This window comes from Schistocerca piceifrons, chromosome 3 (genome assembly GCF_021461385.2).
Source record: "Schistocerca piceifrons isolate TAMUIC-IGC-003096 chromosome 3, iqSchPice1.1, whole genome shotgun sequence".
In the NCBI taxonomy this organism is placed as follows: Eukaryota; Metazoa; Arthropoda; class Insecta; order Orthoptera; family Acrididae; genus Schistocerca; species Schistocerca piceifrons.
Genome location: NC_060140.1, coordinates 648,996,649 through 649,118,544, shown reverse-complemented (window position 1 = coordinate 649,118,544; position 121,896 = coordinate 648,996,649). Strand labels below are relative to the sequence as shown.

The following is a 121,896-nucleotide window of genomic DNA, read 5'->3' as shown; positions in this document are numbered from 1 at the left end:
AACCGTTCTGCCGATCACCTATGTCAAGGATAGGAGGGAGGAGTATTGTTGCCAAAGTGTTCACATCACTCAACAGGTCCATAACCTGTTGGTAATGCTGAGTGGCAATATAAGGAATTGCAATGGATGGATAGAAAAGTGTTCCTTCCCCACTTCCACAGGTGGGAAGCACTCCATCATCAGGCCACAAGTGGCCCATCGGGACCATCCGACCGCCGTGTCATCCTCAGATGGGGATGCAGATAGGAGGCGTGTGTGGCCAGCACACTGCTCTCCCAGTCGTTATGATGGTTTTCGTTGACCGGAGTCGCTACTGTTCGGTCGAGTAGCTCCTCAATTGGCATCACGAGGCTGAGTGCACCCCGAAAAATGGCAACAGCGCACGGTGGCCCTGATGGTCACCCATCCAAGTACTGGCCACGCCCGACAGCGATTAACTTCGGTGATCTGACGGGAACCGATGTATCCACTGCGGCAAGGCCGTTGCCTAAAGGTGGGAAGCAAGGGCGCATAGATTAAAGAGACAGATAGGCGACCGGTTTACGAAAATGAAAATTGAAGGAATAAACCGATCAGCTGGGCGCTCTGCGGGCGCTAACCGCAACGTGCAAGACACATGGCCCTGGAGGAAAAAATCGGGATGGAGAATAGGGTAGTAATCCCGTGTAGTTACTACGGTTTTAGACTTCCTTCTGAATGTATCTTTTTAAATCACTAACGTTTCTTAATCCAAGAAGTTTATGTGATTTCACGTACTCCAGTCTATAGGCATTAGCATGCGGCTTTTCTATAACTCTAAAGGGTCCGACATACTTGTCCGTAAATTTCTTAGTTTCAGCCGTAAGCTTCTTAGATTGTTCCTTAGTCTTTACTAGCACTAGATCACCAATCTGAAAGTTCCTTGGCGGCCTCTGTGGCCGAGCGGTTCTAGGTGCTTCTGTCCGGAACCGCGCTGTTGCTACGGTCGCAGGTTCGAATCCTGCCTTGGGCATGGATGTGTGTGATGTTCTTATGTTAGTTAGGTTGAAGTAGTTCTAAGTTCTAGGGGACTGATGACCACAGATGTTAAGTCCCATACTGCTTAGAACCATTTGAACCATTTGATACCTCCTTGGATTAGCTCTCCTTTTTCTTTCCAACACCTTTTTTCTAATATTGGCGTGAGCTACCTTCTTCTTATCTTATATAGCCAATTCTGTGATTTTAGGGAATTCTACTAAATCAAATAGGATGTTGTTCGGTCCAATCCCTTCCATTAATTATACTGGAGCAAAACCTTTGGCTTCGTGTTTTAAATTATTAATTACTTCCTCAAAGCTCCCCAAGTAATTAGCCCATGCTGAGTGCTTCTTATGACAGTATGTCCTACAGAGGCGGTTAATGTCTTTCATGATTCTTTCACACATGTTTCCCTGTTGAAAATATGCCAAAATTTTGATGTGCTCGGTGTTTTTCTTACTTAAACATTCTTCAAAACGCTCAGATATAAATTGTGGACCATTATCGGACAAAATAGCTGTTGGCACACCAATGTTGACAAAATAGTCTGTCTCTAGTTTACCTAAGAGTTAGCCTTCTTAAGCGGATAAAATTTCACATATTTAGTAAATCCATCCACCAGTACGAACACATACTGACAACCTCCTCTTGAAACTGGTAGTGGGCCGAAAAGATCTGTTGCTACTAAATCTAGTTTGTTTTGGGGTTCCACAGAGTACATTAGTCCCTGTATAATTCTGTTACTAGCTCGTACCTTTTGAAACCTGTCACAGCATTCCAGCCTCTTCTGCACTTTGCGCCACGTGTTGTCAAATATCACAACTTCACTTAACTTTCAATGCATTTACGTGCTCCATAATGCCCATATTTTTTATGTACAAAATCAATTAACAGATCCACATGTTGTTCAGGTAAACAAATACGCCAATCCTCGTTAGTGTTCTTTCTCCTCCTAAAAAGAATATCTTTGTAAACTTGGAAATATTATGCTAGTTTTGGAAAATCGGGGTGACCTATTCTACTTTTCACCAATTTAAGATTATCCTTTTGATTCTGTTCTCGTCTAAGGTTCTTACATATGCGTTTAATCGATCCCTCTTCCTGTGGTTGAAATACTGCGATCAATATCTCATCATAATCCCTGTTCGTTACTGGATCCACTCCCTACTCTTTATTCTTTTCACTTCTGGATAGCACATCTGCCACTACGTTTTCAGCACCCTTTATAAACTGCATCTCATAGTTAAATTGTTACAAATACACAAACCACCTCCTGAGTCTACCATGTTTGTCCTGACAAGTATTTAAATAAATTAGAGCACTATGGTCCGTAAAAATCAACACTTTATGTCCTAACAGGTATTGCTCAAACCTGTGCAAACCGAAAAGAACCGCTAAAGCTTCCAGTTCAGAGATGCTGTAATTTTTCTCCGCTTGTTGTAACGATCGACTTGCAAATGCGATCGTTTTGTGGACCTGTTCTTCTCCAGCCATCTCAATCCGGAAAAATTCTAACCACAGACACCTGATCATAGACAAAAAGGTTCTGAAAAGTCAGGATGATTCTAAATCTGGCTCTTCACTAGTGCTTCCTCAAGTATTTCAAAAGCGGTTTGAGATTCCGGGTTCCATTTATAGGGAACATTTTTCTTCAACAATTCCCTTAAACAAGGATCGTTAAATAATTGCCCTGCCGCAAATTAGCGATAAAATTCAAACAAACCAAACATTCCTTTTAATTCCTTACGTATGGCCGGTGCTGTATAGTCCCTAATAGCATTTATTTTACTTGGACTGGGCATAATTCCTTCCCCGCTTACTATATGTCCCAGGAATTTAATCTCTTTTTTTCACAAATTCTGTCTTATCTAACTTCATTTTCATCCCCCCCCCCCCCCGTTTTAATAGCATTTAACACATTGTCTAATAACAAACAGTGCTCTTCCCAAGTGGGAGTCTAAATCAATACATCGTCCACATAAATAGTAATTCGCCTCAATAACTGAGCACCTGAAACCTGAGAGATTGCCCTGACAAATGCACAAACACTGATATTCAACCCATAAGGCACAACCTTATACTGCTAACATCGTCCTTCAAACAGGAACGCTGTATACTTTCTGGATTCCTTAGCCAGAGGTAGATTCCAGTATCCTTAGAAGTAAAAAATTTAGCCCCTTTGAACTTTTGTAATAGTTCTTCAATGTTTTCTGGCCGGTCACTCTCGTAAAACAATCTTACTCAACGCCCTAGCGTTTAAAACCAGCCTAACTGAGCCGTCCTTCCTAGGTACTACAACCAATGGATTGTATACACTAACAGTCTTTTCAATTATCCCCCAATCGATCATTTTCTGTATTAAGTTCCGAACGGCTTCCTTATGCACTTTTGGAACGGCAAAAGGTTTTTTGAAAATATATGCATCTTCTTTCAGGGCTAAATAGCATTCGTAATTTCGAACTAATCCAAGATGAGCTTAAAATACCTCACAATGTTTATTCAAAATTTGTCTTAAATTGTCCTTTCGCATTTCAGTTAATTCTGTAAGTTCCTGTAATTTCTCCACGATCCTAATTCTGACACTCTAAGTCAGAAGGATCCACTTCTTTTCTTTCACCATATTCATTATATCCTTCGATCAATGTAGCTACCCTACAGTATCGCATTGGAATGTCACTTTGTTGCCGGCCGGAGTGGCCGAGCTGTTCTAGGCGCTTCCGTCTGGAACTGCGCGACTGCTACGGTCGCAAGTTCGAATCCTGCCTCAGGCATGGATGTGTGTGATGTCCTTAGGTTAGTTAGGTTTAAGTAGTTCTAAGTCCTAGGGGACTGATGACCTCAGCAGTTAAGTCCCATAGTGCTCAGGGCCATTTGAACCATTTTTTTTGTCACTTTGTTATTCGTTTACACTCTGTCTTTTTCCAATGAATGGAATAACTACAGATTTTCCACTGATTCCTATAATTACATCATTGGGTCCAAAATTTAACCATCCTTCGTATTTATGCAAGAAGTCGGTACCCACCAACATTTCCACACTGAGTCCATTTATAACTGGAAAATTCTGTTTTATGGCTACCTCACTTACAGTTATGGGTAATAGGACTTTTTATTTAACCACTTTCTTAGTTTTTCCAATAGCTGCAATAATGTGTAAACCACTCTCTGGCATGACAACTTCTTCTTTATTGTTTGAGAGAGTATTTACCAAAATCTGTGATACAGCACACACTTCCGAACCGGTATCAATTAGACAAGGAACTTTTTGTTCAAACAACATTACTTCAATAATCGGTTGTCCTATATACTCTCACCTGATTACATACTCAGGCTCCTCTAACAAATCCTGCACCACTTCTCGTCTGTCAAATCCTACCTCCCTTGTGGATATCATACTTACATTTACTGGGTCCTCCTTTTGCTTATTATTAGTAGTGGCAGCTTCCACAAGTCTGTCCACTATTGACGACTTAAAATACTCCTCCAACTTCTCGCCATAATTTTCCTCTGACTCTGCAACGCCTTCCAAGATATTGTCAGAAATTTCTACACCACTTTCTTTTTCCCCTTCTTTCGATTATCCATTCTCACTTTCAGAAATTATTTCAATTAATTTACTCAAAACTTCCTCGATCCATATTCCCGCATTAATTCCACAATTCATTGGTAGCCTCTCATCTGTTCAACAGTGCTGATTCACCCCCATTTCCTCATCCGAATCTTCACTTAAATTTATTTGTTTCTTATGATTATGGTCCTTATGATCTTTATTTGCACTATCTGTCTCATATAATGCTACTTTATTTACCGGATATACCTTTAGTTTCTCCGTGTCACTCTCCTCTGCTCTCTCAGTGGCTAAATCATTATTACCGATATTTTGTTTTGTAGGCGCCTTCCTTAGAAAGGATGTCGCTAGCGGGTTTAACCTGTAATGTTTTCGTCTGCGAGCGCCAGCTTCATCGCAGACAGCTAACAGTTTTCCTGTCGGGTGTTGTTGTTATGTCTAAAATGCCTGTAATCGGGTGGGCATCGCCTCTCTGTTACATCAGCCAACAGCTGATGGCAGTCATAATACTGAACCCGTTCGTTGAACCTATTCCCATTAGAATCCCCTCGTCCTCTAAATCTACCTCTGTATCCATTACCTCTTTGGACGCTAATTCTGTTTGCATTAAATTCAGCTCTATTATCATTCTGTCTGACAGTAAGCTTATATTCTCTCCTAGCATTTTCTTCTTCCTTTAAAATACTTTCTACCTTTTCCAAATAGTGGATAAATCTACTAAGCTTATCTCTAGGAACTGAAATTATTTTGTTTCTCCAGTACAACGGCAGCTTATTTTCTATCCCCATAATTATTTGCTCAGTTTCTACTTTTGAACTTAGATACGATAAAGTAGTTACCCATTTTTGTACAGACCTTTTAATATTATCTTTCTTGGGATCGTATCTCTCCCCTGACCAAAACTTATTCAAAACATCCATGTTTCCTCTTGCCCTAATATTCTTCCAAAAATGCCTGTTTGAAGTCCTCCAACTCATCATACTTATCAGAAATTACCCCAAATTCTAGCTTCTCCCATTAAATTAGATGTAATAAAACCTATTTTTTGCTTGTCATTCCATACTTTGGGTAACACATCATCGAAGTCGCTCCAGAATTCTTTCGGATGCACATTCCTGTTTGTATCAAATTTCAAAAATTGTCGATGAGTTACATATGCTATTTCAGATGAGTCTATTACACTGTTAGATAGGATACTACCACAACTGCTGTTGACACAAGGTTCTACTTTTGTTAGTCTACTGTCATGTTCACACAACTGTTGATTCACACTGGTACCTAACTGACTAATGTTAGTTTCTAGGTTAGTGATTTTATTAGCCACTTGTGCTCCAAACTTTGTACACCTGTCTTTCCCTTCTTTAATTTTACTTTCTAAGGCAGCATGGTTAACCTCACAGTAATTTTCTACGAGCTCTACATGTTCATGAATTTTATCCACTTCGGAATTTGTGTATTCATTGAACTGTTCGCTACCCTCAGCAACCTGCTTAATTTGGGTAGTTAGTTCACTTTCCACTGTTACAATTACAGCATTACATTCTAGTCTGACCTGATTAATATCGCTCTTAATATTATTGCCAAACAGAGTCAGGTTATTTTTCCACAGTTCCCTCAAATTCGAAATTTTATTTTCCATTTTGGATTCCATTTCTACAACCTCACTGTGTAACTGATTTATATCCAAACCTGGTTTATTCATTTTAGTATCAATGTGAGAACTTATTGAAGCTTTAGCTTCTGAACCCATTTGACTCATTTTAGTGTCAATATTTAATCCCATTTTATTTATTTTTTCGTCAATATCAGAACTCAAGGACGTTTTAACTTCGCAACCCAAACCATTTAATTAACTATTAAAATCTGATCCCATTTCTTTAATATGCTGGAGCATATTCACAAACATATCTGAAACACATCCGAACTTTACTATTGTTTTTTTGCGGCCGATAAAGCACAAATTGCGGCGTGGTGGTGTTAAAATGTTCTCTAGCACTGACTGAAGTAAGTGGCAAATTAAAATTCATCTACCTCAGAACGGCGTCTGCTCAATGTCCCTTCACTCGGCAATGTAGATACTTACAAGATGATGTGAAACAAGTGTTGACGAAAAAGACCACCTAATATCTACAATTACTGAGGCCTCGTAACTCTAGTTATGAAAAAAATTTCTGTAGAAATGCAGTATTAAAAGTTTTATTAGGTGGTAAGAAAATTGATTGACTTCAGGACAGTAATGTCCGAAATTTCCACACAAAAATGTTTATTTTGTCCATGATAGGCAAAGAAAAGGTACTATTCAGTCCACATTTAAACGATTGGCTATTTCCTTCCAGTTCACAATTCATATACAAATTTCACATGCACAGCAGCCAGAAATCTGTCCAAACCCGACCTGAATTAAATAAGTACTCACAGTCATTAATCTCACCAAAACTATGAGTAATTACAGTCAGTCCTTCTTGTGGATTTCTAAAAAAAAACCTGCTCGCAAGAAAATGCTCAGTGCTCGAATACTAAAACATGCCACACAGATACTATGAAGGCCAATATTTCACACGCAAATTTGTGTCCAACAGATTTAGACAAAATCTCTGAAATTTTGCCAAGCAGCCCTCAACAACAACTGCTATCGACTTAGCGACTCCCTTCTTCCAGCCTCACTCCCAGTATAATTATCAGGTAATGAGCAGGAACCATCTCAATTCTGATTAGCTGACTATACTCGCTGCCGATCAGATTGCTCGCTCATGATCATACTCGCGCCAAAACTGTCCTGCACAAATCCTTACACACGGACGCATTTGCGTCAATCTGACAAACAAATATTAAAGTAATGTTTAGTAAACGAAAACGAAAAGACAATAATTCTGGAAATACTCTTTAGATACAGATTTTACTCCAGGTGACTTTCTGGTTGCTCTGTTACAATAGTAATCACGCCTAGACTTACGTCATCAGCAAAGTAGGTAAATCCCCTAGGATCATTTTCCCGCGACAGGCTTGTGTAACTCTTGCAGGTTACTTTAGACAGTATATAATGCAACATTAAAATTTGACGAATGTTCGACATACACATTCTCATTTACTCAAATTTACTCCCACAACAATATTAGGCAGAAATAACAATTTTATATGAAGATATCTATTAGGTACATTACGTATGTAGGTTGTGGACAGTTGGGAATGTGGATCTCACGGGAAGTGGGCAAGGGATAAGTCCCTGCAGTCGCGCTATTCATCTGTGTCCCCAGTGGCTCAGCTGCCGGCACAGTAGCTCAGCATGTTCGGTCAGAGGGTTAGCTAACCTCTGTAATAAAAAAAACTGAGTGAACGGATCAACGAGGAACATGAACGGGTGTCACCGGACGTTCGCCCTGAATGAATTGAACGAACAATGTAGAACAAAATGAGATAAGAAAAGATGGATAGAGCGTCTGACATGTAAGCAGGAGATTCCGGGTTCGAGTCCCGGTCGGGGCACACATTTTCCGTTGTCCCCATCGAGGTATATCAACTACACCTGTCGGCAGCTGAGGGTTTCAACTACTAAAAATTTTGTCTGATTGTTATATTATAAAAACGAAAAATAATTAAAGTTTTAATAAGAAAATCTGAATTAATTAATTCTGCACAGTGAGAGTTCTGTTTATGCTTTTTTAAATTATACCAAAAGATAAACTATTATAGTTCCTAACTGAATTTAATTCCCTAAGTGTCGGTTTTTGACTTTTCAAGTAATTTTTTCTATCTCTGAAACTATGATAGTTACATTGTGAAATTTTTATACAATGTTCTCCTGAATAATAAAAGGTAGTGTACCGATTTTGAAAATGATTGAATAATATTTAATATCGTTTATTTAGATTCTTATAGGTGGTGAATGTACTTGTTCAGTAAGAGACATTGAATAGCTTTCCCATGGCAGCTAGATGTCAGCCCTCGAAGTTACATGCAGCAAGCTATCCTAAAACAAACGTTCGCTCGGAACAACGTGGGACGCTACAGTAGGAGGGGGTTGATGTCGTATGCGGAAATGGGAGAGTTTTGTCTGATGGGGGTAACTGATCCAAGTACTGGAAACTGGGGGCGAGTGGCAGGACAGAGGTATCGGCGCGTTGAAGGGTGTGGGGAAGAGGGAGTAATCAAAATGGGGATCGTTGGTAATGGAGAAGACCTCTGGGAGGTGGGAAGGAAAATGATTGACCTTACTGAGGTTGTCAGGGAAGGGGTCGTTGTCTTGGAGAAGAGGGTAATGCGGGTTGGGATGGCTGTCAGTAAGGCAATGGGCGGCAGACCAGTACTTGGAGGAGCTTGCAGGGTGGGTGGAGTTGAGGCATGTACATGTCTGGCATCAGTTTCAACGTTTCTTTGGTGTAAGGAAGTTTGGATGTGACGACGTAATTTCCTGTGACGGAGGAGTGTATTCTGTCCACGGGTATGGAGGAAGGAGAGGTAGAGCCTGTGGGATCATGGAGAAGAAGGAATGCCTGTGGAGGAAGAGTAGGGCAGTGGCGATGGATGAGTTTGGTAGGAACATGGGTCTCCACAGCGTCAGGTGTGGTGGAAGGTGAGGAGGTGGGTTCGACCTGTGAGGCAATCGATTCCCAGTAGGCATCCCAGTCAACTCGGTGGTAGTCGAAGTCAGACATTAGAGGGGTAGCTGGGTGGGGGCTGCATCATGCAGTCATCACGTCATGGATATATGGTACAAATTTGTTCTCCTTCAAATGTATAACATTGTATAAAATGGTACCTCAATTTGAGGAAGCATTTCGGAAAATAATGCATCAATTTCTTTGTAAATTTTTTTAATAACCCTAAGCAGGTTCAAAAATATTCAAAATACTTTTAATTTGCTAAGAAAGTGTGCTGAACTACCTGATATCAACAAAAAAATCTGTAAAACATATACAGTATAAACAGTGCCCGAAAGAAATAGGTGTTGATTTTTACATAATATAGAGCTGGAAAAGTATCCTGTATCCTTAAATGAGAATACTTGGCCCGAAATTGTGTGAAATGTGAATCTAGTGCAAGCTGGAATACAGAAGAAAAGGAACTTGTTCTGTTTTATATTGTGGACTTTACCACTAAACTAGGTCTGGGAACCAGCTGAACGCCATGATGAAACGAGAACTCAAAGAATACAGATCAGAAATGTGCGCAAGCGTATGCCAGTATCTTGACCACAACTGGAACACATTTAAAAAGACGGAAGGATTAACTCGCACAGCAGAACCTCCATTACTCATTGAAGGAAAATCACATCAGACGACACTGATAAAGCGGATATTTTCGAAACTATTTTGTTGGAGGGATACAAACTTCAAACAAGAACGTGAACAACTCGTAAACAGAAGCCTGGAAAACCTACTACCCATCCAAAACACCCCAGCTGAAGAGGAATCAAAACTTAGAGCTACAATGACGCAAGAAGGACTCGAACAATCATTACTAAAAGTCAGAAATCCGTACAGTCATTCGCTCATAGTTAAAGGATCTGCACACGCTTAACGACAAATCTCGTTCAAGTGTTTTCCGTTTCTTCTTGTCATTTGGAGATCACTATCATTAAGAGTCGTTACTTGGTTGATCGTATCGTCTGTGGTCATAAAACGACGTATTCCTGAAACCCGAAGTGTCGCTTTCCGTGATGTAGCCTCTTAACTTGGTAGTTGTTCTTGACTTGTTTACGCTACAGAAGCGGTCCCTTTGGAGTGTGTCAGATAGCTGATAAGAGCGGCTCATATAACAATCGTAGTGCTATGCAGGGCCAGCCAGAGAGATGAAGTCAGCCATTGCCTTGTTCCTGCTAGCTGCCGCGTGCAGTGCTGCGCCCTCCGTGAGGCATCGCCCCCTGGGACGCCGTCCCGGCGGGCGTATAATCTCTGGTAATCTCGTGGACATCTCGCAGCACCCGTATATGGTCTCGTTGCAGTATCTGAACGAACACGCCTGCGGTGGCTCCATCATAAGTTCCTCGTATGTGCTGACTGCTGCACACTGCATCTATGGCGTCGGCTGGAGTTATTTCTCAGTTCGGGCAGGAAGCTCCACGCGCGAGAGCGGTGGGACCGTGTACGAGGCCTCTGGTGTTTTCTGGCACAGCGGCTTCAACCTCGCCACGGGAGAGAACGACATCGGCTTCGTCGTGTTCTCCGACCCTATATCATTTCAGGTATGAAAACCAGAATATCTTACGATCATTTCCAAACTCTAATGAGGTTTCATGTGTCACGCTGAAACGTGTCTGCCCCTCCCCTCCCCCCCCCCCACCTTTTCATTAAACCGTTACTGTGGTAATTTGATTATGTTTCGAGTGCATCCAACAGAAATTATAAAATTTTGAATAAGGCTGCCATTTCCGAAGAAATCTGACACCGATTACTTGGCAGAAAATCCTAAGAAATTTTGGTCTTATGTCAAAGCGGTAGGTGGATCAAAACAAAATGTCCAGACTCTCTGTGACCAAATGTGACTAAATGTCTTTTTCCAAAGCTGTTTCACAGAGGAAGACTGCACTTTAGTTCCTTCTCTAGATTGTCGCACAGATGACAAAATGGTAGATATCGAAATAGACGACAGAGGGATAGAGAAACAACAGGCCGATGGACCTGATGGGATACCAGTTCGATTTTACACAGAGTACGCGAAGGAACTTGCCCTCCTTCTTGCAGCGGTGTACCGTAGGTCTCTAAAAGAGCGTAGCGTTCCAAAGGATTGGTAAAGGACACAGGTAATCCCCGTTTTCAAGAAGGTACGTCGAACAGATGTGCAGAACTGATCTCTAACATCGATCAGTTGTAGAATTTTGGAACACGTATTATGTTCGAGTATAGTGACTTTTCTGGAGACTAGAAATCTACTCTGTAGGAATCAGCAAGGGTTTCGAAAAACACGGTCGTGTGGAACCCAGCTCGCGCTATTTGTCCACAAGACTCAGAGGGCCATAGACACGGGTTCACAGGTAGATGCCGTGTTTCTTGACTTCCGCAAGGCGTTCGATACAGTTCCCCACAGTCGTTTAATGAACAAAGTTAGAGCGTATGGACTATCAGAGCAGTTGTGTGATTGGATTGAAGAGTTTCAAGATAACAGAACGCAGCATGTCATTCTCAATGGAGAGAAGTCTTCCGAAGTAAGAGTGATTTCAGGTGTGCCGCAGGGGAGTGTCATAGGACCGTTGCTATTCACAATATACATAAATGACCTTGTGGATGACATCGGAAGTTCACTGAGGCTTTTTGCGGATGATGCTGTGGTGTATCGAGAGGTTGTAACAATAGAAAATTGTACTGAAATGCAGGAGAATCTGCAGCGAATTGACGCATGGTGCAGGGAATGGCAATTGAATCTCAATGTAGACAAGTGTAATGTGCTGCGAATACATAGAAAGATAGATCCCTTATCATTTAGCTACAAAGTAGCAGGTCAACAACTGGAAGCAGTTAATTCCATAAATTATCTGGGAGTACGCATTAGGAGTGAATTAAAATGGAATGATCACATAAAGTTGATCGTCGGTAAAGCAGATGCCAGACTGAGATTCATTGGAAGAATCCTAAGGAAATGCAATCCGAAAACAAAGGAAGTAGGTTACAGTACGCTTGTTTGCCCAATGCTTGAACACTGCTCAGCAGTGTGGGATCCGTACCAGATAGGGCTGATAGAAGAGATAGAGAAGATCCAACGGAGAGCAGCGCGCTTCGTTACAGGATCATTTAGTAATCGCGAAAGCGTTACGGAGATGATAGATAAACTCCAGTGGTAGACTCTGCAGGAGAGACGCTCAGTAACTCGGTACGGGCTTTTGTTAAAGTTTCGAGAACATGCCTTCACCGAAGAGTCAAGCAGTATATTGCTCCCTCCTACGTATATCTCGCGAAGAGACCATGAGGATAAAATCAGAGAGATTAGAGCCCACACAGAAGCATACCGACAATCCTTCTTTCCACGAACAATACGAGACTGGAATAGTAGGGAGAACCGATAGAGGTATTCAAGGTAACCTCCGCCACACACCGTCAGGTGGCTTGCGGAGTATGGATGTAGATGTAGATGAGATGTAGAAGATGTGTTCAACAAGCTGTTTTAAAAATAACTTGTTCCTCTCCTAGTACTCTGCTGCTATTATACTTTATGTTGTCTCAGTTGATAATCAGTGCAATCGCTCGCGTGAAGTACTAATAGGAAAGGGGTGTCATAATGATCGGCTTGGCCATAACAACTCATGCGTAATGATTTAAGATAATTAATAATTACGGTCGCCAGCCCAGTAGGGCATTTACTGCTCGATAAATTAGTAATAGCCTGAACAGCAGTCGCTTGAAACAATATTGAAATAATCGCATGGCAGCAAAAGGTGTACGCAGGCATAGTTGAAACTCCAAGCAAAAAATAAAAATAAGTGATTACTGCCAGAAATAACTTAAGATAATATAATATAATTAAATGAAATAATTAGAAATTTGCTATGAAATACACGACACTCAATTTCGTAGAAGTGTAGCTCGTTATTGTTACGACAAAACTTACGGAACCTCACGCTACTGGTAACTAGATATTTGCAGTTCTGAGAAAACATAAATTAATTGAAGGTTAATAAAATATTTTCTAGTAGAATTCTTCATCACTTTTGAAAGTTAATTGGACTGGAAACTAATCATGTGCTTGATTATGGGAATTGCAACACATACCGATAATGAACTTTGAACCAAGCCCATACACTCAAGGGTAATGACATTCAGAAATTTTTATGTGCAACTGCTAATTAAATTTTATTCTAAAACTCAAAGTGAACAGTGCCTCTGATTGTTATGCAAGAAAAGTGTTAGCTAAAAGAGGCATTTCTACCGGTTGCATTTAACTAAATTTTAAATAGAAAAGCAAACTGACAGACTTATAATTTACTTATTAAGTTCTTTTCATCCACTCAGGACACTCGGATTAGCATACATAGGAAAGGTTTGGACCCTATCTAGGTTACGATGACTTAGGTTAAAGAATGTAGTAGGAAAATGTTATTGTCACACTTATTATTTGGAAAATGATCAGAATCAAGTCACTGGGAAATTTCTCACAGTATCTACACAACGCGAATGATTGTATAAAATCTTGCAGCTTTTTGTAGTCGTCGAAATGCTGTAGTCGGCGTAGGCGACAATGTTCCAACAACTCCAACTTCGACGAACGCACTCGCATTAACCACAGCAGATTTAGGGCCACGATCCCGCTGTAATAGGTGTTTCCTTAATCTGCTCGCACCCACTATGGAACAGTGCCTCGCAGTATATTATATTAAGTGGCTTCACATAACCGTAGGCACATAGAGCACGCCACTTGCGCGTGAAACTTCTTCCATCACTCAGCCCTCAGTGAATGTCTTCAACCTCGCTTGTTCTCTGACGTCGCGTCTGTCATTGTCAGTTATCCAGCATCATTACAATGTCTGATATTAAGAAATATGCATTATATAACACAACATCTGACGTATTTACATTTCAAATAAATACAAAACATTACAGTTTTTCATTATATAGATTACACAGTACATAAACTGGCGAAAACTTATGTGTCCTTTTGTATTCTATGCATCACAAGATCAGAATCTGTGACTTTACAGTTCAGTAAGTCTGGTAACAGACCAGATAAAAATTAGGTAGCATTACAACTACTGTGGCAGACATATAAACAACCCAAAACAAATTCGGTAATATGCCAAGGCTTTCTATCTCAACATGGAATACGCAAAACTGGCTTACAGCAAATTATAGTCATTCCTTAACAAATTAACGAATTGATCATTATTCTTACATCCTAGGAATGGAACACTACGAAAAGACAGAAAGCATAAATGAAACTTTCATTATTTCTTAACCATTTTTCTATTGCTAACACCATCGTACTAATTCATGAAGGTGTAATATATAAAAATAAAATTAAAGCAAAAGTTATCATATAGAATGTATTAAGTGAAGAACAGAGGAAGTAATTTGTCAATAAACAATAACCTTAGTGCCGAAAATCCTTTGTGACTAAGGTCGCCGGCCGGTGTGGCCGAGGGGTTCTAGGCGCTTCAGTCTGGAACCGCGCGACCGCTACAGTCGCAGGTTCGAATCCTGTCTCGGGCTTGGATGTGTGTGATGTCCTTAGGTTAGTTAGGTTTAAGTAGTTCTAAGTTCTAGGGGACTCGTGACCTCAGATATTGAGTCCCATAGTGCTCACAGCCATTTTTTTCTGTCTAAAGCCAAAGACTACAATAGAGCTCAAGCTTATCTCAGTTTTCAGAGGGTAAGCCTATAATTTTATTCCTAGTGTTGAGGTTCAGGTTCTGTTTGCTATTAGTAAGCTGCCAGAAGAGAAGCCGTTTACTTAAATGGTTCAAATGGCTCTGAGCACTATGGGACTTAACATCTGTGGTCCTCAGTCCCCTAGAACGTAGAACTACTTAAACCTAACTAACCTAAGGACATCTCACACATCCATGCCCGAAGCAGGATTCGAAACTGCGACCGTAGCGGTCACGCGGTTTCAGACTGAAGCGCCTAGAACCGCACGGCCACACCGGCCGGCCCGTTTACTTAATTTCGGCACAGAAGAAGTATACAGGGTGTAACAAAAAGGTACTGCCAAACTTTCAGGAAACATTCCTCACACACAAAGAAAGAAAATATGTTATGTGGACATGTGTCCGGAAACGCTTACTTTCCATGTTAGAGCTCATTTTATTACTTCTCTTCAAATCACATTAATCATGGAATTGAAACACACAGCAACAGAACGTACCAGCGTGACTTCAAACACTTTGTTACAGGAAATGTTCAAAATGTCCTCCGTTAGCGAGGATACATGCATCCACCCTCCGTCGCATGGAATCCCTGATGCGCTGATGCAGCCCTGGAGAATGGCGTATTGTATCACAGCCGTCCACAATACGAGCACGAAGAGTCTCTACATTTGGTACCGGTGTTACGTAGACAAGAGCTTTCAAATGCCGCCATAAATGAAAGTCAAGAGGGTTGAGGTCAGGAGAGCGTGGAGGCCATGGACTGGTCCGCCTCTACCAATCCATCGGTCACCGAATCTGTTATTGAGAAGCATACGAACACTTCGACTGAAATGCGCAGGAGCTCCATTGTGCATGAACCACATGTTGTGTCGTACTTGTAAAGGCACATGTTCTAGCAGCACAGGTAGAGTATCCCGTATGAAATAATGATAACGTGCTCCATTGAGCGTAGGTGGACGAAACTAAAATGAGCTCTAACATGGAAATTAAGCGTTTCCGGACACATGTCCACATAACATCTTTTCTTTATTTGTGTGTGAGGCATGTTTCCTGAAAGTTTGGCCGTACCTTTTTGTAACACCCTGTATATTCCTGTCATGGTCGTGGGCATTCATCTGCACTGTATGGTAACAGAATAGATAATGTGTTGAAAAACTCAAAAGCATAAGATCTGATGAGAATAGTTCTGTCGAAAACGGCCATTCAATAAAATGTTTTTTATTTTTTAGCGATCTTTGCTCATGACGTTTTATTTAGTTACCAAACAGTAGAGGTAATTCCCATCATTATTCTGACTTTTCTGACTTGTTTCTTAAAACTGGAAACTATTAATTTCGATGATTTAATTGTCGCTGCTTTATCAGGTAAAAAAATGAGTAGTGAAGGAGAAAACAAAGGATGAAGATCAAAGCTACATGGAATTAAGGATTAAAAAGGGTTAATTACTTTGCCTGATAAGGGAAGGTTCTTTGTTTCTCTCTCGGTTCGAGACAATTTTTCAAGCAGTCAGAAAGTTCATCACAGTGTACACTCCATTGCACAACTGTTGAATCATTGTAATCAAGACAAATGAAAATATACTTTTACCTTTGTTCCACGAGTCCTTCTTGCACAGATCTAGATTTCACTTTCCGACAAGTCCATCTCCAGAGCACATTGTTTCAGCGATGTTATTCCACAATAATGTTCTACCATCGATCGAATTATCTACAACCAACACAGAATGTAAATTATAGTTCAGAGTACACTGAACATCAAATACGAAAGAAATAATAATAAACAATTACGAATTTTACGGCATACGAATTACAACGCCAGTTATCAGTGCACCATGTTAGCATTGTTTATTACAGAACACAGAGGATGGAAATTTATCAATGTTTTTGGGCTATTCCCACAATATTTCAAGATGGTATGTTACTATGAAGTACATGAACCATAGAGTGGTACTACACAGGGTTGAGGGAATCAGAGGTGACCCCTTCCACTGATGAAAATTATTGTATTATAGTGCTAGTTCTAAATGCAAAATTACTTAAAATATTAAATTATGAGTTTCTATAAAAATTCTCTTTAGTGGAGTAGAAGTTGCCCAATAGAAAACTCTTTTATTGAACCTTACAATCCATCATATTATCTACATTTCATTTAACATGCTCCTGCAAGTCACTGAATACATGCATCCCCTTGTTCTGACTAACTTAAGTTAACCCCTTGAAGACTTTTGAGAGATATTTTTGGTCCTATTGTGTTATATATGATGTATGTTGTGAAGAAATTGTTAAAATAATAAGTTTCTTTGAACAGGTCTTGGCAGGATATTCCAAAATTAAAAGCAGGTATCACTGATATAGCATTCTCCTTTGTTTAAAAAGATATTGACCCTTCAGGTTCAGTATTCCCAAAAAATAATCAGATAACCCATTATAGATTGAGAATATGCAGAATAAACTAGCTTCTTCAGTTCAAAATCACCTATAGTTGTCATCATGCATACTACAAAAGTAGCTGAAAGTATGGTGCACCATCAATCCTAAGCCATCAGTTTCACAAAAAAAGTTGTGCCCTGTATGTAATTTTCAACCTATTAACACTTCCAACTTTTTATTTCATTATTTGAGTGTTATAGCTCTTGGAGTTCTATCAAATTACCGAACTGTGTGTACGATATCGTCAAAATTTTCAACATTAATTTTTATGAGATCTCATAATGCAGACAACTTATTTTGGAGGTGTAGTGATAAGCTGAATGATATCAGACTTATTTTGGATGGTGTTTCTTAGATCTATGAACTGTCTACTGTGTGGATGAAAAGTTAGTGAAAAGTAGGAAAAAGTGCCTTTTCTTGTGATAAAATATATACACATGATCCTTAAATGACCATAAAATACGAAAATATGAAAATTTCGCTAACAGATTGCAGTGTACTGTCAGGGAAGTGCACTACATCGGTGCAGAATATATCACTAGTTCTTGCTCATAAGACACGGATATGAAAACCGTATTATTGCAGCCCTACATATTAATTGTACTCTTGCGTTAGGTGGAACTGTTTGAATGAACGTAATTTAGTAGTTGTAATCACCTATTACGAAACTAGTTACGGGAATTCGATTCCTAGTCCTGAGACACCTAGGAATTTGGTTCACTAGGAACGTATTGTGGATGTGAAAGTCACAAAAATTTCATGTAAAAGCCTTTTTCTTAGGATAATTAATTTATGTTTATACTAATGTGTGTGTACTGAGCGTAAAAGATCTTTCCATAGATATGAATATCCAAACAATTTAATATTCTTATTTTTCCTTAGATATCATCCACTCGTGTTTCCTTAATTAAGGAAGACTACACTCTTGTAAACACACACACACGCACGCACACGCAAACACACACACACACACACACACACACACACACACACACACGCATATACCCACATTCTCACATACTCATAAATGCTCTGTACTCAGAAACAATTGCGACAAATTATCTATGGCACAAAATTCGTTCAATGATTCCATAGATACTCTGAAACAGTCTGTCACGAGACTTGAAAATAATTCAGCATAGCTATAAACAGAATTATTTGTCACTGCTTGAGAAAATAAGAGAAATTTGCGAAAAAACTTTCAGTAGCGTTCATTTAACGTGGAGTATTTATGATTACATCTATTTATTAATTTTGATTCCATTTCATCAACCAACCACTCAGCAAATCTACTTAGACTACCATGATGACCTCAGCGTTATAAAATCTAACTTCATTTTTCATGGTGCTGCAGTTAGTTACAAGAGGAATGGTCTTATTTCAGAAAAATGACGTCTTTATTCTTCGCTGAGTATATGTTGTTTAAAGATTTGTGGTTAGCTAAAGCTTTGTATTGTATCAGAACTAGGAATCAGAAATGTGTCATTTTCCTTTAATGCATGCAGGCATACATCATGGACTGACTCAAAAATTAATACAGTTTGGTAGATATGGACAGAATCATTTGACTTGTCCAGTAGGTTGAATGATCACAGCGTCTTTTACCTCGGTCTGTCATGCATAAATGTGCGTCAGATATAGTGTTTTCTGAAACGTGAAATCCACATTTTCCTATTTTAGCCACTATTATGCTGATGTTGTCACTCTATCTTGTGCATAATTTCCCTCTTGCCTCATTTATCTTCATAGTCAGTGGTATATTCCAGTGTGATAAAAAGAGTCAGCTACTTCTGCTTGAATAATGCTGTGGTAGCTCCTAGCATCCCACTTTACGTACTGTTGTATTGACATTTAATAGTATTGCCATTGTTTCTACTACTTCTTCACTTTTACTTTTTCTACCAATACTAATTACCAACGCTACTACAATTACAACTTCTGGTTGAAGACCCATGATTCTATGCAGAAAAATTTGCTTCTACTGCATGTGCCATTACGACGCCTGTCACAACTATTTAAGTTTGTCAACATCTTAGCACCTGTCAATGAACTTAATAAAACCATGAAATGATGTATTTCATTGTTTAAGTTTCATAGTTGTCCACATACACATTATTTGAAAATGCACAGTACTGTTCAAAGATTGCAGCTAACTTGTCATTATGTCCTGTAATAAGTCGCCCATGTCATCTGATTCGATGTTATTTTACTGAAGACATTGAGGGATGGATCAGAATATATTTTCTGGGACAGGAACTTGTCGATTGTTTTGTTACATATTACCTTCCTCCTTTCACATCTGTTACTGGTGCAAGTGGCCATACGATTACCGATCTAGATCTACTTCTATATATATTCGCTGCAAACCACTGTGAAGTGCATGGCAAAGGGTACGTCCTAATGTGTGTGTTATTATGGTTTATCCCATTCTATTCCTGTATGGAGAACAGGAAGAATGATAGTATAAACCCCCCATGCAAGCTGCAACTAATCTAATGTTGTCTTCATGATCTCTACTGGAGTGATACGTAGGGGACTGTAGCATATTCCAAGAGTTGTCATTTAAAGCCAGTTCTTGAACCTTGTAAGTAGGCTTTCTTGAAAAACTTCACGTCTGTCTTCAAGAGTCTGCCAGGTCAGTTTCTTCAGCATCTCAATGACACTTTCCGGTGGGTCAAAGAAACCTGTGACCATTCCTGCTGCCCTTGTATAAATGCCTCCATGTATGCTGCAGTTAACCTAACCTTGTCCTCACAGTCCTACAGCAGAGATATGTGTGGTGTTGTAATATATTACTAGACTCATCATTTAAAGCCAGTTCTTGAAACATTGTAAGGAGGCTTTCTCAGGATAGTTTACTCCTATCTTCAAGAGTCTGCCAGTTCAGTTTTTTCGGTATCTCAGTGACACTCTCCCATAGCTCAAACGAACCTGTGACCTTTCGTGCTGCCCTTCGCTGTTTACTTCCGACATCCCCTGTTAGTCCTATATGATATGGGTCCAACACATTTGAGCAATAATTTAGAGTGCGTCCCACGAGTAATTTGTAGGCAATCTTCTTTGTTGACAGATTGCATTTTCCAGTATTCTGCCAGTAAATTGAAGTATGTCAACTACTTTACCCAAACTGAACCTACGTGATCATTCCAGTCCTTATCTCCACAAAGTGTTACACCCAGGTATTTATGTGAGTTGACTATTTCCAACTGCGACCCACTGATACTATACGTTTGCTCGTTCTGTGAAGTGCTCAGTTTTACAAGCTGTCAGTTTCTGCACCACACTGAGATCTTACACAGGGACATTTATGGAACTATATGAAAAAAAAACATAAATTAGTTACAAACTACGGCGTGCACACACTTTATTCGACACGTAAAAGTCACTGCAGATATTCGAATTTAAGTTATTACATGTTCGATTCGCCTGCCACTATTGGCGATGATGTGGCGCAGATGAATAGCAAAATTCAGCATGACCCGCTGAAGTGTCGGAACATCGATGCTGTCGATGATCTTCTGGATGGCTGTTATCTGCTCAGCAATTTTTTGGGGTTATTGCTGTACACCCTGTCTTTAATATAGCTCCACAGAAAGAAGTCTCATTTGTTCATATCCGGAGAATCCAATCGAGGACCTTGCCAGTGGCCTCTGGGTACCCCAGAGCCAGAATGTAGTGTTCAGAGTGAGTGCTCCTCCAGGACATCAAACACTCTCCTGCTTCGAAGGGGTCAAGCTCCGTCTTGCATGAACCACATCTTGTCGAAATCAAGGTCTCTCTGGATAATGGGGATGAAATCATCTGCCAAAACCTTCACGCACCGTTTGGTAGTCACTGTGCCATTAAGGAATATCGCACCGATTATTCCGTGACTGGGCATTGCACACCATACAGTCACCCGTTGAGAATGAAGAGCCTTCTCGATCGTGAAATGCTGATTCTCATTACCTCAAATGCGCCAGTTTTGCTTATTCACGAACCTCTCCAAATGAAAGTGGGCTACGTCGCTAAACCAAACTGTAATAATTTCCATCATGCCCTGTGGACAACCGTGTAGTTTGAAGGTCCTAACGCAAACTGTTCAGGAGTTATGACGATTCTATTTGATATAGTTTAATAACTGTCATCATGTATCAAGATCTGACTGAAAATTTATTCAGCTTTTCTCAGACAGGACTTCGTTATAGAACACTGCATCATCTGCAGAAAGTCTGAGGTTACTATTAACTTTGTTCGTAAGCTCATTAACATATAATATGAACAACAAGAGTCCCAACACATTTTCTTGGGGCACACTCTAAGTTACTTCTACGGCTGTCAATGACTGTCTCAAAGATAGCTTGCTCCGTCCTCCCTACTCAAAACGTCTCATTCTAGTCACAAATTTCACTTCATATCCCATACGATCGTAAGCTAGCCTTACTTGGAATAACGCTCCAGCACAGCAACAATATACAACATAGGCAAGGCGATGGCTCTATTGTTGGGGTTTCCATGGTGTTGCGACCAGGAATGGAAGATAGTTACTAAAATTGTGCTGCTATCTGGTACAAAAAACCCTTTACTTTGTAGCAGTTATTTGGAGTCCAACATTACCACCAAAATGCAGGTACTGTGCCAGATCAGCAGAAGACACGGAGACGCCAGCTGCAGCTGGAGCCACAGGTTTGATTCCCAGCTGGGCTGTCTGCCTCCCACAATAAGTTCACACCCCTCTACCCCACCCCTCCCCCAGAGTTGGTACTACAGCGCAGCAGGCCTGTCGGTCCACAACAGTAGTAGCCAGGCTGCTGCCAGGAAGGAATGCATTGCACCCCATGCGCAGCAGCTGCCTACTGAGGACATGGTGGGCGCATCTCTTGCTGCTCGCCTTGGCCACCTGTGTGCGCTCATTTAGCACAGAGTGGCTACGTCTGCAGACCCCAGTATGCACTGCTGACATCAGTGCTGTAGCTCACGCAAAACAACTGTGGGCTCAGTATTGGTTGAAGACATTAGCAAAGCAGGATACCAGCAAGAGCTGGCTACCAGCCGACTAACTATACGTTCACTTCTGTGGGGCAGGTGTGTGGTCGCTTCCCCACCACGCCGCAGAATCGACGTGGCAGTTGGAAATAATGTGTTAATTCCGGCAGCCACTTCTTGGACCATATCGGCCTGCCATCCAATCTCGCCCATGGTCACTTAAACCCTGTCAGCGTTGCTGCCTAGGGTTGGCTATATAGTGGTGTCGTTCTGACGTCGTTTCAGTGGGTACAGGGTGTGCGTCGTCCACACAGCACGATGTCTGAACCACGGTCGTCAGTATCGACATAGAGGGTGAGTGGAGAAACTGTTTGTTACTTTTTGTATGTGTGACAGGCCTAGGTTTAAACAGTGAGTGTCATCGTAACTTTAGGGTGACTTTGTATAGAGCAGAAGAACTGGCTGATCTTTCTGAATTATTTGGTAACAGTAAAGAGCAATGTTTAGAACCTGTGATGTGTTCATAGTGCAATCTGCTTGGGCATTTCTGCACCTTGTGCTGAATCTGTGGATGTAACTTCTTTTACATGTCATAGTTTGGGTCATGTTGGGAAGCAGTGTGGGCAGTGTAGATAGTAGATAATAAGACTCAATGTGTAATTTTTTTTTAATTTTTAATTTTTTTAATCAGTTAGTAGTTATTACGTACCTGTATTGCATGCGAATGCAAAATAAATTGTTGTAATAGTAGAGACGCAGGGCGTCACTGAGTCAGGGGCAGTTCAGGCATTAATTAATGAGTGCGATGGAAATCAGAAAATTTAGTCTTGATTAATCAGCTTGTAGATAGAGGTGAGGAATTTGCTTTGCTCAGGGTACCGACCCTTCTAATAGATCCAGCTCTCACTAACCTAGTTAGTCCCTTTTCTAAAAGACCTTATCAGGATCTGATGTCGTTTGTGGAGGGGCTGACAAAGACTGCGAATATTAGGTGTTGGTCCGATAAACAGTTGTTGCATGTAGGGAAACTGCGTGTAACGGGAGAGGCGAAGACTTTCGTGAAATATACAGACGAGTTGAATAAGGTGGCGTAGTTTGAGCTGTTGGAACAGGGGCTTCTGCAGAGGTGTAAGAAGCTGAAGAATGCGAGATTCTTTTGGGAGCAGTTGTGTGTTATTACGAAGCGGTAATGGGATCCCGTGCATAATTTTACCGACAGAATAAGAAATGTGAATGTCTAGACATATGAACTGACTCAGAGTGACGATGCGAATAAGGTTTTGCTGCAGGAGACCGAACAGAGGGCGCTCGATGCTTCCCTAATGGGTTTGACACCGAATATGTCGAAGTGTGTGCGCAAAGAGGCGCCTAGGGATCTACATTCGGCTGTGAGTTTAGTGATGGAACGTGAGGAGATTGATGTGTCGATGGTTTTGAGGTATAGACGTGGTGTACTCTCAGCAAATATGAAGTGTTAGAACTGTGGGTGTACAGGGCATGTGAGAGGCTGTGCCGCCGCCAACCAGCAGTTAAAAGAGTGGTATGGATCATCAACAACATTATGCAGTGGTCGCAGGGGTGGACAGGGACGAAGAAAATAGCTGCTAAACGCAAGAACTGGAAGTCCGCCGAAAGGTGTTCCTGTTAAAATTAGATTTAAGAAAAGTTCATGCAGAGGCAGACTGTGCAATAGTGGGTGTAGTGAAGGAAAGGAAATATAAGCTTTTCATTAGATACAGGGTGCATGTGTCGGTAGCTACTAGGGGCCTGGTTGGTCAGAGGTGATGGAATCTATCACGCTGTAGATTATGTGGGGGTATGGGACAATGATATAAGACCACTGGTATCGCTGGACGTAGATTAAGCAGTGTGTGGAAGTAGTGCATCATGTAAGCGTGGGCTACAGCACGAACCTGAGGTTAGACTTTCTGCATCAACATCATGCCACAATTTACCTTCGGTGATATTTGGTTGAACTTAGTAGAAACACGTTCCAGCTAGATGAAGCCATCCCAATGTACGTCTATTACAAGGTGTATCCATCACAGAAGGCAATCAGATTAAACTGTGTACGAATGTATTGAGTCTCGATTCGTACGACTGTGGGCCAAGTGGCATAGAAATGAAGCTTTGGGTGAGAGTGGAGCCAGACTTACCAGTCTATATGTTATGGGCAATAGAACCGCAAGAAGGGAACAATATGTTAGATTCATCGAAATGTTTGGTTAAAAGGAGTGTTGCACATGTACGAAGGAAGGACGGTGGGAAGATAGTACCCATCACTACTGACAGTTTTCGAGCCGAAGAAGTAAAGCTGACAAAGTGGATGTTGACATCGAGATTGGACGCTCGAGATGAGGAGAAATGCTGCACAGACGCTTTAAGCCATAAACAGAAACAGGAGGTCACTAAGAATGCATTACATAAGAAAGTGGAGCATCTAGAGAGAGCAGGGAAAACGAATGGATGAGTTACTGTTAAAATTCGACGATTTGTCTCAGGGTCCATTGTCTATGGTGCCCATTAAGCAACACACAATTCCAACAGAGAAAGAAACACTGGTGTACCGCAAATCATATAGACTGCCTCGTTATTTGTAACTGATTCTGGAGGATTTTACTAACCAGAGATTGGCTGATGGGGTCACAGAGGAGAATAATAGTACATGGAGAGCAAGATTTGTAAGGGTGCAGAAAAGTCCATGGACGGTTTTGAGAAATACGGATTTTCAATCATTACCTCCGTCTTAAATAGTAAGACTTTAACGGATGTATACCCCATACCCAGCACCATAGAGCCCGTTGATAGCTTGTGGCAGTATGTAGTATGGATTTAAGAAGCGAATACCATCAGTTTGAGGTATTTCGGGACAGATTTTTCGTTATCCTGGGACTATTACATCTGAGGATGCTGTACCTCGTCTCCTACCCTACAAACTTTACAGAAGCTCCCCTGCGAACCTTGCTAGTTCTGTAAGGTTCGCAGGAGAGCTTCTGTAAAATTTGTAAGGTAGGAGACGAGGTATTGGCAGAAGTAAAGCTGTGGGGACGGGGCGTGAGTCGTGCTTGGGTAGCTCAGATGGTAGAGCACTTTCCCGTGAAAGGCAAAGGTCCAGAGTTCGAGTCTCGGTCTAGCACTCAGTTTTAATCTGCAAGGAAGTTTCATATCAGCGCACACTCCACTGCAGAGTGAAAATCTCATTATGTAGTTACTTTGTATCTGAAAATACATTTGACTAAAGTCTGATTTAATTTCTACAAAAATCTCAGAGATGCACCACGAATAGTGCTACTGACTAAGGGTTGCTAATGTTAGAGCATTAATAGTCCAATATCAAGAGCAAAAATTTACTAGCAGAGTCTGGTATATGCAGGGTGTCCCAAAAAAATACGACCAGCTTTAGGGGCAGCTTCCTTATACAGAAACAAGAAAAAAATATCTAGTAAACATGGGCTGTAAAATACATACCTCAAGAGCTATGAGCACTTGTTCATCTTTGAGACTATCAAACAGATCTCTTCTACTACGAGGACTTTGCTTTCCATATTTTATGAGGAGGTAATATGGACCAAACCAAGTAAAAAGGACCAGTGAACATGGGGACTAAAATGTATATTTTAAGAGCCATGAGCGCTTGTTCATCTTCACTAAATTCTACTGAACAAGTAACCATAGCTCTTAAGGAATGCATTTTATAGCTCATGTTTACTAGACATTTTTTTCTAGCTTTAGTCAAAACAACCTCCTCCAGATGTTTTTTCTTGTTTTGGTGTAAGGAAACTACCTCTAAAACTTATCGGTGGTTTTATGACATCTTTTGTGATTGTAGAAATTTGCAGAAACATTTTGTCACTCTGTACTGGGCTGGAATACATGTTTAACCTCAGCTTTGGATCTCAGTGACTAACGAAGGCGGCAGATTGTTAATACTATCTGTATCACTACCACTGTTATCTCAATAAGAACGTTTCTGATACACTACTGGCCATTAAAATTGCTACACCAAGAAGAAATGCAGATGATAAACGGGCATTCATTCGACAAATATATTATACTAGAACTGAAACGTGATTACATTTTCACGCAATTTGGGTGCATAGATCCTGAGAAATCAGTACCCAGAAAAAACCACCTCTGGCCGTAATAACGGCCTCGATACGCCTGGGTATTGAGTCAAACAGAGCTTGGATGACGTGTATAGGTACAGCTGCCCATGCAGCATCAACACGATACCACAGTGACTAGCGTATTGTGACGAGCCAGTTGCTCGGCCACCATTGACCAGACGCTTTCAATTGGTGAGAGATCTGGAGAATTTGCTGGCCAGGGCAGCAGTCGAACATTTTCTGTATCCAGAAAGGCCCGTACAGGACCTGCAACATGCGGTCGTGCATTATCCTGCTGAAATTGAGGGGTCTCGCAGGAATCGAATGAAGGGTAGAGCCACGAGTCGTAACACATCTGAAATGAAACGTCCACTGTTCAACGTGCCGTCATTGCGAACAAGAGGTGACCGACACGTGTAACCAATGGCACCCCATACCATCACGCCAGGTGATGCGCCAGTATGGCGATGACGAATACACGCTTCCAATGTGCTTTCACCACGATGTCGCCAAACACGTATGCGACCATCATGATGCTGTAAACAGAACCTGGATTCACCCGAAAAAATGACGTTTTGCCATTCGTGCACCCAGGTTCGTCGTTGAGTACACCATCGCAGGCGCTCCTGTCTGTGATGCAGCGTCAAGGGTAATCGCAGCCATGGTCTCCGACGTGATAGTTCATGCTGCTGCAAACGTGGTCGAACTGTTCGTGCAGATGGTTGCTGTCTTGCAAACGTCCCCATCTGTTGACTCGGGGATCGAGACGTGGCTGCACGATCCGTTACAGCCATGCGAATAAGATGCCTGTCATCTCGACTGCTAGTGATACGAGGCCGTTGAGATCCAGCACGGCGTTCCGTATTACCCTGCTAAACCCACCGTTTCCATATTCTGCTAACAGTCATTGGATCTTGACCAACGCGAGCAGCAATGTCGCGATACGATAAACCACAATCGCGATAGGCTACAATCCGACCTTTATCAAAGTCGGAAACGTGATGGTACGCATTTCTCCTTACACAAGGCATCACAACAACGTTTAACCAGGCAACGCCAGTCAACAGCTGTTTGTGTATGAGAAATCGGTTGGAAACATTCCTCATGTTAGCACGTGGTATGTATCGCCACCGGCGCCATCCTAGTGTGAATGCTCTGAAAAGCTAATCATTTGGATATCGCAGTATCTTCTTCCTGTTGGTAAAATTTCGCGTCTGCAACATGCCATCTTCATGGTGTAGCAATTTTAATGGCCAGTAGTGTGTATTTTATCCCTTGCTTTAATATTTTTCATTATAGGCGTTGGCTTAAGTACAGTTATAAAACATAAACTCTACTTAAATGTGAAAATCTGACATGGATAAGGTGGATGTAATTTCTGACAGCAATATCAAAAACATTTTTTCACATGTGATTCTTGAGTTTCTCCCGGCGTATTTGATAATCAAAATATCCACGGGTGTACTGCCGGTCTACAGTGTCCAACGAGCACAATATTTCGGCGATCATACATGTCGCCGTCATCAGGTGAACTGACGGACTGAGCTCCAGTGAACGTGCCGGCACGGAGATCCGTACGCTATGGCTGCTCAGGGGGAACTGGGTTCGCTCGCGGCGGCGGCCTATTTAAATACCCCCCACCCGCGGCGCACTCCCTCCGCCGTCCGCGCCCCGCGCCACGGTCACGCGGTGGAACAGATTGCGACGGCGTCTGAGATGACGTCGGTGTGATGGCTCTGTCCGCCGTGGTCGTCACAACTATACTTTTCCTCGATTTACTCTTGATTAACCCAATCGCTGATTCCCAAGCCTTGCTAAGATTATAGCCACAGTCACGGTTTATGCGGTCGTCATTAGTGCGAATTTCGATGGCCTCTCTAACAACGCTGTCCCAGTATCTCGACGTCTGTACCAGAATCCTCGTGATTTCATACTCCATAGCGTGATTTTCCGACAAACAATGTTCAGCGACCGCCGACTTGCTAGGATACATCAGTTGAGTGTGCCTCTGGTGTTCACGGCATCGATTCTCGACGGTACGCGTCGTCTGACCAATATACGACTTACCACATTGACACGGAATCTGGTACACGCCGGCCTTCCTCAAACTGAGGTCATCTTTGGCGCTCCCCACCAATGCACGAGTTTTATTCGGAGGACAAAACACAGTTCCGACCCGGTGTTTCTTCAAAATGCGGGCGATTTTCCCCGAGAGTGCGCCTGTATATGGAACAAACGCAGTGCCTACCTCCTCCCTCGTGATTTCATCCATCTCCACAGGTTGTGCTGTAGTGGTTGGGCGGAGAGCACGTTGAATCTGACACTCTGAATACCCATTTTTTCGAAATACAGTTCTCAGACGTTCCAATTCCTGGGGTAGACTCACTGCGTCAGAGATAGTGCGCGCCCTATGTACTAGAGTTTTAAGTACCCCATTCCTCTGTGAAGGGTGGTGGCAGCTGTCTGCGTGCAAATACAGATCAGTGTGCGTTGTCTTCCGATACACCGCATGACCTAGGGTGCCGTCAGCCCTTCTCTTGACCAAGACGTCAAGGAAAGGTAATTTACCCTCCGTTTCAGTCTCCATAGTGAATTTGATGTTGGGAGTGCGCCGCGGGCGGAGGGTATTTAAATCGGCCGTCGCCGCCACCAAACCCAGTTCTCCCTGAGCAGCCATAGCGTACGGATCTCCGTACCGGCACGTTCACAGGAGCTCAGCCCGTCAGTTCACCTGATGATGGCGACATGTTTGATCGCCGAAATATTGTGCCCGTTGGACACTGTAGACCGGCAGTACACCCGTGGATATTTTCATTATTTTAACACATAATTGAAAGGCAAAGGTCCCCAGTTCGAGTCTCGGTCGGGCACACAGTTTTAATCTGCCAGGAAGTTTCATAATGCTAATAAATCTAATTCGAACGAAGTGTTTGCTACCAAACTGATTCGTTGTCCAGTCATGTGTGAATGGTGGAGCACTTGATTTATGATGCAGAAGAAAGGGGAAATCCACTGGATAAAACATGATTACGAAGTACGCACAAAAATAAAATTCAATAAAATGGTTAAAATATGTGTTTTATTGTTTTACTTGATCGAATATTAAAACGGTAACTATTCCATTAGTATTGGGAATTTCTTTAATTCTTTTTCTTCTTCTTCTCATACTCCTTTGCCTTTCCTCCTTATTTTCTATGGTGTCAGTACTGTTGAAAGGGTACAGTACCGCCCGACATTGAAAATAGGTACAACATACTTCATTATTTTTGTCAGAACAACACATTTTTTGTAAAATAACTCAATTTCAATTAATACAGCGAAGCCGGATACCAGTGTGGGAAAGAATGACAATTTATTTATTTAATTGATCACATGTGCACTCCCTCAAAATAAATCCCTACATCCAGTTTGGTGAGACCTGTGAAATGAATGAATGTATGGTCGTCTGCTAACCGCAGATAGTGAATGTGAATATATGATCATCTTTGAGACGATCCTTTGGCCACCTTTGGTGGGACCAAAGAGATGAAATTTACCTGAGCTTTGAGCGCCTGAAATGTGGCTGACCAATACGGTAGCAAGGTGCTCCCCACTTCGACAGAGGTGCGAGAGGACCTGAAGAACGGCCATGTTTCAGAACTCTGCCGCTGGATCTTGTGCTGTTAAGACCTGCCTTGGGTGTGCTCCGTAAAGACAAAAGAGTGGAGACATGGTATGCATGTGGAATATTTAAGAGTAGTTTGAAATAATAATTTCTCTATTTCAGGAACTTTTGTGGGGAGAATTAAATGTCAGGCAGGTAATATTAATGGGATCGTAGTAATCTTCGGAAGTGACCAATGGTCACAATGAAACCACGTGTAGCAATAAGTTGAAATACTTCCGTGTGCTTAAGTTAATCTGAATTACTAGCGTGTGTACTATAAGTTGAAATATTTAAGAAATAGCATGTGCAGGACTTGAAATTAGAGGCGAGTATTTCCACGTGGTGAGTACTGTGTGAGTCTCAATCTGTGTATGAGACAAAGGATAAAGAGAAGTACTCGTCCATGGTATCAGTTGAGGACTCGTGTGTGTGATGAACATGTTCTTAATATTACTTTGCGTGATATGTTTCCGTGTGACGCTTGATTCAAACTATAATACTCTGAGAGAGAAGCAAGGTGAGTCAGCCGTCTATCCAGCAACGCCACTTGGCTTGCATTGCTCAAGAAGACGTGCATATATCTCCAGAGTTCATAGTAGGAAAGTAGAATTACGAAGTGTCGTGTGAAACTGGGATAAATATTAATTGAAGTGGGAAAGCTGAAAGTGATAATGTTGTGACTATTCCCTGTGTTGTATTTCATGTTGTAGTGTGGTGTATGTCATGTAATTTAAGTATGTGTGGTTTGCATGGGAGAGTAGCAAGGTAGTTTCAGAGGTAGTGGGTTATGCGTGTTCCTTTTGTACCACTCGGTCTGGAGGAAAGTTTCGAGATGATGATTGTGAGAGTCGAAGTGTGAGATATAATAAAAGATCCACCATCCTATCCAGAAAGTGCACTGTAGTGTTAAATAATTACGAGACCATAAGATAGAGAATCACCAATGTAAAGCCATGTCCACTGGGCGGAATTTCTCATGTGTTATTGTTGTAGGTTATAGAATTTGTGTGTTTAGGTTATAGAATTTATCAGAATAAATAAGATAGTGAAAAGAAAAAGATTGGTGACCTTTTCCTTCGAATTGTATGTTGTCATGATATCCAGAATTTATAATGTGTGCGCCATTCATCTTCAGTGCGATGGCCACGTGTTGATAAAAGCCGTTAAATAAAAAAAAAGAAAATATGGTATTGCCAGTGCGTAGTGAACAGTCAGAGTTCTGTAAATTACTGATAGTCAGATGTACGTTTCCGTTGCGTATTATTCATATAGGAGGATAATTTGTAACTTAGTTGTGAGTACGAGAGTTCATGTTACTCGATAAATAAGAACGAATCCACTCGCTTGGCAGACCACTCATCTTGCAGGCCTGACTGCTTGATGCCACAGTATGAGCAAGGCATGTGGGTGCCTCTCACTGTTATATTGGTTGAGGTCTTGTTAGTGTCAGTCGGTGGCTGGATACTCTTCCTGATACTATACAGCAAAACTCCTTTGGCGTCCTAGAAAACGGTGAGTAGCATTTTACCTACAGATGGAGTGCTTTTGAACTTCTTTAGGGCAGGTGATGACGGATGTTTCCACTCCATGGATGCAGCCTTCGATTCGGGCGTGCAATGGTGGACCCACGTTTTATCCCCCGTCACCATCCGAAACAGGTCATTGCCAGATTCATGGTAACGAACGAGCTGTTCCAGGTTGAACGCCGTGCGTTGTTCCATGTGTGTCGCAGTCAGTTGGTGGGGCACCCATTGTACTGACACCTTCCTGTATCGAAGAATGTCGTGGATGATCTTGTGAGCTCGCTCATGTCAGATTCCAAGTTCTGCCGCTACACCATCGATGGTCATACGCCGGTTCGCTTTAATCATGCCATCCATCTTCCTGACATTTGCACCTGTAGTGACCGTGTGCGTCCGTCCAGGTCTCGGTATGTCCTGCCGTTGCTAATGTCCATCATTGAATTGTTGGCACCATCTCCGCATCATTTTCCTCGACATAATACCTGACCCATACGCCTCAACAAGCCGGTTATGAATCCCTGTGCCTGATACTTCACGTGCCCATTCATAGCGGATAACAGCTCTTACTTCCGCCGTTGACAACGACTCCAAAAAACGCACCTTCTATCCATCGCTTCGGGAAAAGACCGAGCGTCTGGCCTCCCCTTTTCACTGGCACTGCGACAGTACCATCTGCTTGATCGCGGTCGACGTCTATCCAATGGTGTATGGGTGCCTTGCACGTGCGCGTTCACCTGCCGTGTCGTCTTTCGCCCATATCGCACAACTCTGCCCACAGTCGAGAGAGGGGAAACTTATTTTCCAACTCCCCCTCGTACATACATAAATTCTTGTTGCAAGCTTCAGAACTTGTAGAGGGGAGTGAGTAAATAATATTTTGAATAGGAACCCATGTCCAGAAATGTACCGCTTCCGTTCTACGACGGTTTCAGTTGAGTCGCTCTAGGAACTGAACTGGGCTTGCCGCAGTACAATTATTAGGTAACGGTTCGAAAGGAAACAAAACGCAACAACCATTTATCATTTCTGTTGTATTAACACTTAAACATTACGCGTTTACGTTATTCCAAAACAAAAAAGAACCCAGCATACTGTGCATACAGAACAGTAATGATGCATTACAGCAGCAGCTCGATGTGCAGACTTTCAAATTCTTACAGACCTTGTACCGACGAAGCAAGTTCTAGTACACACTGTCAATCCCACCTGGCCCCTCTTTAATTTCTAGAGCAGTGACCAGTGGCCAGAACTCTTGCAAGCAGATCTTTCTCTGTCTCTACACGAGTCTCGTAAATTAAACATTGCATACGACCCCATAAGAAGTAGTCCATTTGGGTTAAATCCGGTGATCACGGCGGCCACACGGTTGGTCCACCTAGGCCTATCCATGTCTCACCATATTGTCTGTTGAGATGTCCATGAATGGCACGTGAGAAGTGAAGGTGGTGCACCATCATGATGAAACCATATACGCTGACGGACATTCAGTGACACAGCTTTCAAGAACAGATCACTTGCGCTTTGTAAGAAGATCAAGTATGCAGGAAGTGGGTATGACCCAGTAACATGACCGTCCAGGATACCTGCCCACACATTAATATCAGACCGCTGCTGAAATCCCTGCACCTGTGTCACACGACAGTTTTCGTCTACCCAGACATGTTTTTTCGCAAATTCAGAACACACTCTCTTCGGAACTAACATTTATCTGTGAGCAGAACTCGAGATGGGAACAGAGATGTGTCGATGCAGCAGTGCAGGAACCACGTTCAGCAGGCAATAAATTGTAGAAAATCGGTTGGACCCGTAGCGAGGATCCTTTTCAACTGCTGCGGATGTAATTGTTGCTCACGCAGAACGTCCCACGATACTACTACTCACACCCGTTTCACGCGTACTTGTTCGAGCACTCGTTGACGGATTCTTTTCAAGGCGATGCAGAACATTATCTTCAAACTCGGGTGTGCGGCATTGCCAAGGAGCACAGTACCACAATTGTGCCTTCTCACGGTGAAGGTACCTGTTTCTCGGACCCGTTGCGTAACTTGGGCAAAAAGATTGTGCGATTGGGTGCTACATTACGAAAACGTCCGTGATACAGCCGACTAACAGCTCTTTCGTTACCTCGAGCTTCGTCATACACAGGAGCGTGTCAGTATATTCCGAAAACTCGTACCGAACCATGTTTACTGTATCGGAGACGCATAGGCAATGAATAAGTCTCGCAGCAAGGTAGACGTTGAGTGAAATCAGGTGACCATATGACGTAGTACATGTCATCCTGTCTACCCTACTGCATAGCAGGACAAGCAGTTCTGAGACGTTTCTCTTTCTCTCAGCGGACATGGACGCATTACATATCTGAACTGAAACCGTCCTAGAGCAGAAACGGTACGTTTCCAAAAATGGTTTCGTATTCAAAACATTATACACTCATTCTCCTTTGCAAGTCCTAGAAGTTTGTAACGGGAATTTCTGAACACCATGCACACACATACATAAATTCATATGCACCGTATTTGTTTTAACCTGAGTCAAGTAAATGACTCGAAACGACGCATCTAGGTGAAAAGTTGATTTTTGTAAAGGGGGCATTGTGTTGCAACTGGCCCCTTCCTAACCAACCCTCCTCCGTGGACAGGGTCAACTTTGCATTTTCAAATGGGATTCCACTATTTTTATTGCGTATTCGCATTCTAAGACAAAAAATACGTATGGTTTACTTAAACCATTATTTTACATTCGTGGTAGATGGCACTGTAATCGACAAATCACAAATGTGCCTGTCTTTATAATTAAGAACGGATGCATTTGATTCTACATTTCATTTACGATGTAAATGTTAATCTTTGTGTTCTAACGGTTGATATTTATGTTAGAAATTAATTTCAGTGTTATAAATTTGGCTGTACGTTACAATGCGCTTAGCAATTTCTGTGTGTGGCTAGAAACTATATTTAGCGTGATCAAGGAATAACGAAGTGGACGCAATAGTTTTCTGTTCCCATCAAGCCGAAATCAAACACCCCAATGGTGAGAGGCAAGAGGATTCACCGACATCGAAAACTATTACATTCACGTCGTTATTCCTGGATCACGCTAAACGTGGTTTGTACCCAGACATTGAAACGGCTGGCCATATTGTACTGTACAGTCAGATTTGGAACACTTAAGTAAATTACAAACATAAATATCAACTGATTTGATCCATTATAAATGGTTCTGAAAGCCTGCGTCTGTGAAAACAATAGGTTTGTTTATAAATAACTCATCTGCTACCAGACACGATTTTCTTTATTTTATTTTCCGCACGACGTGTTTCGGGAAATGATTCCCATTTTCAAGTGCGTTTTTTTGTGTTTGTTATGTCATTCTATGTGATGTTGTCGACGTGTGAGATTCTGCTTCATTTCGTTGACTTTACTGCAGTAGATAAGAAAACAGGCGATTTTTAGTTGGTTGTGGATCTTTTTGTGAATTTAGAAGAATTTGTACTTACAGTTTCCTTATGGTCCATTTGTACAGAGTCTCACACACACACTACCATCACACACAACTTGTACACTTTTAAACATCGAAAACATTTTACACATACAAAACAGTTACACAGATGTTCCTTCAAGTAGTCAACAGAGATGACACTATAGGTCTTTCACAGAATATGATGTGCTTCTGTACAGAGATTATTTACCTTAATAATTTGGATCATAATTTACAGATGTCTATTTTTACAATTGTGCTTATTTCTGTGTGTTATTATTTTTATTTAAGTATACTATCGAAACATCTGAAGAAATTCACTGATGCATTTTCAAGTTTTCCGTTTAATATTTTATCTTCATATTTTCTGTAATGTGAATATATCTCCAGTTCTTCTATCAAATCCTTTTTATGTCCTTTATTTAGTCGGTGGAGTACTTTGACATTTTTCTCTATTTTTCCAAATGGGTGTCCTGTATTATGTACATGTGTTGCTATGGCTGATGTAGTGTGTCTGTTGTGTGTGTAGGATTTTATGTCCTCTGTGCACATGGTGTTGAAATTTCGGCCTGTTTGTCCTAGGTAGAATGGGCCATAAGGAAACTGTAAGTACAAATTCTTCTAAATTTCGCCACTAACTTCACAAAAAGATCCACAACCAACTAAAAAAGCGTGTTTTCTTATATATTGCAGTAAAGTCAACGAAATGAAGCACAATCTCACACATCGACAACATCACATAGGAGCAAACACAAAAAACGCACTTGAAAATGGGAATCATTTCCCGAACACGTCGTGCGAAAATAAAATAAAGAAAATCATGACTGGTAGCAGATGAGTTATTTATAAACAAATAAATATCAACTGTTAGAACACGAAAGCTTACATTAACATCATAAACGAAATGTGGAATCAAATACGTCCGATATTAATTGCAAAGACAGGCATACTTGATATTCGTCAATTGCAGCACCAACACCTCCAATGGAAAACATTGGCTTGAGTAAAATGTCTGCATTTTTTTCATAGATGATGGTTTATGGCGGAGGGAATCGGCATATGCAATAAAATGGGGGTTCTCATTTGAAAATACGAAGTTGCAACGGTGTTATGATAGAAACATGAGTCACAGGAAAGAGGATTTGGTGGTCTGTTGGGCTGATGATAGGTTTTTATACCTATGGTCTGGGTTCGATTCCCACTTCTGTCAATGATTTTAGATAGGGAGAGAAAGATTCCATTCTCTTCTGGCTACACCAAGTGAAGAGGATATAATGGCAGTGTGGTCTGAAATTCACATTAAAGATGATATTCTTTCTCTGCCAAGTACAGGTTGAACTACAATAAAGTCTGGAGTGGCGACATGTAGAAACTCTATCACCAGTAACCTTTCTTATACTAGTTATTTATTTCTATTGACGAAACAAACGCTATGTAGTGTCACAGGACACTTATTCCATCTTTTATCTGAGCTTCTGTATGTCGATAAAATTGGTTCTGAACTGAGAATGCAACTCAGACTGCCCTTAACTCGGAATTTGATCCCTTCGTGACAATACAGCTCGGCTACAATTTATTGTTTGTTCAAAACTGCAGATTCCTCAGTATCTCCACATTTTACGCGTGAATGGGTTCGAATCCTGGCCCGGCACTAAAGATTTCATTATGTATTATTAAGCTCTAGCATTAGAACACCTATCTGCTGTTGGCTAATAATTTTGATTTTTAATGTTTTTTCATTCGTTGTCAACACTAGCGATATCTGACGTTTTTGACTCCCAGTGGGACACGGAAATATTTGCGAGATCACTGTAAGTTGTTATTCCGAGCTGCTGGTGGAGAAAAATTCGGTAGCTGACGTCTCTTTGTGTGTAGTCAACGACGATATGTGTGGGGCTCTATTCCCAGTGAGCACTGAACTTTTCGTCATATTATTTCTAGTTCAAACATGCTCACATGTCGCTGCTGGTGCAACAAACCCATATTTAACATTCGTTTTCTCTAGAATATAACAGCGATAGGTGCCGGGTTGGAGTCCTGGGAAGGAAAAAAATAATGTTTCGTCTCGTCATTTCAGTTAAAACATCGAGCTACTGCCGAGAAAATCCGATACGTCACAGTTGGCTGTGCTTCGTTATCAATCCGATGAGGTTCTGCGTTCGAATCCCTGTCCAACACAAAGCTTTGCCTCACGGCCTTTCAAGTAAGTTACTTGTGAAGAAGCAATATTTAACATCTCTCGTAGTTCGTTAACAGGGACAATAGATGCTGGGTAGGAATTCGCGTCCGTTAAAATCGTTTGCGTTATGCAATTTAAAGTTGATATTTGCTAACTGATACTGTCTAAAATCGAGGTATATCGCTCTCTGTATGCCTAAACAGGAATGACTGTTAGTTTGCGTCAGTCACGAAATCTTTGCTTAGTTTGCCTGACCTGGGTTTGAATCCATATGCAGAACGAGATGGTTCGTCGTGTCATTTGCAGTTCATACATATTCTCAACTAGCTGCTCGTGGATAACTTAAATCTTTAATGTCATTTTGTGTTAAATAATAAGTACTGTATGTTACTTTGAAGAGGATATCATGAATACGACGAACTGACTACGTGCATTACCTATCTGACGTAATAATGAGAGTGGTAACATTTCAGGTATGTCATTTATTGTAATAAATGTGAGCTTACAAGCCTTAAGGACAGTCTTATCTGTCATAAGGTGTTCCCTGATATTTGTAGCATCGTAGTATTACTTTACATCTTGAGTTACTGCGATACAGAGCAGTGTTTTCTAGTGGTGACATGTTGGAACCATTTTCAATAGTCAAACGACTGTACCAAGGAGCGATTAGAGGACCTGCTAGACAGCCGCGTTATGCCGGTAGCATGCGAATCAGGCGAAATGCAGTTCAGGTCGTTCGGATACTTTTGAGTATGACTGTACATCCATTTATATAATATGTATGATTATGATATATGTTTAGATTCGTATAATCATGTGTAATGATTGCCGATTTCTTAACCGAGTGGGGTGGCACAGTGGTTAGCGCACTGGACTCGCATTCTGGAGAACGACGGTTCAAACCCGCGTCCAGGCCATCTACGTAGATTTAGGTTTTCCGTGAAATCGCTCCAGGCAAATGCCGGGTGATTCCTTTGAAAAAGCACAGTCCATTTCCTTCCGAATCCTTGACACAATCCGAGCTTGTGCTCCGTCTCTGATAAACTCAGTGTCGACGGGACAATAAACCCTAATCTTTCTTCCTTCTCATTTCTTGCAAACTGGAATGCTTCAAGAAACAATTTGACGATAATTTTTTTATGTTCTAGTTGTTTTATCTGTAGAAGATTATACTACATTAAAGATATCGTGACGCACCAGTGTATCGCGAACCGTGGTTGAGAAACGTTGTGTAAGAACATAGTATGAAATCGTCTCTCCCTAATTATGTGTGTACATATACACTGATGAAAATGGTGTTACGCAGTGAAGCACCAGACCGATAGTTATCGAACAGTGATGCTATGTTTGTCACATAATGGATGCTAAATGATTAAACTTTTATTCTATGCGGAAAGGATGTCCAACATCGGTATCAGTATAAGCTCTGACATTCATGGACAAAAAAAATGTACTGATGATGGAACAAAAGCAAACACCCTCAAGATGTCGCCATGAGCAAATTTCTTGCTAAACCTGAAACATAATGCGTCAGTTCATGTATATTACTGCCTGGTGCTCGTTATGAAAGCGTAAATTTCCCATCGCATCCCAGACATACCCAGTGGGTGACAGATCAGGGAACAAAGAAGGCTTGGCAAGAACTCATGCATTCGTCGGGGAATATTTTGGTATGAACTGCAAAGTGGGATCTTGCATTATCCTGCTGGAACACCCGTTTTGGTACCCCTGTCAAAACGGAAGAGCAGATTGATGAGCACATGTCTCTCCATACTGCATCCAATGATGCAGTTAGCAGAGCATGACATGGTGGTCGATCAGTCCCGATTGGCGCGTCTAGGGCCAGAATGCGGAACTTTAACTCCAGTCAAGATGGTGATAAAATTGTGTACCACTCTTGCCTTATACTGGTGAGTATTTAGCCTTCCAACAAGTATCATATGAGTCTTCTTGTCATATCAGTTAGCTCCTCATACCATGATTCCAGGTGTTGAAGAAGTGTAGGTCTCGAAAAATAGTGTATTCTGTGATCCCTCAGCAGATCGTCTACATACATGTTGATGTCAGTATCACCACCACAAAGAAAAAGGAGACTCAGCTCTGAACACTAGAGAATGCCAATGTCCCAGTGCCCTCTGGATCTACACCTTTGAAGTGTCTGTTGGCTACGATGTGGTGCCAGCAGTGCACGGCGCTACGCAAAATGAAATTACTACTTAGCTTCCAGCAGTGCTTTGCTCTGCTATAGAGATCTATCTATTCGTCAGGTGTAGTCCTTCTAGAATAACCCACGCACACTCTTCTTGCCACGTTGTTATCCTGAATCCATATCGTCACCGTCCATTGTACGTCATCGCACAACAGCCAATTGTATGTACGATCCGTCGGCATAACGTTGCTCTGTCTCTTAAGCGAATGATTCGACCAGTCTCTAATTCCAAAAGATGATGATATGCTGCAAGTTCACTTGCTCTGGGCATGCTCTGCTGCAGTCCCCACCTGAAAAGTTCCAATACCGTTAAATGCTTCCAGTAACCATCGCGTACTCACAACACTCTTCGTCTGAGGGAATGGATTTATTTTCTGTACTGAAATTATATATTTATTGACAAGGGGGAGTCAAGCGAAACCCTTCAGTAATTTTTAATTTCTTAATACTCCAGCGCATTGGAAATGTACGGATTCCTCTGAAAAAAAAAAATCTTTTGGTCGTGAGCGCAGCCACTCGCACGCTACCTATTGGATCTCTTCATCGGAACGAAATTTCTTTCCTCTCACCGCCTCTTTGAGTGGTCCAAACACGTGGTAATCACCCGGAGCGAAGTCTGGTGAGTATGATGCATGTGGAAGAGTAACAAAGTGCAGTTGATCGATGGCTGCAAGTGTTGCATGGGCAGTATGAGGCCGGGTACTGTCTTATTGCAAAATGACACTCGTAGTCAGAAGTACCCGATGCTTTGATGTTGTTACAGGCCGAAGCAGATTTTTCAACATATTGGAATATGTGACACTGGTGATGGTGTTTTCCCTAGTCATGTAGTGTTCCAAGACAATGCCTCGTTCATCCAAAAGGAGAGTGCAGATGGCTGCGTCCGGAACTTTTTGAGTACCGAAAAAGTATACTTTTGTGTCTACAGCAGCAATTTATTTATTTCAGTAGTGTATTGGTTGCTGTTCGACCGAAAACGTGTCAGGAACAGATTCTTAGGTTTTCGTGATGAGAAGGGGCGCCTTTCCTTGCTTGCTCTCTTAGTTTCGAGTTGTTGGTAGTGTACCCAGGATTCGTCTCCAGTAACGATCCTCACGAAGAAACCGCCACGTTCTGCTTCGCCGCAAAAGCTCTTCACAGACGTCAGTGTGTTGCTTTTCAGTTCTAGAGTGAGCTGCCGTGGCACCCATCATGCAGACACTTTGCGAAATTTAAGCATTTCATAAATGGTGTGATATACTGAGCCATGACTAACGTTCAGATGTACGGTTATTTCATCAACCGCCGTAGGATGGTTTTCCATCGCATTGACTTCAACTACTTCAGTAAACTCTGGTGGCACAATGCGGTTTGCCTGACGCGGGCGCTGAGCGTCTGCCACTTAAGTCACGCCATTTTCAAACTCTCTATGACTCACGGACCTGCTGCTGTGATAGACATGCATCAGCATACTGGACCTTCGTTTGCCGATGGATTTCAGTAAGTTTCGTACCTTCACCGCTCAGAAACGTATGACAGAATGTTTTTCCTTGGTGCATGTCGCAAGCAGAGCAGCCATTTTGAACCGGTACTATGACAGCGTTTCGCTTGTCTGTGGTATATTGCCGCCTATAGGACATTTATGAAATCGTTGGTAATAGTATTGCTAACTTATACTGCCACCTTACAGCCCAGCGGGTGAATCGTCGATTTTTAATTATACTTTGTAAGGTTTTCATTTGACTCCAACTCGCATTTAATCTGGAAAGATTAGAGGCATCAGGTCCTATCTTCCATGTAAGTAGGAATTCTACACTCATGCTAATAAATTAAGGATAATGATGATACATGGTGAAACAACGCTCTGGTGCGCTTTTTGTGGGTTTCGATCACCTCGGGGTATGACTGTGCGGTGCATTTGACCTGCTGTCGTCGTACGGTGGCGCTGGCGGTGACACATACGCACAGGTGTATTGGTGTATGTCAGAGTACGGTGCAGCGAGTAAGTGTGCAGACGTTTTCAGACGTGCTAATGGTGACTGTGTGTTGAAAATGGCTCAAAGAACACATATTGATGATGTTATGAGGGGTAGAATACTAGGGCGACTGGAGGCTGGTCAAACACAGCAGGTCGTTACACAGGCCCTCCGTGTGCCCCAAGTGTGATCTCAAGATTATGGCAACGATTCCACCAGACAGAAAACGTGTCCAAGCGTTACAGTATGGGACGTCCACAGTGTACCACAACACAAGAAGACCGATATCTCACTATCAGTGCCCGCAGACGGCCACGGAGTACTGCAGGTAGCCTTGCTCGGGACCTTACTGCAGCCACTGGAACAGCTGTCTCCAGACACACAGTCTACAGACGGCTGAACAGATATGGTTTATTCGCCTGGAGACCTTCAAGGTGCATTCAACCGACCCCTGGTCACAGGAGAGCCCGTAAAGCCTGGTGTCAAGAACACAGTACATACATGGTCATTAGAACAGTGGTCCCAGGTTATGTTCACGGACGAGTCCAGGTATAGTCTAAACAGTGATTCTCGCCGGGTTTTCATCTGGCGTGAACCAGGAATCAGATACCAACTCCTCAATGTCCTTGAAAGCGACCTGTATGGAGGTCGTGGTTTGATGGTATGGGGTGGGATTATGATTGGTGCACATGTCTTTGACAGAGGAAATGTAACAGGTCAGGTGTATCGGGACGTCATTTTGCACCAGTAAGTCCGCCTTTTCATGGGTGCAGTGGGTCCCACCTTCCTTCTGATGGATGAAAACGCATGGCCCCACCGAGCTGCCATCGTGGAGGAGTACCTTGAAACAGAAGATATCAGGCGAATGGAATGGCCTGCCTGTTCTCCAGACCTAAACCCCATCGAGCACGTCTGAGATGCTCTCGGTTGACGTATCGTTGCACATCTTCATACCCCTAAGACACTTCAGGAGCTCCGACAGGCACTGGTGCAAGAACGGGAGGCTATACTCCAGCAGTTGCTCGACCAACTCATCCAGAGTATGCCAACCCATTGTGTGGCTTGTGTACGTGTGCATGGTGATCATATCTCATATTGATGTCGGGGTCCATGCGCAGGAAACAGTGCCGTTTTGTAGCACATGTGTTTCGGGACGTTTTTCTCAACTTATCACCAATACCGTGGACTTACAGATCTGTGTCGTGTGTGTTCCCTACGTGCCTATGCTATTAGCGCCAGTTTTGTGTAGTACCACGTTGTGTGGCACTACATTCTGCAATTATCCTTAATTATGAGCATGAGTGTACATATATTGCATTACTTGATTTTCAATAAACGTATTATATTACATTCATAAATTAAAAATTACAAAAATACAGATTAAAAATCACGTGGACAAAGTTTTTGTTTTTACGTGATGCATACAGTAATAATTAGAAATTAAGGTAGAGCGAGTTTTTAATATGAATGCCAAGAGCAATGTGCATGAGAGAAGAGGGTGGAGGAAGGAATGAAAGATGAACGTGATAACACACTGTTAAAGAATATAAGGGAAAAGAAGATGGCGCGACTCATAGAGAAAGGAAAATAGAAAAGAACATAACTTGGAGGAGACAGAAGCGTAATGGAATATCGGCCAGCTGAATAGGAGGTAAGTGTTCGCAGAATTCTGAACTCGTTAATTTCTGATGGGATACTAAGATTTCTTGCGACCATTTCTTCATTTACTTTAAACCTCAGATTTCTTGCCCATGTTACCGCTGGAGAAGGATCACCATTCATGATGATCGCAGTATTTAAAGCTAAACATCTGGCACTTAGGTAAAGGTGGAGATCGTCGGGATAACATTTACAGAACAGAATCGACGATATATCATTGCCATACACGGACAACAAATGCGGGCATACGACTGGCGTCAGTGGGATGTGGCGTTAGTTAACGGTTTTCTGCTGCGTAATAGCTCTCTAACCAGCAGTTCATAAGAGCAAACCACTTGCAACGTAAACCGATGTTGCTCAAATTGGGCTAAGCATGGCTCTGTTTAAAAAGAATACCTCGATAATGGCGTGGGGTCAAGCAGCACATGCCTGCTTTCATGGGTTGAGTTGTTTTGGGGAGGAGACCAGACTGCAAGGTCATCGGTCTCATCGGATTACGGAAGGATGGGGAAGGAAGTCGGCCGTGCCCTTTTCAAAGGAACCATCCCGGAATTTGCCTTGAGCGATTTAGGGAAATCACGGAAAACCTAAATCAGGATGGTCAGACGCGAGATTGAACCGTCGTCCTCCCGAATGCGAGTCCAGTGTGCTAGTCACTGCGCCACCTCGCTCGGTCCTGCTTTCATGCCCAACTGCTAACTCCCTGCAAATGATAAGCTGTACATGTGATCTTATAGTCTAATAGTCTACACATTAGCTAGAATTGCGAATTACTAAAATGCACAGACATGTAGAATAAATATAAATGAGTATTTAAAAAGAAGGTTCTATTCTAATGTCTGTAATTGATGTAGACCATATCAGAGAATTATGGTGAATAACGTTTCAGTTTGGATTCCGTAGAAACACTGGAACACGTGAGGCAATACTGACCTTACGACTTATCTTAGAAGAAAGATTAAGGAAAGGCAAACCTACGTTTCTAGCATTTGTAGACTTAGAGAAAGCTTTTGACAATGTTGACTGGAATACTCTCTTTCAAATTCTAAAGGTGGCAGGGGTAAAATACAGGGAGCGAAAGGCTATTTACAATTTGTACAGAAACCAGATGGCAGTTATAAGAGTCGAGGGACATGAAAGGGAAGCAGTGGTTGGGAAGGGAGTAAGACAGGGTTGTAGCCTGTCCCCGATGTTGTTCAATCTGTATATTGAGCAAGCAGTAAAGGAAACAAAAGAAAAATTCGGAGTAGGTATTAAAATTCATGGAGAAGAAATAAAAACTTTGAGGTTCGCCGATGACATTGTAATTCTGTCAGAGACAGCAAAGGACTTGGAAGAGCAGTTGAATGGAATGGACAGTGTCTTGAAAGGAGGATATAAGATGAACATCAACAAAAGCAAAACAAGGATAATGGAATGTAGTCTAATTAAGTCGGGTGATGCTGAGGGAATTAGATTAGGAAATGAGGCACTTAAAGTAGTAAAGGAGTTTTGCTATTTGGGGAGCAAAATAACTGATGATGGTCGAAGTAGAGAGGATATAAAATGTAGGCTGGCAATGGCAAGGAAAGCGTTTCTGAAGAAGAGAAATTTGTTAACATCCAGTATTGATTTAAGTGTCAGGAAGTCATTTCTGAAAGTATTCGTATGGAGTGTAGCCATGTATGGAAGTGAAACATGGACGATAAATAGTTTGGACAAGAAGAGAATAGAAGCTTTCGAAATGTGGTGCTACAGAAGAATGCTGAAGATTAGATGGGTAGATCACATAACTAATGAGGAAGTATTGAATAGGATTGGGGAGAAGAGAAGTTTGTGGCACAACTTGACCAGAAGAAGGGATCGGTTGGTAGGACATGTTCTGAGGCATCAAGGGATCACCAATTTAGTATTGGAGGGCAGCGTGGAGGGTAAAAATCGTAGAGGGAGACCAAGAGATGAATACACTAAGCAGATTCAGAAGGATGTAGGTTGCAGTAGGTATTGGGAGATGAAAAAGCTTGCACAGGATAGAGTAGCATGGAGAGCTGCATCAAACCAGTCTCAGGACTGAAGACCACAACAACAACAACAACGTTTATTCATGAAAGTTATCTCAAATAATCGGCAAAGTGGTCCTACGATAATTAAGTATAATACAGACAGAAAATAACCTTATCAAAAGCAATAAGGTTGCGCTGAGAGTGTTACAAAAATAGTGGCAGAATGCCCAAGCGAAAGAATCATCCAAGACGTGCGAAAACTATGTCAATTTGTGATCACAACAGACGAAATATTAACCGGCTCATAATAGTTCAGAGTTCAACATGATGATTTACAAAGTAATACACTCGAGATAACGAGTAGAAACTCATACTCCGTCTACTCTCAAGTCCGTAGCGGCCATTCACTGCCCTACACGACCAAATCACTCACCAGGGGCAGATCAGCCTTCTTCCAGAACTCGACATAAAGTGCCTTTTTTCTTCGAGATCTAACTCACATGTATCTCGAAAGTTAATAAAGGCCGTTCACCGTTCAGAATCCAATCGTTTCCTAGAGCACTACCCAAAAAGAGTCTCTCTCCACTTGACTCCTATGGTGTCCCGCCTCTGCCTGCCTCTCCATGGCTCAAGGCCATCCCCGTCAAAAATAAATCATTCTTAAGTTCTACAGATGATCTGGCTCAGCTTGACCACGTCTCGCACTAATGTTTTATAACTATATTTAAATTAAGAATTGCTATAAATATTCAGTCACACTTAGACCATTCACAATAATTAGCAATAAAGGTTTGTTCATACATAAACAAGCTAGTATTCTGGGGCAAGTGTACTTACATTAAATGATAACAAATTGTCGTTAAATATTGTTTAAACAATGATTTATGTCTGCATAGTAGAAGCATCCTTTGGTTCTCCTTTTAATAGTAGTGTCAGCTACACATGCGACTGGCCACTTCTTAAATCATCATGACTTTGTATTAGCAATTGTAATCAATAGTTAAATAAATATCTGGCAAAAGTAGTAATATATTCACTAAATAAATACACAAATACGACAAGATATGAGGTATTCATGCTGCATACGTGTACTGTGTTATTGTGGAGAATACTATGTTCTGACACACAGTTGAATAATGAAAGGTTATAAAAAACGCAATAAATCAAGAATTAATACAGATACAGAACTTTCTGGGATGATAGCTATAACGCAATGCTGCCATCTGACATATCGTTTGTTGAAATCGCATGAAGGGTTTAAAAGTTGTTAAATCAGAGGTTCATTGTGAAAATACATAGTCACTGTGAAATATTAACTTCTGTGGTTTTAGAGGCATTTATTTTATTGCTATGTCATTGGATTCATGTCATTTACCCGAGATTTATGAAGTATTCAGGTTTGATTTATTATGTAACTGTGATTTATTGTCAAATTTCTAAGTGCTGTAAGAGATCATCTTACAGCCTGTATGACACTCTACCATTTCTTGTGCATTAGACATTTTGCCAAATGAGCGACCACTGTACAGCTTCCCCAGCCAATTATATAGCATACATATGCGTAACGTTAAAGGCATTCCTGAGAAAAAAAGTTTCCAGGACGATTTTTCGTTTCCAGAAATAGCACATTTCTATCTGTTTTTCAAAATAACTTTCAAAACACTTCAGTGCATCAAATGAGAAATGTAGCTGTTGTATCCTTCTGAACAGTACATCAAAGATGACAGTATCAAAAGTTTCCCTAAAGTCTACTAGTGTCAATATTGTTACCGCATGGTCATCGATAGCATGTTTCAGATCATCAGATATCTTAATTAGTTAATGTTGTGCTATGGTGTTTATGAAAACCAACACATATTTGTCATACGAATTCGTGTACGTGTTCAGTGATTTGCATGTGAACGATGTTTTACAAGGCTTTGGAAACAGCGGATAGTACGTTAATTGGTCTGGAATCCCTAGGCAGTTGTAGGTTTTAGGTCTTAGAAATGGGTCAGGCCATGCTTCTTTTCTATGTGTAAGGCATCTGTGGGAAGTTTAAAGTACCTTTGCGATACTACAGATTTTATCCCCAGTGACCTATAGTGATAGAAACCTACAAATAACGTCATGTGAATTAAAAGAAAACAAGGTCGTACAACAGATAACGGCTTGTCTACCGAAATTACCAGGGTTGGTTCAGTTAAGCATGAAAGTATGGGTAACACGCCTCACACAGACGAATTGATAACAGAATCCATCAAAATATGACAGGAAACGAATGGCCACTATAAAAATCTTGTTTATTATGAAATGATATAAAATGTTTCATCCACTGAATCAAAAATAAAATGAACTATTAAGGGAACAGCAGATTGAAAACAAATACAACAGTCTTGGCACACTTTGATGGATACATAAAGAAAAGATGTAAAACTGTGTCATAGATGTGGCCAGTGATTACGGAAAAGTTATTGAATTAAAGACAGGGCTCGGAAAAGTATGAACAAATACAAATACTTCCACCTAAGCGCATAGCGGGGCAGCTAGCTGGTTATGAAAATTAGAATAGGAAAATGAAACCTGAATCGATGATAATTGACTTCACGCCCAATTCGTCTTGGTGGATGCAAATACGATCTATGGTCACCATTTTAATGAGGCATCGGAGTAGAAGATGGTTGCAGCAGCAGCCGAGAACTGTAATATGAGCCGCGACATCTGAATCTGCTCGGAGTCATCTCGCTTTGCAGTCATAAGTTCAAGAATACTGTCTCAAGCAATGTGGAGAGACATCTTCTAGTGCGCACTGAGGGGATATACCCTCTTACTCTGCAGTACAAAACTTCGCTGGTTCTGCCAACATCAGAATCTCGCCAGTCGATTGAAACAGACGTTGAGAGTTCTGACCAATGATAATTTAAAGAAAATGCTAAAAAGTTTCCTGCTCTGACGGATTTTTCCATGGCTAACCAGTGAAATATATTTCTCCCTCGTCGTGTGGAAGGAGCAGAAGATCTCCCTCACCATCTAACATAAGCTACAGCCGATGAGAAGGCATTCATGTACACATATGTAAGAGCTCTCCCCCACTACCAAAATAATTGCTATGGGATAATCACAGACCTTCTTACTGAACAAATATTTCAGCTGGCATCCTTTCGGCCTAAAGGCTGTAATCACACTTGTAGCCTCATGTGTTCTCCTGACCTTCTCATCTCTAGCTTTTCTAAAAGGGGTTATATTTGCTTTATTCAATATGAAGCCTTATGGTAGGCTGGCCAACCTCACTTGTAGCTTCTGTTGTGCACAGGCGGCAGACTGCTCTCCCACGTTTTTACCTGCATGAGACTCTGGCTTTCAGCAGAAACATTGTCATAACCCTATAGTTACCCCCCGTCACTCTTTTGTTACTCCAACCAGCTTAAAGCACCAAGGCCTTCACTGCACTAAAAGAAAAGGAGTTAGGGTTAATAAGAATTGCAGTCACTGACGGTTGTTACAATTGCAAGCAGTTTTCACGCAGCATAATGATTTGATTTGAGCTGCTAGACAGATTTGCGAACTGGATTATTAAATAGGTTATGTGACAATTTCTGGAAAAAGATGCCATGGAGCACATAGTGTGGGAAGTATTCCATTCACAAGACAAAAATTAAATGCGTCACTTAACATTGGTACTAAGGTATCAGTGACATTCCTGATCATGGTTAAAGCGGTTTCTGGTCTTGCCTTTCCAGCACCCAAGCTACGGGGATTCTTTCAAAGAGTTACAGGTCTCATATCGTTGTAAGCAGGGGAACGAGTGTGCCTGATTTCTGCGTTGTGAACACACTGCTTTATCTTGCTTCTCTAATCTTCGTAAGGTTTGGGTTTTGGATATGCCTTGAAACATCTGTATGAGCATTTGGCTTAATTCAGTTGTCATCATGGAGCAGGAGGTTTCCCTACACGGATTGTGCAGAGAGCAGTTGCAAATTCATCTATTTTGCCATAGATTTTAGGCTCTGTGATTATTCGATATTATGAGGGTTCCGAGTGTCACAATATATTTAACGTTTCTACAATATATGTAAAGCAATTTGAGCTTCTCGAACTACTCAGAGTAGGTCAGGAATATTAGATCATGTGCTGAGAGGCGTGGAGCTGAATCTATATTTTTTCCTTTGTTAATGTTTCTCGTTGTGGTTAGATCTATACGGATGTGAATGTGCACTTTATGGTGTGTACGTTATAAAGGAAGGCTGTCCATGTTGTTGTAACGAAACAATGTTCTTAGGTTTATTGTGGAGGGGATGTCTCTCAACAAACGTATGTACATGTCTGCCATTACAATGATGTGTTCGTATTGACATTGCGCTGAATGTAATTTCGACTGAAAATAAGTCAATGAGGTAAGTTTTGGTAGCTTATAGATGACACCGCTGAAGCAGTTCAGACTCTGTACACGTATTTCAATGAACAGCAAATCACCATCTCTTTCTTCAGTAGAGTTTGACATAGTTAAGACTTTGAGTCTATCATTTCTTCTATATGCGCCAACATCCCCATGGCTCTTGTTTGGTCTGCCTATCCTGAGAAATGTACGTCCTGCAGAGAATAACTGCTGTAGCTATGTTTCGGACAAGAGGATTAAGTGGATGTTAAATCGGTGGAAGAGGACTGTCAATTTTTTGTAATGTGCTGCTAAGGACTGGATGTTAGATAACGCTAGTAACTCCTCTGATCCATTCTGCCGAGCGGCCTGCAGTCTTTTTGGCAGGTTCACCATTTCGTTCGCCCTTACTTCTGGTGAAGGGTTGCTACTAGAATTTCAGGGGAGCGGCATTACTCGGAGGTTGTCAAAATTTTTCACGCGCTATTGGTTGTCATTGAAGGGCGCTGAATGAAAGGAGATAATAAGGTTAAGATTTTCTGGTACTACAGAGGTATGGGGAATAGGGAAGGAGTATTCGTTGTGAGGAATTATGACAAGATAGTGTCGATCTTGAGACAATTTACCTTCTGCCTTTAGGACGAAACGTAACTGGTGTATGTAGGGCTCACGATGGAAAGAAAAAGAGGGATAATTTACAAGGCCGCAGCTTCCAGCAAAGAAATATAAATTTAACTAGCGCATAATCTAAAATTAACTTGGTTTTGTTTTCTGTTATTGATAGTTTAAACCAAGAAGGGGAATGAGTAATGAACCCAAGGAAAATAGCATAATTTCAGTGCTACCATTACAAACGAAGTAAAGAATTTTTGGACGAACGAAAAATAGTGTTAGCAGTAACTAAAATTAAATAATAGTTACAGCTACTGTTAAAAATACAAAGATAATTGCAGAGTTAATATAATTGCAAGAACATTAGGTGAAGACAGAAATATGAAGATAATTACAGTGTTAACACAATAACAGGATAGTATTTAAGAGTATGTGAGATGTAACACTGTTTCTATTAAACCAAAGGAAGTGGTGTTACTCGCATAAGTATGAACCAGCATACGCCTCTGGCGTAGAAATGCAGGACTATTAGTTCGGCAGCTCCGTAGCATGAGGCGGTGTTCCAATGGCTCTGAGCACTATGGGACTTAACATCGGAGGTCATGAGGCCCCTAGAACTTAGAACTACTTAAAGCTAACTAACCTAAGGACATCACACACACATCCATGCCCGAGGCAGGATTCGAACCTGCGACCGTGGCAGTCGCGCGGTTACGGACTGAAGCGCCTAGAACCGCTCAGCCAACGTGGCCGGCTTCGGCGAAGGTGTCTCTATCGTAACACTTTTCATTTCCATTAGTATATAAAGGTTGTTTGCCTGTTATAAGTACAAGGAGAGGGTGAGTAGAAGGCAATGAAACAAGTGAATAACCCTAACAAACACAGGTCCAGTGATCCAAAGTACTGAATGCAATTGAGGACAGTTGAAGTACAAGTGTTCCACGTTGACACAGTTCGTGTAAAGGTAGACAAGACTTTTCTCTTTGATACCATGCACTTTCTGAATGCGTTGACAATAAGCCTCAATGTGTTCCCAGAGTTCATCGACACTATCAACAGGTCTAAAATACAACAAAACTTTTAAACAAACATACATAAAAGAATCAAAAGGATTCAAGTTTGGGGATTTGGGAAGCTGTGATGTAGGTAAGGCATGATTGATAAATTTGCTGTCGAAGTTTCGTGCTACGTATTCACGAACATCCACATGTAACTGTAAACAGTGCGCCATCATACATTACCACATACGCCTCCTTTCACCACAGTGAGCATCATATAAACATCATTAAAAGTGTTGTAATACTGGAATGGCTGCACTTGTTAATACATCTTATCAGGGAGACCACTGGTATTATACATATGAAGTGTGTTGGGGTTATATATACAGATATTTTTCTTACTGACTGACGACAGTGTACTGAATAATATAACATTAGTATATATTTCATTTGGAGGCTAATAATTATAGCTGGTAGATGATGATGACGATGTTTGGTTTGTGGGGCGCTCAATCGCTCTGCCATTAGTGACCGTACACATTCCCAATCTGTACACAGTCCAGTCTAGCCAATTACATGAATGATAATGGAATTATGGGGACAACACGAACACACAGTCCCCAAGCAGAGAAAATCCCCATCTCGTCCGGAAATCGAACCTGGGACCCCGTGATCCAGAGGGAGCAACGCTATCCACTAGACCACAAGCTGTGGACTATAGCTGTTAGAAGTCGTGTGTTAGTAGGTCACATGTGGCAAGAGCAAGCCATTAATGCTTATTTTCCCTTGAGAGCAGGTCAGATGTTGAACTGTGAACACATGAATACAAAATGGTTAGTTTAGAGTGACAGACGTAGTCCACTTAATGGTGCAGCTACAGCTAGACAGAAAACAACAGGTAGTTAACCATGTGACGTGTTTGCAGAAAGACTGATAGACGCAGAGAAAAAACTATTAACAAGTTGAAGTGGCTAATTATTAAGTTATCAATGATTACAGTATTTGCACGTACTACATTTAAACGCCTAACATCCTGTACATATGTACAAAGTGTTCCTTGTAACTGAAGACATTGAAATTCTCGAAAACTATACATCGGATCAAAAAAAGTCACAATTCCAATTTCTTTGTCCCGAAGGGGGACATCCAGCGTTACTACACTCGATCCGCCACCCCACCCCATGCATGAGTGATGGGGAGAAACTTTGAAATCTTCAGTGGGAACACCCTATTTTATTGCAGATTAGGCTTCTGTGGCAAAACCTACATACGTTTCGTATGAAGCATTTTCTTCGTTTCGCCTCAGATGACGCTGTAATAGGCGGAATAGAAATGGGAACACAATCGTAATTTACGACATGCTATTTCATGGCCCTTGAATATCCAATGCACGTTGGATTCCATCTCCATGCTACGAGGGTAGGAGAGGCCAGTATTTAATATCTTCGCAAAGTTGTGTCCCTCCGACATAGCCGGCCGGCGTGGTCGAGCGGTTCTAGGCGCTACAGTCTGGTACCGCGCGACCACTACGGTCGCAAGTTCGAATCCTGCCTCGGGTATGGATGTGTGTGATGTCCTTAGGTTAGTTAGGTTTAAGTAGTTCTAAGTTGTAGGGGACTGATGACCACAGCAGTTAAGCCCCATAGTGCTCAGAGCCATTTGTACCTCCGACATAAACAGGCAACTACTCGACGCTCCACCGACACCATGTAGTGAACTACGACGTACGCTATGTGATCGAAAGTATCTGGACACCTGGCTGAAAATCACTTACAAGTTCGTGGCGCCTTCCATCGGTAACGCTGGAATTCAATATGGTGTTGACTCACCCTTAGCCTTGATGACAGCTTCCGATCTCGCAGGCGTACGTTCAATCAGGTGCTGGAAGGTTTCTTGGGGAATGGCAGCCCATTCTTCACGGAGTGCTGCACTGAGGAGATGTATCGATGTCCTGACGCCTGGTACGAAGTCGGCGTTCCAAAACATCTTAAAGGTGTTCTATAGGATTCAGGTCAGGACTTTGTGCAGGTCAGTCCATTACTGGGATGTTATTGCCGTGTAACCACTCCGCCACAGTCCGTGCATTATGAACAGGTGCTCGATCGTGTTGAAAGATGCAATCGCCATCCCAGAATTGCTCTTCAACAGTGGGAAGTAAGAAGGTGCTTAAAATATCAATGTAGGTCTGTGCTGTCATAGTTCCACGCAAAACAACAAGGAGTGGTAGCACCATCCATGAAAAACACGACCACGTCATAACACCACCGGCTCCGAATTTTACTGTTGGCACTTCACACGCTGGCAGATGACGTTCACCGTGCAATCGCCGTACCCACACCCTGTATCGAATCGATACATTGTGTACCGTGATTCGTCACTCCACACAACGTTTTTCCACTGTTCAATCGTCCAGTGTTTACGCTCCTTACACCAAGCGAGGCGTCGTTTGGCATTTACCGGCGTGATGTGTGGCTTATGAGCACCCGCTAGACCATGAAATACAAGCTTTATCACCTCCCACCTAACTGTCATAGTACTTGCAGTGGATCCTGATGTATTTTGGAATTCCTTTGTGGTGGTCTGGATAGATATCTGCCTATTACACATTACGACCCTCTTCAACTATCGGTGATCTCTGTCAATCAACAGACGAGGTCTGGCTGTAAGTTTTGTGCTGTAAATGTCAATTCACGTTTCCATTTCACTATCACATCGGAAACAGTGCACCTAGGGATGTTTAGGAGTGTGGAAATCTCTCCTACAGACGTATGACACAAGTGACACCCATGTTCGAAGTCCGTGAGTTCCGCTGAGCTCCCCATTCTGCTCTCTCACGATGTTTAATAACTACTGAGGTCGCTGATATGGAGTACCTGGCAGTAGGTGGCAACACAATGTACCTAATATGAAAAACATATGCTTTTGGGGGTTTCCGGATACTTTTGGTCACAAAGGGTATCAAACAGGCAGTACACTGTACCTATCATTTGAAGAACAGACGTGCAAGTGGACGATGAATGTAGCAATCACAGAAGAAAAACCGGTATAATCCTGATTTACGAAGAATCTAGGAAAAACGTTGAAGCTGCGGTCGCCTTGTGTGCCAAGAGTTCTTCAGGGAAAACTCGCTCTCGTTCGTTGTTTTGCAAGGTTGTGGACGCGTTTGTGTCTGATGCCAGCGTACAGACTGGCATAAAGGAACGAAACGTGTTACAGGAGATGCTAATGAAATGGCTGCACTAGCGGCAGTACACCACAACCCACGGATAAGGGCCCGGCAATTACACTGCGATTTCTGAATGTTCGTTGATAATATTGTCACAATACTGCATCGTCATAAGTATTATCCACACCACGTGTCACTGAATCAAGAACTTCATGGCTCTGATTTCCATAACCGGCTAGTGTTTTGTGAATGGGCACGTCAGTAAATGCAAATGACCCCCACGTTCCTTGCTGAGGTACTATTTTCCGATGAGTCTGCATTCGCAAACCTTGGTACCATTAACCGGCATAACATGGATTACTGGAGAGTAGACAATCCCCACTGGTTACGGAAAGTTGGTCATCAACGTCCTTGGTCGGTTAATGTATGGTGTGACAACATGGAGAACAAACTCAATGGATCGTATTTTATCGACGGCACGTTGAATGGGAGCAAATATCGAACTTTTATGGAACAGGGCCTACTGGTAGTAAGCAGGATGCTGCCGTGGACGTTCGACAACGTATGTGATTTCAGTATGACTGTTGCCCAACGCAATACGCACTTGAAGCACGGGAGGTATTAGACTGCTTTTACATTGGTCGGGGGATCGGCAGATGTGGCACTACTAATTGGTCCGCTAGGTTGCCGATTTGACATCGCCGCATTTCTTTCTGTGGGGCTATTTAAAAGATAAGTTGTAACAGCAGGTGCGAACAGCCTGTGAAGAGGTGGTCAACTGCACCAGAACCGCCTGTGCTGATATTCCCGCAGATACGCTTCTGTCTGATATACGGTCATTTGAAGAGCGGATCAATAAGTGTACTGAAGTTGGCGGTACTACTTTTGAACATTTGCTCTAATTGAAAAGCTTTTAGTATTGTACATCTAAGAGAGGCCAATTCAACAGAATTTCGCTCTTCAAGATCGTATTTGCAATTCTGGTGGAACAGAATTATTTAGAATATTGGATTTATATGTTTTGATTACGAAACAGACTGCTCTCTTATGCTAATTTAGTACTGTAGTACGAAACCGTTGTGCCAGTCTGAAGGCACATTCCAGACTGATGCATCTAAGAGTGTACTTGCAAAAACGCAGTAGTGGAGAAAAATTAAACTTAAAACAGATAATCACTCATGGCTAGATGAGGTTGTACCAAAACGCCAACTAGAAGGTAAACGACAGACATCTAAGTGTGATTCACCAGTTAACTATGATAACAGTACAGCTTTAGTTTATGCCACAAGCTTTAAGTAAGGTGTGGCACGTCCAACGTCTGCTGCAATACACGTTTGCAGTCACTGGTGGACGGACGTCTCGACAGACTGAAGAGAATCCTTCGATGTCGCTGCAGAAACTGTCACAATGCAATATTTTAAATCCTCTTGGGTCTCGACAGACTGAAGAGAATCCTTCCATGTCGTTGCAGAAGCTGTCACAATGCAATATTTTAAATCCTCTTGGGTCGGTGGAACTGGTGCATAGTTTTTATCCTAGCGTTTACCTCAGCGAAAAAAGACCGCTGGTGCCAAATCAGGCGAACGTGCAGACCAACTGATAAAGCCTTCACGCCCAGTCCAGCGTGGGTGGGCGCTTACCTGGCCGCAAGTGAGTAATGACTCGGTCACCCATCGTGCTGTGTTTCAAGTGGTATCTACTGTAAGAGACCTGGTAACACTTCACCGAGAAACTGTGCGTATTTTTTACGCATTCAGATTTCTCCAATGAAGTGAGGACCAATCATATAGTCTTCAATAATCCCCTCACCAAAGGTTTACACGTCACTGCCTCTGATTCATTTGTTCAGTATCTTGTTTAGTTTTCCAGCACACAATCTAACAATTACTAGCAGAGCAACCCACAGTTTTTGAATGATTTTCATAATGAAAGTCCATATCTCACTGCAGTAAGTCAAAAAATCTTCTGACTGAAAGTTTCCAGTTTCAGATACGCTGGAAACTTCATTCTGAGAAGTACACAGTGTCAGTTTTACTGTTCTGTTTACTTTATTTACTGTGTGTCCACTTCTCATTTTCAACCCTTATCAGTAATTAATTAAAGTAGGATCAGATTTCCTAATTTGGAAAATCAACGGGTAAATACTTGAATTCAAACACAATTTTCAGTGAATGAAAGAATACCTTCAGGTAACAAAAAAGTCAAGCCAAAATACAATTCCTCAATTTTCGACGACAATGCACTGGAAGTAAGCTTTGATAGTACGGAAGGAAGTGGTAACATTGTAGTAAACAGTTTGTGGTGAGTATCTGTTCTTATCAAAAGCGCCTGATGGATGCTGATTAAACCTGCTACAACTTATATAAGTGAAACTAGATCCTCTGTTCTTGCAGAAATGACGACAAAAATGAAAAACCAACTAAATTGGCTACATGACTTACGATACGCCTTAAACGACTACAAATTGAATAGAGAAACAGTGGTTAAAACTTTTCATTGATTCACTAATTATTAGTTTAATAAAATACCTGCAAAACACAGAAGGTTATTGATTCACACATTAAGTAACATAAGCATCATTTAAGAAATTTTAAATGTTTGTTATTTACTTTAAATTTTAGTTAGGTTCTAAACTTTCTTAAGTTGACATATTTTCCCGTTCTCGGATGTTGATCTAAGAAAGGTTGGGAACCTCTTGTTTACAACAATGCGTGCGGGAAACTAGGACTTACACAGCTGGGAGGGTTGATTGTGGAGCTCGACTTTGAAGAGGACGTTCTTCGCACATTACACTAGAATTCGCGTTTTATATGTCAATAGTGTCTAGGCTGTGTCTTAAACGTAGCAGAGAAAATATATCCAAGCGCCTAAATCCCACTAGAAGACAACACGTGGCTGACGAACGAACGCCACATGGCATAACCCAACATTATCCATGCCGTGGGTTACTTCAGAGCACACACTTCAGAGCTGCTGTGTGTGTACCGTGAACCGAGGGATTTGAAAGTGATCCGATATTCAAACTTACCGGTATGTAACATCGAAACCACAAATTTTCGGACATTGATTGTTTATCGAAACATCATCTGCCAAGTTCCTTCGTAATAGGAATTGTTTGTCAACCTAAGAGTTCTCAGGCGTACTTTCTATGATGTTTTGACAGATAAGTGCAATTTACTTTTTGCAGTGTGTAACTGGAGCCAGCCCAAAGGAAAGCTTCTTATCAGGACTTTCATGCGACGCCCGGAGTCGACGGAAAGTGTCGGCTTGTTTCCTATTAAAAATAAAATAATTTTTAAAGCGGAGTTTTACTTGGACATTCGGGAGAGTGGTCGAAAATTAGTACGATATTCGTTTTATCGGTATAAATTAAAAGGGACAGCAAAAAACGAGAAATAATCAATATTCCGGCAACGACCTACAGTGACTGCTAGTACCATGCAGCAGCGGTGTTCAGTCCCTAATTTGTCGATTTATACCGATAACCCAACTATCGCACTAGATTAATGTGGGATCGCACTGTCGACTCGGCAGGTAAAATCCCTCTTTAAAAATGATTTTGTTTGTAGTGAGAAAGAAACCGATGCTTTCCGCCGGCACTGGGTGTCGCATGAAAAGACGCGATGAGCTGTTTTCGTTTGGGCTGATTCCAATTGGACATTCCAAAAACGAAATTGCAGATATCTGCCCAAACACCAAAGGAAACGTGCCTGACGACTGTTATTCTGTGTGTATGCAGAGTGTTTCAAAGTCTTTGTGACAGACTTCTTGGGTGGTAGTTCACGTTAAAGGAACAACATTTGTTACAGACAAAATTTTCGCTGATGCTTCCTGGCTACACTAGGACTCATTTAAGAATGTTACGCCGCTAGAGGCTACAGGGCATGGGTGGTTTGCGGCGTCGGTATGCAATGTATGTTGCCTATCGTCCCGTCACCTGCTCTGTGTGGCTAAGCCACTTGCAAGTTCCCGATTCGCTTCTATTTTTCTTGTTGAAAACCACTGTATCACTTTACTGGGGTAGGTACTGCGCTGCACGGCTGATTAGTAGACCCTGTTAGTTCGGTGAAATCTAATCGTCCCAGGGTAGGCGAATACTAAAGAACACATAGCGTCACCGAGAAGCGTTAAATGAACATTTCGTCTCTAACTAACGTTACGCCGGCAGGTGACCCAACAGTCAGCACACCGTGGAGTGGTTCAAGTCTGTGTCCGGCCATGCAGTTTTATAGGTTTCCCATGATTCCCATAAATCACTCCAGGCAAATGGTGGGGTGGCTGCTTCGAAAGGGCGCGGCCAGTATTCTTGTGCTCCATCTCTAAGACCTCCGTGCTGACAGGACGTTAAACCTCACTCTCTCTTACTCCCTTTCTAGCGAAATTTGTTCCCCCATTACGTGATCTATCATCCCTAGACGTTGGCAGTAGAGTCTTTGGAACACAACACACACACACACACACACACACACACACACACACACACACACGCATTTTATTCATGGTTATCTGCACACAGAAACACTATTGACACCTTCGTCGTTTGTAGGCGGTGAGCCTCGCAACGTCGGAACTTGAGGCTGGCAGTTCTGCGACCGTCACCGGATGGGGCAGCGTGGCTTCTGGAGAGGACGCGTCCGAACAGCTGCGCGCTGTCACCGTGTCCATCGTGGCACGCTCCACGTGCAAAGAGAAGTTGGGGTCCGGCATCACGGAGAACGTGGTGTGCGCAGGCGACGCCGACGGCGACAACGTGGCGTGCGACGGCGACGACGGCGGGCCGCTCGTCGTGGGCTCCACGCAGTACGGCGTCGTTTCCTGGGGCCGGGGTTGTGGTGTGCCTGGATACCCAGGGGCCTACACAAACGTCGCCGCCCTCCACGACTGGATCACTGCGGCAACGGGTGTTTTCTAATTTGCTGATCATCGTTCTTGTTATTGTAAAGTAACTAAATCAAAATAAAAAATTGATTTGTGTACCTTTTTTAATTAACAATATCACTTCAGGTTCCAGAGAAATGTGTGATCATCCATAAGGACACTGGATATGGACAAGAACATCCATATGAATAACATTTGTAAATGTAGACAAAGCCTTTCGCAGTGTCCTCTGGAATAAACACTCCGAAATTTAAAGTTATCACAGGACTAAACTGCAAGGAGCGGAAGGTTATCTACAACTTGGCCACAAAGCAGGCTATAGGTCCAAGAGCTGCAGAACATGAGAGGTGGACAGTACTTGAGAAAGGACTTGAGACAGCACTTGTGTGGCGGCGGGTACAATTTATCAAAGACAGATGGATGACGGTTGTTTTGTTTGGTAGTTCACGCGAGCTTGGCAACTATTTTTGTGGTCAGCCATAAAGCGATGGAAAATATACTGACCTTAGTTTCCAGTCTGCACGGCCACATTCTGGTCCAGCCCACTGAAAAAAATGTTTCTGTTCTCTTTCTATTTAGCGGGATCAGAACTGTGATTATATATGAAGGTATAAAGTTCTGGTAAAGTTGAGTAAGTTGAGTAAAGTATCTCACGTACAACACTTTGAAAGTCGCTATGTTCAATAGACAGTACATCTTTCTATTCTAATCAGCACAACTAGCCATTCAGAGGCGACCTCTAGTATATGCTCTTACCAATTTGTCTTTCGCCCTGACTACTAATACTCAAATAAATATTCAAACTAAATGCTCTCCTGAGAAGTGGAAATAATGGTCACCACACTTCATGCGGATTCGTAATTACCACGGACGGCACACCAACTGTTACCTTACCGAAATCTAAGCAATCCAGGACGGTGCACAGTTCTCACGAGTTCACTATCTGTTATTACAGAATATGCGCGTTTTGTCACAGGTCATCTCTGACGTCATCCGAGGCAGAGCGTGATCCGACTTTTGACAGACGAGGATCTTACAGTGGTTGAGTGCGAAGTGAACCTTTTTCCTGCCTCTCGGGCTGTATTTATATAGGTACTGCAGCGGACGGCTGAGAGAACATCTGTTGTCATCTGGCTTATGGACACGTCAACAGCCTCTGAACGACCACTTTCTCGGACACATAACCTTTAATAACAAAGTTATGAATTAATTTAGAATCTTCTTAATATTTACATGTATTTAGGTACGTAGTTTGAAAGCTCCATAGGCTTGCTTGAATAAAAACTTTGCCTTCTATAATTTTTGTAGTGGAACTAACGGTAGATCGTTACCTCTGAAACATACATTTATTAGAACTTGTATTGGATGTTATTTCTATTAAGGTTCTACAATTTGGTATAGCTTTATTATTTAGTAGGTTTTATCATGTGCTGAAACTAAAATTTTGTATCATTAAAATTAGAGGTACTTAATCTACTACAAATGGGTATATTTTTGTTACAAATTTGGTTTCCATTAAATTACTCAAAAACTATCAGAGGTAGCTTAACGTGGTCTCTTAGTTATGGTTTTTAGGGTGAACTTAAGCAAAAAACAAATTTTTACGTTTCTAAGTCCAATTTTTAGCACCTTCCATTTTTCTTAAAAACGTGTATTCCGGTTTTAATTTTCATTTCTTTACTTTGAAACTTGCACCAGTTATTTACGAGCTCCATAGGTACATTCTGTCCAAATTCTGGCTTTCTAGCTTTATTATTTAGCGCCACTTACTTTTTTCATAAAACTGCATTTCTACGGAATTCTAATAGAGTCTGGGGAAAGGAATAAAAACGTTCATGTTTGAGGATGATATTGTATATTAGACATGACAAAGGGCTTGGAAGATCAACTGAAAGGAGTGGACAGTATTTGCAAAGATGTTATAAAATGAACACGAACAAAAAAATTACTGAAAGTAGAAGTCTTCCTATTTGGTCTGTCAAACAACTGACAACGGCAGAAACAAAGAGTAAATAAAATTTAGAGACGCATTAGCAGCAAGAGACTTACAGCACAAGAGAAATTTTTTATGGTAGAACACAAATTTAATACTTGGGTGAAAGTTTCTAAAAGTTTGTAGAATGAATCTTTCACTCTGCTACAAAAGTGTCGTCAAGCAGGCACTTGGATTTTTCCCAGGTAGTTCAGTAAGTAAGAACCCTGCCTGCGAAAGGCTAGCTGTTTTATAACGGATTAGACGATGCAGTCAGTTTGTTTCTAGATTTGTATATGGTACTGACGTTCAAATTCTCTATCAGCACCATTTACTTTAATTTCAAGTCGTTTCGTTAAACCATGATTTCCAGGACGTACCCTTCATCTTCTGCCGAAGAGCTTTCACCGCAAATGACGCCAATGTTGGTACTACTTCCTTCCTTTCAGGTCAACTTTTATCTAATCGGAGAAAAACTTATTTCAGATATATCACGCAAGCGCAATTTCACCAAGACTAGTCCCTGCTACAACACTATAGTAGTACAGCAGTGCTTCTGTCACAGTAACAGAATATACTCGTGTAATGCAGTCATGTCGCGGCAACGACAAAAATAACACTCGACTGAATTTCTGATTCCGTAAATTCAGTTAATGTTACCCCTTTTCACACGATTGTAACTGACCGTCAACATGTATCTAATTGAGTAAGCAGTCGGACTATGAACGTGTTTTCATAACTAAGTCTCGTACAAAATGGAGTGAACTGAACAATAAGGAGATTAGAACCAATGTTCCTCAAATAGTAGTAACAATAAGTGGCAAAATGAATAAAGACGACCACCAATTGAAATCTAGTTGATAATTTTGGAACAACTATTGACAGTATTTACACACAAAGACTGAAAGAAAGAATGAAAGAAACTCTCTACTTCCAGAATGCAAAAGAAAAATGGAATCTGGCGAGAACCCACTAGCAGGTTCAACTATTTACTATCACTTGGCATTTGTCTGTTGACAAGCAAGACTAAAGCAATAAACTCTGTTACAGTAACATGTGCTAACGCACAAAGTATGTTCTCGAATGAGCATTATTTGAATTATATCTAGCACACTTTTTAGCATACACAAACCCAGCATCTGTTATGGTGTATACTTGCGCTGTTGACTAAACTTTTATCATACACCAATATGCAAAATGTACCCAAGCTATTATTATGCGAAAGTTTCTCTGATTGTTAAAACTCACAGTGTCTGACACAAGGGGACCTGAAACTGTTATCATATATAAATGCACTTCTAGTCAAACTTTCACTATGTTCAAACACATAAAAGTTTATCAAGACAATCTTTAATGAAATTTGATTGATTAAACAATGTGCACTATGTAAAAACTATGAAGGCCCTCGAACTATTATTCTCTACTACGCACTCTTCAACAAGTGCTTTATTACAGATCAGCTTCTAAAATGTAGATACAATACCTTGAGATAAAAGTTCTCTGATTATAAACCTCCATAATATTTACAATATGATGTAATGTGTGTACTACGTATTCAACAAGCAAATGTAATACATAGTTGCCTCACTTATCTGGTGACACAAGCCAAGAATGTAAACTATTTTTCTGTAAGTTATTGTGAAAGATAATGTCTGAAATAGGTTTCGAAGTTGCAGGCCCAAACTATTACCGCTATTGATATGAATCTGTACCGTCTCCACTAATTGCTTTTTCAGATAAGAACAAAATACATTCACACCTTAAATCAATTATGAATCCTACCTATCCCTGAAATTTAACTTCACTTTACTATGGAAACATATCTGAGCGAGTGAAGGTTCGTAATGAACAAGCAATGCGTGAAGAAAAAGTGTAACACCAATTCACATTTATTACTCAATAGACACTTGTAACTTCGATGTTCATCAGCCAATGGAGGAAGCAAGGCAAAAGTGGGTTTTTAATATGACCGTTCTAAGTTTTATAATAATTTTTACCAACTAGCGAGTGGTACTAGAAGACGACAGCGATTCATATTGTGCACGACACCTATGGAGGTAAAGATGAGAGCGTCATTATGTCACAAATAAAATGCGAGTACATGTTCAACAACTAAACGCAATACATAGTTACCTCTCATACGCAGATGTCCGCCACCTTAACTAGCGCAAAACATTAGGGTCATCACATTCATACCCCATAGTACACCGCGGTGACACTTCCTAGTGATGTCACTCTGACATGTCCTCCCCAGTTTCGACCATGTTAGGTGCTTTGATGGTGCGGAGACATAGTTATTTCATAAAAAATGCCAACTTGCATTGTTTACAGTCATACTAATCGATCCGATCGTTATCTTAAGTTTAAACGAATCACATTTCAGTCGTAAGTGGAGCAATTAAGGCAATATTATCTTTTGTATACATGAATTATTGTTGCAGTGTTTACTTTTATTGTAATCGTTTTACTTCTGTCATTTGACTTTAGATTTGCCATACTTTACTCAGTGTTCGTGCTTTCTCTTCTTTCCTGTGTTTTACATTGCCTTCTAAATAGCAAACGCACCGACATCCGGGTTACACTTTACCAACGGTCTCGTCCCCACACAACACATGGCAACGTAACGGCGCTGATTGTTGGGGCAGCATCTGATGCCCCTAAATTCCTCTCACCGATAATTATTATTCATCGTTCATACGTCCTCCCCCTTTAAACAAAAGATTTGGATAGAAAAGCCGGAGATAGCGGTCATGTGTGCGTGAGTTTCGTGTGTATGACTGTATGAATGGGCATGTGTGCTGTGGTTCCAGTCTGAAGAAGGCTTTGGCTGACGTCGTGCCTGCCTTGTGCTCGGTGTGTGAGTAACAGTTTATCCGTTTCACAGTATAGTTGTTATCTCACGAAGTTTGTTGTAAATAATTCACTGCGCTTCAACAGGAACAATTATGTATGTAATTACAACGCCACAAGAAAAAAATGAGATTCATTACACCACATTAAGGTTATCTGTAGCACAAACAGGGGTTCACAATGCTGCTTTAAAAGTTTTGATCATTTACCAATTGATATAAAATGCCTGACACTCAGGAAAGTAAAATTTGAAACTAAACTGAAACATTTATCTTTGATATCTCCTATTCTACGGAAGATTATTTATTACTATAATATCTAAAGTGTTGGGTAGGAATTATTGACTAACATCTGTCTGTATTTAATTAAGAAACGTAACAACCAATAAGTGATCAGCATGTAAGCATATTTACAAAAAGATAGTGACATCAATACATAATAATTTATTCCATATCATTACGATTTATCGTGTAAATGATACATGGAACATGAAACTAAATAACTAACTATTGCCACGCGGGATTAGCCGTGCGGTGTATGGCGCTGCAGTCATGGACTGTGCGGCTGGTCCCGGCGGAGGTTCGAGTCCTCCCTCGGGCATGGGTGTGTGTGTTTGTCCTTAGGATAATTTAGGTTAAGTAGAGTGTAAGCTTAGGGACTGATGACCTTAACAGTTAAGTCCCATAAGATTTCACACACATATGAATATTTTTTTGAACTAACTATTGGTATATCACAAAACATGGTATAGACTTAAGCGAGTCAAGTATACATCACACAGTGTTCGAACTGTTCCATTTCATTTCGTGGAAGTTATTTCGTTATTCTCTCTCACGTAACTTAAAAAATACTATCAGTAGCAGGGCAGTTGTAAAAGCAAGCAGTGAGATGACAGAGCGCTGAGGGTGCATATTCCATCTAAGGGCAGCTGTAAGCTGCTGCCAGCAGCCTGCGAAGTACACAACCAATAATCTGTAACTGTGTTTTAAATGTATATCTGTAAATAATGTTTTTTGTATTAATCTCTATATACTGTTAAGTAGATCTTAGTATTGAAAGTATTATGAACCTGTGTATTTAAAGCTGTAACGACTCATGGCTTTAGGCTTAAGTTAAAATATAAAGGGACTTCCCCGCAGAAGGGTGAGGTGGGAGAAACGTTGTGACAGAAAGTTCCAGAACAGTTCTCTTTGTGAGTCAGAAGGATTGTAAAGTAGCTTGTGGTGCGATGCCCATGTACTGTATTGTGTGGTGATTAAAATGAGCGCAGTCATTGTTAAACGGCCTCGGATGGACGGGAAATTATTGCTACACTTAATTCTACAGTATTGAGCAGCTATTTGTCAACCAAGCAGAAATAGCAATGTTACTATGAGGATCAAGGGGAAGTCGTTGTTTGTTGTTAGGGAGTCAGACATTTCGTTGCAGCATTAACCACTGCACTGACCAAACATTACGATGGGAATTACGACTTGGTAGCCACTGTGTAAAAGCTGCTAAACTATCCATCGGCAGCAAAACCTTGTCAGAGGCTGCAACACGTTGCTCAACAGCACAAAAGGACTGAAGTATTTATTTCTATGGTGAAGTTCAGTATATTCTATTTTTCATACTGACGGACATATTGTAAAAGTAATGATTCGTCGTCATCTGGTACAAGGTAAGTAACACAAGTTAAATGTGTAAAAGCAACAAGCTTTGTCACAGTGTTGTTAATTCAGTGGATGTTTAGTATGTCCTTTTCACATACTGTGATATTTAACCAGCACCATTTTCAGATCAAAAGCTGGTTATATGTAGGCCTATTGTTAGTGTCCGCAGAAGAAAACATAAATATACCAGAGCTCCATGAACAGAAGAGGACTGTATAATGGTTCACATCCATTCAGACTGTAATGGAGCACGAGAGTTGAGATCTTATTATTCACAGGTAAGTCAACAACCAAAATATACATCTTTGCCGTTTACATGGCGCACGTGGCCACGAGCTAAGGACAGCCGCCTGGCCGACAGCCCATTCATCACTGCCAAATCTCTCACGCCGCGGCGAGTGTACTGTTGGGTGCCCTTAGAGCGGTGGCCCACTGGCTGACCACTGTCTCTCATGTACACATACCTCCAGAGAGGGCAGCACTGTCCAGAGACTCAGTCAAACGTTACAACCGAATATACCGGACGCCAAAGAAATATTAATTTCTTTCCAACATAACGCATGTAACACAAGTCCTGCTAAATCACAGAAAATAACGTAAGTAAATACACGTGAGCAAGCTCAGGTTGGCTGTACCTAGATCTGGCTGAGGGACGCTTGTGATTGCGGTTACAATCAGGAAATGACCTGGGATGAGGGCTTGGGGATCAATAGGACCGCAAAACAGTGGTGTGAGAGGACGAGAGTTCAAGCAAGCCTCAATCTGACAAGTCAGGGTTGTCAACTCTTCGAAAGTTGGACATTTGGTTCCCATCGTTTGCCGCAAGTGGTACTTGAAGGACTTCATTCCAGCTACTCATATTCCTCCAAAGTGTGGTGATGCAGGAGGAATGAAGTGCCAGTCAATGCCTTCTTCGCGCATATAACTTTTCACCTGTATCTGCTGATAATGACAGCTCACAGCAGCTTGTAACTCACGAATTTCCCGACTAGCTCCAACGAAGTTTTTCCCATTGTACAGGTTTTGGCACCTACTCCGCCATGAAACAAACCTTCCGAGGGCCGACAGGAATGCTTCACTCGTCATCTTGCCAACTACCTCCAAATGCACTGCTCACGTAGCCAGGCACGAAAACAGGGCAACGTAGCACTTTTCCTTTAATTTGGATCTCTGTGAGTCTATTTTCACATAGAGCGGTCCTGTGTAATCAATTCCACAATTGAAGAAAGGCGTTACAGCTTCTACACGTGGGTGTGACAGGTGCGAGCACTGGTGCAGAACACGCTGGATTGCATTTCGTCCAGTATCCAGTATTGCTTTCTGAGAGACGTAAACAGCAGTTGACACCCAGCATGGGAAAGATGACGATGTTCACTTTCCACTATCAGTCATGTGAGGTGATGGTTAGGTGGCAGTACGAATTGATACTTCTACTCATATGACAGATCAGCATTCTGTAGCCTGCCTCCAACCTGCAACAGTCTTATGTGATCGAGGATAGGATGCAGTGATTTGAGCTTGCTATTTTTATCCACTAGCTTTAAGGTCTTCAAGTGGTAGATTTCCTTTGCGTATGTATCTTCTTGTGCTATCCTGACACACTGTAGCAAAGTGTACTGAAGTTCATTGCGAGACAATTCAGCGGTTACTCTCATTTTCTTTGCAGTATTGCAGTTATTAATGAAACTAAGACAACATGCCATAATCCGCTGTAGTCGTGACAACTTTGAGAATCGACAGATGATTCCTTCTCGAATTGCTGTGCTGATGTGACAGAGGATTTCAGCCCATTCTTCTGGCAGCTCCTGGGCTGCAAAATCACTAGAGGTGTCTATCACTGACCGTGAAGTGATGTCTTCCTTAAGCCAAGCTGGTCCTTCCCACCACAGGCTGCTTTTATGCACGTCTGCAGGAGACACCACTCGCGAAGTCAAATCAGTTGGGTTTCCCATTGTAGATACATGGTTCCACACCACAGCTGCTGTATTTTACTGTATCTCAGCAACACGGTTCCCCACAAATATCTGCCACCACGTGGGTGGAGATGCGAGAAATGCCAGTACGATGGATGGGTCAGTCCACAAGTAAGTTCGTTCTATACCTATACTCAGCGCGTGAAAACCACAGAGCTGTAGGCAAGGTAAGGACAACATTTTCAGTGGAGATACTTGTGTTTTGAAGTTTAAGAATTTGACACATGTGATTTCATGATGATTAGTTGATCGTACATATATACAACAGCCGTAGGCCTACTCTGCAGCATCACAGAATCCGTGCAGTTGAATGCTGACAAGTTTTTCTTCTGTACTGACTCTCCGATGAACACGAATATTATCTATCATACGAACCTCTCTGTATAGTGTCTGCCACATGCAATTAATTCAGCTCTTGAGGCAAGGGCTTGTCCGATGTTAACTGAAGCTTCTGTATTGACTCTTCGATGAACACGAATATTATGTATCATACGAACCTCTCTGTATAGTGTCTGCCACATGCAATTAATTCAACTCTTGAGGCAAGGGCTTGTCCGATGTTAACTGAAGCTGCCACAGACATTGCAAAAAGGTTTTGAATGTGATAACAATGGGACTGATTAATCCCAGAGGATGAAAAATGACGTGACAGCCAGTACAATTCGTTTTGTGAACCTGTAGACCTTACGTGCTGACTTGACATTATTCACAATTTGGAACTGATCTGCAGCTGGGTGCCAAAGTAAACCTAAAGTTTTAATATCCTCGTCGTTGTCAAGCCGTAAGGGTACTTGTGCCTCTCTAAATAAACTCTGAGGGGATATTTTCGAGGAATTCCACACTGTTACTAGACCACTTCCGTAATGAGAAACGACCTTTCTTCAAAAGCTTCGTGAGATATTGCTGGACCTTGATTGCAGCCTCTACTGTATCGCAACCTGAGATACAATCGTCCACATAGAAGTCATTAGCAAGAATGTTTTCTGCCTTGTTACATATGCTCTCTTCATGAGCTAATTGTAACAGACATCGTACCGCAAGGAAAGATGCACAGGTCATTTCGTATGTGACTGTCTTTAACTGATATTCCTGCAGTGGTGCAGATCTGTCACTCCTCCACAGTATTCGTTGGTAGGCGCGATCTTCATCCGCTACCAGAACTTGTCGATACATCTTCTCTATGTCAGCTGTGAAGGCAATGCAATGCAGGCGGAAGCGTAATATTATGGAGCACACATCTTGTTGAATCGTTGGTCCGACCAATAACGAAGTATTTAGCGACATATTAGAGCTCGTTTTGACCGAACAATTAAAAACTACTCATGTTTTTGTAGTCGAACTGGCTTCCTGAAGAATTTCATGGTGTGGCACGTAGTATGAAATGGCAGCAGGTGTGTAGCTTTCTTTAAGCTTCGAGTGTCTCACCAGTTTCTGTTCAATCAGAGAGAAGCGTTTTGCTGCAGTGTTGAAAGATTCGCCTAATTTATTTGACTCTTCGCGAGTCGGAAGATGGACAACGAATCTGCCTGTGGAATCTTTCGTTGTGTGTTGCGCGAACTGTACTTCACATTGTTCCTTTTCTTTCGTCATTAGAGCATGGTTTCATTCTTTTATCTCCAGAATTTCTTCAAGAGCGTTTGAACATCAGTGTTCGTTTTTACAAAGCACGACATGACCGGCCACCGTGACGAAATGTTGTGTTCTACTGGTTGATACTTACCAGCTATGACCCAACCTAGTTCTGTCTCCTGAAGCACAGGATGATCAGTTCCTACGGAGATAGTCCATGATTTGTGAATGTATGGACAAAATTCTGCTCCTAGCAACAGGTCGATTTTTCCAGGTGACCAAAAAACTCTGGATCAGTAAGTTGTGCATTCGGCAAGTGCCACTTACTGGGATCAATTATTTGTTCAGGCAAGGTGTCAGTTATCTTTGGCAAAACTAAACATTCGACAGATGACATAAAACGGCTTACACAGGAGCCCACTAGTATAGAGACACGGTGTTTTGTTTCTGAGCGGGTTGCACCTATTCCTTGAATCGGTATCTGCTGTGCCGCCTTTGAAGTATGAGGCGTTGTGCACATGTTTCCGATATGAAGCACGACTGCGACCCAGAAACTAATAGAGCACGACAAGTCTGCCGTTTTCCATTGATATCTTGCAACCTTATTCTCACTGTCGCAAGGAGTACTCGTTTGGCCGGACTGATCTTCAATGAACAATAGCTCCATGTAGTTGACTGACGTTTGCCATTGTTTTCGTGTTGCATATCACCTGTACACTACTTCCTTGCTGCATCTTGTGTCCATTGTGATTCTGCATGTAATAACTTGTGGTGTCGTTTACCACAGGTATGACAAGTAATGGAGTTGCTTTAAGAAGTCCTGTGACCATTCTTCAGACAGTTGTAGCACAAGTTGTTGCGCATCACAACAGCCTTGCTTTCACTACATGTGACTTGTTTGAATTTGCTGCACTTGTGCAGTGCGTGAGGCTGGTAGCACATGACACATGCAGTACCTGTAGCAACGTATGGCTCTTTCGAATGCCCAAACTGCTTGGTGTTGGGCGTATTTTGATGTTTATTAACAGTTGTTCCGTGACGTTGTGGTGCTATAGTCTTGGCTATTTCTAAAGATTTACATTTATTCTCGAGAAGGCACAAGTTTCTTCAAATGTTGGAAAGCTAGTCGAACTCAGACTGGTTTCAAACTCGGTCATTATAGAACGTTCAACCCTTTCTATAAGGAGCTGTGATGTAATTAGGTCTTGCAAAGAGACATCTAGCTGCAATGCCATCAGCACATGCACATTGCTTAAAGCTTCGTTTAGTAGTGCACGAAGTTCACTTGAACATGGCTTTGTCATTGCCGGTAGCACTAGTAGTTTCTTTAAGTGTATTGATGCAATCGGCCGAGGATTATTGTATCTATTACAGACAAAATCAAAGGCTACCTTAAAGTTAGTGTTAGTCACAGGAAGATGGGCAGTTACATTGGCTGCTACACCTGTTAGTGAATTCAGCAAATGATGGTACTTAGCAACTTCCTCTAGTTCCCCATTGCTTATGACGAGATTCACAAATGTGTCGTGAAAATGCCGGAATTGCGTCACATTACCGTTAAATGGTGGCAGTTTTATGGTGGGCAGCTGGATGCTACGTTTTGATACACTCAAGGCAGACTCAGCATCTGACGAAACCCTGTCAACTGCGTTTGTGTGATTCATCTGAGCCGGCCGGAGTGGTCGTGCGGTTCTAGGCGCTACAGTCTGAAACCGGGCGACCGCTACGGTCGCAGGTTCGAATCCTGCCTCGGGCATGGATGTGTGTGATGTCCTTAGGTTAGTTAGGTTTAATTAGTTGTAAGTTCTAGGCGACTGATGACCTCAGAAGTTAAGTCGCATAGTGCTCAGAGCCATTTGAACCATTTGATTCATCTGAATCGCTCTCATTTGTTTCGAAACCTCGAAGACTATATTTTCGAAAGTTTCTCTGTCCCTAGCACGACTCTTCAAACAATTAGAGCTGTGACTGCCCGTCTTCATACTTCTCCACGATCTTTGGCAACTGTTGTAGCCTGACAGTAATGTCCAAAGTGTCCGATTTGCCTGTTACATCGAATTCGTTTGCAAACTTTAACAACCGTGTGAGGCTTGCTTTCGCCACCGAGCGTGTGGTTACAAGTTTCCTTCTTAACACTTCGTCCATCATGGAAAGCTAGCGGTGTCAGGCAACAGCACAAGAAGCAGTTACAATGAGTGGGAATTACAGGAAGCGGATACTTAACTTTCAGATGCGTCGTCTCGGCGCTGCAAGCTGCGTCTCCGTGTTGCTCCGTCGACACTCGTCGCTGCCGTTCCGCCGATTGATGGCTGTCTGTGCACTTTACTTCGTCGAATCCATCACAGTCCGGCCCCGAGACCCAAAATGTTAGCGTCGGCAGACGAAAACGTAAATGTACCGGAGTACCATAAACTGAAGAGGACTGTATAATGGTTCGTATCCATTCAGACTGTAAAGAAACATGAGAGTTGAGATAATCACTTATTATTTATAGGTAAGTCAACAACCAAAATATACATCTTTGCCGTTTACATGGAGCGCGCGGCCACGAGCTAAGGAAGTCGCTCGACCGACAGCCCATTCACCACTGCCAAATCTCTCCCTCGCCGCGGAGAGTGTACCGTTCGCTGCCCTTGGATGGGTGGTCCATTGTCCCTCCAGAGAGGGTAGCACTGTCCAGAGTCTCAGTCAAATGTAACAACCGAACACCTATAAAAGGGCTTAAAATTATTATTGCCATATTAAGCGAAGCACCAGATTGTGTGCAAAGTACAGGCTATTTTATTACGCTGACAAGCATAATAAAAGTAGCGGCAGAAGAAGACAACAAAAGGTACTGTGCACATTTTAATTACTACCAAGAAGATTATTACTGTGGTGTTCAGAATATAAGATTTTACTGACTCATGGCGTGTGACAAAATAAAGTTATCTTTCAACAAAAGTGCAGGAAAATATTTTTGTTACGCTGCATTGAATTGGTATCAGTTAAAAAATTCTCACGTTGAAAATTATCAGGAAACAGCGTAAAAACTCATTTTCGGTCAGTGGTCAATTTTGTGTAAAGATAATATTAAAGAAAGATGTTTAGTAGTTACAAAAATCACAGATAACACTACCACAGTTGCTATGCATCTTCAATGCTTAGGAGAATCTTTTCACTCAACATTTCAATGTTATTATGCATGAAAGTGTCTCAAGTTTAAAATAGATTTATTCTGTACTGATGAAAGTGTCTTTTGCTGCGGTAACGAAAGTAATGCATGTGTAGGATGCATATTGCACATATGCAGTGTATGTCGCTATTTCGAAGTGGTTATGACTTATGTTGTATGCTCTCGTCCCCCTTTGTTTGCTTGTCAGGTTACTATAACGGTTCCAGTTATTCAAAATTCAAGATTGTGTGATAAGAGATTAGCTTTGCAGTGCTTAGAGCGATTAGTGAAATCAGCACTGTGGTCTCACTGCATGAGTGTGTCTGCCCATTATAATTACGACTCCGGTTGCCAACCGCGGTCATTTATAGGCGAAAACTTATCCATATGAGGAACGAACTGGGTGAGGGATTGCAGATTTTCGTACGCATTAAAAAAAAAAGTTAGATTTGCCTTGCTGACACTATGTTATTCATGTAACCTTTATAATTTTTAGTATTTATAGCAGTTTTTGCGCGCAAACGACGGAAATAATGAACAAGAAATAATCGTAAACAGTAGTTGGCTTATGTTTTGGGCCACTTAAAATGGTGGCAGGCTTAGTCCACTCTGGCTTCAAAACAACGTACAGCATTAAGTCTGTAGCGCTACGTCCCTTCTTTTTTTACCTTCAAGGCGAGACCAGTGTGAAATTACATAAGCTCTGACAAAGATAAAATATGTAGCAAATTACTGAAATTACCAAAGAGATAGACTACGATTCAACACCGTGACAACAGTGAAGCAAACTGCACAAGCTTCCATCATGTTTTCAGAAGTCAAAAGACATGGTATGTGAGAGTGCATAAGGAAGTTACGAAACTGCAGCTGTTATCGTTTATTAACAATATTACCTCTGAGTATAACGTATTAACACTTTACATACACCATCTTCTGACATTGTCAGTTGCTTTCATCTAAATTCTGTAACATTAGATGGAAACTAGCAGAGCATTTACAACTAAAAGGTACCGTCTGTAAAATTTAGTTTAGGATCCAGTTCCGTTTGTTTTAGTATGCAATTTCCTACAGAAACCTTTCGAAGGATAACAGTCATTTCAGTGAAAAACATAAAACAGATAGATTACGTTTGTTTCGATTGTACTTATCATTCATTTCACATTCAAAGCAAAAGCTGTGCTACACAGCGCAGGGAGATACCACCCTATCCAGTAGGTATAGCAAGATCCAAACCACACAGGCACTTGAACATATAAGGATATTTTTGACTGTTGTTGTTGTTGTGGTCTTCAGCCTGAAGATGCAACTCTTCATGCTACTCTATCCTGCCAAGCCTCTCCATCTCCGAGTAACTACTGCATCCTACATCCTTCTGAATCTGCTTACTGTATTGAACTCTCGGTCACCCTCTAAGATTTTAACCCCCTCCCCTTCCATGTTTCCCTCCAGTACTAAATTGGTGATCCCTTGATGTCTCAGAATGTGTCAGTAGGGGGACAAGCTTCGTTCTGGCGCATTTTGTTAGTGTTGGTTGCCTACATAGGCAAACCTACTGTTCTTCTTTGACTGACAGGTCATTAACCTATTGTTATCCTTTGACTGACAGGTCCTTAACCTATTGTACTGCTAAAAGGATACCTCCTTTTGATTGACAGGTCCTTAAGATATTGTTCCCCACCCCCATCCCCTCCCCCTCCCCCGATCCCTCAGCAAACTGCCCTCCCTCACTGTTACAGGTACACTTTCAGGTCTGAGTTATTGGAATATCCCCACCCACTCTTATCAATTTGATTGACTACTTAATTAAATTGATCAATTAATTAATCTCTCCCCCTCTGGCAAGCTCATCACCTCCCCCCTCACCTCCTCACCCCAGAAAATGACAGTAAGTTTAAATTCCAGCTGGACAATGTGACACACCTTGGCTACCTGCACTAACCTAAGAAAATGGCGGGAAAGTAGGTCACTTGGGCCATCTCCACTAACATAAGTCGTCCGACCGCCACCTCTGCCTAGGAATCGGCAGAAAAAGGGCTGAGCCTGTGCTGGGCTGCTGGATAGGATGGATGTAAGTCTTTATTTTGCAGATACTCTTTATTTAAACAATTTGAGGCAGTAGCTTCACCCGCTGTGTTCACCATGAGGTCCAGAGTCCAACTGATCTAGTACACAGTCATGCCGCCAGAGGGCGCTGTCGCCCCCTCTGTGATGTAATCCAAGATGGCGGTCTGGAGGGAGAAAATGGCGGGAAAGGGACTCAGCTTGTTCTGAGCTGCTGGAGAGAGGAAGGAGTGTTCTTTATTAATTTTTGGAACCGTTTATTTAGGGACTGATTTCACATAGTTTATTTATTACACTGATACGAAACAATAGCTCTGACATGCTTGGGGTCACAATACACAGCCTACAGACCGGCAAACTACTCGTAAATTCCAGAATGAGATTTTCACTCTGCAGCGGAGTGTACGCTGATATGAAACTTCCTGGCAGATTAAAACTGTGTGCCCGACCGAGACTCGAACTCGGGGCCTTTGCCTTTCGCGGGCAAGTGCTCTATCATCTGAGCCACCGAAGCACGACTCACGCCCGGTACTCACAGCTTTACTTCTGCCAGTATCTCATCTCCTACCTTCCAAACTTTACAGAAGCTCTCCTGCTAACCTTGCAGAACTAGCACTCCTGAAAGAAAGGATATAGCGGAGACATGGCTTAGCCACAGCCTGGGGGTGTTTCCAGAATGAGATTTTCATTCTGCAGCGGAGTGTGCGCTGACATGAAACTTCCTGGCAGATTAAAACTGTGTGCCCGACCGAGACTCGAACTCGGGACCTTTGCCTATCGCGGGCAAGTGCTCTACCATCTGAGCTACCTAAGCACGACTCACGCCCGGTACTCACAGCTTTACTTCTGCCAGTATCTCGTCTCCTACCTTCCAAACTTTACAGAAGCTCTCCTGCGAACCTTGCAGAACTAGCACTCCTGAAAGAAAGGATATTGCGGAGACATGGCTTAGCCACAGCCTGGGGGATGTTACCAGAATGAGATTTTCACTCTTCAGCGGAGTGTGCGCTGATATGAAACTTCCTGGCAGATTAAAACTGTGGGCCGGACCGAGACTCGAACTCGGGACCTTTGCCTTTCGCGGGCAAGTGGTGGAGCACTCCATGCTGTGCCTCATTCAACACACACTGGAAATCTTTCAAGAAGATATCCTAAGTGGTGTGTTGCCTTCTGCAGTATATCCTGCAGAGGTTCTCCAACTCGTTCGTTACCCACACGGGCGGGTTGGAGGTCGGGTGGTGGTGCGATTACGTGGTTACTTTCGTCCATCACCTGCAGCTACCTGTGAATTCGTTACAACAGATCGCCGGTAGGAAAACCGAGCGGAAACCTACTGTACTGCAATTCGCACCAGGATGCATACAATGTAACTATTCTAAAAATCGGGAACAGGTCTTAATTTGGAATGAAAGGTGGAAATACTGGCAGAACTTCGATATATTCTGTAGTCGAGAGTTACAAGTTCACTGTCAAGCCCGTGCTAATTCTGACACAGTCATGCAAGAACCCTTTCATTCTTGTTAGCAAGTTTTTGTTCTACCCAACAGGAGGCCCTAGCCGCACGACATTTCATTTCATTTCATTTATGGTAACGTATTTCCCGAAATCTGAACAGCTACTAAGCACGGATTGTTCTTAAATGAAAATGCTCGCCGTACTATTAATTGGTCACCGATCTGCTCGTATGCTACGCGGGATCACTGTCTTTTCTCATACACAAAATTACTTAAGAAATCCGTACTTTCTAATAACACACACCGGAATAAAGCACTTTTGAGGCATGTAGTACAACTAAAACCGGCAATCTATAACTTCTTTCGGAGGTCATACTACACACGACCGTATCATTGAAAGGCTGGGCTCCGACTACTTCATACTGCTGTAAGCATTCTCTGTCTCTAAGAGAAAAGACGTGCAAAGAATACTCTGTTCTGATTGGTCAATTTTATTTAAGGCCAATAGAAAAATATTTTTCTCCCGCGTTAGTCCGCTCTTTTCATAACTAACCAATCAACAAATGACACACTTCCGAACTGTACTTTTTCCCGAAATAAATATTTAACATTCTGATATTTGTACTCGAATTAGCTTTCCTTTTACCATAAACTTAATTAACATATTATGATACAAAATTCCCCGTCGTCTACATTCACACTGTCTTAAAAAATTTTCACACTAGTTCGTACAGCGTTTGTCGGTATAACAATTATCTACATATTTACTTTAGATCATCACTATTTATACTACTAAAAACATATACAAAACTGTACAAACATAAATAAACATAAAAACCTTCAAGAAATAAATAGAACAATTCACAAAAACATTCTCTTGACCTGTTTCTTCAATCTTCCATGTCTCTGTCCGATACTATACTCTTGTGGATGAAAATTAGAACTTCGTACTAGACTGAACCCTCTTCAGACCATCTGTCAATGCGCACGCATGAGTCATTCTCCCGATACACAGCCTCCAGACAGGAACGATATAAAGGCGCCACGCCTCACAATTCTCTTCAGCACTTCAATTTTGCTATTATTTCCGTTATTGTAACATAAAACTGCATCATAGACACCTATTTTGAGTACTTCAAGTCCACAGAATGTCCGTTTTGAGCATCTAATTTAAATTAAATTATTGAGACTTTCATTTGCATTTTGTATCTTTCCGTGCAGACACTTCCTCAATAAATCAGGGTTTGCGAGAAACCTGAATGTGGGCTTAATTGCGTTCATAACAGGTTCTGGTAATGAGCGTTTATGTGAATATCTCTCATTTCTGTTGTTGAATTTACATTAATCATCTTTTGGACACAGATTGTGCATTGGTGTTTGGTCAGCGGATAGTTTGAGAAAAAAAGTTGCCCACACAGCACGCCTCATTGCCTCTAAATTAAGTGTGTTTTTCCTGATAGCTCTCTCATGCAATAACTGAAGAGAATCAGTTTCTTTCAGAGTAAGCCTGCCTTTTCTTCTTAGTGGTTTTCCATCCTCAAGTACTTCACCTTTCATCTCTTACTGCAAGCGACGAAGCCTACCATGAAGTCTCTTTTGTATGTGGCAAGCACATTCCAACTTTTCTATTGTTGTATTGTATGGATTTTTATCTGTTACAGCTTTGAACGAAGAGGAGTCCCCATCACCAAGGTATTTAGTATATCTAACATCATACTGATCCTCAGATCCGGTGAACATTCTCACAACAGCAGCCTTCATGCCCCGCGTTGAGCCACTATAATTGTTAGACCATGCTACTGTATGCTCTACTTGCCACATTTTCTCATTGTCTTCATTGTTGAACATTTTCCTTGTTGCACACTGGTGTCATTAGACATAATTCCTACATCTAAAACTTTACCTGAGTCAATACCAATAACAGATGCAACTCCATACAGAGATGTGTGACCCCTTTTCATTCAGGTCCCATCTACAGACACATAGGTCAGTAACATTTGCATGAGTTTCACTGTCATGAATATATACCCCAGGATCTATTTTTTTTGTTTATTTCCATCAATTCCTCCACTGCTTTCTTCATAGAAACTTTGGAAATATCGCATATAGCACCAGACATTTCTTTATTTATTTTTACAAACCTTGCACAAGGTGGAGGCATGTTCAGAAAACCACACAATAAATTATCTCCTTCCCTGCCCTGTCCAAGGCATCTCAGAGCATATGCTAATCTAAAATTGCTTTCATACGTACCAGTGTCAGTTTTTCTTGAGGAGGAAAATGAGCCGGCCGGTGTGGCCGTGCGGTTCTTGGCGCTTCAGTCTGGAACCGCGTGACCGCAACGGTCGCAGGTTCGAATCCTGCCTAGGGCATGGATGTGTGTTGTGTCCTTAGGTTAGTTAGGTTTAAGTAGTTCTAAGTTCTAGGGGACTGATGACCACAGATGTTAAGTCCCATACTGCTCAGAGCCATTTGAACCATTTTTTGAGGAAAATGAAAATTCATAGCCGCACGAATTACAAATTAATTTAAAATCACAAGCTATTTCCACTCTTCTTTCTTCAACAACAATCATGCATTCGGTATTTTTACAGCTAACACATGAATATGAAAACTTTACAGCCTGGCAGAGAAGCTCTAAAACAATACCTCTGAATCCAGTGGAATTCATATCATCATCATTCATACACCAGTACAATACTCCTGCCCCAAGTTTCGATGCTGAAGTTCAGAGCTTATGTTCTTCATTTCGAGCTGCTTCCTCTTTTTTGTTGGTAAACCGATTTCCAGGAAACCTCCCTTTCCTAAACACAGTTTTTCCACCACCCGTTATTCATAAATCTTGATTTCCACATAAAGGTTTGCGAATTCAACCTTCCACCGACCAATATATGTTAGTATTGTCAGAACGTAAATAAACCAAAAGACAGTTTTCAGGGAAAGATATAGATATCAGCCAGAGATATAAATGTCAGCCAAAGATATCGAAAAAAAGTAGGCTTCGCACTGCCAAAAATTCCGCTGAAGCAAGCAGTTTCTCAAATGCCGGAAAAGATGGGAGTGGCCGCCAGTGCAGCGTTAATCAGCTTAACAATTTAAAGGCATTTCTAAAGCTGCTATCACGATAAAATTCACACACAACATAGATTAAATTATGTAGATCAAGAAAATAATATTTTTGTAAAATCTTTTGTCCAAAGTCCATTACATCCCCCCGTAAGGTAAATGGGGTCGTCTAAAATTGACAGATGAATCGCAATACGACGGCTATGGTTTGAGTTGTACATTACACCATCCGTACTGTACAACGCGCATGAGTGTGCAACTTCGGCTTACAACAGTTGTGGCTCATTCACGACGGCAAGATAATACCACATCGGATGGGAAACATCGGTATTTAACTGTCCTGAGGCCAAAAACCGCATAGAAAGCAAAACTACATCGCTTTTTAATTCTCCTTGAGCCAAAAACCGTATACGAAGCAAAATGGCGCCGGTTTTTAATTTCATAAGACTGCCGCAAAACATGTTCGATATGCTGTCCACCGTTTTCTGCTACAAGTTGAAATCGAGAAGTGGCATGCTCCGCTACAGCTCGGAGTCTCTCGGGGAAAACATTCAGAATGCGTTGCTCATTGTTTTCCCTGAGTTCAGCTACGCTCGTAGTTGGACTACTGAACACGACATCTTTCAGATAACTCCACAGCCAGAAGTCACACAGATGAAGATCAGATGATCCGCGCGTCCAGGCTGTTGGGAAATGACAGCTGATAATTGTAGCTTTTCCGAAATGCCTCCTGTAACAGCCGCTATACTGGCTGTACAATATCCATACAAATGATCCTAGCGCTGTTGAAGGGTTGGAATGATGTTGATGCGCAAGATACTGTCATAGCGTTTACCAGTGACGGTACAGGTACCAGGAGCCGCAGGACTCATGAAAAAAATACAGCCCTAAGACCAACGATGCCGTCAACAGCACCACACAGTCACCTATGCAGAAAAATGTGGTACCGGCTGCTGTGCGCGCAGATTTTCCATTGCCCATATTCTGCAATGTTGCACATTGACATGTCCTCGCAGATGGAAATGAACTTCGTCTGTCACAGAATATTCCATGGCCATTCATTGCCCACTTCCACGCCAGCAAATGGCAGGTCAGCAGGAAGCAATTCCTGAACGTGGACGATTTTCTATATACAGGGTGAGTCACCTAACGTTACCGCTGGATATGTTTCGTAAACCACATCAAGTACTGACGAATCGATTCCGCAGACAGAACGTGAGGAGAGGGGCTAGTGTAATTGTTTAATACAAACCATAAAAAAATGCACGGAAGTATGTTTTTTAACACAAACCTACGATTTTTTAAATGGAACCCCGTTAGCTTTGTTAGCACATCTGAACATATAAACAAATACGTAATCAGTGCCGTTTGTTGCATTGTAAAATGTTAATTACATCCTGAGATATTGTAACCTAAAGTTGACGCTTGAGTACCACTCCTCCGCTGTTCGATCGTGTTTATCGGAGAGCACCGAATTACGTAGGGATCCAAAGGGAACGGTGATGGACCTTAGGTACAGAAGAGACTGGAGCAGCACATTACGTCCACATGCCAACACCTTTTTATTGGTCTTTTTCACCGACGCACATGTACATTACCATGAGGGGTGAGGTACACGTACACACGTGGTTTCCGTTTTCAATTACGGAGTGGAATAGAGTGTAGATGCTCAATGTGGTGGCCATCATTTGCTGCACACAATTGCAATCTCTGGCGTAATGAATGTCGTACACGCCGCAGTACATCTGGTGTAATGTCGCCGCAGGCTGCCACAATACGTTGTTTCATATCCTCTGGGGTTGTAGGCACATCACGGTACACATTCTCCTTTAACGTACCCCACAGAAAGAAGTCCAGAGGTGTAAGATCAGGAGAACGGGCTGGCCAATTTATGCGTCCTCCACGTCTTATGAAACGCCCGCCGAACGTGTACCTCACCCCTCATGGTAATGTACATGTGCGTTAGTGAAAAAGACCAATAAAAATGTGTTAGCATGTGGACGTAATGTGCTGTTCCAGTCTCTTCTGTACCTAAGGTCCATCACCGTTCCCTTTGGATCCCTACGTAATTCAGTGCTCTCCGATACACCCGATCGAACAGCGGAGGAGTGGTACTCAAGTGTCAACTTTAGGTTACAATATCTCCGGATGTAATTAACGTTTTACAATGCAACAAACGGCACTGATTACGTATTTGTTTATAAGTTCAGATGTGCTAACAAAAGTAACGGGGTTCCATTTAAAAAAACGTAGGTTTGTATTAAAAAACATACTTCCGTGCATTTTTTTATGGTTTGTATTAACCAACTACACTAGCCCCTCTCCTCACGTTCGGTCTGTGGAATCGATTCGTCAGTATTTGATGTGGTTTACGAAATATATCCAGCGGTAATGTTAGGTGACTCACCCTGTATAGCAACGCAGGATGTTTCGTAGGATTTTATGCACCGTGCTCGCAGCTACGTCCAACGTTCGGGCAGTTCTCCGTGCACTGTATGCACAGCAGCGCTCGACCCCTCCTGCAGTGCTGTGGCCACATATTCGACAGACGTCGGATCAACTGCTTTCCTCCCTCTGACACATTATACTTCCAAAGAACCTGCGGTTTCGAATTTTGTAATCATTTGCTCCAGACGGACCAATGGCTTTTTTCATGCCCTTGAGTGTCGGGAACTTCTGCAGTGCTGATGGCGAACAGTCAATGTTGTTGTAAACGAGCTTTCCCAGCAGCGGGCGATCCATCATGGCGACAGCAATGTTTGGCGTATGTTGGTGTGCGTAGTTTTTCGACACTCGCCTTGCGTTAGTATGACCGGTCGCAGAACCTATTGGCGACAGATCTGAACTCGGCGAGGTTTCTCGTGGAGACATGCATGGAGACATGCACATCCTGCGTCTTTAAGATGATGATGTCCCCTCGGAGCAGTGGAAGCGCTGGCCATAGACTCGCCAGGTTTAGAATTCGGTGATGAATGGCTGTAACTATGTAGAGTGATGTGAAGTCGAACAGGAGTTAACAGTCGAATAACAGCGCGCACGTTGTTTTGAAACGACGGCATTTTCAATCTAGTAATTTCGTTTGTGGTGGCTTACAAAACACGTTTACAGAATCATCCATCTGCGTTGTATGCAGATTACAACGGTCTTGCACTTGCGTATTGCGCCTAAGCAATGGCAGTTACGGTATGTGATCAAAAGTATCTGGACACCTGGCTGAAAATCACTTACAAGTTCGTGGCGCCCTCCATCGGCAATGCTGGAATTCAATTGATGTTGGCACACCTTAGCCATGATAACAGCTTCCACTCTCGCAGGCGTATGTTCAATAAGGTGCTGGTAGGTTTCTTGGGAAAAGGCAGCTCATTCTTGAAGGAGTGTTGCACTGAGAAGAGGTATCGATGCCGGTCGGTGAGGCCTAGCACCAAGTCGGCGTTCCAAAACATCCAAAGGTATTCTATAGGATTCATAGGATTCAGGTCAGGACTCTGTTCAGGCTGTTAATTACAGGGATGTTATTGTCGTGTAACCACTCCGCCACAGGCCGTGCATTATAAACTGGTGCTCGATCGTGCTGAAAGATGCAATCGCCATCCCCGAATTGCTCTTCAACAGTGGGAAGCAAAAAGGTGCTTAAAATATGAATGTAGGCCTTTGCTGTGATAGTACCATGCAAAACAACAAGGGGTGCAAGCCCCCTCCATGAAAAATACGACCACACCATAACACCATCGCCTCCGAATTTCACTGTTGGCACTATACACGCTGGCAGATGACGATCACCGGGCATTCGCCATACCCACAACCTGCCATCGGATCACCACATTGTGTACCGTAATTTGTCACTCTACGCAACGTTCTTCCGCTGTTCAGTCGTGCAATGTTTACGCTCCTTATACCGAGCGAGGCGTCGTTTTGCATTTACCGGCGTGATGTGTGGCTTAGGAGCACCCGCTCGACCATGAAATCCAAGTTTTCTCACCTCCCGCCTCATTGTCATAGTACTCGCAGTGGATCCTGATGTATTTTGGAATTCCTTTGTGATGGTCTGGATAGATATCTGCCTATTACACATTACGACCCTCTTCAACTTTCGGCGGTCTCTGTCAGTCAATAGATGAGGTCGACCTGTACGCTTTTGTGCTGTACGTGTCCCTTCACATTTCCACTTGACTACCACATTGGAAAAAGCACACCTAGGGATGTTTAGGAGTGTGGAAATCTCTCGTACAGACGTATGACACAAGTGAAAGCCACGTTCGAAGTCCGTGAGTTCCGCGGAGCGCCGCATTCTGCTCTCTCACGATGTCTAAAGACTACTGAGGTCGCTGATATGGTGTACCTGGCAGTAGATGGCAGCATAATGCACCTATGAAAAATTTATGTTTTAGGGGGTGTCCGGATACTTTTGATCACAATTCAAGAAATTCTAAACAGTGCCACAATGTAACTGATAAGGCATATTGTACAGTGATCAGCGATCAGTGGGGTGTATGCCCGACACGCAACCACTAACCTGCGCCCATCCCAATAGCCACTTAGTTACCTTGACACAGAGTAGGAAATTGCTTCCTTGTGTTTCGAGCGAATCAGAGCCCTCCGTTTTGTTGGCTATATGTATATGTTGTCTTCTGGGGTTGCCGAATGGCCATCTTCTTTTGTATCTGATGTAACGCCACATCCCCAGGGACGCTACACATGACGCTTTCTGACCCCTGTTCATTTAGTTTCTCTCTCTCACAATCCATTGGCAACGTGTGGCTAACATAGCGTTACCATAGGTGTCACCCACTGAGTACCCTATGTTAACATGATCATTTCATTTTGACGCTTACAACGCCATGTATTTGTCAAATGTTTGTCACTTTTTTTTCAAAATTTTTGTACCATGTGGTTTCCCCCTGCGTCAATAGTAATACGCGGTTCAAATTTGACGTCGTTCTGAGTAGTGGTTCTCTTTGTACAGCGTTTTGATACTGGACACCGTGCATAAAGACTGAACATTGAACAAATGGATGAGTACAAACATCACCAAGTTTCATGGCTGCAGTTCGATTTTTTCGAGATGATAATTAAAACGTTTTGTCTCTCTGTTTCTCCTCACTTCTGCGCTACGATTCGACAGTGTTAATGACGTCATCCTCATCAGGTTTGAGTGCCTCTAGCGTTGTTCTTGATGACAATGAAAACAGCACTTTGACCTAGACAATTAGAGATAACAGATAAAAGAGACGATTATAAAAAGCTATTCGACGACCGGCGCGCCAGAGTCATGTTTACAGCGGCCGCCGTCCTGTGCCTGCTGGCTGCAGCCTGCTACGCCGCCAAGCCGCCAAGCCGCCCCTCTGGCTGGGGCGCGTCCGCGGTCAGCGCATCGTAGGAGGTGAGCCCGCCGACATCTCGCAGTACCCGTGGCAGGTGTCGCTGCAGCAGCTCGACGCCCACTACTGCGGCGGCTCCGTCATAAGCCTCAACTGGGTGATCACGGCCGCTCACTGCCTCTACTTCCAAGACATAACGCTGTTCTTCGTGAGGGCGGGGACGTCCAGCGCGAAAGCGGCGGCACCGTCTACGGCATCGCTGCTGCGCATCTCAACGAAGCCTTCGACTACGGAACAGGGGATTGCGACATCGCTGCCGTCTCCATATCTGGTTCCTTCATCTTCGGCCCTAACGTTCAGGTATGCTGCTGCAATTACCTCTAACAAAGGGAGTCTCTGACTGAGAACTCGGCTTTCGAAGAGTGCAAAAGAATCACATGTAGAGGACCGTGGGTGTAGTGCGTCTTAAAAACTGTAGGCATTTCCCATCAGCAGACTGTCTACAAAACGTGTTTAATTGTTTCAATTTTGAAGTGGTATGAATGTTGTGTATTTATTAAAAGGTAAATTTCATAGATATGGACTAGAAATTGTAATAATATTTTATTATACGGCCGATAGTACATTTAGTAAATTCAGTTATATAATTTGCCATTGCTCTTTGTCGTTGGAATGTGCAAAGCGGCCTGAACAGCTGCTGCCATCTAAGTGATGCATGTAACATACTGACGTGATATCCCTGCATTTTATTGTACAATAAGGAAAACTTTTCATCGGAGATAAAAGTTCCACAGCTCCAATGCGCTGTTTTCATTTGGATCATTTATATTTATATTCCTGCGACTAGTTTGAGGACCGTAGCACGATTCGCAAGTGTTGGTGTGGAACTTTTGTCTCACAAAGAAAAGTACATCATCAGTTATGGATCCGAAAATGAAATTACCCTTCGATTGTGGAGAATATCATGAGAAGAAAAAACTTGTACAGGACTACTGTCGTTACGAAGCTGTTTGATGCTAAAGGAAAATGACCGAACCCTTACCATTCGATGTTTTCGCGGTACTTATACGCCAATGCCAAACTACAGAAGCGAAAAACGTAACTTAATTTGCTATATTATCTGTCGACCTTCGGCTGAAATGATATAACAGCTCTTTTGTTTCTCATGAGATGTCACAGAATCTAAATCACTAGATACCGCAAAAAAAAAAAAAAAAAAAAAAAGAAACCTGCTACTACTTCTAAATTTAAACCAACTGATGATGAGAAAAGCCTACTGTTCTGCAGACGCACAACGTTCAAGTTTGTTCTTTTATTTTCACACTTTGGAAGTCAAGGTCTCATTCCAGGATTACCGTTGTAAGACAAGTCCTATTGGATCAAAGTCTTTTTTGAAACTAGCATTCATTTATTTCTTTCCATTTTCCAATATTTGTCTCGAAATGGAGGAATCTTTTACTAAGCAAACAATTTACATGTACAACGAACTAATAATAAAATTTTTATGTCTTCAGAGATCACCAATTAGGGTGCTACACAGTGAGGTGACAAAAGTCATTCGATAGCGATACGCACGTTTAGAGACCGCGGTAGTATCGAGTACGCAAGATACAAAAGGGCAGTGCACTGGCGGTGCCGTCATTTATACCCAGGTGATTCATGTTAAAAGGTTTCCGACGTGTAGATTGGCCGCACAACAGGATCTCACAGACTTTTAGCGCGGAATAGTAGTTGGAATTAGTCGCATGGGACATTCTGTTTTGGAAATCGTTAGGGAATTCAATATTCCGAGATCCACAATGGAAGACTGTGCTGAGAACGCCAAATATCAGTCATTACTTTTCACAACGGCCAACGCAGTGGCCGAGACCTTGATTTAACAACCGAGAGGAGCGGCGGTTGCGTGGATTTGTTAGTGCTAACAGACAAGCAACACTACGTGAAATAATCGCAGATATCAATATGGGACGTACGACGAACGTATCCGGTAGGACAGTGCAGAGAATTTGGGCGTTAACGGGCTATGGCAGCAGACGACTGACGCGAGTGCCTTTGCTAAGAGCACGACGTCGCCTGCAGTGCCTCCCCTGGGGCCGTGAGCATATCGGTTGGACCCTTGGCGACTGGAAAACTAGGGCCTTGTCGTATGAGTCCCTATTCCGTTGGAGAGAGCTATGGCATGGTTAGAGTGTGGCACAGACCCCATGAGGCTATGGACTCAAGTTGTCAAGAAGGCACTGTGCAAGTTGGTGGTGGCTCCATAGTAGTGTGGATTGTATTTGCATAGATCATTGACGGAAAATGGGAGTGTTCGGCTACTTAGAGACTATTTACAGCCATCCATGGACCTGATGTTTCTAAACAATGACAGAACTTTTATGAATGGCAATGTGTCGTGCCATGTCAGCGGGCCACAACTGTTCACGACCGATTTGAAGAACATTCTGGACAACTCGAGCTAATGATTTGGCCACCCAGATTGCCCGACTGTATGAAATACGCCGCCGAGTCACAATAAAGTATTAAAAGCATTTAATTACATTGTGCATAACATTCTGTCAGTAAAATTACTTTCTAATGAACCAGCTTGTGCAAAATTTTTCTTACTTACTTCTTACTTAAGTAGAAGAACGCAGAATGTAATGCTGTACTGTATAGGTAATTCACAGAGGAATTTCACATCATCCTCTTGAAGATGAATTCAAATGGCGTTTCACACAGTTCAGTCATGGATTGTTGCTCTACAATAAGGATATATAACGTTATTTAACTTTCAATTAGTTATTTTTGCAGAGTGTGCAACCATTTGTTGCCAAGCCCAAAACAATAACAACAAGAAAGAATATATGAACTTTTATTAATAGGTCTGGGTTGGGTATGTCGATGAAAATTTTAGTTACAGAAAACCTGTAGCCTACCCACAAAACTGTTATGATACATTGATGTGATGGAATAATATTTTTCCAGAGACATATGCGTCTCAGATTTGTGTTAGGTAGATATAGAAACTGAAGCAGGAATTAACAGTTATGCCACAGCCAGGGCGCGAGCACTGACTTCCTGCTTACTAGGCAAATATGCTAGCCATCACATCACAGCAGCGTCGGGGTTACTGTAGCTGCTAAGTCCAATGCTCTCCCTAACACAAACTACAGTTCAAACCTTCAGTCTATTTTTCCCTTTTCACATCGTCACCATTGACGGAGCTCTCCGACAATGAGACTCACATATCTCTCTGGAACAACGTTATTGCATCAAATCAATAGATCACCTATACCTGGGGTACAGGCAGGATTTCCCGATTAAGTGCAAAGCTGTGGTGCTCTTGCAGTGTAGGAGAGCCTTGATCATAGTGACAATATGAGAAGGGGAAAATGGCCTGCAGGTTTGAATTGACGTTTGTTTCAGGAAGGGCGCTGGCCATAGGTAGTATATGCAGCTGCTGCAGCCTCAAAGCTGTTGTGTGACGGCTAACACATCTACCTAGCAAGCAGGAGATCCGGGATTAAGTCCTGGCCGTGGCGATAACTTTAAATCATTGCTTCAGCTTCTATCCTTATGGAAGATAATGTTATGATAGTGTTTCTTTATCCATAATAATGGTCTGGGTTATGGAATCAATATATGAAAATATTTTGTGTCTTTTGCATTGGATAATAATACTTTCGAGCAATTTATCATTTAAACGAAAAAATTTTCGTTTTACAGAAGAGAAATGGAATTATTTAATGATTTTGTTCACTTATATCTTGTTATGATCTATTCATTCACTGGGATATACTAATTACGAAACCAGGACATACTGATTCACTGATGAACTTTATCGTTAATGAAGTATTCGAATTTGAGAGTAACAGTGATATTCACAGAAACAATGGTCAAGAAAAAAATTATCTTTGATGCCCATAATGAATCTATCTTTGACGCAGAAACGTGTGATGTATAACTCACAAAATTTTTCGACGAACTTGCTTCGAATATACAGGGTGTTACAGAAAGGTACGGCCAAACTTTCAGGAAACATTCCTCGCACACAAAGAAAGAAAATACGTTATGTGGACACGTGTCCGGAAACGCTTACTTTCCATGTTAGAGCTCATTTCATTACTTCTCTTCAAATCACATTAATCATGGAATGGAAACATACAGCAACAGAAAGTACCAGCGTGACTTCACTTTGTTGCAGGAAATGTTCAAAATTTCCTCCGTTAGCGAGGATACATGCATCCGCCCTCCGTCGCATGGAATCCCTGATGAGCTGATACAGCCCTGGAGAATGGCGTATTGTATCACAGCCGTCCACAATACGAGCACGAAGAGTCTCTACATTTGATACCGGGGTTGCGTAGACAAGAGCTTTCAAATACCCCCATAACTGAAAGTCAAGAGGGTTGAGGTCAGGAGAGCGTGGAGGCCATGGAATTGGTCTGCCTCTACCAATCCATCGGTCACCGAATCTGTTGTTGCGAAGCGTACGAACACTTCGACTGAAATGTGCAGGAGCTCCATCGTGCATGAACCACATGTTGTGTCGTACTTGTAAAGGCACATGTTCTAGCAGCACAGGTAGAGTATCCCGTATGAAATCATGTACGTGCTCCATTGAGCGTAGGTGGAAGAACATGGGGCCCAAACCAAAATGAGCTCTAACATGGAAATTAAGCGTTTCCGGACACATGTCCACATAACATCTTTTCTTTATTTGTGTGTGAGGAATGTTTCCTGAAAGTTTGGCCGTACCTTTTTGTAACACCCTGTATATACAGGTTGACAACAGCCATGATTTCATATGAAAGTTTTCGTTGATTTAAATGACAAACGTTTTTACATCACAGACAAATGTTGAATAGAACAGAGTGGTCAGAAAACACTAACTGACAAAAAAAAAAAAAATGAAACACATGGTTGGATGTCAACGTAACTTCGTACATATAAAGACCATCGGCAAGTGTCTAAGTAATTAACATTGTGACAGATAAAACAGCCACAAGAGTGCATTAGTGTTATTCATGTTTAGTGTTGTCACTAGGTCTGAAAGCGTAAATAAGGGGTGTGAACAGCGTCCAGTGTTGAGTGATCACTGCGAAAGACACGGAGATGCTGCATACCTTTGTGAGACAGCATTATCAGTACCCGACAGAGTTTGAAAGGGGCATCATTGCGTGTCTCCATTTGGAGGACAGGGCGAATCGCGCCACAGAGAGATTTGTGGGGCATTCAGTTGTGAGAGTGACCCGATGTTGGACTACATGGGGATGTGAGGGAAACATACTCGCCAAGGTTCCTGTGTGCAATAACGACCACCATAAAGAAGTATCACCATATTGTGCACCAAGCACATCATCCCTTCTCATGCCACCTGAGGACAAGTGATGGACTCCGTGCTATATCTGTGCCATCCTGCGGCATTAGTCAGAGACTAAGAGCAGCAAGAATTACAGCCGCATGCATAGTTTGCCATTAGCGCCACAACACAAGCGGCTGCGTTTTGGGTAGTGTTGTGACCAAGAAGCATGCTGGCTGTGTGGGCGACCGGTTCTAGGCGCTTCAGTCTGGAACCGCGTGACCGCTACGGTCGCTGGTTCGAATCCTGCCTCGGGCATGGATGTGTGTGATGTCCTTAGGTTAGTTAGGTTTAAGTAGTTCTAAGTTCTAGGGGACTGATGACCTCAGATGTTAAGTCCCATAGTGCTCAGAGCCATTTGAACCAAGAAGCATGGACTGTTGATAAATAACGTCGCACTGTGTTCACCGTTGAAGCACGTTCTGTACTACTCCGGATGACCATCGTCAGAGAGTGTGGCTGTGACCTGAGGAAAGATCTTAGTCTTCCAGTGTTGTTGACAGGCACAGTGGTGTTGCTCCTGGTGTCACGGTGTAGAGAGCCATCGAGTATGACTTCGGGTACCTTCGGGCATTCATTGAGGGAACTGTGATAGCATGACGGTAGATCAGGGACATCCTTAATGTGTTGCCTGGTATGCAGCAGTGTAGTGGTGGTATTTTGCTATGGGACAGTGTTTGCTCACACACGGAACATGCCTCTATGAACAGTCTCACGATTTTGAGGCACTCCTGTGGCCAGAAAGAACCACATATTTATGTAAGTCTGCAGGCTTTCGTGGCCGTTGTCACTGAAATTAAAATCTTCTGGGTTATTAGGCTACGTCGTGTTTCTTCTAAAATGATCGACGTTTCGACCCCTCTGTTGGGATCTTCCTCAGGATCTGATGTCCACTATTGTCAGAGACGAGTGTAGCGTCCTCTAATAAAGGGGAATTTTTCACGCGTTCGTGCTGGAGAAGTGTTAGTATTGGTTACAATTCATATGGCTACCATTGGTGGGCCATAGTCATAGGCTAATATACCCGCTCTGATGCAGAAGAAGGGGCGTTGTGAGCTAATCTTCTGTGGATACCATTGGCGGCCCATCGTCATTGGATAGAAAGGCACTATTCCACACTTTATTGGTTGGTAGTCGTCAGTGGCTAGATTCGAAACGGACAGAGTAAGAGAGGGGAATGTTTACCCAAAATCTTATTGTCCGCCGAGGTGACTTGCAGCACGTTGTTTATACCGCTCACACACCGCAGCCGCGTATTTACTTCCTTGATGGCGGGGAGCCACGATGACGTAAGCCTATAGCCGTACTCTCTATTAAAATTAGATGCATTCTTAGGAATTTCACCCGCTTCTCGGATCTTGCTTCTATAAGTGTTTGTTTTGTTAGCCAGTACACGTACGTTATTAAAATCGATGTCAGAGCCACAGTTCTCATGACGTTCCGCTACTGCCGATTCTGAACTTTGTTTTAGCCGCATGTGTCATTCGTGTTCCTTAATGTGTTCTTTAACAGTTCTTCGCGTTTCGCCTATATACACTTTGCCTGGGTCACATGTCACTTCATGGACGCCTGCATTGCGGAGGCAATGAGGTGCATCCCTTTTCCGTCGGAAAAAATCTTTTATTTTGTTTTGACTAAAGAAAGATGTCTCAATACCATTTTTTAAAAATTCTGCTTATGCGGTCAGTGACCCCAGAAACGAACGGTAACCTGACGGAGTGAGAAGGCGGTTTCTAGTCGTTCTTATCAGCGGTATAAATATTCCTCCTAAAAGCCCTGTCGATTGAATAACTATCATTCCCATTTGCCTTCAATGTCCTCTCTAAAAAATTCAACACTGATTCCAAGTTGTCGTCATCACTGTGGCCATATAACAAATGTATCGTCCACATAGCGGAGCCAACAAGAAGGCTTCAAAGGAGCACTACTTAACGCCTGTTCCTCAAAATGTTCCATAAAAACGTCAGCTGCAACTGGCTAAGTGGGTGAGCCCATAGCAAGGCCATCAGCGTGTTCATAGAATTCACCATTGGATTTAAAATATCTCGAACGAAGACATAATTCAGTTAAGTCACAAACATCTGGAGCAATATTCTTCCTTATAATCTCCATTGTATCTGATGCTGAGACGTTAGTAAATAACGATGTCACATCGAAGCTAACAAGAATGTCACCCGCAGATATCTTCAGTGTGCGTATAATTTCTAAAAAAATGATTCGAATCTTTTATATAAGTATTTCTTTTACCAACTAGATGCCTCAGTTTGCCAAATAAATGACGTGACAAAAAATAAGTCGGTGAGTTAATCCCACTGACTAAAGGCCTCAAAGGAACCGATTCTTTAAGCATTTTCGGTAGTCCATACATTCTGGGCGAGACAGGTATTCGAGGTGTTAGATTCTTTGTAATAGAGTTGTCCAGTCTGGAGTCTGATATCAGATTTTTCACTTTACGAACGATTCTGCTCGTCGGATCGCTTTTTAACTTGCGATACACAGGATCAGCTAGTAGTTGTTTCATCTTCCTGTGATAATTCACAGCTTTCAAAACAACAGTAGCATTCCCCTTATCCGATTTTGTTGCAACGATGCTTTCGTTTCTCCTGAGTTCAATAAGAGATTTCCATTCGTGCGCCGATATGTTGCTTTTCGGAGGTTTTCCGTAGAACTTTCGACACATCTTGTCTTACTTCTTCCACCTGCACCTTCGGAAGACGAAACAAGGATGCTTCGACGGCACTTACGATTTTTTCAACAGGTATTCTCTTCGGTGTAGTTGCGATATTCAGACCTTTACCCAGAACTGGAACAGTTGCTTCATCCAGTACTTCGGACGAGAGATTCACCACTACTCGCTTCCGATCCATAGTAGTGTCTTCCTTCTGAACTTAAACTGCTAACTTCCGAGGTCCGAGAAGCGGTTGAAATTTCTAAGAATGCATCTAATTTCAGTAGAGAGGACGGCTATAGGCTTCCGTTATCGTAGCTCCCCGCCATCAAGGAAGTAAATACGCGGCCGCAGTGCATGAGCGGCATAAACAACGCTCTGCAAGTCACCTCGGTGGACAATAATATTTTGGGTAAACATTCCCCTCTCTTGCTCTGTCCGTTTCGAATCTAGCCAATGATGACGACCAACCAATGGCGATTAGCTAACAACGCCCCTTCTTCTGCATCAGAGCGGGAATATTAGCCTACGACTATGGCCCACCAATGGTAGCCATATGAATTGTAACCAATACTATCACTTCTCCAGCACGATCGCGTAAAAAATTCCCCTTTATTAGAGGACGCTACACTCGTCTCTGACAGTGTTCTAGCAGTAGTGGACATCAGAAGATCCTGAGGAAGATCTCAGCAGAGGGATCGAATCGTCGATCATTTTACAAGAAACATGACGTGGCCTAATAACCCATAAGATTTTAACTTCAACCACATATTTGTATCCTCAATAGAACTGATGTGGCATCAGCTCAGGTATAAACACCGTCCCATTGCTAGTGTCCAGGATATGAAGGACCAGTTACAAAGATTGCGGACCAGCTTGCCTAAGGAGAGGATACAAGACTTTCCCGGCCGAATCATCCGTACCATCGATGAATGGGAACGATGTTAGTGAAAGAACTGTCCTCCGCATTGTTTGAAACTGCCCTGCACCCAAGAGAAGCCCTCTGGAATTGGCTAGCGTCAGGAGAACTTCAGCTAGTGTTCATCAGAGGCAAGGGTATCGTCAGGAGTGCTCCAGAGAAATCTGATAGGACTGCTATTATTCACTCTATATATAAAAGCTCTGAGAGACAGGCTGAGTAGCGATCCCTTTGGTGATGACTCTGTGGTATACGAGAAGGCCTTGTCGTTGAGTCACTGTAGGCAGATACAAGATGACTTAGACTAAATTTATTGTTGGTGTGACGAATAGGAGAATGTAGAAAAATATAAGTTAATGCAGATGAGTGCCAAAAACAGTCCCAGGAATTTCGAATACAGCTTTAGTAATGTGCTACTTGACACATGCCAGTTAAATATCTTGGCGTAAAGTTGCAGAGCAATATGAAATGGAGCGAGCACGTAAAAATTGTAAGCAAATGGTTTACTTCGGTTTATTGGTTCAAAATGGTTCAAATGGCTCTGAGCACTATGGGACTTCTGAGGTCATCAGTCCCTTAGAACTTAGAACTACTTAAACCTAACTAACCTAAGGACACCACACACACCCATGCCCGAGGCAGGATTCGAACCTGCGACGTAGCGGTCGCGTGGTTCCAGACTGTAGCGCCTAGAACCGCTTGGCCACTCCGGCCGGCCTCGGTTTATTGGGACAATTTTAGGAAAGCGTCATTTATCTGTAAGGGAGACAACGTACAGGACACTAATGTGACTCATTGTCGAGTACTACTCGAGTGTCTGGAATCCCCATCAGGTCGGATTAGAGGAAGACATTGAAAAGCAGGCTGCTAGATTTTTTGCTGGTAAGTTTGATCAGCACTCCAGTATTACGGAGATGGTTTGTTAACGTAAACGGGAATCCCAAGTCGAATGGGAATCCATGGAGGAAAGGCGACTTTATTTTCGAGAAACGAATTGAGGAGATTTGGAAAACCGGCATCTGCAGCTGACTGCAGAACGATTATATTGTCACTAACGTACATTTTGCTTAAGGACCACAGAGATAAGATAAAAGAAATTAGGGCTCGTACAGAGGTACATAGGTAGTTATTTTTCCCTCGCTCTATTTGCGGGTGCAACAGAAGGGAAATGATTAATTGTGTTACACCCTTCCGCCGCAAACGGTATTGTTGGTCGTAGTTGCTGTTGCACTATTCTGTATCGCACCCAAATGGACCGAGGAAGACGTGCAGATGTTCTCCACAAGAGAGGCAAATCTTCATCACCAACTTGTGAGTGTGATGCTGAATGACAGACAATTGTTCGTCTCGTATCAATATATTTCACACTTGCCTACAAGGGTCCCTTCTGAGATTTCCTAACAGTTTTGAGTGATGTGGTAAACTACATAAAATACCTTGATATTCTCGTATAGCTATTGTCATTTGTGTTATGTTATGCTGGAGAGCTGAACTGAAGTCTTCTTGTGATTGAAAATTCTTCATGTATGCAACATTTTAAGGCATGCATACAGGCTAGAGGGGATACAACGTCATACTGCTAGGTAGACTGATAGTGCCAACTTATTTGTAAATTTGACTAGATTTTGTAATCACTGAATAACATCATGTAGCCTTTCAATCCATGAAGTTTCATTTCTTTTCCCTCCTTCCCTACTGCGTGCTGCTCTTTTTTTCATCTGGATATGTATATTACTGAATAAATGCTTGTGGATATTGGTCACGTGATACGGTTCACCTGCTACGTTTATGGTGTATATGACATTGAAGCACGTAGATAACTTATTGCTTTTTACTAGGCTGTGAACATTGGCGATGTGAAACCTGAAGAGGGTGCACTGGTTGGGGCGCCCTGTCATCCGATGCGGATGTTACCGAGCAGCTGCAAGCTGTGACGGTGCCGGTCGTGGGCCGTGACACGTGCTACAGTGTCTGGGGAGCCACGCAGAACATGATCTGCGCTGGTGGGCAGGGCGCTGGCATGTGCTGGGGCGACAGCGGCAGCCCGCTGGTGGCCAACTCCACGCTGCTCGGCGTCGCCTCCCAGGGCTTCTGTGCTACTCCGGGGATACCTGAAGTCTACACCAACGTCGCTGCCCTGCGCACCTGGATCAGGGAAACAACTGGTGCCTAGCTAACGTTCCTCACGACAGATAATGAAAGTTTCTTCAAAAGTGCTGAATAAAATAATTTTTTGTTAGCCATGTAATTGCTCTATAAGTACTTGTTACCTCTAATGACAGGATCTCATTTTATAACCCTTGTAAACATAAAGACATGTATTATAACTATGCAACTCGAACAAAACTTGTTGTTAAAGTCAGTCATTAAAACAACATGATGCCTGAATGAATACTTCAGTCTGTACCAAAGTGGTCTGTGAAATAGTACGTCTGCCAGATCGAGACTGATACCGACAGGATTCAAAGACCTAGGTTCGGCTCCACATCAAATAACCAACTTTAACTCGTCATAAAGTTTCTTTCCTGCTTATGCCCTGCTGCAAGGTAAATATATCGTATCAAGGTCAAGGCAATTCCACAAAAAACTTGTTCCTAATCCCGTGAGGTACGCATGTTATTATCCGATCGTAGCTTAGACCAGTTTTTGAGGCGTTCTCCGACGGATAATATAGCAGAACGTTGCTTGAGGAAGATTATGATTCACGTTCTGTCTGGCAGAAAGTTATCAGACTATCCGCATCACAATATCATTATCTCAATGGATCTCTCATGGAAAGCTTTTACTTGTACGCTTAAAGAAATGCTACCTGCCAATATTATTCACAGCCACTTCTGAGTAACATTAACACTGAGGTGACAAAAATCATGGGCTACCTCCTAAAATCGCACTGGACCTCCTTTTGCCTGACGTAGTGCAGCAACTCGAGGTAACATGGACTCAATAAGTCGTTGGACGTTCCCTGCAGATATATTATCCCACGCTGCCTCCATAGCCGTCCATAATCGCGAAAGTGTTGCCAGTGCAGGATGTTGTGCACAAACTAACCTCTCGATTATGTCCCATAAATGTTCGATAGGATTCGGCAGACAGTCTGGATGTCCAAATCGTTCCCTTGAACTGTCGAGAATATTCTTCAAAGCAGTTGCGAACTATTGTGTCCCTGTGACATGCCATTATTATTTGGGATCATGAAGTGCATGAATGTCTGCAGATGATCTCCAGGTAGCCGAACATAGCCATTTACAGTGAGTGAACGGTTTAGCTGGGCTAGAGGAACCAGTCCATTCCATGGAAACACACCTCACCGTTATGTAGGCATTACGAACTTTCATAGTGCCTTGTTGAGAACTTGGATTCATGGCTTCATGGGGTCTGCGCCACACTCCAACCCTAGAGTCAGCTCTTTCCAGCTGAAATGGGACTGATCTGATCAGGCTACGTTTTTCCAGCTCTTTAGGATCCAACCGATATGCTCACGACTCCAGGAGAAGCGCCACAGGCGACGTCGTGCTGTTAGCAAAGACACTCGCGTCGGTCGTCTGCAGCCTTAGCCCATTAACGCCAGATTTCGCTGCACTGTCCTAAGCGATAAGTTCGTCGTTCATCCCATATTGATTTCTGCGATTCTTTCATGCAGTGTTGCTTGTCTGTTAGCACTGATAACTCTGCGCAAACATCGCTGTTATCGTTCGTTAACTGAAGGTCGTGGGCAACTGCACTGTCCGTCGTGAGGGGTAACGAGCGAAATTTGGTATTCTCGCCACATTCTTGACATTTTGGATCTCGGGATATTGAATTCCCTAACGATTTCTGACATGGAATGTCCTATGAAACTTGCTCCAGTTAATATTCGGCGTTCGAAGTCTGTTAAATCCTGTCGTGTGACCATAATCACGTCGCAAACCTTTTAACACGAATCACCTGAGTACAAATGACAGCTCCTTCAATGCACAGCCCGTTCATACCATCCGTACGCGATACTACTTCCATCTGTATACGTGCATATCTCCATCCCATGACTTTTGCCACCTGAGTGTATATTGTCATTATTAATTTTCAGATTGCATTTTTCTCTATCTGTTTTCGTCCTAATGCGGAATGTAACAGTAAAGAATATGGCTGCCTGAAGATCAGTAAGACGCCCAAAAATGTCCGAGGAGAGGAAACCATACGCTAATGTGACTACCAATAATGTAACTCAGTAATAATTGGCAATTGCAGTGACTTTAACTTTCGAATAACTAAAGAATGAAGACATTGCTTAAATAACTGATGAAGAAGTGAGTTGTTTCTACCTTTCATTCAGAAATGTATTGCGCCACTCACTTTTACTCCCTCTCCCTCTGTGCATTTTACGTTTCATTGTCTTTCTGACTACCTTTTATTTCCTCCTTCCCTCTCCCCTCTCTCCTTTAGCTCCGTTCCTAACTTCTCAGTCTCCTCCCAATCCTCATCTCTTCTTCCAACATAGACCCCTCCCATTTTCTTTCTCCTACTCATTTTCTGTCCCATAATTCTCCCGTCATAATCCGTTTCTTGCTCTCCTCTCTCACTTCTCCGTATCTCACTCACTCACTGTTTTGTATCCTAGTCAATTTCCACTCTGTGTCACCTCTCCCTTAGTTTAACGCCTCTACCCGTGGTCTAGGGATAGCGTCTTTGATTCATAATCAAAACGTCTCCGGTCCCGGGTTCGATTCCCTCCACTGCTTAAATTTTGATAAATAATCAGCATTGGTGGCCGAAGACTTCCGGCATAAGAAGTCAGCCTCATTCTGCCAACGGTCTTGTCAAAGAGGGCGGAGGAGCGGATAGAGGTTCAGGGCACTCTCTTGTCCTAGGGGTGGGAAATTGCCCCTAAAGGCGGAAGACTCAGCAATGATCAACGACATGAGGATGCAGAAGGCAATGGAAACCACTGCATTAAAGACACGTAACGTGTATCCAGAGGACATGTGGCCTGTAATTGAAGAAGTGTCATGATGATCTCTCCAGTGGCAAAAGATTCCGGAATAGTCCCCCATTCGGATCTCCGGGAGGGGACTGCCAAGGGGGAGGTTACCATGAGAAAAAGATTGAATAATCAACGAAAGGATAACGTTCTACGAGTCGGGGCGTGGAATGTCAGAAGCTTGAACGTGGTAGGGAAACTAGAAAATCTGAAAAGGGAAATGCAAAGGCTCAATCTAGATATAGTAGGGGTCAGTGAAGTGAAGTGGAAGGAAGACAAGGATTTCTGGTCAGATGAGTATTGGGTAATATCAACAGCAGCAGAAAATGGTATAACAGGTGTAGGATTCGTTATGAATAGGAAGGTAGGGCAGAGGGTGTGTTACTGTGAACAGTTCAGTGACTGGGTTGTTCTAATCAGAATCGACAGCAGACGAACACCGACAACGATAGTTCAGGTATACATGCCGACGTCGCAAGCTGAAGATGAACAGATAGAGAAAGTGTATGAGGATATTGAAAGGGGGTTGGGGTTGGGTTGTGTTGGGGGAGGAGACCAAACTGCGAGGTCATCGGTCTCATCGGATTAGGGAAGGAAGTCGGCCGTGCCCTTTTCAAAGGAACCATCCCGGCATTTGCCTGAAGAGATTTAGGGAAATCACGGAAAACCTAAATCAGGATGGCCGGACGCGGGATTGAACCGTCGTCCTTCCGAATGCGAGTCCAGTGTGCTAACCACTGCGCCACCTCGCTCGGTGATATTGAAAGGGTAATGCAGTATGTAAAGGGGGACGAAAATCTAATAGTCATGGGCGACTGGAATGCAGTTGTAGGGGAAGGAGTAGAAGAAAAGGTTACAGGAGAATATGGGCTTGGGACAAGGAATGAAAGAGGAGAAAGACTAATTGAGTTCTGTAACAAGTTTCAGCTAGTAGTAGCGAATACCCTGTTCAAGAATCACAAGAGGAGGAGGTATACTTGGAAAAGGCCGGGAGATACGGGAAGATTTCAATTAGATTACATCATGGTCAGACAGAGATTCCGAAATCAGATACTGGATTGTAAGGCGTACCCAGGAGCAGATATAGACTCAGATCACAATATAGTAGTGATGAAGAGTAGGCTGAACTTCAAGACATTAGTCAGGAAGAATCAATACGCAAAGAAGTGGGATACGGAAGTAGGAATGATGAGATACGTTTGAAGTTCTCTAACGCTATGGACACAGCAATAAGGAATAGCGCAGTAGGCAGTACAGTTGAAGAGGAATGGACATCTCTAAAAAGGGCCGTCACAGAAGTTGGGAAGGAAAACATAGGTACAAAGAAGGTAGCTGCGAAGAAACCGTGGGTAACAGAAGAAATACTTCAGTTGATTGATGAAAGGAGGAAGTACAAACATGTTCCGGGAAAATCAGGAATACAGAAATACAAGTCGCTGAGGAATGAAATAAATAGGAAGTGCAGGGAAGCTAAGACGAAATGGCTGCAGGAAAAATGCGAAGGCATCGAAAAAGATATGATTGTCGAAAGGACAGACTCAGCATACAGGAAAGTCAAAACAACCTTTGGTGACATTAAAAGCAACGGTGGTAACATGAAGAGTGCAACGGGAATTCCACTGTTAAATGCAGAGGAGAGAGCAGATAGGTGGAAATAATACATTGAAAGCCTCTATGAGGGTGAAGAGTGACATTAAAAGCAACGGTGGTAACATTAAGAGTGCAACGGGAATTCCACTGTTAAATGCAGAGGAGAGAGCAGATAGGTGGAAAGAATACATTGAAAGCCTCTGTGAGGGTGAAGATTTGTCTGATGTGATAGAAGAAGAAACAGGAGTCGATTTAGAAGAGATAAGGGGTCCAGTATTAGAATCGGAATTTAAAAGAGCTTTGGAAGACTTACGGTCAAATAAGGCAGAAGGGATAGATAACATTCCATCAGAATTTCTAAAATCATTGGGGGAAGTGGCAACAAAACGACTATTCACGTTGGTGTGTAGAATATATGAGTCTGGCGATATACCATCTGACTTTCGGAAAAGCATCATCCACACAATTCCGAAGACGGCAAGAGCTAACAATTGCGAGAATTATCGCACAATCAGCTTAACAGCTCATGCATCGAAGCTGCTTACAAGAATAATATACAGAAGAATGGAAAAGAAAATTGAGAATGCGCTAGGTGACGATCAGTTTGGCTTTAGGAAAAGTAAAGGGACGAGAGAGGCAATTCTGACGTTACGGCTAATAATGGAAGCAAGGCTAAAGAAAAATCAAGATACTTTCATAGGATTTGTCGACCTGGAAAAAGCGTTCGACAATATAAAATGGTGCAAGCTGTTGGGGATTCTGAAAAAAGTAGGGGTAAGCTATAGGGAGAGACGGGTCATATACAATATGTACAACAACCAAGAGGGAATAATAAGAGTGGACGATCAAGAACGAAGTGCTCGTATTTAGAAGGGTGTAAGACAAGGCTGTAGCCTTTCGCCCCTACTGTTCAATCTGTAGATCGAGGAAGCAATGATGGAAATAAAAGAAAGGTTCAGGAGAGGAATTAAAATACGTGGTGAAAGGATATCAATGATACGATTCGCTGATGACATTGCTATCCTGAGTGAAACGAACAGTCTAATGAGTACACAGTATGGTTTGAAAGTAAATCGGAGAAAGACGAAGGCAATGAGAAGTAGTAGAAATGAGAACAGCGAGAAACTTAACATCAGGATTGATGGTCACGAAGTCAATGAAGTTAAGGAATTCTGCTACCTAGGCAGTAAAATAACCAATGACGGACGGAGCAAGGAGGACATCAAAAGCAGACTCGCTATGGCAAAAAAGGCATTTGTGGCCAAGAGAAGTCTACTAATATCAAATACCGGCCTTAATTTGAGGAAGAAATTTCTGACTATGTACGTCTGGAGTACAGCATTGTATGGTAGTGAAACATGGATTGTGGGAAAACCGGAACAGAAGAGAATCGAAGCATTTGAGATGTGGTGCTATAGACGAATGTTGAAAATTGGGTGGACTGATAAGGTAAGGAATGAGGAGGTTCTACGCAGAATCGGAGAGGAAAGTAATATGTGGAAAACACTGATAATGAGAAGGTACAGGACGATAGGACATCTGCTAAGACATGAGGGAATGACTTCCATGGTACTAGAGGGAGCTGTAGAGGGCAAAAACTGTAGAGGAAGACAGAGATTGGAATACGTCAAGCAAATAATTGAGGACGTAGGTTGCAAGTGCTACTCTGAGATGAAGAGGTTAGCACAGGAAAAGAATTCGTGCGGGCCGCATCAAACCAGTCAGTAGCCTGATGACCAAAAAAAAAAAAATAAAAAAAAATGCTCCTCAATTCTCCCCCTTATGCTCCTCCCATCTGACACATTGCCACTACCTCTTGCTATCTCCCTCTCTTGTTCTCTGTCTGTTCCCTGTCACCCTCAGCTCCAATCAACTCTACCTCCTATCCTCCTCACTTCTCTCTCTGTCTCTTTCTCTCCCATTCCCCTTCTGTTCTGTATCTCCCTTCCTCTCATTTTCCCTCATTCTCACACCCTTTCCCCTCTCTTTCTCCATTCACTCCTCTCTCAACACACACACACACACACACACACACACACACACACACACACACACACGCAGTGAGAGAGAGAGAGAGAGAGAGAGAGAGAGAGAATTCATCTGTCCGGTTTGGTGTGTATACGTGATCATTTCATGTGTGACCCATTAAAACTCAGGGCTTAGGGGGCATATGTATTAGGATATATACTGCCAGTTTCACTGTATGAGGACGACACAAAAACCTACTCATACCTTAAACCTTCGACAGGCTACTCCCCTTTCCCTCCTAAATTCTGCTCTTTTTCATTTCTAACAGATCTACTCTTAACTAGTTCCCTAGAAAGACGAGTCAGTCTAGTATCTAGCATGATATTCTTAGTACTGACTAGCATTAAAAATAACTGAGAAATTTCCTTGTTCGTAAAAGGATTGCTACATTGTTTGAATTTTCTGAGCTACTGATAACTGCTGTCATTGTTGTTAAAAGTTTTCCTGTGCTCTATGCCCTAGTGGTTTCGTACGTCGTAAGTCGTTATTATAAATAACGATAGTTCGACTATAATCGAAGACCTACTTACGTAATACAGCCAGTCACACACTGAAGATTGCAGTCTTTTCTCTGCGTGATGAGAGTAAGGTAATTTTCAATTCAATTTTTTATGTATTAAATAAAATATATGTCCAAAATTGTTATCCATAATGTAGGCTCTCTTGGTTCCGAAAAATTAAAGAAACCGGAGAGTCGTAACAGAGGTGACATTTAGCTCAGACCAGCTTTGAAGCCTTAAACATTGCTGTCGACGTTTGTTAAGTAATATGCAATTAGCAGAAAACTGATGAAGCTGAATGGTACTTAAATTCAGAGATGAACAAGTTATTTCACACCATGAACAATCACTAGCTGATACTGACAGTTTCGTTACCTCCAAAAGTGAATCAGAAATAGTTCAGAAAGGAGCTCAGAATTTGACCCACGGTAGGAGGCATGCAGTTATCTTGGGACACTGTGTAATGATCATGTTATCTGCATTAATTTATTTATTTTTATTCGTTTTGTTTTCTAAATCGAGACATTATGTGGCCAGAGTATTCTAGATTGTCTGTTAGCAAGGAAGTGGAACTGGTCACATAGTTTTGTATATTTAATTTAATCATTTATATAAACTTTTACATGGGCTAAATTATTAAAAAATTGACGGCGTGGCTAAATTGTGATGTTAGTGGTGTATAATAATTGCGGGAATGTTTAGTTTTCATTTTATTAAGTGCTGTATTAAAAGAATATATTTGATCTTGATTAATTGAGTGTTTGTTGAAACGTCCAGGAACATATGCAAATTCCCTTGATCAAGTAGTCACTCAGTTACACTTCCCTATAATTGCAAATCTGGGTAAGCATCGCCAGTGGTTCATTTACTTTTTCTTCCCTTCTCTCTGCAGTGCGCTGGAGGCTTCCAAAAGTTGAGAGCGAGGCTAATAGAAAAAGATAAGGGCTTTTTTGAGGAATAGGGCTGAATTGTAAACATGATGAGGTCTAGAGTGAGTTTCAAGATGCGGCCACAGCGTCATACACCAGGCACCCCAAACCCTCACATGAGCAGTGTTACCAGGGTCGTTTACTGTGAAAGACACAGATTCTGGAAGGAGGCCCTTTATGGACACATAAAAAGCTTCTACTCTGGTATTGCTTCTCTTAGCCCTCTGTGGGAAACACCATTGAGTCCGTGGCATAGTCAGTTAACGTCTTGCTCAAAATTTTCAGAATACAGAATTCCTCTTGTTTCAACCTCTACACCTCTATTCATCAAGATTTCATGCGCTTTTGACTTGGGGCCTACGTGACGAGTTTGCCATTCGTCAGTTACAGAATCACAGCATGGGAAGGGAGAAGTCTCCTGTCTCCTTTTGCTATCTCTGATCGATCAGCTTAAGAGTAGTGAGATAGGAAAGAGTAGGAGATTCTGGTGATGAATTTTTAATGCGTCGGAACTCGCGATCTCCGCATTCACTGGCCAGTGAGTTCCCGATCTAGTGGAAAGTCAGGCAAGTTATGGAGCATTTACATAGAAACACTTCTCTTCAGATGTTCAGAGAGTATACTTCACGTTAGGTTTTGATAGAGAAAAGATTTCATGTTAAGCTTTTGCAGAATTTTGTATGAGACAGAGATTTATTAAGATATGACTGATGAGACGAGCTTTCCTGTCACCGGAGGGATTTGTGCACATGAGCATTAAGTACAAAGGGAGGGCTGAGATCATATTCTCCAACTACTGCTGCCACAGGTTTCGTTATTCACACTCTGTAACCAATATCGTTCAGCCAAATACACGGCTTTAAATAAACGCATCCAGCTTGTTGCACTCAATGCACATTTTGGGAATCTTACGGAGTTTGCTCCTATCTTTTTGTCTAATTCCAGATTTAACTAACAACATACGCAATCGCTGGCCATGTTAGCAAATTATTAATGTAACTGCGTTTCATCGTCCCCACCCACCAGTTCTAAGGTTACACTTTAGAGTTATGATCCCTTGTCTGTCTGTCAATGGTTCTTTTGATATATCAGTGGGTAATTTTCATGTTTGAAGACAATAAATGTAATTGTCATAGTGACAATTTTTTTATGGTCTTATCTAGGAGATCCTTCCCCCCCCCCCCTCCCCCCTCCTCCCATTAATACACAGCTGGAAAAAAATTAGTACATCCCTTTAGAGGTTTCAGTTCACTCGAGATTTATTGTTCAACAGTGCATATGGAGTATATGAAATGAATAGATTTACAGATCAGTAGCACAAGCAGTTCTAAGGTACCAGGTATTGACCCATGCTGAAACACCCATATTAATACGCAGTGTCGTCTGCATGAGCGGCAGTGCACGCGCTGACTCTGGTATCCTGTCGATCATAGAGATGGAGAATACTGTACTGGGATACCATATACCACACTTGCCCGACTTGTTCAGGTAGTTCTGTTAGTACTGTAAGAGTTGTTGGCTGACGAGTCGCACGAATCTATTTTGTTCCATCGTTTCCCACACGTGCTAGATTGGAGACAAGTTTGGAGATCGTGCTGGCCAGGTAAGTTGTCGAGCGTCTTGCAGAGCACGTTGAGTTTCACGGGCAGTGTGTAGGTGAGCATTATCCTGTAGGAGCAATACTTCATCTTCCTGTTGCAAGAACGACAAAATAACCGGTACAACAACACTCCGCACGTTCCGAGCGCCGGTTAGCGTCCGCTCCAGAAACACCAAAAGTGAATGAGTGTTGAAGCTTATCGCACCCCCGACCTTAAGTCCTAGGGTAGAGTAAGTGTATCTTGTGCAAATGCATCTACGAGACAGCGCTCACCAGGTCTATGTCATAAAACTGTAACATCACTTGTGTGCAGGTAGAGTCTGCTTTCATCGCTGAAGATCACGGCACGCCATTCCATCTTCCTAGTTATCCTCTGATGGCACCCGTCGAGCCTTGCACGTCGATACCGTGGCGTGAGTGGAAGACGGGCTAGAGGTGTGTGTGCCCAAAGCACCACTGGTAACAACAATTTCGCAACAGTTCGTGTTGACACATGTCGGCTGACAAGCTCTGTTGTCCGTGCTAGCTGTGCGACCTATCCTGCTGTTCTCACAATACGACCATCCTGGTGGACATCTGTGCTGCATGTGTGAGAAAGTTCACGTGACGACTGACACAAGCTTCGCAGCACGTCCAACTTGTGTGGTAGTTCTCCGAAAGGACCATTCCGCCATTCGGAAGGCAATAATTTGACCTTCTTCATACTAGTTTAGTTAGCTGTAGAAAGCAGGAGTGCATCTCTGTGGCATGGTTGCCTTCTTGTTTCACATGTTTGCATCACAATGATCCTTCTGGCTGTGAGTATTCCCTATTAAAGGATAGACACAGATGACCACTACACTGTCTGTTGGCGGACGATGTTGAAACGTTGAAACCATTACCAGTACATGTACTATATTCCAAGTGGCAGATGCAGTCATTGGTTCAAAATCGGTGTCGTCTTTTCAGGTGTACTAATTTTTTTCCGGCTGTGTATGTTAGTGTGAGTGGTGTGCTACCCATTTGTTTCATGCTTAATTGGGCCATCCCTATTCACTTAAATAAGACGTTTCCATTTCGGGAGGGTATGCTGTTGGTCACTCAACCACAACTGACACCCCACATATCTTTAGTCCAAAGACGGTGTGATGCAGCGCTCAAGCTAGTCTGTGCTGTCCTGTTCAAGCTTATTCATCTCTGAATAACTACAGCAACTTATTTACGTCTGAATCTGCTTACTCTGTTCATGTATACATATATCCCTGTATGTGTCGTATCAACCGTACCACTTTGGGCAAGGATTACAAAAGCTGATACTGAGAGCTGCCAATGTTTATTAGCACTGGCCTTAGATTTCTTTTCGTCCAGGGCTGCAGGCCCACAGCTTCATTAAGGTTAGAAATGATAGCTGAGAGTGGATACTATAAATAAAAACTTAACGGAGTATTTGTTTATTTGGCATCTGTGCATAAAGAACAAGTGAGATGCACTGAAATTTATTGCACATCAGTGTTTCTGTGTCACACAAGGTAAAAAAGCTTAGGCTTTCTACACCTATCGATTTTGTGCCGATACTGCCAACCTTAGCTGAGGTGTTTCCTTTCAACGTGGTAACTTGTAACGTAGCTTTTTCTGACATCAGCTGAGTTTGGCTTTGAAACTGCAGTGCATTTTATGATTCAAATTTCCGTACATTTGTAACGTAGCTTTTTATGACATCATCTGAGTTAGGCTTCGAAACTGCTGTGCGTTTTACGATTCAAAGTTCCGTACAATTTCATATTGCGCACATGACCAGTTATGTGGCTGAGTGCATCCTTCCCCTACTGCCGATTGTGTTAGTATGGAAATTGTACTTACAAATAGATTGACTGAACTAGGTTTAAAGCGGGGGACAGAGAGGCTTAAAACATGAAAACTAAATATCTCTTCAAAAATCCTAAAATAAAAGATCATACAGAACGTATCTGTGATGTGTATAAAACTGTTCAATTTGCTCAGAAGAATACGAAACTGAAGCTGGATTTCATCTAGGCAAACTATTACGATAATAGTCGTTGCAATCAATGATAATGTTAATAGTAACTAAAACGTCGTCTTGTAAGTAAAATTAGTTATCATAATAGACGTAGTTTGACCTTGTGCTTTTATTGACAAATCTCGAATAGTTCAATGAGCTCTTCCAAAAATGAATCAAAATTAAGATGAGCAGTGCTCTCGTCTCAGGTGTTGTGCGAATAGTTAACTGGAGCTGTCTCCTACAAAACCTGTTATATCATTGTTTTTGACTACCATGAATTGTTTCATCTTGTTTATCGATGCTCTCAAGAGAGGAATGGCAATATGGGATGCCTGATAGTTGGACGTTAGTGAATACTTCAGTCTGCACTGCTACTAGGAAACTTTTACTACAACACTGAACAACAGTATTCAGCACTTACCTTTGGATTTTGCTACCTTACCTACCTTAACTTCTAACATCGGTTAAGAAGCTACATAGCGACCCCAAACCCTGTGAGAGATAGTAACTTTTTCCAACAATCATAAAGCTACAGTAAAAAAAAGCCTTTATGTTACGTTTAGAGACTGCATAAAGTGCTGCTATCGAAGCTGGATGTCACAGTAAGCAGCAGTGGAATTATTTTAACTACCAAAACTAGTTATCCAGTATAAACGGAGAAAATAATACGCGAAGCTTGTTGTATCTTCTGTCACTGATACTTAAATCAAAGGTTCCCATTCTAAAATACCAATTGTTATATTCAACAAGATTTGTTTCGAATCTGGTTGAAATGATGTCATATAAAGCATTTTGTTAATTATATAAACACTTTAGAGCTAGAGCATGTGTAAAATTATTTTATGTATTGCAGTGCGCTAATAGCGTCTTTATTTTGTAGATATTCTATATCATTCTTTTATGCTTTTCATTCTCCGCACCAACTGCGGTGTCTTCGGAAGAGCGAGGTGCCAAACGAACGTTGATACCTTGGCGAGTGAACCACAAGGAAAGATAGACGCTGCCAGAAGCAACGACGAATGAGAGAGGATGGCGTATCAATGGCGTATACACGCCCATAAGAGTTTCCGTAGACGGCCGAGTCAGTTCGCTTATTTACTTCATAGCGTAGTACCGCTCAGCCGTACCTACAATCATCGATGAAGACGACAGCATCGTCTCTCTAAGGATCCAGCAGTGCGTCAGTTTACAGTGTGGGGCAAATAAAAGTGGCTCGGAGAACAGAATTCCAGGATACAAAGAAACACAGCAGAGGAAAGGAAATACTGAAATAATGTCACTATAGTAGATGCTGAAAATGGCCTCCATTCATGTTTTGGCACTTCTGGGCCCTGGTCAGCAATTTGCTAAAAGCAGATCGAAGCTGGACTGCTGAAATTGCTGCAATCTCATCCGAAATGATTTGCTGCAGTTGTTGAAGACTATCAGGGTTGTTGCGGTACACCTTATACAGGAGGTCTCCCCATGCAAAATAATCGCTTACGGTAAGGTCAGGTGACCTGGGTGACCAGCAAGGGCCGCTATCGTCTGCGTCCTCTGCTAAAAGCTCTGCCAGTCGTGAAGGCCGTGTAAATGTGCTCCTGAGTTCGGTCGGCTGTAAGGGCAGTTGCTCCATGCTGTTGGAAGAAATTGTACGTCTTTTTGTTCTCCGCTAGCATTTTCTGGCGAACTGCAGCCACATTTTCTGGTTTGAGGGCATGTTTCGATATGTTTTTTGACTTGTTCGAAACAGATCCTGTCTGACGCCATTTTCGGACTATACGCTGCCGGATGATGGAGTAGCTACGACACGAACAGCTTGATTTCCTATTTTCAAGTCGCAGTAGTGTTATGGAATGGGTCGAAGAAGTAGATACGGTAGCGCAACAAACACGGGCCAGTCTCATGTAAATACTGCTCATTTTCCAGTGGGGATACGTTGGACTGCAGCTAACAAATGACCACACTGTTTCCACGACTTCGTTGTCACGTAACTTTGCACTGACACAACCTGCACTACGCTCTAAGCCGGTGTGGATCACGTGGGTGCGTACATGTCGTGTGCACGTCACGGGCTGTGGTTATATGCATACATTAACGTCCAACCGTATCCACTCGTCCGGGCCACTTTTATTTGCCCCAACCTGTGTTAGACAGAACTGTGCATAAACCTTTATAAACAAAACTTCTATGTGTGTTCTGTGTGAAGTGGTACGTTAATATTCAGTGACAGTAATAAATGCTCGTGATATTCCTGTGGAAATGGATTGTAACAAAGTATTTCATCTTGTTCAAAATGAAATGAAGAGATGTAATAGTTTATGTGTTGTAGCATCATTTCGGCACCTCCAACAGTAAACCTAAGAAACCACTTTTATACCATCGAACGCTATTTCGTCCGGTACAGCATTAACGGTAGAGCCATTTGTTAAATTCTGACCAACTGCAGAGCCAGCGTCTTTGCAACCAAATACCAGACGACCTGGTTGTGTGGCAGAGGGAGACACATTTGAGAAAATTTTGAAGGGTATTTACCATTTTTTGGATCCTTGAAGCTTTGGCCAGAAGTGGAGAGCGGGTTTAAAAGAATAGAGCTCAGTCAAAAACGCGAAGGTTTTGCGTATGAGCACGAGTAACAGACTTTACCGACGTTGGCAGTATACAGTCGATCGCAGGCGAAACGTGTGTTGACCAACCGTAACCTGAACTGTAGTTATGTTAATCTATAGTTCTCTCCGTCTGTGAGAAAACGCACCTTGTTCTTGCAGCGTATTTAAAAACTCTCGTTCCATTTTCAGCGTGTTCAGGTAATTTATGATAAAAAATTGATAATCACTGGCATGCACAGTGTAGATGTTGGAGACATTACATTACAATACGTCACATTAATTGTATTCCGTAGAACCAATGGAAAGTTGTCTCTGGGATGTGGCAAGAGGTCGAAGATTAACATTTAATTTAATTTAAATATAAAACAGCGAAATGACATTATATTACTGTCTAAAAGTGTTATTTTAATTACACATTAATCTTAAACTTTAAATTAAAGAGTTTCAGTGAAGATATTATTCAGAAGAGTAGAAGGAGTTGCCAAATAGAAAGTGCTTTATTTCAAACGTTAACTCCATCATATTATCTACACGTTAGTTAATGTGCTCTGTAGTTTGTTGAAAACATCATATCTGCCTTCTTTCTGTACTGCTGCACAGTGAAATAATATATTTGGTACAGCTAAGTAAAAATTCGGGCTCCTTCTTTGGAGAAGCAAGAAGCAGAGGAAAGTGAGTTAAAATCTTAATAGACGAGGGGAATTTCAACTAGCAGTGTCCATCGCTATTGCAGTATTACGGGCGCACCACGAACTGGTTACCTCACCCTGTAACCGCACTGGGTAGCCTGAGTCGTCAGGCCACCGATGAAGCAAAAAGATGGAGTAGCTACGACACGAACAGCTTGATTTCCTATTTTCAAGTCGCAGTAGTGTTATGGAATGGGTCGAAGAAGTAGATACGGTAGCGCAACAAACACGGGCCAGTCTCATGTAAATACTGCTCATTTTCCAGTGGGGATACGTTGGACTGCAGCTAACCAGCCTCGAGGAGGAACCTACAAGCAAGTCTACCATCTGCTACTCTAGCTGTATACAGTTCTATGGAACAGAAAGTCCTTCCCTGGGGACTTGAACACTCTATTAGCCACAACACAACAATCCATCCCGAGCATGGTGTGTAGTACTTCGCTGCCTTCGATCAGTGGCCTAATTTACAGGGCCAGGCCTGCAGCTGCTCCTCTGTCCTCGCGGGGGTGTGCAGTCTCCAACTCCCGCTTCCTGCTTCTAGGGGCAGACACCTCTGCTGCTCGTCGGAAACCGTCATTGTGAAGCACGACTTCACAAATGACTCCGTGTGTAGTACTTGGCTGCCTATGATCAGTGGCCTACCTCACAGGGCAAGATGTGCAGCTACTCCTCCATCATCATGGGGTGTGCAGTCTCCAACGCCCACCTCCTGCTTCTATGGGCAGACACCACTGATACTCGTCAGAAACCTCAGTGTGATTTAGAACAACTTTACATATAAAGCAGTGTGTAGTACTTGGCTGCCTTCGATCAGTGGCGTACCTTACAGGGCCAGATGTGCAGCTGCCCCTCCATCATCATAGGGGTGTGCAGTCTCCATCGGCCACGTCCTGCTTCTATGGGCAGACACCACTGCTGCTCATCAGAAGCCACAGTGGTTTGGAACAACTTCACAAATAACACTGTGTGTAGTACTTGGCTGCCCTCGATCAGTGGCCTACCATACAGGGCCAGATGTGTAGCTGCTCCTCCATCATCATGGGGGTGTGCAGTCTCCAACACCCACCTCCTGCTTCTCTGGGCAGACACAACTGCTGCTCGTCAGAAACCTCAGTGTCATTTAGAACACCTTCACACATAGCACTGTGTGTAGTACTTGTCCGCCTTCGATCAGTGGCCTACCTTACAGGGCCAAACATGCAGCTGCTCCTCCATCATAATAGCATTACAATTAGGCACAGGTTCCTCTCCAGATCTGAGCATGGGCAATTCTATCCTACCAGCGTTCATCAAACTTAATTTTCCCCGAGAAAGGTCGATTACTGCGTCCCTTTCTCTCAAAAAATCTACCCCCAAAATGCAGGCTACCCTTAAACCCTTTACTACCAGGAATGAGCACGCTATGGCTTCTTCCCCTATATACATCTCTACCCGCACTTACTACTCTAAAAGGTCCATTGTACACCAATTGCCACTTGCTATTCTGTTTCAAGGATGCCGAGGACTTAGGATGATTGCGTAAGAGTACCAAGTCCCCAACACTAAATTTTTGGTTATTCGTCACATGTCGATTATATTTTTCTTTCCTTTTCTGAGCGCACCTGGTAAGGTTGCACCCTGCTTTTCTTATCTTCTCTTCCTTAGGCTCAGGAATGACTGGGACCTTAGGCAAAGGTGCCAGCCACTCATTCAGAACTCTATTATTATAGCAGTGGTGTCTGCCCATAGAAGCAGGAAGTGGGCGTTGGAGACTGCACACCCCCCGTGGCGATGGAGGAGCTGCTGCACGTCTTGTCCTGTGAGGTAGGACACTGATCTTAAGCAGCCAAGTACTACACGCGGTGTCATTTGTGAAGTAGTGCTAGATCACAATGCGGCTTCTGACGAGCAGCAGTAGCGTCTGCCCAGAGAAGCAGGAGGTGGGTGTTGGAGACAAAAATTAACAATATTGTTGTGCAAGCGATCGTAGATACAGGTGCTACTGTCAGTGTCATGAGTATGGACTTATTCAAAGTACTGGGGAAAGAAAGGCGTATGCTGACTTTTCCTGTGAACAATTGTAAAGTCACTGGAGCCATAAGTGCACAGCGCGTTGACTACAGAGATACACTTTGTCCTAAGGTGAAAACTTGCGTGTGACTAATGACAAGTCATGACATGGTGAAAAATATTGTGTGCCCATAAAACGTGTTACTGTGACAACGAAACATTGTGCAAACCAGACTAGTGAAGGCCTACTGAATAATAACTGCCAATAACTGTGTGCGTTTATTTTTCCCACAGCAGGAAAAATGCCCATAAGGATAGTACACTGTTTGTGAACTTGTTGCATCTTTGCTGGAGCACTACAAGAAGACGTCACACGGGCTCGGGCGAGCTGATATACAACGCGCATCCGGCTACATCAGCCATGCAGCGGCCGCAGCAGCCCGTAGCAGACCAGACAGCCACACGCCTCTCCGCGCCGTAGCTGTCAACACTCCCTGGCAAACTGACGCTATTAATGAACAAGAGTTTATTTGTACCATATACGCCGCTCTGAGCAAGTTGTATATACCGTAATTCTTGAACAAAAAATATTATTGAATTTTGTGTAAGAGACATTTGTTATTATCGTAATATTTTTTGTAGTAATATTCTCTCTCTGTATTTAGGATAGTAATTTTTCTATATTTATTATGTGATTGTGAAATGTGTCAGTATCTGCGATAACAGAGATGTGAAATTTAGCCAGAGGAGATTAATATTGTCAAATTACAAAGAAATGTTAATAGTCAGCAGTAGTATAAAAGAACCATGTACAGCGTATTCTTTGGTCTTCTCCGTGTAGAGCTGAATGCGAGAGGAAGCTGTGTCGAAGCGATTTATGAATAGGTAGACTTCTTTTGTCTGTATCTAGATTTAGCCGCCATTAGAGGAGGCGTTACAAATTAATGTGAGTTCAATTATTGTTTGATCTAAATATATCAGAATTTATCAAAAATGTGTATTATTAATGTAAATTAGCTTGCTAATGCCATCTATAAAATTTCTTTAAAGAATTTTCAGCATTTTTAGCGGTGTTGCTGGGCTGTGCCGCGACCGATCGATTTGCAGCGGCGGCACATTTAAAAAATTGTTCCGCTAAAGGAAAAATCAACCAAACCCGTAAATCGGGAACAGATAGATAAAAATTAACAGTGAATTAAGAAATTGTTCTTCTTTTACAGTGATCCTGAGACTGATGAATTTTAAACTAATTATACGTTTGTGCATTCGTAGGCGGATAGTTAATGTTAGTTAACATTGAAATTTAACAATTTTGGTTCTTTCAAATAACTTAAATGTATAGCGAAGTAGGTTTGATCAGTGATAATTAAATGTCGGCTTGGCAATAATTAACCATTTTCTGCTCTTGTGTTCCATAGCTAACGCCGGGATAGAATACAGTAAATATATAACAAAGAAACAAAATCCACTGCATTTAGAAAATGTGTGCCAGGGCCGAATTATGTAAAGGATTTAATTCTCAACTAAATATTCTTAATCACTTAATTAACTAAAAGCAATAATTATTATACTATCTTTAACGAAAATAAAAGCAATTTCGTTAAAAACACCCACCTCCTGCTTCTCTGGGCAGACGCTACTGCTGCTCGTCAGAAGCCGCATTGTGATTTAGCACTACTTCACAAATGACACCGCGTGTAGTACTTGGCTACTTAAGATCAGTGTCCTACCTCACAGGACAAGACGTGCAGCTGCTCCTCCATCGTCACGGGGATGTGCAGTCTCCAACATCCGCTTCCTGCTTCTATGGGCAGATACCACTGCTACTCATCAGAAACCTCAGTGTCATTTAGAACAACTTTACAAATAAAGCTGTGTGTAGTACTTAGCTGCGTTCGATCAGTGGCCTACCTTACAGGGCCATACGTTCAGCTGCTCCTCCATCATCATGAGGTGTGCAGTCTCCAACGTCCACCTCCTGCTTCTATGGGAAAACACCTCTGCTGCTTGTCGGAAGCGGTCATTGTGAAGCACGACATTGTGATTTGGCATGACTTCACAAATGACACCGTGTGTAGTACTTGGCTGCCTATGATCAGTGGCCTACCTCACAGGGCAAGACGTGCAGCTGCTTCTCCATCATCATCGGGTGTGCAGTCTCCTACGCCCACCTCCTGCTTCTGTGGGCAGACACCACTGCTGCTCATCAGAAACCGCATTGTGATTTAGCACGACTTCGTAGATGACAGAGTGTGTAGTACTTAGCTGCCTATGATCAGTGGGCTACCTCACAGGGCAAGACGTGCAGTCGCTTCTCCACCATCACGGGGGTGTGCAATCTCCAATGCCCACTTCCTGCTTCTATGGGCAGACACCACTGCTACTCTTCAGTAACCTCAGTGTGATTTAGAACAACTTGACAAATAAAGCTGTGTGTAGTATTTGGCTGCCTTCGATCAGCGGCCTACCTTACAGGGCCAGATGTGCAGCTGCTCCTCTATAATCACCGGGGTGTGCAGTCTCTAACTCCACCTCCTGCTTCTATGGGCAGACACCACTGCTACTCGTCAGAAACCTCAGTGTGATTTAGAACAACTTGACAAATAAAGCTGTGTGTAGTATTGGCTGCCTTCGATCAGTGGCCTACCTTACAGGACCATATGTGCAGCTGCTCCTCTATAATCACCGGGGTGTGCAGTCTCTAACTCCACCTCCTGCTTCTATGGGCAGACACCACTGCTACTCGTCAGAAACCTCAGTGTGATTTAGAACAACTTTACATATAAAGCAGTGTGTAGTACTTGGCTGCCTTCGATCAGTGGCGTACCTTACAGGGCCAGACGTGCAGCTGCTCCTCCATCATTATGGGGGTGTGCAGTCTCCTACGCCCACCTCCTGCTTCTATGGGCAGACACCACTGCTACTCGTCAGAAACCTCAGTGTGATTTACAACAACTTCGCAAGTAACACTGTGTGTAGTACTTGGCTGCCTACGATCAGTGGCCTACCTTACAGGGCCATACGTGGAGCTGCTCCTCCACCATCACCGGGGTGTGCAGTCTGCAACGCCCACCTCCTGCTTCTATGGCCAGACTCCACTGTTGCTCGACGGAAGTCGGAGTGTGATTTAGCTCGACTTCACAAATGGCACACATAGTCGTCAGCTTGTGGTATTCATGCAGCTGACGCCTGAAGCTGTTTCACTACCTGCTCTTGTCAGTGCAGCGTCCATGTGGATCAGATGGTGCAGTCGACGTCTTCCTCATGAACTTTACGCTGTTTCAGCTTTGTTGCCGCAGGCAGCCTGGGACGCCATCGCATCATCTTTGTTGACCAACGTATGTTGGTTCTTTAACAGTGTTTTCTTAACACCCATATAGCGTCAGACAGGCACCCACGCATCAGACTGTTATTCACACATATCCTGGGGTGGTGGCCTAGGGCATCCTTACCTCGACCTACTGTTGACCACTGTTCTATGTTATGTCCGATACTGGGCGCTACAAGACTGATGTTAACACCTTGAGACTTTTGTAGGATCGTTTTTCACCCTAGTGTCATGTTCATGATTTCAATTTTTTTTGTGATGAGATATACGTTAATGACCAAGGACAATGATGAATATATATGTATTGTAAAGGCAAAATACCTTTCTGTAGCAACCATTACAGGATCACTTTATCGTCGATCTGTTTGTCCCACTGTTAAGAACCCTTTCCCTCAGGAATTAAATTCTACGGTTCCAAGGTATGGTTCTTTGGGAGTGTCAAAATTTTAAGATTCTATGTCAGTGCAGTCAAAAGATACGGCCATTTATGACACAAATTCTGATAATCGTCAACTCACCCGTCAAAACCTGTAGTGTCTTTCCCATTGAACTAGCATCATGTTACTTGGGAAGAAGAAAAGTTTCACAGTACACATTGAGCCGTGCTCACTCCCAATTATGCGTTTTCGTGAACTTCGCTGTCTATCTGTGTTTGGTTTCCCGCCTTTGTTGCGGTTACGTCGTGGTTCTTCTTCCTTCTACGTGTGGCAGCAGTGATGTGTATCGATATTTGCCCCGTGTACCATCTTTGGGTTGGTGCATATTGTTTCCGGCTAGGGGGTCCGGAGGCAGCCGGTCGCTTGTTGCGGACGAGGGAAGTTATCTCCACGCGGTTCTGTTGGCTGGGTCCGTTGGCAGCTCCTGCGCAGTGTCGAAGCGTGTGTGGAGCTGTCCGATCGCTACGAGCTTCGTGGTTCACCGACCCAGGACGTCAAAGTAGAGTAGTGGTTTCAACTACCCAAGACACGTCTTTTCATGTTGTGGTGGTTCGTTTCGGTGGTTTGCTGTTGGGGAGGTTTTCCTGTGAGCAACACCGAGTATTTCTACTGTTGAAATTTAGCCGCCATGTGGTGCAATTAACTTTTAGTTGACTACAATCAGAGTGCACCAGTCGAATTTTCTGCCTTGTGGCCGTTAGTGTTCTGGTTACCTGCCCTGGGCACTGACATAAATTGAGGCAGTGTTCTTTGGGTGAAGTTAACTATATTACCGTGTTTCAAATTCAAGTGCACCAGCGGAATTTTTCTGCCTAGTGGCCGTTAGTGTTCCGGTTACCTGCCTTGGCCACTAACGAATTGCACGCAGCGTCCTTTCCTCACCTATTGTCGCTGTCCAACATGGTGTGTAATTTTGACAGCTAATACACACTCCATCGTGGATTATCACGTTTGTAAACTTTTCTGTTTGAGTTCTCATATACCGATTGGTGGCAAGCAAGTCGTTGTGTTGGTCGGTCTGTGGCTGGTTGGGTTCCGACGGATCAAGTGTAGTTAGGTTCACCACCTGTCTCGCCCAAGTGAACGAGGGTAGACCGACCCCCCTGGAGGCTTCTGAGGGCCACCGGTGGTTAATTATGTTTTTAGCTGCTTAAAATTTAAGGCTTATGGTTATTTTTTCTATTCATCTCAAAAATTTTGCAAAGTTAATTCTTTAATTTATTTTTCAAGCTTGCGGTCTTCTGCCTTCAAAAGATTATGGTAATATATTTTAAATTTTTGAAACTTAATTGTGGCCTTCAGCCTTTGGTATTGCACCTTGCATGTGTTTGTTCTATCTACTTTGCTGTGATGTTTTTTTAAATTATTTTATTGCTGTCTTAACTGGATTTTTATCTCGTTGCTTTGTTACGATTTCTTGTTTGGAGGCCTTCAGCCGTGAAAGAGTTGCATTCGGTAAAGGTCCGGCTATGTGCCGCTTTGGTTGTAAAAGCGTTATTAAATTACAGTAAGTTACAATTAGAAGGTGAAACTGACCCCAACCTTATTTGGCCCTTTCCACAATCGTAATCACCTCTTCTGCCCAGCGGGTTTAGAGGGCATATCACAAATAAACTAAAAATAATCTGAAAATTGTTAATTTGTAATTACATCAAATGGGAAAATTATTTTTTTTGTTATTTTTATGTCTGTTTGGCTGTTGACCTTTTTTTTTCTCAGGAGCATGCATGCGTATAAAGCTCAATTTTATGGCACATACTGACATGCAAACATAAAATGTAGGCTGCAGTCACGTTTTAGTAAGTAAATAAAAATATTTTATTAAATCTTCTCTCTCTACGTATATAAATTGAAGTTCCATTCTCGCTTCTATGTCCGGAATAGTTTCAGTAACTATTGTAGAGATTATGATATGGTCTTGGAATTCCCACGATCGATATCTAGCCAAAAGGCATAAATCTTCGAGATTCTCTATTCCCGGGATGGACGAAGTATCTGTATACATAATTAAGTTTGTACGAAGCCCTCACTATGGAAGTTCTACTCGCACTTGGCAAATTCTTTTAAGAGATCCCGTTTTTGAGTTAATACCAGATATTTCATAACACGTTTCTGTATTCCGATAATACTATCCACATAAATTGTCGAACCTCAGAAAAAGTCTTCATGTCATCAGTTTCTAGAAATAGGCGGACTAAATTGTTCGGTAATTATGTGTAGGGCAAACAAAGCTGAATCAGGCCGCTTATTAATTCCAGGTAATGCGTTTTTCAGTTGAGATTGTGCTCTCTAGTAGCAAACACTTAACACTTCGTACTAATTGTAATTCATTGTTCGAGAAATTTATTTTTATAGCTTATGGAGCTATATGAGATGTAATGAACTGTATTTACTGGGTATTGTTAAAATTCAACGATAATCCATCTTCCTAGTGACATGTGTTGACATTCGAGTAAACTTGTCTATGAAAATACAGTGAACAGGTGAGAATATCTCTCCGATCATTCGTTGAACTGCTGAACTTTATTTTATTAACTTAATAAAAAGGTCCCCCCATGAACCATGGACCTTGCCGTTGGTGGGGAGGCTTGCGTGCCTCAGCTATACAGATGGCCGTACCGTAGGTGCAACCACAACGGAGGGGTATCTGGTGAGAGGCCAGACAAACATGTGGTTCCTGAAGAGGGGCAGCAGCCTTTTCAGTAGTTGCAGAGGCAACAGTCTGGATGATTGACTGATCTGGCCTTGTAACATTAACCAAAACGGCCTTGCTGTGCTGGTACTGCGAACGGCTGAAAGCAAGAGGAAACTACAGCCGTAATTTTTCCCGAGGACATGCAGCTTTACTGTATGATTAAATGATGATGGAGTCCTCTTGGGTAAAATATTCCGGAGGTAAAAGAGTCCCCCATTCGGCTCTCCGGGCGGGGACTACTCAAGAGGACGTCGTTATCAGGAGAAAGAAAACTGGCATTCTACGGATCGGAGCGTGGAATGTCAGATCCCTTAATCGGGCAGGTAGGTTAGAAAATTTAAAAAGGGAAATGGATAGGTTAAAGTTAGATATAGTGGGAATTAGTGAAGTTCGGTGGCAGGAGGAACAAGACTTCTGGTCAGGTGACTACAGGGTTATAAATACAAAATCAAATAAGGGTAATGCAGGAGTAGGTTTAATAATGAATAAAAAAATAGGAGTGCGGGTTAGCTACTACAAACAGCATAGTGAACGCATTATTGTGGCCAAGATAGACACAAAGCCCATGCCTACTACAGTAGTACAAGTTTATATGCCAACTAGCTCTGCAGATGATGAAGAAATTGATGAAATGTATGACGAGATAAAAGAAATTATTCAGGTAGTGAAGGGAGACGAAAATTTAATAGTCATGGGTGACTGGAATTCGTCAGTAGGAAAAGGGAGAGAAGGAAACATAGTAGGTGAATAAGGATTGGGGGGAAGAAATGAAAGAGGAAGCCGCCTTGTAGAATTTTGCACAGAGCATAACTTAATCATAGGTAACACTTGGTTCAAGAATCATGAAAGAAGGTTGTATACCTGGAAGAATCCTGGAGATACTAAAAGGTATCAGATAGATTACATAATGGTAAGACAGAGATTTAGGAACCAGGTTTTAAATTGTAAGACATTTCCAGGGGCAGATGTGGATTCTGACCACAATCTATTGGTTATGAATTGCAGATTGAAACTGAAGAAACTGCAAAAAGGCGGGAATTTAAGGAGATGGGACTCGGATAAACTGAAATAACCATGGGTTGTAGAGAGTTTCAGGGAGAGCATAACGGAGCAATTGACAGGAATGGGGGAAAGAAATACAGTAGAAGAAGAATGGGTAGCTCTGAGGGATGAAGTAGTGAAGGCAGCAGAGGATCAAGTAGGTAAAAAGACGAGGGCTAATAGAAATCCTTGGGTAACAGAAGAAATATTGAATTTAATTGATGAAAGGAGAAAATATAAAAATGCAGTAAATGAAGCAGGCAAAAAGGAATACAAACGTCTCAAAAATGAGATCGACAGGAAGTGCAAAATGGCTAAGCAGGGATGGCTAGAGTACAAATGTAAGGATGTAGAGGCTTGTCTCACTAGGGGTAAGATAGATACTGCCTACAGGAAAATTAAAGAGACCTTTGGAGAGAAGAGAACCACTTGCATGAATATCAAGAGCTCAGATGGCAACCAAGTTCTAAGCAAAGAAAGGAAGGCAGAAAGGTGGAAGGAGTATATAGAGGGTTTATACAAGAGCGATGTACTTGAGGACAATACTATGGAAATGGAAGAGGATGTAGATGAAGATGAAATGGGAGATAAGATACTGCGTGAAGAGTTTGACAGAACACTGAAAGACCTGAGTCGAAACAAGGCCCCGGGAGTAGACAACATTCCATTAGAACTACTGATGGCCTTGGGAGAGCCAGTCATGACAAAACTCTACCATCTGGTGAGCAAGATGTATGAGACAGGCGAAATACCCTCAGACTTCAAGAAGAATATAATAATTCCAATCCCAAAGAAAAAAGGTGTTGACAGATGTGAAAATTACAGAACTATCAGTTTAATAAGTCACAGCTGCAAAATACTAACGCGAATTGTTTACAGACGAATGGAAAACCTGGTAGAAGCGGACCTCGGGGAGGATCAGTTTGGATTCCGTAGAAATGTTGGAACACGTGAGGCAATACTAACCTTACGACTTATCTTAGAAGAAAGATTAAGAAAAGGCAAACCTACATTTCTAGCATTTGTAGACTTAGAGAAAGCTTTTGACAACGTTAACTGGAATACTCTCTTTCAAATTCTGAAGGTGGCAGGGGTAAAATACAGGGAGCGAAAGGCTATTTACAATTTGTACAGAAACCAGATGGCAGTTATAAGAGTCGAGGGGCATGAAAGGGAAGCAGTGGTTGGGATAGGAGTGAGACAGGGTTGTATCCTCTCCCCGATGTTATTCAATCTGTGTATTGAGCAAGCAGTAAAGGAAACAAAAGAAAAATTCGGAGTAGGTATTAAAATTCATGGAGAAGAAGTAAAAACTTTGAGGTTTGCCGACGACATTGTAATTCTGTCAGAGACAGCAAAGGACTTGGAAGAGCAGTTGAACGGAATGGACAGTGTCTTGAAAGGAGGATATAAGAAGAACATCAACAAAAGCAAAACGAGGATAATGGAATGTAGTCAAATTAAATCGCGTGATGCTGAGGGGATTAGATTAGGAAATGAGACACTTAAAGTAGTAAAGGAGTTTTGCTATTTAGGGAGTAAAATAACTGATGATGGTCGAAGTAGAGAGGATATAAAATGTAGACTGGCAATGGCAAGGAAATCGTTTCTGAAGAAGAGAAATTTGTTAACATCGAGTATAGATTTAAGTGTCAGGAAGTCGCTTCTGAAAGTATTTGTATGGAGTGTAGCCATGTATGGAAGTGAAACATGGACGATAACCAGTTTGGGCAAGAAGAGAATAGAAGCTTTCGAAATGTGGTGCTACAGAAGAATGCTGAAGATAAGGTGGGTAGATCACGTAACTAATGAGGAGGTATTGAATAGGATTGGGGAGAAGAGAAGTTTGTGGCACAACTTGACTAGAAGAAGGGATCGGTTGGTAGGACATGTTTTGAGGCATCAAGGGATCACAAATTTAGCATTGGAGGGCAGCGTGGAGGGTAAAAATCGTAGAGGGAGACCAAGAGATGAATACACTAAGCAGATTCAGAAGGATGTAGGTTGCAGTAGGTACTGGGAGATGAAGAAGCTTGCACAGGATAGAGTAGCATGGAGAGTTGCATCAAACCAGTCTCAGGACTGAAGACCACAACAACAACAATAGAAAGGTCAAGTTGAATTGCTTTATTTTTAAGAAATTGGAGAACAAATTAGAAATTATGAATTTACACTCAAAAGTAATTTTCAGACGAACAGGTTTTACTTTCTATATTAGTTTTTCATCAACGTTGGACACTTATCTTAGCAGGTTATAATACCGCCAGCGCAACGCAGTTTTCTTTGCCTGAGCGTTATAGGTGAGAGTGAAGTTATTGGGGTCTGTCCAATAATGAAAACTTCCTAATATCACGAAGCCTACCGTGAAGGCGACAGAAACTCAGCTGTCTGATTTATCTAGGCAACTATGGGACGACATCCTCCCGCAGCACCAATAACGCCTTCCACAATTCTCCTCATTGTTAAATAAGTCCTCATTGTTAAGTAACTCAGGCAAATACCGATAACCAATAAACAAAAGAGGTGGAGG

The 121,896-nt window shown here is 42.3% G+C and overlaps 1 protein-coding gene and 1 pseudogene across 1 annotated transcript; one reads left to right on the top strand and one right to left on the bottom strand.

Annotated features, from left to right (window-relative positions):
• Positions 1-370: 370 nt before the first annotated feature.
• LOC124790594 lies at positions 371-488 on the bottom strand (annotated as a pseudogene).
• A 9,867-nt stretch (positions 489-10,355) lies between these two features.
• On the top strand, positions 10,356-95,172 carry LOC124788940 (transmembrane protease serine 9-like). The gene is made up of 6 exons (XM_047256227.1): positions 10,356-10,748; positions 58,668-59,015; positions 67,431-67,557; positions 69,803-69,935; positions 84,030-84,428; positions 94,869-95,172. The coding sequence occupies exons 1-6, from the start codon at positions 10,356-10,358 to the stop codon at positions 95,170-95,172; spliced, it is 1,704 nt and encodes a 567-aa protein (XP_047112183.1).
• Positions 95,173-121,896: the final 26,724 nt, after the last annotated feature.

Excerpts from the sequence above, each read along its gene's own strand:
- LOC124788940 (XM_047256227.1), top strand. The coding sequence starts at position 10,356 with ATGAAGTCAGCCATTGCCTTGTTCCTGCTAGCTGCCGCGTGCAGTGCT. Across the intron at positions 67,558-69,802 it reads ATGGATGGGTCAGTCCACAA|GTATGACAAGTAATGGAGTT; the intron begins GTAAGTTCGTTC and ends CGTTTACCACAG. Across the intron at positions 69,936-84,029 it reads GAATTTGCTGCACTTGTGCA|CGGCCGCCGTCCTGTGCCTG; the intron begins GTGCGTGAGGCT and ends TCATGTTTACAG.